At 40.8% G+C, this 115,657-nt stretch overlaps 1 protein-coding gene and 1 long non-coding RNA gene across 4 annotated transcripts in view; one reads left to right on the plus strand and one right to left on the minus strand.

Annotated features, from left to right (window-relative positions):
- Positions 1-1,139, minus strand: part of LOC118661967 — a 4,431-nt gene extending 3,292 nt beyond the window's left edge. The window contains exon 1 of the long non-coding RNA XR_004969550.1: positions 773-1,139. This is a non-coding gene — a long non-coding RNA (uncharacterized LOC118661967). The remainder of the gene's footprint in view (positions 1-772) is intronic.
- Positions 1,140-22,972: 21,833 nt separating this feature from the next.
- Positions 22,973-98,683, plus strand: ITGB6 (integrin subunit beta 6). 3 transcript variants are annotated; one of them, XM_036320521.1, is made up of 16 exons: positions 22,973-23,092; positions 23,608-23,683; positions 24,411-24,490; positions 27,284-27,488; positions 28,094-28,340; positions 38,820-38,985; positions 40,566-40,727; positions 43,935-44,030; positions 60,526-60,615; positions 70,039-70,170; positions 70,386-70,803; positions 78,652-78,874; positions 81,703-81,800; positions 86,955-87,074; positions 90,990-91,156; positions 96,933-98,683. In XM_036320521.1, exons 2-16 carry the CDS (start codon positions 23,623-23,625, stop codon positions 97,029-97,031), a joined length of 2,364 nt encoding a protein of 787 aa, XP_036176414.1. In that variant the 5' UTR covers positions 22,973-23,092; positions 23,608-23,622; the 3' UTR covers positions 97,032-98,683. The 3 variants fall into 3 exon arrangements, with proteins under 3 accessions (XP_036176414.1, XP_036176413.1, XP_036176415.1); XM_036320520.1 differs by lacking the exon at positions 22,973-23,092 and adding an exon at positions 23,366-23,500; XM_036320522.1 differs by lacking the exons at positions 22,973-23,092; positions 24,411-24,490 and adding an exon at positions 23,439-23,500.
- Positions 98,684-115,657: the final 16,974 nt, after the last annotated feature.

The raw sequence follows: 115,657 nt of genomic DNA on the forward strand, positions 1-115,657 counted from the left end.
GGAGAGAACCAGGTCTTTTCCCATGAATGCTCCCAGGAAAAATAAAACAATTCCACTTAAACAGAGCTGCATGCAGGGTAAAACAAGAAGTTAATGAAACAATCTTACCTTTTACGGCTGTCTAGCCACCCCCACTCGAGAAAAAATCTACACATTTGGTTTCGTCCTGTTGCTTGGAAAGCCCTATGTGTGTACATGTGGATACAGACTGGGGGTATGTGCACCCATGTGTGTTGTGTGCTGTGTGAACAAAAGGACAGAGATCATCCCAGTGCACAGCCACAGCCATTGCAGTGAGCACTGCAGACGCCCCTGCCAACCAATTAGAATCAAAGCTCTTCAGTGGGCAGGATGGAAACTTAAACCTGGCCTAGCCTGGCCGATGTGGCTCAGTGATTGAGCATCGACTCTATGAACCAGGATGCCACAGTTCGATTCCTGATCAGGGCACCTCCCTGAGTTGCGGACTTGATCCCCATTAGGGGTGTGCAGGAGGCAGCCATTCAGCGATTCTTTCTCACATTGATGCTTCTATCTCTCTCTTCCCCTCACCCTTCCTCTCTGAAATCAATAAAAATATACATATATTTTTTTAAAAAGCTGGCCTAAAAGCAATGGACTCTTAACATCCTTGAGTAGCCAGGAATCTCTGACTGGTCATAGCATGTGGGGTTAGGGAAGCTGGTGTTGTGACTAGAGGATGAGAATGTCCTCAGGATGGACAGGTGTCTGCTGCCCCAGAGTAAGGAGCTCCCAGCTCCACCTCACTTACCCTCCTGCAATGGGCCTTCCTGGGGCCGCTCAGAAGACCAGCTGGTTGCATTGGTCCCACCTGGGATCCAGGCAGCATCACCACCAGCTCTGGGACTTCACCTGTCTCAGAGTTGACTTCACGAATGGATCTCCCGGGCATTTTCTGGGGAGCTCAGGAGGCCGAGGCTGTGGCATTTGGGGCTATTTGGCATACTGCAGTCATTCCTATTGCATCTTACAGCTGCTGTGACCAGGAAGGCAAAGTAACCCTTAAGAAATGTGCCAGTCCTTTTGGAGAATTCAGGCTGCCCGAGGCCCTGACTTCAGATTCATATGACACATGGCAGCCATACATCCTGGCTCCCGAGAATACACTCCCTCTCAGATGTCCTGCTCCTTGTCCCATGAGAACTTCATGAGTAGCCCTTGTCAGGGCTCGGTGTTTGCTTTGGGCTGGGAATGAATCACTGCCTCAGTGATAGCAAAACCGAGGTTCTTTCCATCAACTGTTGCTTCTGAAATGATGGTGACTCACCTTTCCCCACCACCTTCAGAGCCAGAGGTGAGTCATCAAAGGCAAGAAATTGCTCTCCAGATCCTGTGGGCCTGGGTTTAGGAATGAAAGGACCAAGTCAGACATAACAGGGAAAAACCAGAAGTCCTTAACCACTCTCCCTGAGCTGAGCTGTGTTAAGCTTTAAATAAATTTAATCCAGTTTTTCTTCCACCACTTTTCATTTTTATTTCTTACTACCCATTGAGCCAGAAGCAAAATGGCCAAAACACTGCCAGTGAAGCTGCAGCTCGGGGTATTGACAGTCAGGCTGGAAGCAGCAGGAATAGGATTTACAGATGTGTATTGCCAGGCAGGCAGTCTCCCAAGCCCCAGCATTTGGGGCTGGTTTTTAATTAAATAAATGTGCAGGCTTTAGTGGGACGAGATCTCTGGAACCCTGGAGGGCCTCCCGATACATTGAGAGAAGATCCTGCACTCAAAGGCATTTGCATCCCCTAGAGAACGCAGACAGGTGGGCGTTCCGGGAGTGGGAAGGATGATTGCAGAGAGAAATAAATCCCTGGGAGGTCAGCAAGGACTTGGCCCTTGGCCGGGGTGGGGGTGTGGGGGGAATGCTGTCACATCTACTAGAAGGAAAAGGTTCTCACAGCACCATGAGCTACTTCAGCAACGGCAAGGCAGTGGCCATCGGTGACAAAGAGCATGGCTCCTGCTCAGGTTCAAATCCCCGCTCTGTTCCACACTGGCTTCTTGAATTCGCCCAGAAAAGCTTCCCTGCTTCAGGACCAGGATATGAATAGTGCCTACAATGGCTGCTGGTTTAGGAACCTTATCTGCATCCCTCAGCCCATAGCACTCCTCGGCTCCAAACCTCAATGACTGTTTCAACTGAGAAAACCCAGGGCCCTCTAGGACAGTGGTTCTCAACCTTCTGGCCCTTTAAATACAGTTCCTCATGTTGTGACCCAACCATAAAATTATTTTCGTTGCTACTTCATAACTGTAATGTTGCCACTGTTATAAATCATAATGTAAATATCTGATATGCAGGATGGTCTTAGGCGACCCCTGTGAAAGGGTCGTTAGACCGCCAAAGGGGTCGCGACCCACAGGTTGAGAACCGCTGCTCTAGGACCTCCAAGGTCCTGCCCCCCCCCACCCCCCCCCCCCGCTAGCTCTCTTGCACCACCACTCTCCCCGGACCCATGGTTCTGGCCCCACTGAACGTGGTGCAGTTCCTGGCACACAGAGCGGCCTGCCATGCTCCAGCCTCCAGGCCTTTGAACTTGGCTCCTCCTCCTGAAATGCCCCCTCTCCTATGTCAGGCTTCTCTTTAGAGTCAGTTGAAAGACAATGTCACCTCCTCAGAGGGGACCTCCCTGATAACACTGGATGAAATAGCCAGTGACACTTCCCTCAACACGCCCTGAATATTTGGTGAATGAAAAACAGCAGGCTGTGGGCTTCCCCTCAAAGGTCTCCCAGCTGCTGCCTAGTGGTTGTCTCCAAAGTCTGTGAGGTTTGTAGCTATGCCCACAAAGACAGTGAGCATGGGTCAGCCAGGGTGCCCACCAGTCTGTGCTACAACGCTGCCGGGAACCTCTCTGCCACCACCCTTCCTTGGGTGGGCAGGATTCCCACCCCAAGGGGGCAGGCTGCTGCACTGGAGGCCTGCAGTTCACAGGGGCCCGAAACGTCCTGGGTGCCATACAGACAGGAAAAGCGCCCCTTTCCCAGGGTCTTGTCACTGACCGCACCTCGCCGCCCCAAGATTTATGGATCAGTTTTGATCTGCTTTAGCCATCTGCTCTGTGACCAGGGTTCAGAGTCCTCCAAGCAAGATGAAGCATGGAGAGCATGCCAGTCACACCACTCTCTCCACATCTTCCCTCCTCAAGCAGCTTCTTCCCCCCCCCCCCCCCCCGCCCGCCCCAATTCCCTCTTTGAAAGGAAAGAAAACAGCTCTTGTGCCTACAGATGCCAACAGATCTTAAGAGCAGGGGTGCCTGTGTGAGGAAGCGGTGGTCCCAGTGGACCAATAGTGCCCACGTGGTGCCAATATGCAAGTTGGAAAGGAAGATACCCCTTCCTCAAGACACTTTACCTCCAGCTCCCAGAAAACCCTTGTAATAAATAGATGAATCTACAATGCCAACAGTGAGAGTTGTGTTTACCCAAGTGTCCTGCTGTGCAAGTTATCAGAATTAAGGTAGCACCTTCACGCCAGTGCCGGGCACACCATAGGCAAACTTTGGCTTGCTCAATCAATATTGTTCAGCAACATCAGGAGCCTGATGAACAGTCTGGCCCTTCCCACAATTCCTGGTCATTTGCAGGTAACCTATCTTCCCAGCCTCTCTCTCTTAATCATGACATCTGAGCAAAGCCATTGCGAGTGACAAGAGGGTCCAGCCTGGCTGCCACACCACTGCCAATCACCTTCCACATGGCAGGTCATCATCTCACCCAGAGTCAGCTGGGGTAAAAGAGGGGCACGAGGCAGAGGGCGGGCTGGGGTTGGCCTGGTGCTACGACTGGCATTTTCCTTCTTCAGGCTCTGCTGAGGAGCCCACAAGGAGGGTTTAGGTCACGCTGCCCAGAAGCCAGAGTGGGGGCAGCTGGCCCAAGGCTCACTCCTCTCCCCCTCCACTAGACTCTCCCAGAGCACAGCCACTTGAGACCTGCAGGAGACTCCCAGGGCTGGAAGCTGGCAGCTGAGAGGACGACTGTTTGCATTGTTCTGTTTGTTTTGTTGAAAGAAGGGCAGTCCAGCTCTGGTGCTAAGCAGAACCACATTACTCTGGGATGATTTATTAATGGAGGAACAAGATTTAAAGCCTCGCCCTCACCGGTGTGGCTCAGTGATTAGAGCGTCGGCCTGCGGACTGAAGAGTCCCAGATTCGATCCCGGCCAAGGGCACAATCAAGGGCACGTACCTTGGTTGTGGGCACATCCCCAGTAGGGAGTGTGTAGGAGGCAGCTGATTGATGTTTCTCTCTCATCGATGTTTCTAACTCTCTATCCCTCTCCCTTCCTCTCTGTAAAAAATCAATAAAATATATATTTTTTAAAAAGACTTAAAGCCTCTACTTCCCTCCCAAACAAATATGCCAAACACTGAGGCCTCCAGGCAGACCCCACTGCCTGCTCACTCCCACCAGCCACCCTTGCTCCTGCCCCAGGCCGCTAGCTGTCCCCACCTTGATGCTCCATTTCACTCTGCCTGAAGCTGCCTGGAGAAGCTGAAGAGAGAGAACTCCCAGTGGAGGCTTTAAGGTGGTTCCTGGGATATGGAGTCCTGAACTCGTGACAGCAGATGTGGCACCAGCAACACCGGCTGAGCCCTCTCTCTGCTCCCACCTGGCTGCACCGGCAACATCTCCACCTCCCACCCCCTGGGCCTGCACCCTGTACCTCAGTCACAAAGGAGAGAAGACCGTGAAAGTGAGCAACATGTGAAGAGTCAAAATGAAGCAGAGACCGGACCAGTTATGACTAGGGCTCTGAGGGGAAAGGGGGTGTGAATCTTGACTTGAATCCAATTATCAGCAGCATGACATTGGGCTACTTACTTAGTCTCTCTTAATATGAAGCAAGAGTTACCTTATGTATGAAAAGGAAAGAATAATATTTACCTCACTGTGCCAGTCAGTGTCCAGCAGGAGACAGAAAGGATACCAGCTATTTCAACAGGAGGAATTAAATATAAAGGATTGTTGACAGGGTACAAAGTTGACAGGGCAACGGAAAGCGTAGAAACGTCTAAGGCAGCGGTTCTCAACCTGGCGGTCGAACGACCCTTTCACAGGGGTCGCCTAAGACCATCGGAAAACACATATATAATTACATATTGTTTTTGTGATTAACCACTATGCTTTAATTATGTTCAACTTGTAACAATGAAAATACATCCTGCATATCAGATATTTACATTATGGTTCATAACAGTAGCAAAATTACAGTTATGAAGTAGCAACAAAAATAATTTTATGGTTGGGGGTCACCACAACATGAGGAACTTTATTAAAGGGTCGCGGCATTAGGGAGGTTGAGAACCACTGGTCTAAGGTATCACTGAGATAGCAACTGGGGAAGGTACCTACCACTCTTGGGGCTGGGAGAAAAAAGGGGAGGATCTGAAAGTATTCAAAATTAGAAATGTAAGAAGGCTTCACACAGGGCTGGGACTCAGACCTCGGAAGAGGGCACTGCTGGGCTGGCACTCACGTCCCTGAATGGGCATGATGAGGCTGGTTCTGAGTGTTGAAAAATAGCAAACTGGATTTGACTATGCTACTGGAATGAGCTCCAAGGCCAGGGCGAAGAGGCGCTCCTGCAGAGAAACGGAAACAGGAAGCAGACATGAAGCAGCAGGTCCCTTCTCCCTCCCCAGCCCTGAGCCTCCCTCTATTGCCCCTGTTGGCAGAGCCAAACATGAACCATCTGGCAAAGCAGAAATGTGGTATGTAGAGTCCCCATTTCAGCATCACAAAGCAGGGTATAGAGGGCTGGATCTGGGGCTCAGAGACATTAACTTCACAAATGGCACAGTTAGCATTAAATGAAAAAAGAAATGTGTGCAAAATGCTTAGCACAGGGCCAGCACACAGTGGAGTCTAAATAACTATTGTATTATTATTTTTTAATTATTATATTTTATCATCATCATCGTCATCATTATGATAGATAAATAGGCTTGGCAATTAGGTGGAGGATAAGGCAGGCTCTGTAAAGGGTTGATTGTGAAACTGGAGATTAATTTCTGGATTCCTTTTTGGAAGTTGCATTGATTTCAAGTATAAGGTAAAGGAGGAAAATGCTATCAAATAGTAGCAAGTTGGTAAATTAGTCACGTGAATTTGATCTCCATCCCTCTTCATTCCCGCGGCCCCTGCACCAGATCAGATTCCCTTCACCTCTTGCCTAGATTTGGTCTCCCACCTCCAGTCCATCTAAAATCACTGCTACCAGTGCAATTGAGTGCAATTGTCATTCCTACTGACTGCTGTCATCTCATTAGCCTCTCATCACCTGCAAATTAAAAGCCAAATTCCTGTGACTAGCACACTCAATGATGTGGTTTGGGAGCTGCGGAAATCCTACTTTCCATTGGATCTGGCACTGCCGTCTAGTGTGATCTTAGTTTGACCAGGGTCAAACCAGAAAAGTGAGTGGGGGGAGGGAGGTCAGGTTAGACCTAACACCTAAGGAATCTCACTTTGGATGCATTAATGTCAGCTCTAATTCAGAATGTCAACAACAGTATTAATGATTCCTTAGCCTCCCACCTGTCCTAAATCTTTCACAAGGTCCACATTGCTGCTCAGTTGATGTCCTGATGCCCTGAGCTTATGAGGTGCTGCTCTCTCTTCCTCATTAAATTAGCAAAAGCTCCCTTCCCCCTCTTTATTCTCTTTAATGGAGTCTTCTTTTACAGTTATCTGTATTAGTCAGCAAAGGCTAAAATAAGCTGTGGTGACAAGTAACTCCAAAATCTCAATGAGTTACAATGACCATTTTTATTTCTATAGATGTGACTGTCGGCTCTGGTCAAAGGTATCTCCACTCCACTCGCTTTTCACTCCAGTGTCTGGGCTTGTGGAGCAGCTCCTCTGAGGATTACTAGTTTTGTGGCAGAGAGAAAAGAGAACCTAGTGGGACCTCCCAGTGGCTTATAAAGTTTCTGTTTGGAAAGAGCATGCATCATTTCCACCATATTTTATTGGCCACAGAAAGCCACATGGTTTCTTCTAAGTTCAGTAGGATGAGATGTATGATATTTATTAGATTACTAGATTCATGCACCAGTGGGGTCCCTCGGTCTGGACTGCGGGGATCGGGTCAAAACCGGCTCTCTGACATCCCTCGAGGGGTCCCAGATTGCAAGAGGGTGGGTCTCGGGTGATGCACCCTGGAATCATGCTCCCTCTTCTCTGGTTCTGGGTGCATCACCTAAGAACTGCTGCTGCCAAGTGACCACAGCTCAGCAGCTCCTGTGTTGAGTGTCTGCCCCCTTGTGGTCTGTGCATGTCATAGCTACTGGTCGGCTTGTCACTTAGGCTTTTATATATAGAGATGGGAATTTCAAGTCAAATGACCAAGCCTGACATCAGTGGTCTTGAATGCATAAAATTAATATTGTGATCAATAAAACAAAGTACCACATCATCCTAGTCAAAGATCCTATCAACTTAAACCTGGATTAGTAAGTCCCAGGGGATAATGAATTTAATTTAATCTGACCCCAAAGGAAGTGTTTCCATACATTCTTTTGGGTATCCTTGTCTCAAGTGTCTCCATATTATATCAACGGTGGAGTAGCCACCACAATGTCATTTCCTAAATGCTTTTATCATCTTGTCATTCTCTTGTCCAGAACCTTCAGCAGCTTCTTATTATCAATCACTTCAAACTTAAATTCATCAGCCCAGTGTTCAATTTCCATCAACTGGTCCTTCTTTTCAAATCCAACTGCATCTTAGCCCCAGCTCCTCAGATCCAGCCAGGGGGCTAATGCTTATCTTCATAACTACCAAGGTTTTGATTGATGTTAATCTTTGCTTGTGCTTCTTCTTGGCCCCTCCTTCCTTTCTTTTTCAACCAGTTTATGCCCTTTGTTTTTTTAAAGAATTGTCTCAAATCTCTTCAAAAAATGTTCTTGAATAATTTTCCTCCACTCTCTACACTCCATAAAATTCATACTTACAGTTCTATGCTCTTGTTTTTATTTTCTGCTTCTAAAATTATTGTGTACTGCTGTGGGAAACGACCTTGGGGATTTTTTATTCCACACTCACCACCTCCTTTGAATTTAGGTATGAGGAAATTGAGACCAAGGGGGGAAATGAGGAGAAAAGTCACTAATTTATGAAGAGACTAAGTTGGGAAGGGAATTAAGTCTTCTAGATCCTTGTTACTGTTCTTCCCCTATATCAGATTGTCTCTTTTAATTTATATCTATTTCTCAAGGCAGATGATAATCTGCTTTAGGGTGAGGACATATATTATTTCTAATTCTAAGAACAATCTTGCAAGGTAGCAATTATTCTTATTTTACCAATGAGTATACCAATGGTTATATAAGTCAAATGAAGAACCCAAGACCAAATAATCAATAAATGGCAAAGCCATGGTTCATTGAATGCTTACTGTGTACTTGAAATTGTGCTAGTTATCACTTCAAAGAAATACAATTTACTTAAAAAACAAATGCCACCCCCAGCTGGCATGGCTCAGTGGTTGAGCTTTGACCTATAAACCAGGAGATCCCAGTTTGACTCCTGATCAGGGCACATACCTGTGTTGTGGGCTTGATCCCCAGTTGGAGGCATGTAAGAGGCAGCTGATTAATAATTCACTTTCATCATTGATGTTTTTATCTATCTCTCCCTCTCCCTTCCTCTCTGAAATAATATATATATATACATATATATATTTATATATATATATATTTAATATATTTTATTGATTTTTTACAGAGAGGAAGGGAGAGGGATAGAGAGTTAGAAACATTGATGAGAGAGAAACATCGATCAGCTGCCTCCTGCACACCCCTACTGGGGATGTGCCTGCAACCAAGGTACATGCCCTTGACCAGAATCGAACCTGGGACCTTTCAGTCCGCAGGCCGACGCTCTATCCACTGAGCCAAACCGGCTATGGCTAAAAAAACGGAAGCATGAGACCTGTTGCATAAAATACCTATATGAGCAGGGAATATTTACTCAAAGTGGAAAAAAAATCTACAAAATAAATAAAAAAAATAAAAATAATTGCCACAACTTCAATATAGACCATAATGAATCCTTAATGAGTATTATTTTCAGGGCTATGTAAATTCATGTAGAACAGGGTGGGAGTCCTGAGGGTGGTGCTATTGCATTCCCCAGGCTTATGCCGTAAGGAGGGGAGTGCTCCACTCAAGAAAGGTATCATCTGGGTATGAGAGAGGGGCTCAGCATTGGGATCCTGGTGGCTGTTCCTTCAGCTCTCTCTCCAGAGCCACAAACCCTAGTCTCTCCTTACATAACTCTAGTCTGATCTAGCCTTCCACCAGAGCCCAGGGTGAGTGTGTGTGAAGGAGGTTTTGGGCATTGGCCCTTTAAGAGGGTACCTGTGTCTCTAGCAGACTCCTGTCTCTCCGTGATGGACAGAATCCTTGCTGATTTTCACAGGCAGATATTATTTGGGGGCCTCTTCTTGGCTCTGATGCTCTGCGCTGGGAGCTCAGTATGGGATTGTGACCCCATGCTCTTCATGGGAAATGGTAGCAGCTGAGAAATCCCTCCAGAATCTTAGTGACTGCCCGTGGGAGCAGGGCCACCCTTTTCAACTCCACCCTTCCTACCATTCTCCATGTGGCTTCTTCTGTAAATCCTTGGTTATAAGACTTCTGTTCATCTAGTCTTTGGTTGGTTATTCAGGTTCACTGATCTATATTTTAGTTGTAATTCCAGTTTGGTCCCGGGAGGAAGTGAATGTACCCTCCACCTACTCTGCTACCATTTTGGATCTCCCAGGAACAAGACATGGAAGCATGGAACAGAGTGAAGAGTCTCAGAGGGAAGGCAGGGGAGGAGGTAATCAATCAAAGAACATGTATGCATATATGCATAATCCATGGACACAGACATAGGGTGAAGAAGGCACCGGGGTAGGAGGGAGGGGTTAATGGGGGGAAAAGAGGGGCATACTTACACTGGGCAAGTGTGTAATACTTTCAACAACAAAGATTTTTTTTAAAATAAAAAAATAAACGGTAGTAAAAAATAATAATAATAATAATAGAAACAAGCATTCCTGGAGGGACAGGTTCCACCCAGTGGCTGAAGCTGGTTGTTTAAAGCCATCTCTCTTTATTAACACTTTAAATAACAAGGCCCAGTGACAGCTCTAATAACTACTGTGATTTTGATACAATGATAAATGTTGACATCATTTCAAGATATCTGTAACAACTATAAAGTGATATTCAAAGTAGCTGTGATTTCACGTGGCGAGAGCTACAGGCACTGCTAATATGATAGTAGTTTGCTGCCTACATTTATAATGGATGGAAATATTTTATTTCAGTCTGGGATTAATACAAATGATGATGCACTATTTCCCCCTTCCAAGGTGACAGGCCCTCCTTTCTCCTGTTAATAGACAGAATTCAGGTTAAGAACATATATATTACAGGATTGTTTCTAAGCTGAACATAAGCTATCCATGCTCATCAGAGATTGTAGATAACTGCTCAGGCCATGTGGAGGTGACTCACTGTCACTCAGGGGAGCTGCCCATTAAGCTTGCTCACCACTGTAACTAGCACCTAGCATCCTGCCTCACCACGAGTGGATGTTCAGTAAAAGTCTGTTGATTGACTTTTATGATGAAAGGATTGGAGAGACGATGGAGTGGGTCTGGACTCAACTCAGTAAAGGCGCTTCCCGCTGCTCTTACATTGTGAGACTCAATGACTTTCTGATAAATGCAGAAGGAATTCACTGAAGCCAGCTCAGAGCCCTGTGACCACAAGGAAGAGACCACAGGAGACAGTACAGGCAGGGGATGGAGCAGCCATGCAATGCAGCAGGTGTGGCATGGGCTGGGGTTCAAAGCTCTGTCTGAGTTGTAACTGTTCCTGAGATAAAGGTCCAGATCGGAAAATGGGAATGCTGCATCTGATGACTACAGAGGGTAACCAAGGGGCAGAGAAACAGCTGAGGCTGCCCACCTGTTTTTTCTGCTCAGTGTCCATCAGGACGGACAATGAACAGGAAATTCCTTCCTCAGGACCCTGTCTCATCACTCTCTTGATGAGGAGATCATTTGTAAGCTTAGAGTCTTTTTGTATTTCCGACAAGTGTCACTACCTGAAGGTGTTCACTGAGGATGTCCCCTCATCTCTACCACCTAAAAAGGGAATAAGAGAGAATGAATTCACACAGCCTTGTGAAGTTCCTGGCAGGACTACATGTTAGAAACTAAGACGCTAAAACAATTGTTATGTGAATAACAGTTGTATAAACTAGACACAGATAAATACCTTTATTTCAATAGAGACATTTACTCAAGTTAACCCTTTTGTAGGGGGGGAATTCATGTATAAAAAAGTATGAACAAAAAATGGCTCTCATTTATTAAACATGCTTACCATGCATCAGGTACCTAAGTAATTTTATCTCATTTAATCCTCACAGTAACCCAGGGCGCATTACTAGCCCCTATAGTGGGTTGAATGTGTCCCACCAAAAGATACATTCATGGGAACAAGATCATGAATATGATCTTATTTGGAAAAGAGTCTTTGCAAATATAATTAAGTTAAGGATCTTGAGATTAGATCATCCTGCTGGATTATACGGGTGGACCTTAGACCCAATAAGTAGCTTCATAAAAGAGAAGACACAGACAGAAAAGAAGAAACACGGTGGAGAAGGCCATATGAAGACAGCATTGGAGTGATGTATCTACAAGTCAATGCCCTTGAAGTACGTCTGAACGCCAAGGATGGGCAGCCAGCAGAAGCTAGGAGACAACTACGGAAGGAATTTCCCTCAGAACTTTCAGAAGGAGCCAACCCTGCCAATATGTTCATTTTGAACTTCTGGTCTCCTGAACTGTGAAAAAATAAATTTCTGTTGTTTTAAGCCTTCCAGTTCCGTCCAGGATCTATGCAAAGCTCTGAGACTCAGGGAGCTGTACTAATCTAAAATTGTTCTAAAATATTAAATTAAATATTTTAATGAAGGAAATATCGGTACGTCGCCTCACAGTGTGAAAAAAATTTAGACCAGTGCTTAGCACATTGTAAAGGCCATTGTTCTCTATTATTTGAGGGGTATTATAAGGACCAAGAAATTCATATTTGCAATGTTGCATGAAATAGGCCAAATGATTCTTTTTCAAAAGTAAGATGATGCTCTATTTGTAAAGTAAGGTTGTGAGAAATGTTACTGTAACTGTGGTTTTTGTCTCACTCCAATGCTAGGTAAAGCCAAATACAGTCCCTAAACATTTTTTTATATCTTGATGTTTTTTGGTTTATAGATTTTCAAACTGATTTCTGACATCCATTCTACTACCTGCATATAGTTCAAAAGAATAAACTAGCTTCCTTATCTGAGAAACATGGGGAAAAAATCTTGAAAATATAGCTTTAAAACATATCTTTATGGTTTTGGGTTTTTTTATTTTTTAATCTGCTACTGGGATAACTTTTTAAAAAAACATCTGTATCATATTTTACTCTTTCCTTGGAAAGTAAAGTAAAATGAGTTAGTGACTCTTCGCGATGTGGACATCCCACAAGATAGACAAATGACCTGTTTTTCATATAGTTGTTTAGATTCCCACCTCAATGAAACAATAAGGCTTTTATTGTTAGAGAATGACATCAAACTGATCATTATAAGAAGTGAGGCTTTTCAACAGAAGAGAATCAAGCAGGTTGTTCCTGCCTTGCCTCCCTGTGTGCTCCCAATAGGCTTGAGAACGCAGGGAAGAAAACAGGTTTGGAACAGAATGCTGCACACTTTCTCACCTGAAGAGATGCTTGCTACCCAAAGAAGAAAATCTGCTGTCATAAGGGGCCTACTCTTCTAGCCCTTCTGGGAGCAAGAGGGGTTGATTGATTGACAGGTGGGAGCTAGAGGATGGGCTGTTGTACCAGTAAGGAACCCGCAAAGGGCAGACTCCGGCTGCTATGGAGTCCTCTGCCCAGGGAGGGTGTGCCATAGCAATGTACAGCCGCGCTTGGAATCCACTTCACAAGGGAACCCGGCCGAGGTCATTCAGCACTAAAACTGTAATATCTGGGCTTTTTTCATAACCAAGGTCAAGGTGTGGAGTCTGAGTTTAGAGATTTATAGTGAGTCATCAATACCCCCAAGTGTTCTCTCTGAATTATCATCTAAACAGAGCTGCCCTGTGGACTTCCCTTAGAAAAAATATGTCCTCCAGGAAAGTCCACCTTGATAGGTTTTTAAATTGGATAATGTACGTTAAGTACATCAGGAAACAAATGAATTCACATTGGATTTTCTTAAGAACTTTGGTTACAATTTTTGAATTTAATTCTTTGTCTCTGACAGCAGGCTAGGTAAAATTTCATAAAGCTTTCAGTATATCTGTTCTCTTTTGTAGCACTTTTTAACTATGTTAGGTACAAATGAATCCAGAGATGCTAATGAGTACATGAAGAAAAAAGGCTTCCCCTAAGCAAATACTTGCTTAATTGTTACACAAAGATACAAACTTCTCTTCACTGAGGGGCTTCTTAATGTGTTTAATAGGTTAATGTGCATTGTGAATTTCTGACGGGGATATTAATGGTCTACATTAACTATAGCATAGGGACATTTCATTTTCAGGGCAAGGATTAACAGCTCTCTTCAGAACACAGTTTGGGAAATAGTATTGATACATTATTATCTAAAGTCCACACTTTATTCAGTGCTCTTCCTCCAGTGACAGACATTAAAATAAACCATTCTATTGGTGGAGATAATATTTCAATCCTGTCTTCCTAATTCTGATTGCCTAAAGTTTAGGCCCTAACACATTTCAAAATGAATTTACACTGGGCAACGAATGTCCAATAACCCGCCAAGGTCTGTACTGAGCCCAGAGCTGACAACTCCATTTTCCATGCTATTGGGCATTACTCTATTGATGCCCAAGGAATCATAGTTTCATCAATGTATAAGGGAATACTTGCCACAAAAATTCCCCAAATATTTACAACTAAGCAATTTTTTTCTAACAAAAATGTTCATTATATTTTGGTTGGGATTTTAAAAAACTTTGAACGCTTTCCTATGAAGAAAACTATTGTTCACTACTTTAGTACATGTTGAAACTATTGCTGAACCAGTCGCTGCACTGTGCAGCGGTTGAAAAAACCCTGTTACACTCTCCTCAGCCACTGGCACAAGGATGGGGTCATCTGCACGCACAGCTCCACCCTAAGTGGTTCTGAGACGACAGGTTGTAGGACAGGCAGGTGGTTTTCATACTCCCTCAAACAAGTCTCTCACATCTCACAGCTCCTGGGAGCCACTGTTTGCCTGATGAAAATTATGCCAACAATATGTAGATTCATTACTTCTGTTGTATAAAAATCCAACATGCCATCTTTAATTGGATGACATCTGAGTTTGCTTTTAAAGGCTTTTCTTCTTTCTCTCGTTCAGTTCTTGTGATATCAGGAGGTGAATGACACCTTTAATAGCTTGTTAGAATAATTTATTGTTTAGCCTTTAAAACGATTAGGGTGTTTGCATCATGCTTGATCCTTTTCCCTGTTTGATTCCGTGTAAACTGACAGATCAGATTCAGTGAGTGGACATCAGCAGCAATCAGAAAAGTCCATAAAATGGCCATTTGAAAGTAATAAATCCGCCTCATATCTCCTCAAAGGTATTCCTCAGACATAATTATTGGCCACCATTTCCCCCAGCTTTTTAAAGAATAACACCCTTCGCCTGGCCAGGTAGCTCAGTTGGTTAGAGCATCATCCTGGTATGCCAAGGTGGTATGTTCCATCCCCAGTCAGGGCACATACAAGAATCAACCGATGACTGGGTAAATAAGTAGAATGATAAAGTCAACATCTCTCTCTCTCTCAAAAATCAATGAGTAATATTTTTAAAAAAATTTAAAAAGCATAACAACCTTCCGTACTATTATATCCTTAAAGTAAAAAAAAAAAAAATCTGAAATTCTTCCACTTTGCAAGGATTTATTTTTAAATATACCCACCTCTTCTACTTTCTTACCAAGTGACCTGATGAGGGACAAATTCTTTAAAAAATCTTTTAGGAAGACCCTTTTGCTACTGAAATTGACCCAGTCTACCAGTGCAACTAGAGAGAAACATTGGGCCATGAAGCTTTTCCATGTTTTCTTTTGCTCTCCAAATGCCAAGTTATGGAGAATCCCTAAACAGAGATACCAGCTAGCTGGACTGAAGGAGTGTTAAGGATACAAGCATATATATAGTCTCATCACGCAGCACTTGTCTGCATAGTTCCACCCTTTCCTGTTCTGCCATAGAACACCTTTTACAGTTATGACTTCTTTTACAGTACCCCACAGGTCATTAGATTTGACTAGATTGCACTGTCACAAATATGATCAATAGAGACTAGATGATGTGTTTCTGACACATCCAGAAAAACCTATGAGTGATGATGGGGTTATCAAGTAGGGACCTCCATGACTCTGTACTCCTGAGCCCTCGATTGCTCTTTCCCTACAAGCAATCCACTGGAAACGCTGTCTATATTAGAATCCAACCACTCTTCGCCATCTTCCTTGTCCAAGCCTTTATCATCTCTGGCCTCAACAGCTGAAATAGCTTCTGATAGACCTACCAGTTTCCATTCTTGCTGCTTAGAGTGATCCTTTCAAAATATATGCTATGGCATGTCCACCAAAACCCATAAAACTTTTCTTCTCAGAACACAGGTCCAGAGTCCTGAACAAGGCCCACAAGGCTCTCCTGGAAAGCTCCCTACTGCCCTCTTGCCTCTCTGGATTGTCCTCTGTTATCTCCTGTGCTTACCCACTCCCTCCACCAGCCTCATCGACCACCCTGCTTGTCCTCAAACACTCTCGCTGGGGGTCCTACTTGTCCCCAAACACTCTCCAGAGAGCCATGTGACTTCCTCCCTCACTTCCTTAGGATGCTGCCTAATGCCACTTTATCAGAAGTCTCTCTGGCCATCCCATCTCAGTCACTCACTGACTTCTTACTATTCTTTATTTTTTAGCTTTTATTACTTTCTGACATCTTTATTTGTTTGGGTGTTTATTATCTGTCTCTGCCACAGATTTTTTTAATTGGTATATTTTTTAGAGAGAGTGGAAAAGGGAGAGAGAGAGAGATTTGTTATTCCATTTATTTATGCATTCATTGGTTGCTTCTTGTATGCCCTGACCAGGAATTGAACCCCTAACCTTGAAGTATTGGTACAATGCTCTAACCAACTTAGCTACCTGGCCAAGGCAGACTTTGTTGGTTTTAATCCATTTCTGTTCCCAGAATAGTGCTTGGGATATTGCTGAATAAGTGAGTGAGTGAATGAATGAATCAGAGTTCATTTTTACTAGTAATACCATTGCCCATTGCAGTCCCAAAAGTAAGAGATGATGCTCATCAGAAAAACAAATATTTGCTTTAAAACAAGGAATCCTAAGCCCTGGTTAGGCTGTCTGAATGATCTTTTAAAAAGAAAAGAGGAAATAATGCTTAGCGTGCTGTGAATGAGCAAATCCCTTTGCAATCAGCATTTCCATTTGTTCCTGCGGACCTCCTGCCGCGGCATACCATTTACTTTTTAGATAGGGAAATAGGGATGTAAAGAGAGTGCAGTTCTCAGAATCAAGTCTGAGTAAACTCTCATTCACTGGTACTTTACAGAAAAAGCTCATCTCTGGGCTTATTCCACACACTAAAGGACAGAAGGAGCTCAGTTCTTGTAGACTTCAAGGTAATCTCTGGAACCTGGGGTCAGCGACTTTCTCAAGCAGAACAGACGTGCAGGATTTGCATCAGACTTGCCAAGGAGAACTGTCCTTCTTAAACTTGCAGCGTGACTGACTACTGAGCTCCCGAGTGGGTGGAGGGCCAGGGCTTAATCTTGAGTCACCGCTGAGCCACAGGAAATGCCTGTGACTGCCCTCTCCTGGACTCAACCCCAGGCCTGGCTCCCAGGCAGGGCCTCATGCTTTGTTTCAAGTTTGTTTTTAAGAGATATGGACCGGACTTAACCCAGAACAAGAATAAAAAAGATTGTATGATCCAGGACCACATTTCCGTCTCATTTTTGTGGTGAATAACCCACAGGATGAACAACAAACAAACCAGGAAGGAGACAGCTAGATACAGAGCTGGAGCTGGAACAAGGGGTCTGCAGACCGGGAGACATATGCATTTAAGGGTTCCTTGGAGAATGTCACTTCTTGTTGACAGCTGCTTTATGGTTCTACAAACATCTTTTATCTACTAGGAGGCAGTTTGCCTGGTAATGCAGAGTTCAGGTTGGAGGGAGGGATCTGTTTCCAGGGCTCTGCTGCCTGAGCTGCAGTGTGGCCTTAGGCAAGTAAGGTAGCCTCTTGTGCCTCAGTTTCCTTATCTAGTAAATGGAGGTAAGATAGTCCCTACATCATAGGCTTATCATGAGATGAAAGGGGGCAATGCTAATAAATGTTGAACTGTGCCTGGCACATGAGAAGTGCTCAATAAAACTAACTACAATAAACTAGAATCCTGAATAAAATCAGAGGAGAGATTTACCATGAAACAGATGAAACCTCAGTTCAGTCCCCTAGCTTGCACAGGTGCCTGTGAGTGGCTGGGAGCCCAGGTGGGGATGGAAAGCCAGAGTACCATCAGGAAGGATTTCTAGGTAACCATTTCTAGTGAATTGCTTAAGGTGATATTAAGTAGAAAGGACCTGGAATCTCTAAGACTTCAGTAATTTGTTGTCATAGAATTTTTCTTTCTCATTTTAAATAAATATACACTTTCATACATAATTTATTTCCTATTTGCATTCCTTTTTTCAACGAAAGGATTTTTTAATTAAAAAATTTTTAATTAGAGTTTACATTCAATATTATTTTGTATTAGCTTTAAGTGCACAGCATAGTAGTTAGCAATCATTTACTTTACAAAGTGTTCCCCCTGATATTTCCAGTATCCAACTGGGAACTTACGTAGTTGTTACACTGTTATTCACTATTTTTCCTTGTACTTTGCAGTCCCATGACTATTTTGTAACTACCAATCTGTACTTCTCAATCCTTTTACCTATTTCATCCATTCCACCAACACTCCTCCCCTCTGCCAGTCTTCAGTCTGTTCTCCGTATCTTTAAGTCTGTTTCTGTTTTGTTTGTTTATATTGTCCTTTAGTTTCCATATATAAGTGAAATCATATGGTATTTGTCTTTCTCTGACTGACTTATTTCACTTAGCATAATGGTCTTTAGGTCTATCCATGTTGTCATAAATGGTAAGATTTTTGTTCTTTATTTATGGCTGCTTATTATTCATATTTTTTATTTTATTTTATTATTTTTCTTAAAGAAGAACCTTTAACATTTCTTGTAATATTGTTTTGTTGGTGATGAACTTGTCTAGAAAGCTCTATATATGTCCTTCAATTCTAAATGATAGCTTTGCTGGGTAGAGTAATCTTGGTTGTAGGTCCTTACTTTTCATCACTTTGAATATTTCCTGCCAATCCTTTCTGGCCTGCAAAGTTTCTGTTGAGAAATCAGCTGACAGTCTTATGGGAGCTCCCTTGTAGGTAACTAACTGCTTTTCTCTTGCTGCTTTTAAGATTCTCTCTTTGTCTTTAACCCTTTGCATTTTAATTCTGATGTGTCTTGGTGTGGGCCTCTTTGGGTTCATCTTGTAGAGACTCCCTGTGCTTCCTGGACTTGTATGTTTATTTTCTGCATTCCTTTTCTTAAAGATGGCCTCCTAAACCATATAATATTCAGGCCTCACAAAATCTGGATATATCTCAGAATGGTATAATTAAATCTTTACCTTAATCCTGAAAAGTATATATTATCACTGTTTCACAGCCTGAAAACTAAAGTGCTGAGAGATAAATGCTATTCCCAAAGATATACAGTAGGACCTGGCAGGGCTACAATTTGAACCCAGGTCTTTCCACATACAAAATTGGGTGAATATACTTAATGCCAATGAACTATAACTGAAAAATGGTTATAATAATAAATATTATGTTACATATATTTTACCACAATAATAATAAAAAAAAAAGGCAAGCTCCAGAATGTTAGGCTTAGGCCATAAAAATTTCTCTAGTATTTAGCACATTGTGAGCATCATACACCAAGGTGATAGAAAACCATTGCACACCCTTCTTTAAAAGAATTCTTCTGAAGGTCTTGAACTATGAAACAAGGTATCACTTCCAGATTCTGTGCTTCCCAAGTTACACCCACAAGCTGTGGCATCTACAAACAATCCACTGTGTGGCACTTCACATATAAAGTTACATCAGGGCCAAATGCACCCATTTCCACTATCTTTTAGCTACTCTGTCAGAGACATTTTCATGAAAAGACAACAGGAGGAAGACTTGTCACCAGTACTTGAAATAAAGCAGGTTAACACAGCAATGCCATCCCAAGACCCGACAGTCATTACTAAGGTCACCAGGGTTTGAACTGGCTCCCAGCCAGCTTGACTCAGTATTTACTCTCCCAGAGGTGTTTTGAGATGTCCTGGAGTTGGCCCAGCTGGGCCTAAGATTGTCATTCTCTGATGTGGATGAGTGACAGGGTCCTAGAAAGACCAAGTCAAAACACAGTGACTCAGATGGGCTCACATGGCTTGCTGAAGTAGGATTCCGCTGAAGACAGTCTATTTCTAAATCTCAGAAACCAAGGCCAGTTGAAGGGCAGACTGCTGGAGGTGCTGCTCCCCTAGCTGTGAAGTGCCCTGTGAGTCCGCCTTCCCCAGTTCAGACCCTTTGAAAAGGGTCAGACCCTCAAATAGATGGAAGCATGCTGTCTTATGGGCCTATCTGAAAATATAGATGGTGTGACTTGGGATCTTTTGATTTGAAGGAACACAGAGACTCCTTCAACCACCCACAAGTGATGATAATTTGTTATAAGAACACACCCTGCTCTAAAAGAGACAGGATGCTGGGGAGACCCAGGAAGAACCAGGCCTTGGGGAGATCCGATCTGGAGCGGCAATTAGGGTCCATGGCAGCTCTTGACCTGGGCCACGTCCTGTCCCCTCAACAGAGTGAGTGTGTGGGTCTGACTCGAGCATTCCTTAGTTCATGGGGCTCAGGGGCCCTTCCTTCTCCACTGCTTTGACACTCTCCACCCACCACCTCATCATAGCTTTCCTCTGCCCGGGGTCCTGTCTCCTTGTAGCTGCATATTCCTCCCAACACTGCCTCGCCCCTGAAGCACTATGTTCCCTCTAAACTCACGTCCTCTCTCAGCCAGCTTCAGCCCCCATGACCAAACCCCTGATTTTGGTCTGCATTTTCTAGCTCAAGTTCCATCCATATACAGAAACTGAGGTAATTAATGTGGTTGGCTTGGCTAAGGGGACACAGTTTTTCTTCCAGTGCTGGGGTGCTGGCCGCTCCTGGAACAATAGGGGCAGGGGCAGGTACTTTCCAGGAGAGGGCACCAGGCATCACATCTTCAGGAAGCAAGAACGTTTCCCCTGTGCCTTTTAGCTGGTACAAATTATCCAGCGTGGTGCCAAGGGGAAAACACTGTGGGTGGATGTTTAATTGTAGCATTGCTGTACTCTGTATTTTCTCTTAAATCCAGCTGCTTTTCTCCACCCTGCATTTTAAGCTTTCATCACCACCCAAGTGGGAAGCACCTTTTCCCTCTCCTGATTGCATTACGTACCGTCGAAAACCAGCTATTCATTTAATCACTTATAAACTTAATATTAATGGAGTATCGTAGGCAAAATTGTAGATAATGAAGACTTAAAATTCATCCACATATGTGATAAATAGTAATTGAATACTTACAAAGTACAAGCATTATGCTGCTTGCTGGGAATACAAAGATAACTAAGACAGTCCTGCCTGATACCAAGTAAAAATGCAATAGATGGGTGTTGAATAAATAAATGCCTTAAAAGACCTTACAGCCTAGTGGGGGGCGGGGGAAGGGGGGAGAGGCCAGGATGTAGACACTTACAAGGACAGTGACAAGGGCTAGCTTGGGGAAAGCCTCCTGGAAGAGAAGCCTAGAGACACCATGACGTTCTGTGTGGGGGAAGTCCCAGTAACGTCTACACTGAGACCTACATGGTGAGTTGAGTTAGTCAAGTGAGAGGAATAAGAAGGCAAGAGCCTCCAGGCAACACAAATGGTGGGTGCAAAGGCTTGGATGTGGGGGAGGGGCTGCAACTGGGCTGGAGAGCAAATAAAGCAGTGCCTTTGTTATTTCGGGACTGGATGGAATTCTGTACCTGGAATAGTACAAGGTCCCCAGTTTAGCAACAGGGTCACACTGAGTGTCTGGAGTTCCCTGGGGACCTTGTTGTTGCTGCCTGCACCCAGTTGGAGATGGTCTGACAGTGGGATATATCACATTTAAAATAAAATTCACGGTCAAGACTATATACAATCTGATCTCTGCCTCTCGATCTAACCTCATTTGATTACTCTGTCTCTCGTCTTGCCCTCCACTGTCCTTGGAAATGCTCAGCACGAGGCTGTCTCAGGGCCTTTGCACTTTGTTGCCCAAGTCATTTAGGGATCTGTTAGGTGTCAATTGAGCAGAGAAATCCTCCCTGACTATCCTAAATGAAGTAACTCACCCTTCCTATCCCTCTTTCCTTTTACCCAGTTTTATAATTTTCATAGCCTTATCACTGCCTGATTTTAAGAATCTGTCTCTCTACTACTGCTCCCCAGCCTGGAATATATGTTTTATGTCTCAAGAGCTTGGCTTTGTTTACTTGGCTTCTTCTAGAACAATCCTTGGCACAAAGTAGATGTTCAATAAATATTTGTTGGATGAATCAATGAATGAAACCTAATACTAGATAGAAAAATGGAGGCAATATCAGGGACACAGATAACTTGTGTAACAATCTTTCTTCTTTAAGCCAAATCAATTTAATTCATAGAACTGTATTTTTCTCCCAAAAGGCATACTTCCAACTCTTTCATAATTCTGTGTTCTCTCTACAGGATTGTTGCCATGTTCTTCCAGGTTCTTGTGTATGATAGAGTTCAAAATGAACAAAGCCTTCTGAGAAGAACCTGTAATTAGTTTTCCTCTTTTCATAGGTTTCATGTGCTTGCTTAGAAATACACTTTAAAAAATTAAATTTATTGGGGTGACATTGGTTAATAGGATCATATAGGTTTCAGGTGTGGATTTCTATGTTATAAGATCTGTATATTGCACTGTGCACCCACCACCCAAAGTCAAATCATCTTCCTTCACCATGTGTTAGAACAGCCCCTTTCACCGCCGCCCCCCATCTGCTCCACCCTCTTCCCAGAACATAAGCCACAAAGAAGCCTAAGTTCAGTTTGGAGAGAAAGTGAATATTTTATTATTACTTGTTTGTAGTCTCTACACATCCAAAATGTCCTCTTTTTTTTAAAAAAAAAATGTATATTTTTATTGATTTCAGAAAGGAAGGGAGAAGGAGAGAGAGATAGAAACATCAATAATGAGAGCGTATCATTGATCAGCTGCCTCCTGCACGCCCCACACTGGGAACTGAACCCACAGCCCGGCATATGCTTCCACTGGGACTTGAATCATGACCTCCCAGTTCAAAGGTCAACAGTCAACCACTGAGCCATGCCAGCTAGGCGCAAAAACATCCTCTTGAATACATTAGGAAAATATATGAATCAGCCTCATGAATTTAGCCATGGCTTGTATGAATTTTAAATTTGTCACTATGTTGTTCAACAAATAAATACCACCTATGCTACACGGGTTGAGCTAGAAGCTGGGACAGTACACAACCAAGAGCACTTGGTTCCTATCAGGAATGACTCAGAATCTTGGGCATCAATGTTTCAGTTTCCACTATTGTTATTTTGAGACTAATTCTGGTCTAATTTGATTTTATTATATTTATTTAAAATATTGTTTTAAAAATAAGATTTCTATACTTATATAAAAAAGTATCTTCCATCCAATGTGAAAAACAAGGGAGCACAATGTTTTGCTTTCCTTAGCCTGCCTTCTAAATTGACTGTGAAATGGTTTCTATTTTTCAGAATTTATTTCAATTCTCTGCAAAGGATTTAAAATGGAATACAAAAATCTCAGGTATTTTTCTTTAGCTCAATTTTTTAAACCCTTCTTACCTATAACTTACAGATTTGTGTTTTATTTATCATCTTTACTGTTTTTCTTTAAAATTATTTTAGAAACAACTTTAAAACATTTCAATTGCTCTTTTGACATTTCACTGATCAATATTTCTCTGAAGGTATTGACTTTCTCTAGGATGCAGAGAGACTAATAGAAATTACACAAAAATTTCTACTGAATGAATTTCTCCACCTTCTTGGTGATTGTACACCTGCTTTCCTTATAAGGAGAACAAGGAAGTAAATCATGTTGAAGTTGCTCTTAAGCACAGCTTTTCTTCTTTACCTGTCCAGGTAGCCTCTGTTTTCATTTGTCTTAATGAAAACTTTTTTATTTACATCTCAAGTTTCTTTTCAAAGCAGTGTAAGTAGTATTCAACATTTTACACTTTGAGGAAAAAAGACTTTAACGATGTTCAGCTTTGGTCTTGTAACGCTGAAGGTAATTCATTTTTTAATCTGTTTGCACAGCGAGAACTGAAACGAATGGGGATTGAACTGCTTTGCCTGTTCTTTCTATTTCTAGGAAGGCACGATCACGTACAAGGTAAGACCTGAGCTCTCCGATATATTGCTTTCGTGGTATGCTTGACAAACCTGTCATTTGGTTCAGAAACGCGATCTGAAGTCATTTTTTATTTAACCGGTTTGATTGCTTTCTTGCCATTGAGCGAACACTTTAACAAATTACAGGCAGACACAGGACTGTTCCACAGCGTATGCTCTAGGCGTAAAGTAAATAAATACAAAGGTTGCATGGGCACTTTAATGAGGAGAATTAAACAGCATTACTACACAATAGGACTTCTTAATACATTTGTGACAACCATTTTGTTAACTGTACTAGCTGGGTTTTCTTTTTAATACAACAAGAGTAATGACCTTGAGAGAGAACAGGGATTTATTTAAAAACTAAAACTATAGTACATTTAAGAGAGAAGTATTTTAAATAGGTGCAAATATTTTTTTAAAATTAAAGTGGATAATAATGAATGAGAACAGTGAATGATAATTTTATATTTGTGAACATTGGAATATTTCCTATTTTAAGAATAAAGAGAATGATCATTTTGGGATAATAAGACATACATATTTTCAATGTGGTTGATGTCAAATATAAACTTTATCAATTGGTAACATTTTGAGGACTGATCTGTGAAGACAAAAATAAACTTGGCTATTGTTTCGTTCAAGTACTTTAAGAGCCATAAGCCTGGAAAGTGGAGTGACTGAGAGAGTGCTGAATCCCTGTGTCTTGCTGGGTTTAAACACAGGTGGCTGTGCCATGGGAGGTGCAGAGACCTGCGGAGACTGTTTGCTCATTGGACCTCAGTGTGCCTGGTGCTCTCAGGAGGTAAAACAAATGACCTCAATGTGATTGTAAAAGCCTCAGTTACACTTACGTTAATGCCTTCAGTGATGTGCTGACTGTGTCCTGCTCTCTGTGGGGTTAGAGGGAAAATGTAAGCATTAGTAGATGGATCAAAGTAGTCATTGCTGTGATTACTTTCAAAAGCAATTTGCAGAGGAAGTGAATGTCAAATTATTCAGAAAAATATTTAACTCGGGGTCCGTTATTTCACCTGATTCCCCCCCTTATATTAAAGCCAATTCTAACTGTTCACCGGCCAAATGCCATCAGAGGTCATGGAGATGGTATTTTCTAATGTTAAATATATATTTGACTTCAGTACCATAATTGTAGTCCACCTGTGAACCGGGATCCATTCTGAATCATTGTGAGATTCTAAGAGAAGTATTCTAGATTTGGGTTAAACTTTACTATTCAGACATTACCCAGTTCTTTTAAACATTACATTTTCATGAGCTTGGTGACTGTACCACAATGACCAAGCCCAAAATAGCATTCCTTATCTGTTCAAATGGAAAAGTATGTGGAAGTAGTACAAGGACTAGGGAATGTATTATAAGCCAGCCTGAGTCACTGCCTCCTGTGACACTAGAGAGCAACCTATAAATGATTCTTGATAAGAACATCAAAAAAAATCTGCTTAGCTTTTTCTGGATTTAGAACACTGCACTACTGAACCTCATAAAGAGAATCTAAACACAAATCAAAACATACTAATGCCAAGTTCAGCAAGGACTGGTAGCATGCTCAAGGGGAACCAACCTGGACCCCTCACTCAGACCAGGCTAGAACTGTTCAACACGCCTCCCAGGCTGAATGCTTACCCGTGGAGGAGGGCTTCAGGGACCCCAGAACGAAAACCCAGCTCACGCCCCCTACCTTTTGTTTGTGACTGATGAGGCACAAACAAAAGTGCAGTGCGAGGGAATTATACTTTTTCTTTTCTTCTTTGTATTAAGTTTATTGGGGTGATATTTGTTAGTAGAATTATATAGGTTTCAGGGGTACAATTCTATAATACATCATGAGTCTATTGTATTGTGAATCAAGTTTTCTTCCATCACCATATCCCCCTCTGACCCTCTCCTACCTTCTCCCATTCCCCTTTCCCTCTGGTTATCACCGTACTGTTGTCTGTGTCTATGAGATGTGTGTGTGCGCGCGTGTGTGTGTGTGCGTGTGTGTGTGTGCGTGTGTGTGTGTGTGTGTGTGTGTGTGTGTGTGTTTTGCTTAATCCCTTTACCTTTTACACCCAGCACCCAGAATTATGCCTTTTTGAGCTCATGTATGAAGAGTAGGTTTGAGAATATACAAAGAAGGGAAAACCCACATTTTTTTTATATTGACTCCCTGAAAAAGACAATATTAGCTTCCTACCAGAGACGTAAAACAACAAATCAGTCTAACAAACTGTTCACTCTGGAATTTTTATTTCAATGCATCTTTTAGCACTCATTTAAGAGAGCTTCGTAAGTTACTACTGATAGCTTTACCTGGGGATGATACTTGGTAGTCAGTTATTGTCAAATTTTAAGGCCAGATTATTCTAAAAGATTACTCTAATGGTAGCAGTTATATCAGCTGAGGCATTTGGAACAAAAAGTAAATTAGGCTTCTTCTTAGAACATATAGAAGAATAGCTTCTATGATTAATACCCGCTCTAGTCTTTTGGCAAAGATAGTAATTATAGGTGGTAGCAGTGACATGTTGAGAAGGGTTGCGAGGCCTTGTCCAGCCACTGTTTACCTTGGATACATCACAGAAAGTTAGTTTGCTACCCGTAGCCTGGTGCCTCAAATATGCACAGGCTTGACTGATATAGAACGAATTACAGTCTCAAAAATCAATTTCAGAAGGAAAGTTTCCTAGCTGGTGAAACAGCAAGAGTGGTTTAGAATTCTAAGGCACGAGAACAACAATATGAGCACTGGTTTGCTTCTTTCCAAGCATGAGAGTCAATGGGCCTCAAGTTTGACTGCTTAGAGCCTCACAAGTTCTTTCCAGGTAAGACAAGTATTTATCCTTTCACTCCTTCCGCCTTTTTCCTGGGAATCCCTGGCCACATGTCTTCCTGGAAACACTCATCTCACTGCCTCCTGCTACTCGGCTGAATCAGAACTACTGGGAAATTCCCGAGTCTTATATAGAAAAGCACTCTATTCTCTTTCATTTCATTTCCCCCTTCCAAATCTTGGAAAAAGTTCTAAAAGATCTTAAATTGAATACTTTAAGACACTGAGTTTAAAGTCCCCAAGAGGTTAACTTTAATGAAGTACTACTGTAACATAAGGGCGATGCATCCATGTATTAAACCAGGACAGAGCTAGCTAAAGCAATGTAGGAATCCACAGAAAAAGGTCACTGGATTTGGCATTTGACACACTGAGAACCGGGACAATCCTAGGATCCCACAATCCTCCAGGTCATCTGTGAATCTATCACAAATGATAGCTACTGCATTATCTGACTCATCTGTCTCACGTTTCTGGGCATAGCAAAGGAAATTTGAAAAATAAGCATTTTATACAACCAAAACAAATTGTTAGGTAAATTCACTTGAATATAATAAAAAGAAGAATGCAATTTTACTCAGAATTTTAGTGGCAGAATTCTCTGGTTATTCTGCTATAACTTAATTTTAGACATACAATCAATAGCAGGGATATGACATTCTGAGTATGGCAAGATGCCTAACTAGTAAAGCAAGCAAAATAAAATTGTATCTTACAAAAATATAGATTTGTCTTTTTCTTTTTATTGTTTTTCTTTTTTAGAATTTTACCCAGCTACCTGGAGTTGGTGAAAGGTGTGATACTCAAGCAAATCTTCTAGCTAAAGGATGTCAAGAAAACTTCATCGAAAACCCTGTCTCCCAAGTAGAAATACTTACAAATAAGCCTCTCAGTGTAGGCAGACAGAAAAATAGTTCTGACATTGTTCAGATTGCACCTCAAAGCTTGATTCTTAAATTGAGACCAGGTATGTTATGATTGACATGAGCATTAGATCACGTAAAAATATCTAAGATCACATGGTAATATCACTGTTCTGCTCAGATACCTTGTACCACATATTACAATACAATTGTTTATTATTTCCTTTTCTCATTCTTAAGGAAATAGAGAACTGCTTTTCTTTATTCATATTGGTCACTTGTACTCCAAATGTGTCACTATAAAAAGCCTTATCTAATAGGAGCCATTTGAATTGCTCAAATGTTGTTAAGGTTTCCCTCACATTTCTTCAAGAGTTGTAACGTAGCTTTAAACTCCTTTTCATTTTGCTCTCCTTTTCTAAAAATACAAAAAAAGAATCAGCTTATCTCCCATCTAAATGGATGCTAGTTCTCCCAAGGAGATATAAAATATCCTAACTCTTACCTCCTCCAGGAGCTCTAAACACACTGCTGAAAGATTACCATGGGCTCATTCATTTATAAACTTTGCCACATAGTTTATGAAATCTTTAGTATCTTCAGTAACTTCTTATTGAAATGAAATAGGCAGCCAGCCCAGTGATTGGCCAGTCACAAACATGTCTCAATGCATATTTATGGGCTCGCTGTTCTTGCGGGGTATTTGCAGGTGGTGAGCAGACTGTGCAAGTGCAAGTCCGCCAGACGGAGGATTACCCAGTGGACTTGTATTACCTCATGGACCTCTCGGCCTCCATGGATGATGACCTCAACACAATCAAAGAGCTGGGTTCCCTGCTTTCCAAGGAGATGTCTAAATTAACTAGCAACTTTAGACTGGGCTTTGGCTCCTTTGTGGAAAAACCCGTCTCCCCTTTTATGAAAACAACGCCAGAAGAAATCGCCAACCCTTGCAGGTAAGTAAATGATTCTCTGGAATCTTTGAACACTGATTTACTGTAGAGATAGCCCCGCTCTGAGCTGCAGTTGGCAGGAGCTTGCTAACTCCCTGGCATTTCCCTCCTGTCTGGTTAGATCTCAGCAGCTCTCTCAGTTGCCTGGGTTGTTCAGAACCAAGGGAAAGTCATCTTAATACATGGTTCTAGCCTTGGGTCCTTGCAGCATCTGTCGCCCTGTGTAGGTCAAAATATGGCAAATTCGGCTCTGTGTTCTGCAGACATGGGGACCAAGTCTTTCGCTATGGGTTCCACTCACCACTTCCGCTATGTGCCCATCCCCAGCCCATTTGAGACTATCTATTCTAAATGATCACCACTTTCTGTGGCCATTTGACAGTAACCCACATGTTCTCAGAGTCTCCACTATAATGACTTCTGCCAAAATAGCATGTTTTGCAGCTTCCTCTGACATACTTTGGGAAATGTGGATTTCTCTTACTGCTTGGAGAAGGCCTTTATAGCCTTCACTGCTACGTAATTCAGTAGAAAATTGGGTGGTGACTCCATTATAATATGCTTTAACCAGCAATTAAAATAATGTATTATGCAGGTGGTGATGGTTGAAGGCGAACTGCTTTGTGATGGTTTACCTATAGAGTCAATGACATGTTCCAAATAAAATTATTTCATATCCTTCTAATGAAAAAGAGCTATCATTTGGTTAGTGCCAGGCCATATGCTGAAGGTTTTACATAAATGACACCCTTCAGTCTTCATAATAACAGCAAGTCAAAGCAGATTCTTTTATCCCTATTTGGAGGAAGTAACAGAGGCTCTGAGAGTTTAGGAATTTCCCCAAGGCCACATGACTAATCAGGGATTTGTACTAAGATCTGGGTTGCTCCAAAGCCAAGCCTTTTACTGCCATAAATATGGCATATATGAAATAACTTTCCAAGCCTCCATTGACTTTTAATACTTGTATGCACCCAGGCATCCATCTCTGTAAAAGACAAACAAGATTAATAATATCACTTCAAGACATTTCAGTATGATTTCCAACTAGAATCTGACATAACCCAAAATAATTTGACCATGAAAGGAATTCATTACTGATTGTAACTCTTGGGAGTTGTTGTGTTTGCATTCATGTATCAGAGATGGTGTCTGTCCCCACTTCCTTTTTTGTCATATAATTGACATAAACTACAATGCACACATCAAAAATGTTCAGTTTGATGAGGTTTGACAATTGAGTATACCAATATACTCACTACCTAAAACATGATATAGAACATTTTCATCAACTCAGAAACTTCCTTGGGCCTCATTACATTCAGTTCTAGTTCATCAGAGGCAACCACTTTTTGGTTCCTGTAATTTAGATAGGTTTTTCCTATTTTGGGATTTTTTTTTTTAATAAATAAAGTAATGAAGTATAGCCTTCTGTGTTTGCCTTCTTTTGCTCAAAATAATGTTTTTGAGATTCATCCATGATTTTGTGTTTCTCATTAGTTTGATCCTTTTTGTTTTAAGTAATAGTCCATTATATGGATTTACTATATACTTTGCTTATTCATTCTTCCATTAATGGACATTATTTTGGATTGTTACCCATTATTTTGGCTATCATGAAAGATGTTGTTACGATCACTTGCATATAATTCTTTCTTTGGATAGATGGACTTTTTATTTTTCTTGGGTAGATAACCAGAATTGGAATTGCTAAATGGGATACGTATAGTTTTAATTTTTTAAGAAACTATCAAATTATTTTCCAAAGTGGATGTGCATTTCCATCAGCAATGTTATTCAAAATCCTTGCTAATACTTGGTGTAGTCAGTCTCCTTAATTTTAGCCATTCAAATAAGTGTGTACCTCATTGTAGCTTAAATTGCATTTTCTTAACGACAAATAATGTTGAGCATCTTTTCATGTCTTTATTTGCCATTCTTTTTTTTTTTTTTTTTTTAAATATATTTTATTGATTTTTTACAGAGAGGAAGGGAGAGAGACAGAGAGCCAGAAACATCGATGAGAGAGAAACATCGATCAGCTGCCTCCTGCACACCTCCCACTGGGGATGTGCCCGCAACCCAGGTACATGCCCCTGACCGGAATCGAACCTGGGACCCCTCAGTCCGCAGGCCGACGCTCTATCCACTGAGCCAAACCGGTTTCGGCTATTTGCCATTCTTATATCTTATTTTGTGAGGTATTATTTCAAATATTTTGCCGACTTTAAAAAATTAGATTATCTTCTTAACATTCTACTGTATATGTTCTTTATACATTCTGGATAAAAGTTCTTTATCAAAGTTCTTTATCTGTTTTGAAAATATTTTCACTCAGTCTATGGATTGTATTTTTATTTTTCTAGCAATGCCTGTGGTCATGCAAAAGTTTTTAGTTTGGATAAAGTACAATTTATCAATCTTTTATGTAACGGTTAGTTCTTTGTTTTCATACAATAAAAAATTGTATTTTTTTTTTTAAATCATTACTGAAGTTCAAAAGATCGTGAAAGCATGAAAATCATGAAGTTTGTGCAAAGAGAGTTGGCTTTACTTTAACTTCCTTGGATGCTTAATTTAATCCTCTCAGGAATGATATAAGAGAATCTAATGACACCAGTTATTTTCTTGAGATGTACAATTAGTTACCTGCCTGCTTAGTTCCTTTTGTGTCCTAAGAAATTTTTGTGAACCCCAATGTCACAAAGATGCTTGCTATGTTTTCTTTTAGAAGCTTTTCCATTGAAGCTCTTGCAGTTATGACTATGACCTCAAATATGTGCTTTTATTTGAATGAGGAAAAAGGCCTATGTTTCCATGCAAATATCTAGAACTATTTGTTACCCAAGATTTTCCTTTCCCCATTGAATGATCTTGATGCCTTTGAAAAAGGGCAATAGACTGAGTATGTGTGAGTCTAATTCTGGGAACTCTATTCTGTTCCATTGATCCTTTGAATACAGTCATGTAACCCTAATGCCTTATAAATCTTTATTACTGTAGCTTTATAAAAAGTCTGGAAATCTGGTCCTAACCGGTTTGGCTCAGTGGATAGAGCACCGGCCTGCGGACTGAACGGTCCCAGGTTCGATTCCGGTCAAGGGCATGTACCTTTGTTGCGGGCATATCCCCAGGGAGGGGTGTGCAGGAGGCAGCTGATTGATGTTTCTCTCTCATCGATGTTTCTTACTCTCTATCCTTCTCCCTTCTCCCTTCCTCTCTGTAAAAAACCAATAAAATATTAAAAAAAAAAGTCTGGAAATCTGGAGTGCAAGTCCAACTTTGTTGTTCCTTTGTTTTGGCTATTCTACATCTTTTGCATTTCCATAGTAACTTTAGAATCAGCTTGTCAACTCCTTAAAAAAATATGCTGAGATTTTGATTAGAATTGCACAGGCCAATTCGGGCAGAATGTACATCGGATATTCCAATAATTGCACATGACATATATTTCCATTCATTTAGATCTTGTCTCATTTCTCTCAGCAATATTTTGTCATTTTCAGGATAAAATCCTATGCATCCTTTGCTGATTTATTGCTATGGGCTTTTGAATGCTGTTGTTAAAGTTAATTTTTAAATTTTATTTTCTAATTGTTTGTTGATAACATATACAAATGCAATTGATTTTGCATATTCACTTTGTATCCTGCAACCTTGATATATTTTCTTATAGGTTCTAGTCTGATTTTTTGTAGATTCCTTAGGATTTTCTATGTACATAATTGGTCATCTGTGAATAACAACTTCTTTCTCTCCAATATTTGTTCCTCTTCTTTCTTTTTCTTGCCTTTCATGCTGGCTAGCATCTCTTGTACAATTTTAAGTAGAAACGGATAGAAGCTGCCCTTCATCTTGCCTGTGATCTTAAGAGGAAAGTTTCAACATTTCACCTTTAAGTATGTTGTTACCTAGTGGTTGTTTTTGTTGTTGTTGTTGCTGTTGTTATTGTTTTTGATTCCCTTTATCAGATCAGGGAAGTTTCCTTCTATTCCTTGTTTGGTAATATTTTTTAAAGTTACAAATGAATAATGATTTTATTTCCTCAATTTAAAGAGTTTTGCCAGAAAATTTAAGAACTCCTTACACTTGTGTATCCTTGGCCAGGACTTAGTTACATAGCCACAGCTAGCTGCAAAGGAAGCACATTGCTACCCCAAACAGAATCAGAATTTTGTTAGTAGAGAAGAAAAAAAGAATGGATACTGAGTGACATCTATCAATTCCTGCAACACTGAACAGATTTCTATAGAGATATAATGATTTGTATCCTCAAAAATGCTGTATAATAAATAAGTTATGATTATCATTATAAATTGTTTGATTCGCTTGTAAAGGGAAATAAGCTTGGTGCTATGAGCCTCCTAACTCTTTATTATAAAGGCATTTCTAATGCTTTTGGCATTTTTAGAAAAAAAATCAGAATATTGCACCAGTCTAAAATTTCTATATATTATGTCTTTCTCCTTCAACAAGCTTCAGTAGAGAGTCAAGTAGAACAATTCTATCTAGCATTAAAGTGCTACCTCTGCCCCAGGGGTTTGTTTAAAATCATTTTTTCTGTCACAGGTCAGATCAGATGTGGTACCATAAAGTACAAAAATGACCATAGGACCCCAACCGGTTTGGCTCAGTGGTTGAGCGTTGACCCATGAACCAGGAGGTCACAGTTCAATTTCCAGTCAGGGCACATGCCCAGGTTGCTGACTAGATCCCCAGAAGAGGATGTGGAGGAGGCAACCAATCAATTATTCTTTCTCATCATTAATGTTTCTATCTCTCTCTCCCTCTCCCTTTCTCTCCCTGAAATTAATTTTTAAAAATTTAATAACAATAGGGAACAGTAGGTATGGAATGTTATCAGGAAAAAAAAATTAAAATTAACAAAATTGAATGGCTCAGCTAAGCTGACAGCCCACCATCTTGAATTAACAAGATCCTGTTTTTAATCAGGCTTCTAGAGAAGGAAAGCAGTATGGCATTTTATAGCTTTGATTGCATTTCATTCATGCATTTATTTATTCATCCAACCATTAAACAAAAACTTACTGAGCTCCAACTATGTGCCAAGTATGTGCTAGGCATGGGATCCCTGGGAAAAAAAGATCTGGGCTCTGTCCTCCAGGAGCTGAAACCCTTCGGGGAGCAGGCACATGGTATAGTGTGGTTAAGAGCATGGGCTTTGGAGTCAGCCTAGAATAAGTCCAGATTCATCTACTCACTCCCAGTGTCTCCGTAAGTGAACGATTTCACCTCTCAAAGCTTCAGTTTGGAATAACAGCTGATCACAGAGTGGTTTTAAGGATTGGTGGAGGTAATGAAGGGAAACATTTAGTACTGGGGTTGATCTTGAAGCTCTAAGTAAATGGCAGCTACTATCAATAATAGAGTATTATATATTAGATCTCTTGAAAGGTCAATATTTTTTCTATTTTCTAAACTGTTTCTTTTATTCTTGTTGGCAAAATTACCATTAGTTAAACTTACATATAAAGGTTTTTTGTTTTTTTTTTTTGCTGCAACATTATATTTTTTCCTTTTCCATTACATGTGGAAATTCTCCCAGTTTCTTTGTCCAGATACCTTCCCCCATACATATACACACCAAGAATTCAAACACTAAACACAAAAGTCAATCCTTTGATCAATCCAAACCTTGTAATTATGGAATAAAAATGCTATTTAGTAGAAAGGCAATAAGACGTAAGAGGAAGACCATGGAGTTTTTCAGACCTGGGTTTAAATTATAACCTTGGACAAAATCTTACTCTCTTTGAACTTGCTCTCTTCACCTTTAAATGGAAATAAAAATATTCACCTTTTAGGGCAATCGTGAGAACTGAATGAGCTCAGAACATGACAAATATTCAAAAGTGTTAATTTTCTTCCTCTCATCAACACTTAGTATTTTTAATAATTTTAATCTAGTGGTTCTCAAACTTAGAACTCAGGACTCTCTTACACTCTTAAAAATTAAGACCTTCCCCCAAGAGCTTCAGACTGTGTAGGTTATATCTATCAATATTCAGCATGTTAGAAAACAAATATTAAAAAATCATTAGTTATTGATTTATTTGATAATTAAAATAAGTAATGCATTGTATATTACTATAACACATCTTTACAAAAAAAAAACACACTGTTTTTCTAAGACAAAAAGATTAGCCTTGTTTTTACATTTTTAAAAATCTCAACATCTGATTTAATAAAAGACAGTTGGATTCTTATACCTGCTTCTGCGTTTGATCTGTTGAGATACTTTGTTTTGCTTAAATTCCATGAGGAAAGCCAAACATCACATAGATAGTTAGAAAAGCGAGACACATTTAACAGCTTTTTCTCATGACTGTGGGTATTCTTCTTCGATACTACATTCAAACTAAACAAGAGATAAAAGTTAGTTTCAATATGGAATCTGAAACAATGTCAATGAACTTTTCATATTCTGTCATGTTAAAAGCCATTGGTCTGTCTTGCACTTTGAATGGCTTTTACTAATGTGTGTGATTTTGTAATAAAATGCTTTGATCCTTTGAAAACCATTGCTTCACTGAGTTAGGCAGATCTTCCAAATTTCATGATACAATGTCAAAAGCATCCCATTTGTTAATATCATCATCAATATCATCAGATATTTCTTAATACATTGGGTAGCTATTAATTTCATAGGTGGCAGATGAAAGTTTTCCAAAATTCTAATTTTCAAACTACCTTAAATTTTATCTGTTGCAACAAATACCAATGGTTGTTTTCCTTGAAGTGACACCTCACTTTTCTCATTTTTAAGAACATGTCTGCCAAATATCTAAGTTGGATTAATAGTGTGTCAAGCATCTTTCAGGTGAAGATGGTATTCTATATCTCTAAAAAAGGGGGACCAGTTTAGCTCAAACAATCACAAAAGTGCTTTTCTACTATCAACATTTACTTTGGTGAGCAGCATAAAATCCTGTATGCATATTTCTGTCTTGGTCACACAGAAAAAGAAATTTTTAAACATGTTTTCAAGGGTGTAGACTTAATAAAATTAGTAACTTTTACTGCCCCATCAAGGACAATCGAGTAAAAACTTGCATTTTAAAAGTTATTCTAGTAAATGCTTGCTGGTGAAAATGTAAGAACAACTACACAGCTTAGAGCCTGTATCTGTGCTGAGGCACTAGAAGTTCTGCTCACCGTTGCTTTTATATCATCACCGCAAATGTCAACACAATGAAAAAGGCACATAACATTTTTTGTTATTGTGAAAGAGTTTGACCTTAACACTCTGAAAGATCTTAGGGATGTCAGAGGGTCTGTGCACCACACTTGTAAAACTTGTTTTAATCTAATCTGTAATGCTTTTTGGAGTTTGCAAAGGATCACACATTATTTAATTACTGAAAAGTTTCTGAAATAAATTATCAGTAATAGAGATGGTCAAATAAACTATGATACATCTCATAACCATTAAAATTTATGTTTTCATTTTCTTGTTTACACTTTTACATAAAACCCAAATTTTCTTCAGTGAACATACATTATTATTTTAATCAGGAGAAAATATATGATTCTAGAGATATCATTAGCCAAATGTAGACTCTGTGTGAAGTGATTTATGTAAGAAATGACACTAATGGTTAGGAAGCACTTATTCGGAAAAGCTCACTGTGCTGTGTATCTCTCGCATTTTATTTCATTCAAGCCTCACCATTATTCTTTGGGACCATAGATACTATCTGTGGTCAACTCTTCAGAATTTCAATGACAGCTCATGCAAAATATTAAAAATAAGAGTTTAAGATTGCCTCTGAGAGCTAAAGTTAAATATAATGAATCAGAAAGAAAATATGAAAAGTTCTCTGGAAGTGACAGACTGGCTTCTGGGCCCACCAGGCCAGGTATCCTGTCATAACTAAAAGAATTGGTAGGTTAGGGGAGGGCGAAGAAACAGGGATCACAAATGCAAGTATGGGCCACATTCAATCCAAGGGCCTTAGCCAAGGCACTTATAATTTCTAGTGTCATTGGCTTTCCTAGGTTCCCAAACTTTTATTAGCCAACCACAAATGGGGGTGACCAGGAGCATCCATTCTGGAGATGGTTGTATTGAGACGTCTCAAACTGTACCAGTCAGTGCTGAGGTCCTCCAATTCCCCTTGTTCTGAACCCTGAGGACACATCAGATTATGACCTGCTTTCTGTGAAAGTCTACTGATAGTAAGAAAATGACTACCCTTGCAGACAGCAGCATTCTGGTCTCAGTAGAACTCCATTACTCTGTATGAATAAATCCATAGTCATTCTGATTTGTACATACAATAGATTCTCATTATTCACAAGAGTCTTGCTGTGTAGTCTCCTGGAACACTGAATTAGCAAATGTTAAACCATTGCTCCTAGAAGAGACACAAGGTTAGGTTCCTGTGAGCCTCAGGTCATTTTTTCACCAACTGATCAATATATAATTTTGTTTTCTGTGTGTAACACCCTATCTATACTAATAAAAAGGTAATATTCTAATTAGAGTAGATGTCTTTTGGACGTCCTTCTGGACAAAGCTGAAGCAGCTGCTTGAGGCTCAGGCAAGCCACAGTGGCTGTGAGGGCCAAGGATCAGGCAGCAGCAGTGACTGGCAGTGGCAGCAGCAGAGGTGTGATGGGGGTGTCACCTTCCCCTGATCAGCCCAGTCACTTCTCGCAGAGGGAGGCCAGAGGCAGCAGCAGCGGGGGGGGGGGGGGGGGGGGGGGAGGGAGGGGAGGGGGGGTGATGGGGGCGGTGCCTTCCCCTGATCAGCCAGCTTGTCGCCTCCCACAGAGGGAGGCCAGACTGTGGCTTAGGACATCCCCTGAGGACTCCCAGACTGTGAGAGGGGGAAGGCCAGGCTGAGGGACCCCCCTCCAGTGCACAAATTTTTGTGTACCAGGCCTCTAGTTTAATATATATTACTAATTCATTAACATTGAACATGTTATAGCAGCCCAACAACTGCTATAACTCATGCTAGAGCAAAGCATATCTAATACACTTACGTTCTCCATAAGGTACGTCACACCCTTGTGCACTTAGGAACACTAGACAGCCCTTCAGCACCACACTTGAGGGCCCATCTAAACAGCAAAATCACCAATGAAAAGCACAAGAATGCAAAAAACATGGCACCAAATAGACCATGGAAAGGACACCTGTTTATAGCATGGAAAGCTAAAGCAAGAAGACAAAGCCTTGTTTGACTTCAGTTGGGAACATGTGTATCAGGTGATTCAGTTATTTGGCCACTCTGTGCATTCACATGAATGACTAAGAAAGTACTGAGAGTATTGATTTGGGAGTTACAAAGAAATTTTAGCAAGTAGGTGAGTTTGCAGATATGGAATTATGAATGATGAGGATTGGCTGTATACCTCAGATAGATAAACTTGGTGAACAGGAGCCTGACCCTGCAAGATGTACTGGCTCTATCTGTGTTGATAAGATAGGCTTCTGAACCTGCAAAGCTGCTCTTATAAGAGTCAACCAGCTCTCCCCAGACAGCACACCACAACCTCACTGGGAGCTATGCCTTTTGTCTCTACTACACCAGTTTTCTCAAGCTTTAGAATAACACAGATTTCTGAGCCCACCCCTAACATATCTAACTCAGTAGGTCAGGAGTAGTACTACAGATTTTGCACTTATGACAAGTGATAATCATGCTAGTGGTCCAGGGGCCTCACTTTAAGAATGTTTGCTCTGTACTATTATCTCCATCCTATAAATGAAAACCTAAAACTCAGATTGCTGAGTAACTTGCCCCAAGTCTTATGCACAATTACTAACTGGCTTTCTGAATAAGATGTGGCTGAATTTATGATTAGCTTTTTTCTGTTCTACTGTAATATTTTGGGGCAGATATCCTAACATGACATTTTCCCCATTTGTAAACTGTATTAAGTGGTGGTTTTATTTCTAGGTTGGTCCACAACAGTCTGTTCAGTCATAGTAGAGTTGGGATCTAGAACCAAGAGCCATGCTCTGGTTTTTGGGCCATTGGCAGCAGGGCTGGGAGTGCAGGAGGGAGTAGAGGAGGAAGAAGAAAGGTTTCACTCTCAGCCCTGCTACAGGGTGATTCATACCTGTCATTGAGTATGAGTCACCCTGTAGTAAGGCTGAGAGTTGAGAGGCAATAGGAGGTAATGATTATACACACACACACACACACACACACACACACACACACACACACACGAGTGGAGAGTTTGATCACCTGATTACCTATTATCTGAGCTTGAGCCGGTGTAAGAAACAGTGATCTCTAAGTGTTAGCTAATATGGTTAATTTGGAAGGGGTGGGTGGGAAATGATAACAACAACCTCAGCAGTGAGACTCATAGCCAAGTTATAGAGTCAGGCTCTTAAGAAAAATTCATTATCATGTAAGCAAATGTTGCCAGACTATTAGATCTATTAATTATGTGTTATATCACATTTCATCAAGAATCTTTTCCCATTTTGCTTTTGTAGTAGTATTCCATACTTCTGCTTACCTACATTTGGATTCAAGCACATTTTGCCATTGACAAATGATGCTGAAAAATTCAATGAAATTGTGAAGAAACAGAAAATTTCTGCTAATATTGACACACCTGAGGGTGGATTTGATGCAATTATGCAAGCTGCTGTGTGTAAGGTATGAAGAGGGAAAGTGTGTTTTACTCTGATAATACAAATTTCATCTCTTATTGACACATCTGCTTTGAACTGCTTGGCTGACTTAATCTTTATTTTAATTGCCATATTTCTACATTTGATATTTTTATTAAAACAGAATCCCTGTAAAATCTTTAATTCAATCATGTTACAATGGGCAGTTTTATGCCTAATATTTGGGTATCCTAATAAAATTGTAGATATCTTGGGGAAATTTTACTACAAGTCACATGTGATTAATTTTCAAAGATTTAAATTAGATTAATTAGTTTTTTAGTTAATCATGGTAAAAAATAAAAGGCAGAAGTCATTTAAAAAGTAAAGATGACTACCCTAGCTGGCTTGGCTCAGTGGATAGAGCATCTGCCTGCGGGACTGAAGTGTCTCGGGTTCGATTCCAGTCAAGGGCACATGCCTGGGTTGCGGGCTTGGTTCTCAGTGGGAGGCGTGCAGGAGGCAGCCGATCAATGATTCTCTCTCATCATTGATGTTTCTATCGCTCCCTCTCCTTCCCTCTCTGAAATCAATAAAAATATATATTTTTTTTAAAAAAAGAAAAGATGACCTAAATCAGTATAAATCTCTATATATGAATAGGTATATATTGTTTTGAACTAACAAAATAAGCACCCAAAGCCACACGGTCTCTACAACAGTGCAGGAACATCACTTGTCCTTGACAGTCAGCAATGTATACACAAGAATCATTCCCCTGTCTTCAGGTGACAGCTTTTCATGGAAAATATCAGGAAATGGACAGGCTGAAGCTCCTAGAAGATGGGAGGACCAGGGAATTAGGGAAGGAAAGAGAAGGAGAAGAGAAGAACGAGGAAGAGGGAAGGGGAAGGAGAAGGAGAAGGGGAAGGGGAAGGAGGAGGAGGAGGAGGAGGAGGAGGAGGAGGAGGAGGAGGAGGAGGAGGAGGAGGAGGAGGAGGGATGGTGCAGCCAGGATGAGCTTTTGCCCCACTAGTTCCAGGACTACTGTTAACTGAAGGGGAGAGTTCTGCTAAGAAACAGCCAATAGACCATTTTAATTGGCAGTACCTTGAGGCTATGCTTTGATAAGCAATTCGTATCCTTCCATTACGTTTATAATTTTTGGATGATACAGTAGAAAGAGAAATTTGTGCTTAAATGTTGGGTGACAGTTGAATAAAACAGGCTTACTCAGGTTCCATTTTGTGCTGTTTTCTGCCTAGTTTGGCTTCATCTTGGATTTGGGATAATCTGTGACCTCCCTCCCCTTATTTTTCTGGTACATTGAAAATGGACAGTAAAAATAACCATGTAAAAGTTAGGATCAACTGAATATCGATTATAGTGGAACTATTTTTTTCTGAAGCATAGATCATCTGAAGATGCTATCCAGAAAGAAACAAACATCACAAAAATTTTGTGTTTTTAATACATTAATATTATCAACTCATAATAGATGAAAACAGCTAAAATAGACCAGCAATACAATTGTTATATTCTGAATGTGTCCAATCATAATTGATTCACTCTCGATAAATGCCTGCCTCTATCCAATGCAATCCAAATGTTTCTCTCTCACTGCAGGAAAAAATCGGCTGGCGGAACGACTCCCTCCATCTTCTGGTCTTTGTGAGCGATGCCGATTCTCATTTTGGAATGGACAGCAAATTGGCAGGCATCGTCATTCCTAACGATGGGCTCTGTCACCTGGACAGCAAGAATGAATACTCCATGTCAACTGTCTTGGTGTGTAATCTGCACTCTACACTGTTTTCAGGGCTATTAGAAGGCAAATGAAGCAATAATGGCTGGAGGACATAGAATAACCCACACTTGGTGCACACAGTACATTTCCTGATTTGAGATGAATAGATTTCCCTGTCTCAATCCTCACCACCCTCAAGGGTCCCCACAGGAGTACAGGTGGGTGGTGGGGTTATGTGAGAAGTTTGGATTTGCTATAGCCCAGATGACTCCAGAACCTCCCAATTTTTCACAGAGCCAGAGGTCAGCAACACAGTCAGTTCATTCTGTTCCCAACCACAGCCCCAGAAAGGGAGGCTCAGACGAAAACAGTCACCCCCCAGGAGTTCCTGTGAATGATGGGCCCAGTGCATGCTCCCTAAATAAGGCCATGCTTTCCCAGACCAGGGCTCTATGGGAACAATTAGTCAAGTACTGCTTGCTCGGTGCGTATTCACATTTGGCGTATTTTTTGTCATTTAAAAAATGCTGGTGACATGCAAGGAAAAAAATACTTGACTTTTGTAAAACAAAGTAAAATTTTCAGAGTTCCTTTGATGTACATTATCTCATTCAATTCTCACCAGAATCCTAGGCTGCTGAGAAACTTAATTATTCTTAAAACCCAGATTGATTATGGCTGCTCCAGGGGGTCCTTTCTGACCTCTGCTGGGCCAGGTAGTGGTCGCTCTCCCTCGCTCCCATACCTAGATATCTTCTTGCCCATCACTATGTGGAAATGTGTTTGCTCATGTCTGTCTCTGTTTATTTAATGTGTGCTCCTCAGGGCCAGGAGTGCCTGGAACGCAGTGCGTGCTGACTAAGAAATAGAATTGAATTATGAAGCAACAACCTGAGAAAGTTATATTATCCCCATTTACTAGTAATATCTGGAAAAATATGCTACAGAGAATTTAAGTGACTTCTTAAAGTGACAATGCTGTAGAACTGTATGGAGTAGAGAGAAAGAGAAAGAGAAAAAAGTTAAAGATAAAGAGAATGAGAAAGAGAAAGAATGAGACAGAGAATGAGAAAGAGAAAGAGAATAAGAAAGAGAAAGAGAATAAGAAAGAGAAAGAGAATGACAAAGAGAAAGAGAATGAGAGAGAGAGAAAGAGAGAGAGAGAGAGAGAGAGAGAGAGAGAGAGAGAGAGAGAGAGAAAGAATGAGAAAGAGAAAGAGAAAGAGGAAGAATTCTAATTCATATTGAAAAACACTATTCTCCAAAAAAAGAATTTAGTGAGATAATGCATATAAATGCTTAATATGGTGCTGCCAGTTTTTAAAAATCTAATGGTTCACAAATATCTCTACCATTTCTTGCCTAAATTTCTAAAGTTCAACATGAATATTTTCTCCTAACTTTTGCTCAATAGTATTCCCCACACTTATATGTTCTTTAATCATATAAACTGCCTTTCCATATTACAAGGTCAATGAGGGTAGCCACATTTTGTCTTTTAGCCAACAAGGAGCAAGAAATTGTGAGAGTGAGTCCGTTCCTCCCCACACCCCATTTTTGCAATTATTGAAATGTCCCTAATAGAATCTTGGAAAAAGTAGGACCATAGAAGCAAACATTACCTGTTGCTTAATATGACCTTCTCATCTAATAAATGTTCAATTAATTCTTGCTGAGTTTCTACAAATGCACAGAAGCCATGAACTATTTCTGTGTCTGCCTGTAACATAGCTCCTTGTGCCCTTTGAGCACTGGGCCAGGCTCCAGGAACCATAAAGTAATAAGACATGGTTCCTGGCTGTAACTGGTTTGGCTCAATGGATAGAGTGTCAGCCTGTGGACTGAAGGGTCCCAGGTTTGATTCCAGTCAAGGGCATGTACCTTGGTTGTGGGCACATCTCCAGTAGGGAGTGTGCAGGAGGCAGCTGATCGATGTTTCTCTCTCATCGATGTTTCTAACTCTCCAACTCTCTCTTCCTCTCTGTAAAAAATCAATAAAATATATTTTTTTAAAAATAAAACATTAAATAAAAAAGACATGGTCCCTGGCTTTGAGGAACTTACAAGATAATTGTGTGGGAACTAAGCCAATTGATGTGGATCAAATAGAAAGTCATGTTCGCCCACCTAGAAGGGGCTACATAGTATGATTCTGACTACACATGCACAGAAGTTGAAAAGTCTGAGAACATGTGGAGATAAGGAGGGGTCATCATTGAAGAAATTCATGCTTCAGGGTTTGGGCAGGTGAACAGCCGAGGAAACTGAAAATGTCAGGCCCAGGAAGATTTATATTATCTGGATTTTATCAATATCTACTAATAAAAATCCAAATGGTGTGGAAAGCATGTATTACACAGCCAGATTTGCCGTGGGGTCATTTACCTGAAGTGCTGTGAACACCCCACACCAGTATACAGTGTCTCTCCACTTTGGCTGACTTCAGAACCATCGACAAATTCTTAATTTAATTGTTTGCAGACTTCTCTTTCACGTGCATTTCCTCTTTCTCCATGATCCACATTTGGACTCATATACTGTAAGAGGCAACTGTGCAGTGTGTTCTTCAGCCTTGGAAAATAGTGGCCATCTTCAGATCTGATAGTAAACAGCTTCTTTACAAAGTATCCTATCACTTGGGAATGATGTGCAATGTGTTTTCAACTGTCCTGTAAAAATATCGCAGGGACCCTAAAACTAATTAGTGGCATCAAAAAGGCAATAAGACCAAACCCAGGAACTGGTATAGGAACGTCTCAAATCTGGCAGACGTGGGAATTGTAGTGTGCCATTCCTCAGCCTCAGCCCACTTCATGCAATTGCAGGCCCAGTTCCAGAGCTATAAGAGCCACCTACTTCCATCCTTCATAGACTAACTACCTCTCTCCCCTCTAACAGACTGCTGGCAAGTGGCTCTTAGAAGAGGAAATGTGAAAATACGGCCCACTCCTCATTGTTAAATACATTTCAAATGATCTCCCGTAGAAGTAACAGACCATAAATACACCATACGTCATGGACAGGCACTGATTTAGGGATTCACTGGATTTATAAGATTTAGGGAATGATTATTAAACAAATTAACTAAATAATGCTAATTGTGTATTTGTTTACTTAGAGCGACAGATACAATAATGCCTACGAGCATTGAAATGTCAAACTCATTAAGATACCTGAAAGAAACGTTCTTTTCTTTATTTTGCATGTTTTTCTTAAGATGATACTTAAAATCTCTATATTAATTTTAGGAATATCCAACAATTGGACAACTCATTGACAAACTGGTGCAAAATAACGTGTTACTGATCTTTGCTGTAACCCAAGAACAAGTACATTTATATGAGGTAAGCAAACAGTGCAGGAGATTCTTTCAGGGGCACTACTCAACACGAAACTTTAACATTAACCCTGTGAACTGAACACAGGGGATGCCATTCGAAAATCATTAACACGTGCCCACTAAAGCAGACACTTGGCAAAGTGGACTCAGTTACTGTTTGCAATTTAAATTATAAATACGGCAGTGCAGAGAGGAGTGGGGGACAGAGCTATGGTGAAACAAAGAAGAAAGAGTTGTGGAAATGAAAAGGTAAGTGAAAGAGGGGACCAACAAGCATGGGACCACCTACCTAATGAAAAAGTAGTCTGTCTTTCTTTGAACTACTTCACCTGATAAGGAAGGAATCAACAGAAAGCAGAGAAAATTATGAGAATGGGAGGAGAATTGACTTTAAATTCTCTGAGATTTGCAAATTAGACACATAAAAATATACGTAAGTAGAGACACAATTCAAACTAGTGAGGAGTGAAAGTTGAAAAAAAAAGTTGTTAAATTGGGCCAAAACGTTATTTCCCCCATAAAGCAGCCGGTCTGCAGTTCAAGCTTTGGGATGGAAGCACCACCCACATATAGAAAGAGAATGGTTTCATTAGATAAAATAATGTTTGGAAACCAATGCATAAACTATAAAATGCTTGTGCAAAATCAAAAGATTTCTGTGGTGTCTTTTCAGCCTAAGGAAAACAATGTGCCAACATGCTATGAAATGGGAGACTAGCAAATGATCTATTCCTAATGAGCAACGCCACAGGGAAGTAGAGTCTGCAGCCTGGGCCCTGGAAAATGCAGAGGAAATAGGTGTACATTAAATTGTTTCTGACTTCTCTGCGGAAGCTTCAAACACGCCTAAATTCAGAGTTTGATCTCCCATTCCGTTTGAAAGGGCCTCTTAACAAGCTTGGTGACTTAACAGGGCTCAGGAAACTCTGAGATTATTTCACAGAGGCTTTGATTAAATGCCACGCACTGCTAAGGACCGCGCAGCCCATGAACTTGCATCAGGTTCCGTAGAAAGGGTCAGGAGGAGATTCTATCTTGCATTTTTAATGAGAGGAGGGTATTGTACTCCAGGTGAGACTGCCTTCTGCTGAAAACCAAGGAAGTCCCCTGCAATCAAGCTGCCTACTCGAGGCCTTTGTTCTCAGAGACCACGTGGGTTCACCTGATCTGGGCATTTTCTTAGGGCTCTTTAGTATGTGATACTTGTTGCCAATGGTTTTAAGTAGTAGAGCTGCAATACACAAATACAATAGTGAGTCTATTCTGCCTTTGATCCTTAAGGCTAGCATAGAGGACCCTGGGGGTCTCAACACCTCCTTCACACCAGGGCTCCTGTTTAGTTGTGAGAGGGGGGTTGCAAAAAAAGAAGAACTTTTCTTAAAAGGAGAGTCAGGGAAACACGACTGATGATCATGAACATAAACACCCATAACTCATGTTGGTAATAGTCTTTAAAACTCACAATTCATTTATACAGCTCCTCAAAACTGCTATTTAAAAGACAGAGGAAGGTGAAAAATAATTATATGGCAAAACAGAACCTGTCGGGTTTAAGCTAGTTGCATCTTCCGTTCTCCCGTTGCAAAGAAAATGATCATTTCCATGGAAAACACCAGATTAGAGCCTGTCTCTAATGTAACAGCAGGACATTTATTTGACTGCCTGCTAATGTTATTATGAGACGAATTTATGTTCTGTCAGGATCTGTGGTCTTTACCATCCAGGTTCCGCTAAATTCAAAGGGACATTTTCAGGGAGCCATGCAGGGGACCAGGTCAGCAGCCCACTCTGTGACTCCAATCCTTTCGTGATTTTATTTTAATTTTATTGGACTCGCCATTGCATTTGCATCAGTGGGGCAGGCGGCAGCCTGGTCTGAAGATAATGACAGCATCATTGCACTTCCCTGAAGGGTTCCCACAGCATGAAAATGCTGATGTCTTGTTTTATTGATAATGAAAACTGAAAATAGACTAATAATGGCCTGTGCTGCTTTTCTATTTAAATCTCTTAGATTTACATGTGTACAGGAAACCCCGTGCAACCTTGATGTTTGGATAGCTGTAATAGAAGGAACATAACTACCAAAGAATAACTGAAAAATAAAACCAGCGCTAGGATTAATAAAGCCACTAACTGGTTGAATCTAATGGAAATTCCAGAGGACAGATTGCTTGCCCCAGTGCTGTGTTAAGCATAATTATGTGATACACCCTTGGCAGGGGATGGGCCAGGTTCAATGACATCCTGTCTTGCAGCAAATAAGACTTATGTTGCCCATTCATAGGATGCAGGGAAAAACGACTATCTTTTTTCAGTAATTTTGGTACGATGCTTTGGACTGCCCAGGTGTGTAGTGTTGCTGCACTTTGTGGTAACAGGGATGAACAAACATTGGAAAGGAGGGAGTAAGCAGTTTCACCTCAGTTCAGTATGACTGCAATGTGCACCCCCAGACTCCAGCAAACAGATGATTTTGAACAAACTGATTATTATGAATAGTTTCCTCTTTGTCCAATTACAGGGTTCAAAAGATAATGATAGATAATAGACTGAGCAGTAGGTAGTATATTATATTCTAGTGCTAAATACCATTTTGATGCAGGGTTTAATTATCCAAGCTTAAAAAAAAATGTCTTAACCTCCTCTGTTGTTTTCAAATGTTTACTATTAATTTACATTAGGATAGTATCAGGCTACTAAACCCCAACTATCTAATTTTATCAGTCTTTCCTTTCTAGTGAGATACTGAGTTAAAAAGCAATTAAATCGGTGTTCTGTACTACATTATATTATTAATCACCTGGTATTATTTGCAAGGTTTTAAAAGGCCTATATCTTTCAAAATGTCTACATCTGCCTGGAAAGTGTGAGTTTTGGTGAAGTTAATAACAATAATTATTATATGACATGGTATTTATGATGCAATGTTGAAACATAGCACCTGGGAAGTAAACAAGATATATTGGCAATAGACACATCCAGTTTAGTCAGTAACACCTATGATCACTAATTGACATCCCCATGGTTATCAGGACAGAGTGATGTGTCTAAAGCATGGGGACAGGGCACCCAAGCAGGTTTTTATACCACCGCAGGACTTCTCTCTGGGGGAAAAAAGCCCTCGATTATTAGCTCTTTAAGGAGAAAGCTGAGTCTTGCTCATCTACCTGTTTAGGCCAATTCTCCGTATACAGTAGATTCTCAGTATTTGTTGAGTGAATTCTTTAAAAATTGCAGTGCAAGCACCTTATCTTTTCTCAAGCGGAGTCAAAGTTTCTAAATAAGGACTTGGAGTTTTGGGTGACAAATACCTGTCACAGTTGAAGGAGCCCACGTACAAGAGCAGCGGGGGCCTGACCCTTGCTACTGCCATCCCTGCAGCCTGGGTTACCCCATCGCACTCCCCTTCACTTTGACCCAGAGGCACCAGAGAGGAAAGAAGTACTTTGCCATCAGTCTTAGTACCAAACTGTTGGAAAAGCTCCCGAGCCTCCTTACGAGGCCATGGAAGGAGACCCCTGAGCAATTGCCCTCTTGACGGTCGTCATATCCAAAAAAAGCATGAAGGGTAGCCACAGTATGCTCTGAGCCTGATGTTCTCTCGTAGCTTGTGAAATGTATCGACCATATATGAGTCTCAATTTTTCAGGAATCAATAACCCAGTTTTTACATCGCCCCTTCTTTCTTCTTTTTGTTTATCTTTTGAGCTTTTCACGGTAGCAAGAGAGCTGAAAAGTGAAAGAGAAATTAGGAAGGAAGATAAAACAAAAATTGGATCCCTTTGCTATTTGTTAGCTGTTTTGTTATTGTTTTGTTTTAGAATATTCACTGTTGGGAAAGATCAAAACAATTTTGATGGGATGAAAATCCCTTTATTTCTGGCCTCGGTTTTTACAAAACACACACACACACACACACACACACACACACACACACACACAAAACCTCCAGCTTTAATAGTCAGTGACTCAGCCTGGAGGGTGGGAATCATGAAGGATTCCAATGATCTTTGCTCAGATAAAATATATTTAGCTGTGCGATAGCTAATTTTCGAACATGATCTAGAAAGTTGTTCTTTATCCTATCAATCCCATCCTATAATTGGGGATTCCAAATTTATAGGCTTTTAGAAAAAATAAAATCATCTAAGAATATAGAGAAAATGTGTGGATTATGAGAAATATCCATGGAGTTAATATTTTTTTTTAATTCAGGTGTAATGAAAAGGACTCTGATTTCTCTCTCTAATTGAGGTTCTGGGAACAAAGGCCAAGGAGAGCCAGCTGCCTACACTTTCATCATTGATAAAACCTCTCTTGGAGAGGGAGGATTCAGAAATAAAACTCATCCTCAGATTATCAAGGCAAAATTGTTAGAAATATTTTCTAGTCTGATTAATACATCGCAATCATGAAAGTCATCAGTTGCTATCTCATAGAGTCCATATAGTACTTTTCTTCTAAAGAACTCAAAGGCTTGTAATCCAGACGATAAGCAAAACAAAAAAGATACAGATTTAAAATAGGGTCTTCATGAGATGCCTATTAAGCCAACCCATGTAGAACTATTACATGGGATTGCATCAATACAAGCCCTATATATTTCAAGATTTATACAACACCCAGAATGTCTAGCATATAGTTGAAACCAAGACATTATTGATTGCGTTCATTCATTTATTCATCCATTCATCAAACATTTCATGAGCTCCTCCAAAGAACCAGGGTGTCTGACTATAAAGGAGAATAAGACACAGTGCCTGCCTCAATAAGTCTCATAGAGCATGAGCAGACTTGTAGATCAATCATTTGTCTAAAGAATAAGATAAGGGCATTTCAGAAGTTGCGTTCTGGAAAGAGACCCCAAGGCAGAGCGTTTGCTGAGGAGCCAGAGCTTTCATATCTGTCAATATTTTTACTCTTTTCTATTTGTTAGAAGGGGCTGCAAATTAATTGGCAATCATAAGCTACCTTTGATGCTATCAGTACCAAAGTGTTGGATTAAGCCCTTCACTCTACAGCGGTGGAAACTGAGGGCCGGAGATGAAATGCAACTATGATTATGAGAATAATGGGGAAGGTCTGCTGAGGGCTCATTAGGTAGCAGCCTGGGGTTAAGTATTTCAACTCATTTTATCATCTAATCTCCATTTTATGACAAAAGAACTCAAAATAACAAAGCAGGTTGCATAGGAGAACCAGGATTTGAACCTAGGCAGTTGGAGTCCACAGTTTCAACCACTGAGTTAAAGTGCAATTGAACGTGGATTGATGTTGTGAAAGAACTTGCTAATTTATAGCCACTAGACTACCAGCCTTTTATAGTAACTGACTTCGAAAGTCACTGAAAGCCCAGAGCCTAAGGGTAGAGCAGAGCTGCCTGACAGATGAACTGATAGGTGAGATTCTTATAAATGGCAGAATCCTTCAAGGCCAGTAAACACTAGGGTCCTTTGATGTTGCTGCTAATTTAGCCAGTTTTAAATGTGTGGATTTGAAAAAAGAGAGACATTTGGATTCCGCCTTATGGGTTATTTAAGTTCTGAGTGGTATGAGCAGGCTAGGAAACATGATTTCATTGGTCAACCATCTACAACAGCTATTATCTATGGTAATCACTATCTATTGTTTCAATCTAAGGGGGTTTGGAGGGAGGGAAGGCCTGACAAAGGATATAGGTTTATTATGATACAGTTTAAGCACACAGAAAAATAGAGTAATGTAATGAACATCCATATGCCTACTATGCAGATTTCTTAAATCTCAACATTTTGCCTCCATATTTGCTTCAGATTTTTTTAAAGAAATAAAATATTTCAGATGCAGTTGCCTGCTGTATAACTGCCCAGTTCTGTCCAACCCCACCCCCTCTTTCCTCCCATAGAAATAAATTCAGTATCCTGAACTCAAGTGTTTAGAATTTTGTACTATTAAAACTATATGTACATCCATAAATAATTGCATAGTTTTGGCTTATGAGTTTAATTTCATATTATTTCTACAATTTGTTTTTTGACTCAATGTTATATTTCAGGGTTTTCTTTAATGATGGTAAAACTAGAGGCCCAGTGCATGAAAATTCATGCACTGAAGGGGGCGTTCCCTCAGCCCAGCTTGCCCCCTCTCACAGTCTGGGAGCCCTCAGGGGATGTCTTACTGATGGCTTAGGACCATGGGGAGTGGGCCTAAGCTGCAGTCTGGCCTCCCTGCGGCAGGCGACTGGGCTGATCAAGGGAAGGCACCGTCCCCATCATCCCGCTGCTGCTTCCACTGCCAGCCATGGCAGCTGTGAGGCCTGAGCCCCGGGCCTTGCAGCCGCCAGGGTTCACAACTGCTTGAGCCCCGGGCCTCACAGCTACAGGGGCTCACGGCTGCAGGGGCTCACAGCTGCCTAAGCCATGGGCCTCGCAGCCGCTGGGGCTCTGGCTGCATGAGACCATGGCTACTGTGAGCTCACGGCTGCTGTGAGCCCCAGGCCTCACAGCTGCTGTGGCTTTGTCTGGATGGACATCCGGATGGACGTCCAGAAGACGTCTGCCCTAATTAGCATATTACTTTTTTATTAGTATAGATATACATAACAAAATTTACCATTTTAATCATGTTTAAGAATACAGTTTTGTGGCATTAATTGCATTCACTTTGTTGTACTACCTGTTATGTTTTTGAGGCTTATCCATGGAGACATGCATAGCTTTTGTTACTCTATTCCAGGGCCATGCATATTCCATTAAATGTATTTACTGCAATGTGTTCATCCTAAAACTGAGGGCATCAATCTCTTCCACTTGTGCAGCATTACAAATGTTGCAGCCATGCATACATTTTCTCCATTGAGGAGCCATTGCTAGACGTGAAGTCCCAGGTCACAGGGGAGTGGCATCCTCGGCTCACCTGGGTATGTCCAAGGGGCTCTCCAAATGTTGTATCAGTTACTCTCCTACAGACAGTGAGGGAGTGTGAACCACCCCCCCCCAAAAAAGAAAACCCCACCACACACTTGAAATTACTTCTTCAGATGGTAAAATTAACATATTATTTGAAAGGGGGAAAAGTGGGGATACAGAAAAGCACAAAGAAGAAAATAAAGATCACTCAAAACTCACCACGCAGACATAGCTAACCATTCCTGACATTTTAGAATAAGTCCTCTCTTTTTTCTTTGAATGCATTTACATATTTTAACATAATTGGCGTCATACTGTACCTATTAAGTATGTTCATATTTTTTAATGAGTTTATATATTTACAGTTTTATAAAGGCATAAAAATTGCATTTAGTTCTATATCAAACACTCACTTTTATTGACAAGAATAACATTAAATGAAATCAAGGCGATTGTACCAAATTCGGAATCTGTGTTTGCTACCCTCACAGGGCGCCTGCTTTAAAATAAAAGCAAACTTGCCCTCCTCCCACCAGCAGCTCCAGAACATCACAGTTACTACATTTTTACTTACCAGGTGACTTTTTTACATATTCCCATGATGCTTGGTTACTTTTTTACATGTTCATGTGATAACTTTAACAGGACCAACAAATTATTTCTAGTATATGTTTTCATATGCCTGAACATTCCCCGTTGGTGAGGACTTCAACATCTGTGAACAAACTCAGTTTCTCCAAAGACTCTTCACCATACTGCAAAGTGCTCAAAGCTGTGTGATTACCTCCTTTATGCCACCTCAGAGCCCACAGGATGCAGGACTCCTGTTTAATGCAGTTACCCGTAGACCCCCTGAAGCCTGGCCTGTGGTTGCAGTTGGCCCCCTCTGGCTGGTCCAAATGACAGCTCTGCTTAAAGGAAGCTCACTCTGGCTGGGCTTGCCCTGCAGGAGTCTAACTGCAAGCAAGCATTCGCCACGTGGCAGAGCCCATTGAACGGTTACATACGGCATCAATGCACCAGGGACAAGTTACAGTGATAAGAAGAGCTTGGGAGTACTATATATTTTACATAAGAGTTTGGGAGTATTATATATTTTAATTTTGTGCCTAATTGTTATTGGTGATGTGGGGGCTTGGTTCTTGTCTTCTTGAAGGAAATATTTTAAACAAGAGACAAAGTAAGTAAGAATTTATTGGCGGCAGCAAAAATATACTTAGGACAATGAAACAAGGAAAGGCATAGAAGTGACAGGAGATCCTAGGCTGGGCTGCTTTTGCTCACTGAGAAGTCAGAGAGAGAGGGACCTTGGAGACAGGTTTAGAGGGTTAACCTAAACCTGTCCATTTAGCTGCCCATTGCTCCCCTGGTTGCTGGTCTTGTGGGCTACCTTAGAAGGAAGAAGCGGGGAAGGAACGGCACAGGCCTGTGCCTCGGGGGGAGAGTGAGCACTGAGTCCTTCATCCTAAGCTCATCTCTCCCTTGCAGGTGGAAATCTTAGGGGAGGTCACAGGGAAGGGTCTTAAAAGAATATTCATCAGCTTTCCAGGTGTGCTCTTTCAGGGTCCTGGCCTCCACTGATTAGCTGTTACCAGGGCAGGGGGTCACTGGTTAATGTACCTGGTCCTGAGGCAGTTATGGTATGACTTGTCTGGTTCTGCTGTTTTTCTGGTCCTGGAGCTGAAACACAACTGAGACCTAGATGTCATATTTAGGAAGGAAAAGGTCAGGGGCTCTAAACCACATGACTAGTGATATGAAAGATCAGGGGTCCAAACTGTGATATGATAGGTGCGGAAAGGTTACCCTGGGTGTGAGGTTCTTGTTTTCCCAGTTTTGCCCCTTGCTAGGCCTCTGGGGCTTTCTGCTCTGGTGAGTTTCTGCACCTGGCCCATCATCCTTGCATTAGTCATGTCTGTCGAATTGCCTATAATATGATTATCTGAAAGAGCCCAAAATCTGCTACAAAAGGGGCTAGTATTAATTAATAGTTCAATATTTTGTTGCCCCTATATAGTGAATGTTCAAAAAGTAAACAGATAATTTTGGAAACAGAAAATATGGTTGAGTTTGAACAGTTTGGGGACACTTCATTCATTAATTCAAGGCTGGCCTACTTTTTTTCTATAGGATTGCCAGATTTAGCACATAAAAATGCAGGGTTAAATTTGAATTTCAAATAAGCAACAAACAATTTCCTGATAAATATATCCCATGTAATATTTGAGACACATTCACACTAAAAATCTAAAAATTTGGGGGAAATTAACTAAAAACTGGGAAAGAATATTGTGCAGAGATGGTGAATAATGAAAGGAGAGAGCCTAGGGTCTTACTTCAATAGGATCTTTAGGGAAGACTTCTTACAGGAAGTGTTTATGTTACCACTTCAAGGTTTGTGTGCTTGACACTTCAAAGGCCAATATTCAACACATCAGAGTTTGGAGTAAGGAAAAGTTTATTGATTGAGGAGGCCCAACTCAAAAAGATGGGGGTGCCTTACAGTTTCCACAAATCCATCTTAAGAAGGCCCAGAATTTAGGCTTCTTTTATGTCCAGGGAAGGGAGGAGGCCAGGGACAAAAGGTGTGTAACATCTAAGCACCAACAGATCCAAGGAAGAGTGAAAACTCCCTAAATCTCTTTGTTCCCCAGTCAGTTGACCCCCCACTTATTTGAGTTTGGTCTGGAGGCACCTGTAAATCTTTGATAAATAGTCATTATTTTGTACATTTTCCCCTAATTCTTCGGGAAAGGCACTTTTTGGCAAGAGGCTGTTCTTGTGAAAACTTAAGCCTCAAGCAGAATTCCTCTAGTTAATTAGTATATCTACAGCAGGAGCTATTAGTCTAACAGCCCTGGAAGAAATGCAGGTTAGAATTAAGATAGAGTCAGAGAAAGCAAGCTTTTCACTGGTATAATTATGAAGCAGCAACCTGAAGTGAAAAGCTTTCAAGAGGAGAAGGCATGTACAAAGGCCCTGAACAGTAAAGGACTCAATGTTCAGTGTGTTTGAGAAACTGAAAAAAAGGCTAGTTGGTTGATGTGAGCTGTTGTGGGAGAGGAAGTGGGAGAGATAGGGTAAAATCAGGCCTTCTGTCTTAAAGGCCAAGGGTAGAAGCATGGTGCCCTTCTGTGGGCAACAGGCATCCAAAAACACTTTTGTCATTGAATGGAGAATAGATGTCTTAGGTGTCAATAAAATGTTGAACTATATTAAAACGGAGGATCCCTTCTGAATACAAGTTTCAGAACATGGCACCTTTATTTTCCAAATTGCCACAGCAACATTTATAACTTTTGTGCTCTTTAGAATTGCCTAGGGAGCTTTCTAAAAAACCCAATGCCCAGGCATCCCCCTGATTCAATTAAATCAGCATCTCTGGGTCTTAGACCCCAGGCACCAGTGTTTTTCAAAATCTCCCCTGGTATATCCAGTCACCAGTGGAGCTTGGTAAAATGCAGACTGATTCAGAAGGTCTGGACCAAGGCCTGAGATTCTGCATTTCTCACAAGCCCCCACGTGATGATGCTGCTGCCGCCGCCGCTGCCAGTCCACCCAGCACACTTCAAGTAGCGTGGGGCCACTCTCTCTTTAGCAGTCCTTGTACATACACCTGCTTTCTCTTTTCTGCTCCTCTTCATTGTGCGCCCAGCAGTCATCCTTCAAAGTTTTATTACCTGCCATCGGGTCTGCAAAGCAAAGGAGCATGCTAATGACCCCAATGTGGCTTCCCATTTTAAAAGCGCTTTCTAAAGCTTTGGGATTTGCATTCCACAACAAGGTCTGCGGTTCCTCTCCAAAGGCAGGTTAATCTTATTAAGAGGTGATCTGTGGGATCCTCAGTAACAAGGACTCCATGTAGCTTCTTTGCTCTCTTAAGTCTCCATTCTCCATCGCCTCTCTGCACTTGTTTGTCTCACAACAGTCACGCCTGGCGGGTCCATTTGTCTTGCCTTATCACTCCAGTACTACTGCCGACCACTCGTTCAGCTGTGTGCTACAGCTCCTCGGCTGACAAGATAATTACATTCCGGGGCAGACTGGGAGAAAGACAGGTACTGCTCCAAAATTCCGAAGCCGACTACTAGTCATTGCTGGTGCAGACTTCAACATCAAGCACCTGATCTAATTAGCACCCTCCCATCCTGCCTGCCTGCTATGGAATGCTGACAATTGAAAGCCTGAAGGCAAAGCAAATATCAGGCAACCCAGAGACAGACATTCACACTTCCTCGTGCCAGAAACAATTACACATTCTTTTAGGAATCCTGGGTGTCCTAGTAACACAGTCCAACCTGGGGGTAAACTTTTGCATAATACTGGGAGCCCTGCATTTACCGATAATGAACGTGAGAACCAGCCGAATGAAACCTCACAGGGATGAAAGACCTCACGGGAAGAAAGCCCTCTGACTACCTTCAGAAGAAGGGCTTATTCCAGCGCATGCAGCCTGCTCCTAGCTCTGGAACAAGCTCACTGCTTGACAAAAGCAAGGCGTCACCAGCAAAGAGCTATTTTCCTTTGACCAGATAAATAGCACAATACAGTCCCCGAGGAAAAAAAAAATTTTGATCTCTATGGTTTCACTACTTCCTACATTTCTTTCAAGAGGTAGCCTTTCAGTTTGAAAGTGATTACAGCCACAACCCCTTTTCCTCCTTTCTTTTTGCTTTGGGCACACACGTGTTCTTTAATCTCTAAGCCCCGGCATATAAATACAAGGCATCATTATTGTGTCTTTCTCAGGAGACTCACCCCTGATGGCTGTTGGCATTTGCACCAGTTCCTGGCAGGGCCCGGTGGAGCAGGGTGAGCACTGGCTTTGCAGTGGAGACCCGTGGTACCACTTATTAGCTCTGTGAATGGACAAGGTTCTCACTTCCCAGCTCAAGCTACTGGTTTAAAGGTTAAAAAAGTCAAAAGAACTGGAGCAGAATGTCAGGGGTTGAATTGTGTTCCCCCTAAAGCTATGGGAAAGCCCTAATGCCTAGTTCCTCAGATTGTGGCCGTATGGGGAAAGAGAGCCTTTTGGATGTAATTAGTCAAGATGAGGTTGCCCTTGAGCATGGTGGACCCTTAGTCCAGCACAACTGGAGAGTGCTTAGAAGAAGAGAAGAGAAGAGAAGAGAAGAGAAGAGAAGAGAAGAGAAGAGAAGAGAAGAGAAGAGAAGAGAAGAGAAGAGAAGAGAAGAGAAGAGACACGGGGACAGAGACACAGGAGGGAGAACACCATGTGGCTGTGGAGGCAGATGAGCGTGATGCACAGTCCAGCCAAGGATGGCCTGCGACCACCAGAAGTGAGGAAGAGGAAGGGCAGAGTCCCCCTTCAGGCTTCAGAGGGAACAGGGCCCTGCCAACACTTACTCTCCGTCTTCTGGCCACAGAACTGTGAGACAGTAATTTCTGTTGTTTCAAGCCACCCAGTTTGTGGTACTTGGTTACAGCAGCCCTCGGAAACGAATACATCAGTCAACATAGGCTTCCTTATGAACCTCCATCAGGCTCGCCTAGGCCATCACCAGACCACAACAGCCGTTGCCCATATCGGCATATCCCATCAGTGTCCTGGTTCAGAGACCTGGCTCTAGGGCAGTGATGGCGAACCTATGACACGCGTGTCAGAGGTGACACGCGAACTCATTTTTTTGGTTGATTTTTCTTTGTTAAATGGTATTTAAATATATAAAATAAATATCAAAAATATAAGTCTTTGTTTTACTATGGTTGCAAATCTCAGAAAATTTCTCTATGTGACACGGCACCAGAGTTAAGTTAGGGTTTTTCAAAATGCTGACACGCCGAGCTCAAAAGGTTCGCCATCACTGAGTCTAGGGCATGGCAGGTGGGTTTCCAGCTCTGCTACTTCCTGGCTGGATGACCATGGGCAAGGTAACTAACGTCCCTGGGCCTCAGTATTATGGCAATAACAAGGATAAGAATGAAATCGAAATAGTAGAGCTTCTTTGAAGGGTGAAAGAGGTGACACTGCTAATTGCGAGTGTTAGCTCCAGTGATTCTTCCCAGATGGCGGTAAGAGGATCGTCATCGGCACCTTAGCCCTGTCTGCAGTGCGGGCTCATTGCACCAGAACAGCGAGCTACATGGAACCGAGGAGATAACGAGCAATGTGGTCCTCTCCCCGGCATTCCCGCTACTTCCCCCAGCTGTGCGCGAGTCCCCGTGACAACATACCCTCCAGGAGCTTGGGTTTCGGAAGATGTGTCCAAAGGCAGGAGGTGCTTGGGGATATCAGGGGCTTGCGAGGACCTCTGCATCCTGTTATAAGGCCCTCTAAGTTACTAACTGCAGCTCACGAGGGACCAGCTCCTGGACACAGCCAGGCTCTGAAACCTGAAGATGAGAGTTAACCCACCAGGTAGTGTCAGCAAAGCAGGAAGGAAGGTGACTGTCAGGATCTATGCCTTCTAAGGGCCAGAACACCAAAACAGCATCAAAAGTAGCCAGGTTTGCCCAGGTCCTCAATCTGAGTCTTTTTAAAGAGAAAGCCAAGCAACAGCCTGCCCACGGCTAGCTGGGGCAGCAGGTGTGTCTGCTTGGTTCTCTGCCCTCAGCCAAGCAGGAGCACACACCTGACAGCTGGTTCTGGCACTGAACTTGGAGACAGCCTCTGAGAGTCTGCAGGTGTGAATTCAGTCGCTTTCTTCTGTATCCTTTCATGCCTGTCCGCTAAATGACCCCCTGTCTATTTCTTACCCTCTATCCTTGACAGGAGACTTTTGGAACAACAAAAAAAAAGTTTGTTGTTTTTGTTTTTTGAGATGGGGGCAGAGTGAATAAATAAAAAGGGCTTGATGAAAAAAGTTAAGAAAACTAAAGCAATCAGCAGGAGACAACCTTGCAAACATGGATGAGAAAAGCAACCTCAGGAACTCCTGGGTGGCATGGTGGGAAGCGGGGGAGAAAGTCCATAATTAGGATAATCCATGGACAGATAACAGGGAATTCAAGCCCAAGAAATTCAAGCCCAAGCAGAGGATTTTGCGTTTCTCATCAGCTCATGTAACATCGTGTTTTCAGAGCTCACCATTTTTAATATCCAACAGTCATCTTTTATAGTTACAGTGCTATAATTTATCACATCCAGGCATGCAAAAGCATCTTTTTTCTAACATTAAACGTGTTTAATCAGGACAATTTATAATAGCACTTTAGGGATTTAATGAAAGAAAGGCATTTGACACATGATATTTACAGTAATCATAACACCACAAGATTTAAAGTATAATTTTTTACAGTGTTAGATCAGGACGCCAAATTGTCCATGCTTCTAGTTAGTTATTTGCAATGTTTTGGAGGGGGAAATCAGCATCCAGGAATTAATTAATAGTTTCCCCCTACACAACTGTCAGTGTTGTCACTGGGCACCGCTGCTGGTGGCCAACTCCTTTTTCCCCCGGCCCCAGTGGCAATCAGGAAATACGATTCATGCTAAACCACTTGTCCTAATAGCCAAATGCCAAATGACATACCACATGTAGGACCATAATTATGCTCTAGGAAGTACATGGACTTGGCTTTGTTAACCAAGAATTAACCCCAAAATTGGAGGCCACTTGAATTAGTGCTTATGGAAAATACCCTTTAGACCTCAGCCTCGGGGATAGCTGGACATTTTTTCAAGGAAAGCAATTTTATGCAACGCTAAGAGCCTAAAATTCTTTTTCAAAAGGATTTAAACCTTTTCTTGTCAAGCTCTAAAGATTCCCTCTGCCTTCTCTTCTGGGACTAGTCAAATTTACACACATTCCAGCTCCACTTGAGTGAAACTCAAGTTCCTACTTAGGTATTCCCCGTTAACCACAGGCCTCATGCTTCACAGCCCTTTTGACGTGTTTATTTGAAAAGGCAAGTTGATAAACCGGTGCCTTCCCTGTATTTGACAAGTTCTACCTGACTCAGGGAAACAGAGCGGGGCCCACCTTCACCGGCCAGGTATGTGGCCACAGAGAGATGGGAAGAGCGTTACCTGGATTACTGCCCACGGCCCTTCAATAATAAAGCACAGCGTCCAGGCAGAGAGGGACAATGGACACTTTCAAGGGTTCAGATTTACATCAAATGCAAATTGGAACACAACCATGAACACTGAAATAAGAGGAACAAAACCCACAAATTAAAAACAGAGCTTTCCCCCGCCCCCCGCCACCTGCCGCCGCTTTTTAATACAAGAGGCGTAGAAAGCTTGGACTTAATCCAAGTGCCCACCTCTGCAAGTGGGTGGGGCCTCCTAGACCATGTCGCCCTGGCTTCATTTGTTCCTCTCCTTGGTCCTCCTTGTCCTGATTTAGTTACTTACTATCACAACGATGATGCATGATAACGATTAGTTGTAAATTTGCTTTGTGTATATCCTAAGCCACTTAAATCTTCTGTGGAATAAGAATAGGATATTATGTTTGAACTACAGGAGATGCCCTAAATCCTTCACTCAAAGCTTACTTCTCTTTTCTATGTACAATTTTAATACATTCAGCCATCTGATTTCACAGCACACAGCAACTTAGAAGACCGCAGCTGACAAAAAGAGTGATTGTCTCTTCTTCACAGCATATTAAGCCTAATAGATGTTGTCGATGCCACAGCAAATGAGTAAATTGGTAGGCAAGTGATACCTTATAGCTTAACAAGGAGAAGGAAACTATTTAAAAACAAATAAAAGAAGCAAAAGCATAGCAGTTGGGGCCCACCTGGTATGGGTGTGATCTATCATGGACTTTAGAAGCTTTTGATGATTATGGAGCTATAGGTATTATTGATACGTATGACTCTCTTCAAGAAAAAGAACATCAAAGTATGTTTTGGAGTCTTTATTTGAGAAAATAGGGGCATGTGCAGTACGCTTTAGACAACTTTCTGTTTGCAAATAGTTTTAAACATAAAATTTAAGAGAGGGGTAGTTATCAACGGTCGGGAAAATTCCCTTCTTTGCAATGCCTCATTCCCTGGCCATGCTCAGTACCTGGAGTGTTGAAGAAATGGGTGAGTCCTACTCAGGTGGGAACCACATCTCAGGAGAAGCAATGTAGGTGGGGATGCGGTGATGTAGAGGGAGGAGCGAATGCACTCAGTACCGCTGGGAAGAGAGGAGGTAACAAGCAGCCAACAATTCACACCTTTTCTCCACCAAGCGATTGACAAACACCCCTGGACTGAATGACTAAAAACGTGAGCTGATGGCAGTCAAGGGCCCATGTATACCCAATTTTGGTTTCTGCACTGTTACAAAAAAAGAGAAGATAGTTCCTGATAGTATGTTCAGAATTTTTGGACAAAGACACCCCATGAAAGGAGAATGTTACCTAAGTGTTATTATTACTTAAGACTTGACTCCTGTCATGATATAGATCACAGCCCTAGACCGAGGCCGTCACTGACACTAGATTTCCCAGCAGCGACGCTGGCCAGTCCATTTCCCCCTGTGCGAAGGTTGCAGGGCTCCAGTCTCAGGAGCAACGTCTATTTGTTTTCAGGAGCCTGTTGCCACAGCTGGTTAAATAAAAGTGATCTCAACCAGCAGGCGGAACCCCACACTTGACATTTCTCAATTAAAGTGAGCAAAGATTGACTTCTTCTTTTTGTTTACAGAATTATGCAAAACTCATTCCTGGAGCTACAGTAGGGCTACTCCAGAAAGACTCTGGGAACATTCTCCAGCTGATCATCTCCGCCTATGAAGTATGGTACTTTACAGCTGGCTTCTTTTTTCGGGGGGAGAGGGGTACTTGTTGGGTATTCAAAAACTGAGATGTGTTTTAGGCAGTTAACTACACTTCTATTTGTTGGTAGAGAGAATGCTTATCCAGAGAAAAATCTCCTTGCATGAATGTAGCCAAACTGTACATTTTGTTCATTCTATTTGCAGATATTCTTCCTGAGAGGTGAGGCTGAAAGTAGAAAAATCATACACCTGATTATAAAGTTGAGGTTGTTTTTATAATAATAAGCAACAACAAAATTTTAATTCTACTGAAAAGGATCCACGAGTCATACAATTAAGCTCCCCTCTTCTCTGCGTGGAAGAGAGAGAGAGAGAGAGAGAGAGAGAGAGAGAGAGAGAGAGAGAGAGAGAACAACTTTAAATTGCCAGCTCCACAGGCTTAATGAGATTACATCATAACTCAAAAAACACAAAGCACAGCAGGAACAATGCCACTTTGTGGATTCTCTGCTTTGGGGAACCAGAGGAATCCTCCATTGGTTTTATAGTTTTGCATATATACACTTTTTTTGCCTTGACTTTGTGAATTAGTACCTGAGAATAGAATTCCTCCCTTAAAGTAGGATATATTCCTACAGAGTTGCTAAGTTCTCTTTCTTTGTTCTCATTTCATAACTCAGTTCATCAGTAGTAGATGGCCAATTGTCAACTCTTTTTGATTTTGGTTCCTAAATATTATCCCCCTTTCTTGCCTTTACCTACAAAGAACACACACACACACACACATGCACACACAATGATAAGGACAGGAATGAGACAAGAAAAATTTTAGAAAGCTCTAAAGCTCTAATATTTGCTCTAGACAGCAGTTACATAATACCTACAACGAACAAAATTCTAATTTTCAATGTTTTAAAATTACATCTAAATTCCATATACACTCTGTGCCAATACTTAGCAAATACTGAACCCATGTTCCCCAACTAAGTGACATTTTGGAATCATCTGAGAAACCTTTAAAAAAACAGGTGTGTCCAGATGTCTCTCACAGATGTCTTAGAAGAATTTTAAGGGAAGAAGAACTTTATATTTTGAAAAGAACTCCCCAATTATTTTGAGATTGCCCCATCAATTTTGAAACTCACCTTGAGTGGGAAAAGCAAAATATTCCTTCTCAAATACATTTCCTCAGAGAATTAAATACAGATACGTCCATTAAAATTATAGGATGGGTTTTTTCCCCCCTGCACTTATATTCTCAGAAACGTCAGTTTTCTTAGCTCCCATCAAAAATTTATCACCACATTAGCTCATGCTTGAAATTCTTCCAAACAGGAAAGCTTGTCAACAAAATACTAAAAAACCTGCCTTGCCTTTATGCAGTAATTAAGAGTTTTAGTGTGTCCAATCCAATAAAATCACATAGCAATCCTTCACCGAATTAGAACACACATTTCTCTTTAACCCAGCATTCTCAAAAGTGCTGTCTACTAGCATCTTCAAAGGAACTAAGCAAAAACAGTGTCCAAAATATATCCCCCTCCTGCCTGACCAGCCTGGCCCATGTGCTGCTCACTCTGTCAGAGGTTACGCCTCACTATGGTCCCAAATCACTCACATGACTTACAGCGGCGTTGAAATCAAGGCATCACACATTTGAAGTGAATTTCCTGTCTTTATTTTACTGTCTCAAAACTACAAAGAAGTGTCTATTCTTCTTACCAGAACAATATTGCTCTGGAGTTACAATTGAAACTTCGTGATTCCCTGGACGAAGTATGCAGCAAGACCTTGGCACTAGTTTAAATTATTTTTCTGTTCCGGTATTTTTTTTAATGTATTCTAAAAGGACTTTAAAATGTGGGGATCCTTAGACTGGGTTTCTTTCCAGTCTATAAAGAAAAGAGCAGGAATGAGAATATGTTGAGAGAAAACAGGAAATGCTTCTGCCTCACTTCTAGTGGGGCAACGGCAGACAGATTGTGTGTATAACTAGTGATTACAAACTTCAGCTCGATATTTTACGGTGCCATGTTGAGATAAAAAAAACCTTAAATACCAGATGTGTGTTAATTTGACTATCATCCGCTAATTTCTTTCCTTCCCTAACCACATAGTACAGTGGTTCTCAACCTTCTGGCCCTTTAAATACAGTTCCTCATGTTGTGACCCAACCATAAAATTATTTTTGTTGCTACTTCATAACTGTAGTGTTGCTACTGTTATGAATCATAATGTAAATATCTGATATGCAGGATGGTCTTAGGCGACCCCTGTGAAAGGGTCGTTCGACCACCAAAGGGGTCGCGACCCACAGGTTGAGAACTGTTGACATAGTAAAAGTTTCTGAAATACTAATGCTCCCAAGGCAAGTTCCTCTCCTGGCATTTAAACTCCAGCAGGGAAGTGACTTGGTTTGTTTTCTTTCGCCTGGTTCATAGTAGACACTCAACAGTTGAATGGAGAATATGATAAAATATATAAATAAACATGGATGTCCTTTCTTTGGGAAATTCACATTAAAATATTCCTGGTGAAATTTGCGACGTGATATTTCAATTATATAACACTGAGAATTCCTTCATTTGGGGCAGATTATGTCACCCACTACTCCTAATTGCTGTCATCTACAGACTTTTAGGTCGCATCCCTCATTTCTCATTTAGTGCTTGACTCCCTGGGCCACTCACTCTCTTTAGCACTACTCCTGTCTATTTTTTAAATTTTATTTATTGATTTGAGAGAGAGGGAAAGGAAGAGAGAAACATCAACATGTTCCACCCATTTATGTAGTCATTGGCTGACCTCTGTATGTGTCCCAACTGGGGATCGAACCCACAACCCTGGTGCATTGGGACGATGCTCCAACCACCTGAGCTACCCAGCCAGGGCACCCCTGTCTTAATTCTTGATGATTTCTGTGTGTGTGTGTGTGTGTGTGTGTGTGTGTGTGTGTGTGTGTGTGTGAAATCTTTCCCATATCTGGCCTCTCAGTTTCTTAAACTCTGTTCCAACAATTACCCTGTCCCCTTGCCACTTAATTACTTTCTCATGCCTTTACTTTTTGTCCTACCTTAAACCTTGTCATTGCCAATTAAATCTCAACTGCATGCAACCCATCCCTGATTACCACTTCTTATTTTTTTCAACTCACACCTGCTAGTTCCCTTAATATGTCTTTCAACCCATCAGAATCTTTAATTAATTGACCCCTACCCTCTCTTTACAGTTCCTCATCCCCTCAATGTTCTCTCTTGCCAGGAACCCCAGTTTAAATTCAATCATGATGTTCACTCTTTAGACACACCTTCAACCCCTGTGCTCATTATTGCTTCTTTGAGGTTGCTTGGCCAAACATGGTCCTGATTAAATACAACTCACGACTCTCAGCTGTCACTCACGGCTGAATGGGAATGCAAAAAACATACCATCCTAACCAGTCTAACTTTAAATTCAGGTTTATGGGTGGACCTCAAGCAGGTCCCAGCAACCAGGCTGTATTTCTGTAGTATACATGCAAGTAGAGATGTCTAAGAAGTCAGTCGATATGTTAGTTGACAATTCAGGAGACTGAACCCTCCCAAACATGCTTCACTGGTAGTTTTCTCCTTCTAAACTGATGATAATTCCATCCTTCCACTTGCTAGAGCCAAAAAGTTTGAAACGATCCTTGACCCCCTCTTTCTCTGACACGCCAATTTCATCCATCAGGAAATCTTGTTGGCTCTATCCTCAAAATGATGTAGAACTTGATTCAGTCACTGCCTCCTCTACCCTTATCCTGGTCAGAGCCACCATCTTCTTCTTTCTCCTGAATTATTGCAAAACCTCCTAATTGCTCTCTCCCATTTCCACCTTTTGTTTCCTACATTCTGTTTTCAACAAAACAGCTAGAATATTCTTTTCAAATTATAAAGTCAGATCATATCACTCTTCTGTACATAGCCCTGTTTTCTCATTTTACGTAGAAAGAAAAACTAAATTCTTTCTAACAGCCTACCAGGATCCTATCAGATCTGTTCCTCTCTACCCCATTACCTCTCTGACTTCATCTCCTGTTACTGTCCTCCAACCCTCTCCAAACCCAAGTCTCCTTGCTGTTCTGTTCCCAGAGCAAATCAGACATACTCATGTCTTAGGGTCTTTGCATGGACTGTACCGTCTTCCTGGAATACTCTTTTTACAGTATCTGAGTGGCTAATTTCTCCTCACTTCCTTGAAATTCTTAGCAAATCCTGACCACTTTTTAAACATTGCAGCCTACAACCCTACACACGCTCTCTTAATCTTCATGATCCCATTCTAACTTTTTTGCCTAACATTTATCACCTTCTAGAATGCTATATAATTTTCTTATTTATTATGTTGTGCGTTTTTTCTTTTCTGTCTTCCCATACTGGGATAGAAACTATTTCAGTGGGTTTTGTTTTCCAAACACCTAAATCAGTGTTTGGTACATAGTGGACACTCCATAAATATTTTCTGAATGAATAAACATAAACTATAACTAGTTGAAATGAAACAGATTTAAAGAATATATTTAAATGATAATTTGATAGAATTTAAAATCTTAAGACATGATGGAAATAATCTCTAGGACTGAGAAATGACACTTTAATATCTGTGCATATTTTGAAAAGTTAGCCTATGTCCACTGAAGGAGTGACAATAAGAGGAAAATAAAAAGGCAGGGAAGAGGAGTGACTTAGAATTTATAGTCAGCAACTTAGAATTTGGAGGAAGACAAGGTAATATTACTATGCAGGTGGCAAAATTTACTTGAGGAAAATTTGAAGCTTAATATGCTTTTGGAATCTGAGCAATGAAGTGGGTATAAGAATTCAAATCCTTTTAGATGAACACAAGTATAACTTAATTCATAATATTTCATAATTTGTTTTATTTTTAATAATTGGGATTTGTCTCCCAAATGCAGACTTTTTAAAATTAAAAATGTTTTTTCAACTACAGTTGACATTCAATATTATATTAATTCCAGGTGTACAGTATAGTGGTTAGACATTTATATAAGTTACTAGAGGCCCGGTGCATGAATTCATGCATGGGTGGGGTCCAGCCAGCCCGCCCCCATGGAGTGGGGCCATGGGCAATTGGCTGGCTGACCCCGGCCCTGGTCAGGGTGTTGGGGGCCAATTGTGGGCCGGGCTGGCTGGGGGGGGGGGGTGCTGACTGGGGCCCAGATCTGGCTGGTTGGCTGCCACAGTGCGTGTCATAGCCACCATTTGTTCTGGTCATTCTGGTCATTCCGCTGTTCCAGTCACTGGGCTTTTATATATATAAAGATGAGTGATTCCCCTGATAAGTCTACTACCCACCTGACACCATACTTAGTTATTGCAATATTATTGATTATATTCCCAATGCTGCACTTTACATTACCATGATTATTTTGTAACTGCCAATTTGTACTTTCTGATCCCTTCACCTTTTTCACAAACCCCACACCCTCCTTCCATCTGGGGACCATCAGTGAGTTCTCTGTATTTATGAGTCTCCTTCTGTTTAGTTTGTTCATTTATTTTGTCCTTTTAGATTCCACATGTAAGTGAAATCATATGGTATTTGTCTTTCTCTGTCTGACTTATTTCATTGAGCATAATACTCTCTAGGTCCATCCATGTAGTTGCAAATGGTAAGATTTCATTCTTTCAAGTAATAGTTCATTGTATATACGCACCACTTCTTTATCCATTCATGTATTGACAGACACTTAGTGCTTCCATATCTTGGCTATTGTAAATAATTCTGCAATGAGTTAGTGTTTTGAATTTCTTCAGATAAATACTCAGAAGTGGACTTTCTGGATTATAGGTAGTTCTATTTTTAATTATTTGAGGAACCTCTACACTGATTTCCATAGTGGCTGCACCAATTTGCAATCCCATCAACAATGCACAAGAGTTCCCTTTTTCCACAACACTTGTTTGTTGACTTATTGGTGATAACCATTCCGACAAGTGTGAGGGGATATCACATAGGTGTTTTAATTTGCATTTCTATAAATATTAGTGATGTTGAGGGTCTTTTTATATGTCTATTGGCCCTCTGTGTGCCCTCTTTAGAGAAGTATCTATTCAGGTCCTCTGCCCATTTTTTTAATTGAATTGTTTGGAGGTATTTTTTTTTGGGGGGGGGTATTAAATTGTGTAAGTTCTTTATATACTTTGGATATTAACCCTTTATCAGTTGTATCATTAGCAAATATCTTCTTTCATTTGGAAGGCTGTCTTTTGTTCTGTTGATGGTTACTTTTGCCGTGCAAACACTTTTTAGTTTGATGTATTTAGCTTATTTTTTCTTTTGTTTCCCTTGCCCAAGGAGATACAGTGGGGCCTTGACTTACAAGTGTCCCGACTAACAAGTTTTTCAAGATACGAGCCGTCTCTCGGCCGATTTTTTGCTTTGAGTTGTGAGCTAAAATTCGGGTTACGACCCAGCTTCAGATACCCCACCGCTAGTTGGTGCAGAGAACGTCACAGTGAACGCCACATCAGCCCAGCATCACGTGTCTTACTCGTTCACTTTAAGATTTGACATATGAGTAATTTGAGTTACGAGCTCCGTCACGGAACGAATTAAATTCGTAAGTCAAGGCCCCACTGTATATACAAAAAATATTACTAAGAGCAATGTCAACAAACTTTTATTTTGTAAGAGAAAGAGGAACAGATAAAGTCTGAATAGTAACACCAACTTTCCCCAAACCAACAGGTCTCCCTCTGCCTTTTTTGACATTTTTCCTCCTGAAAAACCTTGCCTTTATCTCCCCCTCTGGTATAACCTATATGCTTCATATCTAATCTTCCTCTCTTAAATCTATGTCATCACAATACCAACCAGCCCAGTTCCTAACCCTCATGCCTCAGGCCAGGATGAAGGCATCAACATTCCAGCTTTCTAGACTCAAGGGTTCCAATCCCCTCCACTGATCTATTCTGCACAAGCCTTTCAGGCAACTCCCTTGCAGCTATCTTTTCTGTAGATTGAGCCCTTGCTTAACAGCTGCCAGTACTGCTTCCTTCCCATGGGTCTAAACTCATCTCTCCAAACTGCAGGGCTCTTTGTTGTCTGGTGTCTCTCAGAACAGTTGGAGTGTTGGCTTGGCCTGAGCCCCTTTGTCTTCATTCTATCTCATTCCTGGCTTTGAGCTTTCTCTTTTCTTTGCTTTCCTTATTTTTTAATTCTCACCTGAGGATATATTTTTAATTGATTTTTTTTAAGAAGGAGAGAGATGCCCTAGCCAGTTTGGCTCAGTGGATAGAGCATCAGCCTGTGGACTGGAGGGTCCCAGGTTCAATTCTGGTCAAGGGCACATCCCCTGGTTGTGGGTTCGATCTCCAGTAAGGGACGTGCAGGAGGCAGCCAATCAATGATTCTCTCTCATCATTGATGTTTCTATCTCTCTCTCCCTCTTCCTTCCTCTCTGAAATCAATAAAGAAATTTTTTTAAAAAAGGAGAGAGAAAGACAGAGAGAGAGAGAGAAGCATTGATGAGAGAGAGAAACACCAATCTGTTGCCTCCCAGCCTCATCCCAAACCTGTCTCTTGGTGTATGGGACAAGGCTCCAACCAATTGAGCCAGCCAGCCAGGACTGAGCTTTCTCTTTTCTGATCCCCTAGCCTGAGATACCATTGTCAAGGATTAGTCTTCTAATACTTCAGCCTTCACTGATCACCCTCTTTTCTGAACTGTCCCAAACTCTCATTTGTATTATACTATTTTTTTAAGTTAATGCACAATGACTGACATTGTATGTTACCTGCTTCACTTGGTTTCATCTTGTTGTTTTCAGTAAGATGATAATCATCTTGAGGTCAGAAATCTGTACTTATACTCATTCACCCACCTTGACTCTACACTAAATGTAAAATAGGACTCGATAAATTCCAATATTGCTTTCAAGACACAGTTTCTCCCACATTTTAATATCTCTAAAATTGGGATGCATTTTATAATTAACTAGAGGCCCAGTGCATGAATTCATGCACAGGTGGGGTCCCTCTGGGTGGCCTGCAGGGATCGGGCAGAAACCTACAGCCCGATGCTGCCTGCAGCTCCTACCTGCCACTCCCACTCATCCCGGCTCCACTGTGCCTGCCGCGGGCTTGCGCCCAATCAGTCCCAGGAGAGGCGCACGTTGCCACAGCAGTGCTCACCAGCCATGAGCCCTGCATCTGGTACCCTCCCAAGGGGAGTGGCCTGCACGATTGGGCTGAAACCAGCTCTCCGACATCCCCCGAGGAGTCCCAGATTGCGAGAGGGTGCAGGCCAGGCTGAGGGACCCAACCGGTGCACAATCAGGCCGGGGAGGGGCCATGGGAGGGCTCCAGGGTGTATCCAGCCCATCTTGCTCAGCCCCTATCAGCTGAACCCCAGCAGCAAGCTAACCGATCGGTCAAAGCATCTGCTCCCTGGTGGTCAGTGCACATCATAGCAACTGGTTGACCAGTTGATTGTCTGCCCCCTGAGTGGTTGAGCAGCCTTAGCATATCATTAGCATAGTATGCTTTGATTGGTTGTTTGGTTGTTCTACTGTTTAGTCTATTTGCATATTACCCTTTATTATATAGGAATATTACGCTTTGATTGGTTGTTCGGTTGTTCTTCCGTTCAGTCTATTTGAGTATTACCCTTCTATTATATAGGATTGTGTCTTATAAATGCTGTCACATGGACAGAAGTCACACCTTTGTTTTCATTTCCTGCACATGTGTGCACTTGGCCATAACTGTATATATTGTTATTCAATTTGTGAAGTGCACTCTTTGTACTATAAATGTTGAGAAAAATTGCCATTTAAAAACATCTTTAAAATTATACACTATGATTTGATATTAAAATGAAAAGTTATTATATATGCAGAAATGTACCAAAACAGAGCTTCAGGGTACAAAATTGATATTAAGAAAGCAAATATTCATTGTTGGAAGAATGATTGCAATTCTGTATTCTTTGCAAAGCAACAACCCACTTCTTTATGGGACCTGAAAAATGATGATACAAGAAAAGGAAGCTGTTGTTACATTTTGTTGCTGAGTACAAGTGAAAGAATTGCCTCTTATATGTCAAACAATGCAACTCAGGGCTGGAGAATTTGCCAGATCCCTCAGAATGTATAAAATAATTTTCAAAGCAATGATAGACTGATGACATTGATTCATATATTGTGCAGAATGATTCTGAGGTATTCTATCATAGTTTATTATAAAATAATGTGTTTCATAATTAATAGCATCTTAGATTTGATAAAATACGATTGTGTGTGTATCTTGCTCACTTGATTAATGATACTGTGAGTTTCTTTTATACACAGTTTAATTTTATTCATTTGTAGTTTAGTAAATACAATTCTCAGATTCTCTTTTTGGCTGTGTTTTCTGGTTGTGACTTCATCTAACTCTTTATGTCTTAATGAAAGGAACTCCGGTCTGAGGTGGAACTGGAAGTATTAGGAGACACAGAAGGACTCAACCTGTCATTCACGGCTATCTGTAACAACAGGTCCTTCCCACAGCAGAAGAAATGCTCCCACATGAAGGTGGGAGACACGGTAGGTACATGACCAATAGACGGTCTGAGAAACTATTCAGACAAGTCAGAAGTTACCTTCATGCACTGAAGCTGCACTTCCCCTTTCAAGAATTTCCAAAGCAATTGTCAAAGATTTCCTAATAAATGCTTCTTGGCAAAGATGATCCCCATGTGGCTTTGTTTCCCCCATACATTTTGGAGATAGAAGGAGGTAATTAGTATTTTCTTTTCCAGGCTTCATTCAACGTGTCTGTGAGTATACCAAACTGCGACAGAAAAAGCAGGCACATTATCATAAAGCCTGTGGGGCTGGGGGACACCCTAGAAATACTTGTCACTCCAGAATGCAACTGTGACTGCCAGAAAGAAGTGGAAGTGAACAGCTCCAAATGCCACAACGGGAACGGCTCCTTCCAGTGTGGGGTGTGTGCCTGCAACCCTGGCCACATGGGTCCTCACTGCGAGTGCGGGGAGGGCGAGATGAGCACAGATTCCTGCAAGGAGACCCCGGATCACCCCTCGTGCAGTGGAAGAGGCGATTGCTACTGTGGGCAGTGCATCTGCCACTTGTCTCCCTATGGAAACATTTATGGGCCTTACTGCCAGTGTGACAATTTCTCCTGCGTGAGACACAAAGGGCTGCTGTGTGGAGGTAGGCTATGTCTAAATCCACCTTACTCTGCGGCTGAGCAAGTATTAAGGAGGGGCTCTTCCTCCTTTGATCCTTCCACAGTTGCCTGGGCATAGTAGGTGCTCAATAAATATTTGCTGATCAACTGAATGGGTTCATCTTTAGACCCAAGGTAATGATTTTTTTTTCTGGCTCTTACATTCATTTGGAGTGAGATCTCTGCCAACTCAATTTGCATGTCTATTATTATTTCCCTAAGAGTAAGTAGGTAAAAGATGGAAATGCCTTCTCTTTGGTTATTACACAGATTCCACAAAACTGCATGTGATTTGAACCCCATTATCATCCAGACTTTTTTGGATCAGACTGCTGGGTATCTGGCCCAACTCTTAAATATTACTTTGGAAAAATTAAAAGCAAGGCTGCTTAAGGAGCATAATGCCAAGGACAAAGGACACACAAAAACTAAATGGACTTTCAGGGCCTTCATTCACTTTCACAAATATTGAACATCTATTATGTGGTAGATACAAAATTAGGAATGGAGTATAATAAAGATGAATAAGTACAATAAGGTTATGATAGGGTAAAAATGAAAATTACAGAATTTTTTGAAATTGAGAAAATTTTAAAATAGCAGAAATACTTGTTTCATATCCTTTGTAGATGTAAAATCACTTTAAGAATATATTATACGATATATAACTTGACTACTACATAATCATCCTGATGTATATACATATATTTAAGTATAATCTATTAAGACAAGAATGATAAATGTGTTTATATACTTTAAAATGATATAAATGTGTGTTACAGTTGAAATAGTAACTGCTGAATTTAAGCTCTCATGGCTTCCTTTTTCACATTGTCTGAGCAGGCAGCTTTTCAAAACAGAAAGCCATTTATCTTCAGAGAAAACTAAGCAAGTTATGTTTTCAAAACCACAGGATCAGGAACATATAAAAGAGACTGGTTTTCAGGGGAAAAGCCCTGAGAAAAGAAGTCTCAAAGAAGTGTAAGTTCTTTGAAAACCTTGTGATTCCCTTAGAAGTGTACCTATGTTTCCTTTCTTTGCTGCTGCTGTTACTAGCAATAGATGCCTCTGCGGCTGCCTTCTTTCTTCCCCTTAGAGAGTGAAAAATTTAGGGTCTGTCTAGATTGGGACACATTTCTCTTTCTTTTCATTGAAAGGTGTATTTCCTTACTTAATGGGTGTGTTTCCAAACCCACAACAGTTGGTTTCTTTTCACAAGATGCACACAGGACGCAGTCTAAAGCCAAAGACCATCACCACGTCTTGGAAGGAGTATTTTCAGCAGAACCCCAGATTGCATTCCTACTAGACATCTTCTGATAAAATATGTGCTCAAAACATTTGAAATTACCTTTCAAAAATCATTAAGTGTAAGCTAATGCAATGTAATAGCAACGCCAACCCCCCCTATATTTCACTTTAAATCTAAATTGAAGAGATCTAGGACAGTAATAATTGCTGCACTCTGTTCAGCAAACCAGTTCTTCCAGGGTCTTGATGGGTTTTCATTTTGTTTTGTATCATGCCTGCAAACAAAAAGAAACTAAAAAAACAAATTTGACTTGATCTGTGCATTATAGTTCACAAGGTCTGACAACAGTACCTCCCTCTGTATCAGATACGGTGATTGCTAAAGAAATTCTATTTAGAAAATACAATTCATTCTTCAGTTGGACTCGCAGAACTTCACCAATGCCAATTGCCTTCATACTTTGGGGTACTTTACGATTCTCAACCATTACTGTTTCTCAAATCTATTTTGTTTTTTAGTCACATCATAAAGGATGTTTGTTACTCTATTATTAGTAATTTCCCTTATAAAAAGGGGTACTAAAATTAAGTACAATTATTCAAATTCAACAAATAGTTATGGAGTACCTACTAAGTGCCTGGCCTTGTGAATGGATGCTCTGTTGTTTGTAACAGAGCCCTGAATATGCCATAGCTTCACTTGTGTAGACCTCCCTTATTTTACAACTGCTATACTCTGCAATGGGCTGCTTCTCTGAAGGCTACTGTCACAATGTTCTTTTTCAAGCCCCTTTTCTCATCCATCTGTAAGCACTCACAGATACAGAACGCCACTGATTTTTTTTATTATTTTTTTATTTATTGCTTAAAGTATTACAAAGGGTATTACATATGTGTCCATTTTATCCCCCCGCCCTAGACAGTCCCCTAGCCTCCCCTATCCCCCAGTGTCTTATGTCCATTGGTTATGCTTATATGCATGCATACAAGTCCTTTAGTTGATCTCTTACCCCCCTACCTCCTGCCCCCCAACCCTCCCCGGCCTTCCTGCTGCAGTTTGACAATCTGTTTGAGGCCACTCTGCCTCTGTATCTATTATTGTTCAAAAGTTTATAATGGTCTCTATTATCCATGAATGAGTGAGATCATGTGGTATTTTTCCTTCATTGACTGGCTTATTTCACTTAGCATAATGGTCTCCAGTTCCATCCATGACGTTGCAAATGGTAAGAGTTCCTTCCTTTTTAGAGCAGCATAGTATTCCATAGTGTAGATGTACCACAGTTTTCTAATCCATTCATCTACTGATGGGCACTTAGGCTGTTTCCAGATCTTAGCTATGGTGAATTGTGCTGCTATGAACATAGGGGTGCATATATCCTTTCTGATTGGTGTTTCTGGTTTCTTGGGATATATTCCTAGAAGTGGGATCACAGGGTCAAATGGGAGTTCCATTTTCAGTTTTTTAAGGAAACTCCATACTGTCTTCCATAGTGGCTGCACCAGTCTGCATTCCCACCAGCAGTGCACAAGTGTTCCTTTTTCTCCACATCCTCTCCAGCACTTGTCGTTTGTTGATTTGTTGATGATAGCCAGTCTCACAGGTGTGAGATGGTACCTCATTGTTGTTTTGATTTGCATCTCTCAGATGATTAGTGACTTTGAGCATGTTTTCATATGTCTCTTGGCTTTCTGAATGTCCTCTTTTGAAAGGTGTCTATTTAGGTCCTTTGCCCATTTTTTGATTGGATTGTTTATCTTCCTTTTGTTAAGTTGTATGAGTTCCCTATAAATTTTGGAGATTAGGCCCTTATCAGATATGACATTGGCAAATATGTTTTCCCACACAGTGGGTTTTCTCGTTGTTTTGTTGATGGTTTCTTTTGCTGTGCAGAAGCTTTTTATTTTGATGTAGTCCCATTTGTTCATTTTTTCTTTAGTTTCAAGTGCCCTAGGAGCTGTATCAGTGAAGAAATTGCTTCGGCATATGTCTGAGATTTTGTTGCCTTTGGATTCTTCTAGAATTTTTATGGTTTCCTGTCGTACATTTAAGTCCTTTATCCATTTTGAGTTTATTTTTGTGTATGGTGTAATTTGGTGGTCTAGTTTCATTTTCTTGCATGTATCTGTCCAATTTTCCCAACACCATTTATTGAAGAGACTATCTTGGCTCCATTGTATGTTCTTGCCTCCTTTGTCAAATATTAATTGAGCATATTGGTTCGGGCCGATTTCTGGGCCCTCTATTCTATTCCATTGATCTATATGCCTATTCTTGTGCCAGTACCAGGCAGTTTTGAGAACAGTGGCTTTGTAATACAACTTGATATCTGGTATTGAGATCCCACCTACTTTGTTCTTTTTCAGGATTGCTGCAGCTATTCGGGGTCTTTTTTTATTCCAGATGAATTTTTGGAGAATTCGTTCTAGATCTCTGAAGTATGCCATTGGTATTTTAATGGGAAGTGTGTTGAATTTATAGATTGCTTTGGGTAGTATGGACATTTTAATGATGTTGATTCTACCAATCCATGAACACGGTATGTTCTTCCATCTGTTTATGTCTTCCTCTATATCTTTTTTCAACGTCCTGTAGTTTTCTGAGTAGAGGTCTTTTACCTCTTTAGTTATGTTTATTCCTAGGTACCTTAATTTTTTTGGTGCAATGGTAAACGGGATTGCTTTTATAATCTCTCTTTCTGAAAGTTCACTATTGGTGTATAGAAATGCCTCAGATTTCTTGGGGTTAATTTTGTATCCTGCTACATTGCCAAATTCATGTATTAAGTCTAGTAGCTTTTTGATGGAGTCTCTAGGGTTTTGTATGTATAATATCATGTCATCTGCAAATAAGGACAGTTTTACTTCCTCTTTTCCAATTTGGATGCCTTTTATTTCTTCTTCTTGCCGAATTGCAATGGCTAACACTTCCAGTACTATGTTGAACAGGAGTGGTGAGAGGGGGCATCCCTGTCTTGTTCCTGTAGAACGCCACTGATTTTTTTCTTGCCCAAATTCCACTATTCTTTTGTATTTTGATTCTAGGAGATTGGAAACTCTAATGATATTATAGTTAAAAAAAAAACAAAACTTCCTGCCATTATGCACTTATAGTTATCAGCCAACAGCATTCCAGAAAGATCCATTCCTCCAAAAAGAGCCTGATAAATTTTTCTTGATTTTTGGTTATCATCTTTCTTCTACATGAAACCATTATAAAGTTTTTTGTTGTGGTCATGGTATGAACAGGTATTTAAGATAATTAGTTGTAGTGAATATCAATTAGCAACTTTTGTGAGTGGGGAATGGTTCTGGAAGGCCCCCAGAAAAGAGGGTTTCTTAACTCTGAACAGAGCTCTTGAAAGGCTTTCTAAATCTCTGCCAGCCGATTCTTACATGTGATGATACACGTGGGCATTCCCAAAGCCTTTGGAGATGCACATTTCACTTGACAGCATTTATAAATCATGTTAATTTTTCAGGATAAACTTCACTATAGAAATCTTTCCCTATCATGAAAGTAAATTTCTTCTTTTGCTGAGGAAGAAACAAAAAGCAATTGCAGTTTAGAGGATAACTTACATACAAAAGTTAAACTAATGGCGTGGCCTAAATCACCTAACTATTCTTAGCTTTGAATTAATTAGTTCAATTATGAATTAAATAGGTTATGAAATGCAGTTGGAGTATGTCTTAATGTCATGGATCCAGCTAAATTTCCTCTCTTAATCTTTCACTAGAGAAAGATATGTATTTTAGTGTGTATATAGATCTATAAATATGCTAATATATTACATATATTTCAACTCTTATCTTTCATTGGAGACATATATGTCTTTTTTGTGTGTATATATGTTTATGCATATATCAGAATCCAACTTCCAAATTTTTGTGGCTATCTCCTTTGTTCTATGATTTACTACTTCATATCTCTTACGCTTAACGCCAGGTCAGTATGGGAGGCACCAAAAAACACACAAGCCCATTATAATAAATTCTTTATTTGTCACTTTATAGTATTTTATACGGTATTATGTGGCCAGATCCAAAAGGAGCTTTTCAGGACTGGATGAGCTGCTTGCCTGTAGCAAGTCTCCAGCCTCATTCTTCAATCTGTCTCTGCCCTGCGCTTCTGCAACATCCTCTCATTCCGCTCTTACCTCTGAAAGCATCCTTTTCTCTGATTGCATTTGAAATTCTGATACTCTCCGGGGATTGTCTCACTCCATCTGCATCCCCTAGATGATCTCCCCGATTCACAACAACTTCAACTGCCATCTAGCTTTAATGGATCCCAAATCGCACGCTTCAGGCCCATATACATACATACAGTTGACCCTTAAACAACACATGCATAGGTCCATAAATACTGTAAATGTAATTTCTCTTCTTTATGATTTTCTTAATAACATTTTATTTTCTCTTTATGTATGAATACACTATATCATACATGTAACATACACAACAATTGTTGATCGATTGCTTATGCTATCAGTAAGGTTTCTGTCTAGTCAACAGTTGGCTATTAGTTGTTAAGTTTTGGGGGGTCAAAAGTTATAAGCAGATTTTGACTGTGTATATATGGGGGGGTCAGCACTACCCCTAACCCCCATTTTGTTCAGGGTCAACTGTATTCAGCTGCCTACTAGGATGTCACACAGGTTGCTCATACTCAACAGAATGAAAAATGAACTCATTTTGTCCCCACTCAAAACTTCTCCTCCACCCCAGCTTCCGAGCAAACTGTTCATTCAATAATGAAGCACTACTCTATGCCAGGCACTGGGGATAAGACAGAGCATGAGCTAGTTTCCATTCCAGGTCAGTGAAATGCCCCACCATCCAGCTAGCAGCCCAGTCTGGTCACCTGGTGAGGATTCTATCTCTTCCCCTCCTCTTCCACCCAGCACCGATCGCACCCACACCCTAACAATTGCCTGGTTGCACACCCTTTCCTCTCCATTCCCAAAGAGCAGGGTCTCATATCTTCCCAACTGGTTTTCCCGTCTCTAGTTTGCCCCTCTCTGATGATGCCAGAACATTTCTAGACACATATCTATCTGTTCAGGTCTCTCCCCTACTTAAAATTCCTTAACTTTTGGGACAAAAGTTCTTACTTTAGTCCATAAAGCTTTCCATGATGTGATTTCTGACTTTTTGCAGACCTTTCCCCCCTCCCCTCCTGCCACACCTTGGGCTCTATCTATATGAAGCTACCTTGGGTATTAAGCAGGTCACAGGATTACACACTTCTGGTGTTAACCTGTTTTCTCTGCTTAAAATGTGTGTTATTGTCTTCTATCTTCCTTCTACCTTTATCTTTCAAAGTCAGCTCAAACATCACTTCCTCTAAAAACTTCCCAGAACTCTAGTCTAATTTGGAAACTCTTCCCCATGAGTATAACAATGATCATATTGTATTGTATTTATTAGTAGTCGTATTTATTTGCCTGTCTCCTAACAATAGACCCGTGGTCGGCAAACCGCTGCTCGCGAGCCACATGCGGCTCTTTGGCCCCTTGAGTGTGGCTTTTCCACAAAATACCACGTGCGGGCTCGCACGTACAGTGCAAAGTTGACTTAAAACTTTAAGTAAAGTTTATTAAGTTAATTTTAGGGAACGTTGTGGAGTGAAAGAAGATGTAGTGTCGAGGATTGAGAAAGGTATGTTGAGATGGTTTGGACATATAGAGAGGATGAACAAAAGGAGATAGACGAAACAAGTTTACAAGGCGAGTGTGGATGGGAGAGTTGGAAGGGATCAACCTCAGCGAAAGTACCTCAATCAATCAGACTGAGGATGTTTTTAGCAAAGGCCAGCTTAGGAGTACCCTAATTAAGTTAATAACAATGTACCAACCTATATAGTTTAAGTTTAAAAAATTTGGCTCTCAAAAGAAATTTCAATCATTGTACTGTTGATATTTGGCTCTGTTGACTAATGAGTTTGCCGACCACTGAGACTATAAGTTCAGTGGCCTTGTCTTATTTAATTTTATATCTTCGTTCCTTATACAATATTGGGCACATGATATATGCTCAATTAAAGTTTGTTAAATAAATGAATTTGTTGAGCACTCACTATATGTCCGTAGGACATCCAATGAGTGAATGCAGAGCCAGGAGATTGACACATTGTCTCACTGAGCACAACCATTAGAAGTAGATCTTATTCTTTCTGTTTTACAGATGAGGTTTTCATGATCATCGAGATTGAGGGTTGTAAAGATGGGGTATTGTCCAGGTCTGTCTTGTATCTTTATCTTATGGCACCCAAATTTAAAGGAAAATATTGTAAAAGCAATTATCTCCTTCCACCTGGCTATGAATTCTCTTTGATATAACATCAGGTAAGCAAGCTGGTCTTCAGTTGAGAGACCATATCAGTAAATAAATACAGTTAGCAAAATATATTTCATAAAATATATTTATACTCACTCCCTTCCCTCCCCCTGGACACACTCACTTTTTTCTTATTTTACCCCCACATCATTTTGACGGTGTTTAAAGGTAAACAGAAAAGATGGTGCCCCAAATCAGAAAGTGGTTTTGACCCTAAAAAACAGCGTTTTGCTTTACAGATAACGGCGACTGTGACTGTGGCGAGTGCGTGTGCAGGAGTGGCTGGACCGGCGAGTACTGCAACTGCACGACCAGTACGGACTCATGCATCTCTGAAGACGGGGTGCCCTGCAGCGGGCGAGGCGACTGCATCTGTGGCAAGTGTGTTTGCACGCACCCCGGAGCCTCAGGACCGACCTGTGAACGCTGTCCTACCTGTGGCGATCCCTGCAACTCTAAACGGTAATGTCTCTTCCTTCTTCAGTCCCCTTTGTCCATATATTTCCTCATGATCAAAGTCATAGTGACATTTTATAAACGCAGACCTCAGATTGTTTTGTTGGATTTGGTCTCCACCAAGTATCCACCTGCAAGAATCACACAATCCCTGTGATCCTCAGCCTGGGACGCCAGTCCTTCGCTTGCCTCTTTCTAGGTCCTCATTACCCCGGACCACAATGCCACATTTCTGCTAGAAAGCAGCAGGGGAAGCTGAGCTGATGTCCCACACTGATAATATCAGATCACCTCTCAGTTACAAAGCCAGCCACACATAAGGAATGCCCTGGGAGTAGACTGACGACACCCACATTCAGTATTTTTCCGGGGAAAGAAGTTCAGAGCCTGACCTGACTGACTCATTCCTATCTATAGACCCATGAAAGCAAAGAGGCAGAAGCACTATCTTGGCTTTCAGTTTTCTTCCTTCTTTACCACTCATGCTCTTTGGCTCCTTCCTTTGGTTATCATTCTGCATGAATATTGGGTATTGTGCTATCTTTTATACCATATGAACAACAACAACAAAAAACCAAAACACCTTTTCTTATTTCCCAGTAAAGAAACTTTCTTTGGTTGACAGCTAGGTTTTTTTTGTTTTGTTTTGTTTTTGGGGGGAGAGAGGGAGCGAGAGAGAAACATAGATGTAAGAGTGAAACATTGATGGCTGCCTCCTGCACACCCATTACCAGGGATCAAGCTGAAACCTGTGCATGTGCCCTGACTGGGAATTGAACTGGCAAACTTTCAGTACACGAGACCATGCCCAACCAACTGAGGGCTGACAGCTAACTTCTTAATGGGAGTGGGACATTTGTAGGTTAAGTGAAACAAGTCTCCAAATTGGCTGTGTTAGGACATTGCTGTGCATGATGTATTTTGCAGCAAACATGCTTAAACAGCTCATATTTTCATTAACTTTGGTACCCCAAATGATGGCATTTGCACTTCTAATGTAAATGAAGTTAAAAAACCAACATTCAGTCAGTGGTATTCACCATTCAGGTGTTAGAAGTTCTCTGTTACTGTGCCTGGACATATGCCAAGAGAAGGATGGGGACATAGACTTATTTGAATAGAATTTAAGGTAAAATGTCCTTTTAAGATGTTTCTTCTATTATTTTTCTATTTTGTCTTCTCTATAAACATGATTCAATCTTAAATCTGATTTATAAGATAAGAAATTAATAGTGAGGTAGATTAAATTTGAGGAATCAGAGTGATCTTTGTGGTATTTACGTTAGTTTTAAGATAAGTCCATTCTTCCATTTATTCACTCATGCATTTATTTATTAAGTAGGTATTAAGTACCTCCTCTATGCCAGAAATCATGCCAGAATCAAATGGGTTGTATTCAAATGGGCATGCAGTGATGACAGAACCTGTTATAGTTTCTATCATTACAGGTGCTGAGAATCTAGAGGGAAAAACAGATATTTTTAAAAGTAATGATAATGAGTGTACTACAAATATCAGGGGAAATACTTTGTAAAAGTATATGATTGTTTAACCACTATTCTGTGTATCTGAAACTAACAAAAATATTATTGTAGGTAAACTATAATTGAAAAATAAAATTTAAAAAGAGCGAAAATAGTTATGATGATATCTGGGCTGACAGTTACAAAGGGAGCTATAAAGGGTGCTATATGGCAGGAACTATATGTATGACAGGAGTTAGGGCCCCCAGACTGGCTTCGGCAGCCATCAGTGAGATGCCCAAAGGGGTAGAGGTTCTAAGGGCTTCCACAATCTCCAGCAGCCCCCTGCAAAGCCACTGCAAATAAATATATAACATAGATAAATGCAATATGCATGCAATGCACAGAAACTCTCAGACAAGACTTCTATCCCCACTCCCATAGATTACCTCTAAGCCCTTCCTTCAGAGGAACTCGGAGGCTTCTACTACAAGGGAACTACCTGGGCAGGGCCATGGAAGACTTGTCTGAGGAAGGAGGTTTCAGCTGAGATGTGACAAGGCATGGGTGGGGGTGGAGTATGTTTCCAGCACTTAGAAGAGTGTAGATGTCCGTGGCCAGAGGAAGAGAGAGGCACCATGATGTTAAGCCCACAGTAAGACAACATTTGCTGTTTTGGGTTACTCCAAACACAATCTGTTTGTAGTGATTTTCAGCACAAGATAAATTCAGGGTCAAAGTTTTACTTTGCTATATAGACATCATTACAATGGCTTAATTCCTGGGCTATGCTTTGGGAAATACACTTTTCTATAAGTATCAATCTTTTATTCAAAAGCCTGCATTAATGCGCATCCAGCCTACAATCCTTACCTTTTGAAAATACCCCTATTGAGGCTTGGATGCATTCAAAAGAGTTACAGAAAAGTGAATCTTTAAAATAGTCATTCATGACATAGATGACTTCTTGTTAAGATACAGACCATTTTTGTTAAGAAATTCAGCCTTTGTCTACTCTTTAATTATATTTTAGCAGCCTAAACCCTTCCCAGGAAAAATATAAAATGAAAACATAGCGAAATCAAATACCAAAATAATGGGGGGGGGTGTTGACTTTTATTTTTCTAACTTAAACAATCATTAAAGATAATGGGATAGTAGCTATGATCAAGGCTGGCTCAGGGAACATTGATTACTGAGTGGAATTCAGCATAAAGCAGTTTCCTCTTGGACATCACCCAACTACCTTCTGAAAGTAACCAAAGACACTGTCCTCTCTGAGACACACCTTTAGCATGTACCACAGTAACAGCATTGAGCACTATCCCAGCTGCCAATATGAACTGATAAACTGTTGACTAATGTTCCCAGGAGCTGCATTGAATGCCACCTGTCGGCAGATGACCAGGCCCGAGAAGAGTGTGTTGACAAATGCAAACTAGCTGGTGTGACCATCAATGAAGAAGAAGGTTCTGCTTGTTTTAAATTGCTTTCCTTTTCTTTGCATAGTTCTTGAGAGGCACAAATCTGTGGTGGGCTTTCCAATAGCTGGACTTCATTTGTACCGGGCATTCGTTGCCTCATATTAGTTATTAAGGGGAAATGTATTCCATAAGGCTAAAAACCTGGTGGTTGGGGATACAAGACATTTAAAGTCACGGTTATTATGTTTGATGTCACTGTGGGCAAGTTCACCTCTCCTTAACACAGCGGTTCTCAACCTGTGGGTCTTGACCCCTTTGGCGGTTGAACAACCCTTTCACAGGGGTCACCTAAGACCATCCTGCATATCAGATATTTCCATTACGATTCATAACAGTAGCAACATTACAGTTATGAAGTAGCAACGAAAATAATTTTATGGTTGGGTCACAACATGAGGCGCTGTATTTAAAGGGCCAGAAGGTTGAGAACCACTGCCTTAACAGATACAACTGTAGAGAATTCCAGAATGCTATATTGTTTGAATTAGAAGGAAGAAAATTGAAGAAATATCTAAATGTTAACCCCCAAGCCTGAAATTGTCCCCTATTATCCAATTGCTGTATTTCAAAATAGGACAAAGCAAGGTATACTATGGGCTTCCTGATAGAGCCCTCAGACACTGGGCAGTTTCTGATTAGTGGACTGATTTTCTTCCTCTCCCCTCTGTATGCTCTTACTCCCAATTTCCAAATATGGGCTCTACATGATCTTCTTTAATTCCCTGTTGTCTCACTCTCAAAATACGAGAAGGGCCTGTTACCTTTAACTGCTTAGCAAGCCCTGCTCCTGTTTTCACCTGTCATTTTAAAACATAATTACTTAAAATTATATCTTTCCTCATGGCAAATTGACATCTCAAATATTCAGATGGGTTGTATTTTAGCTGGGAGAAATAATTTGTGAACATTAAGACAAAGACGATGACTGACTCCTCCCGAAAGGACAGTCTGGGGGGACTGGTGTGTCCCCCACCACACACTCTGCAGTATCATGCTGCTCAGCTAGAACGGCTGCTCTGCACGCTCTGCAGACGCCAACAAGATGCATCCCAGGCAAAGTGGCGTAATCAAGACAATAATTCATGACATGCTAGGATATGTGTCTTGAATAGATGGAATTAAAATACCAAAATTAATCCATTTCCAAGGAGGAATAAGTTAGTGAAATTTACTTAAAAAAAAAAAAATTACCTGCATTGTTTCAAACTTGAGATCTCTGACTGTGCACCGTTGAATAACCCTAGGTGGAGGGGCATGATCGGTGCTCATAAAACCCCTCGTCTGTGTTTTTTCTGGTAACTAAAAAAATATGCCAAATAGCCGTAAATTGGACAAAATGGTGTATACCTTACACCAATCCCGAAGGTGAGATGCTATGAAAGCACTGAAGAAAGCGACATTTGTGGGCTGCCCAGATTAGTAACTAGTACAAATCTCAGCATATCCTCCTGGCTTCATTTCACACCAACCATCTGGGATATTTACCAGATATTTCCAAGAAATGACTAAAAATTGCAGAAAATGCCTTGCAAATGACTAGAACCCTATGCAGGAGCAGCCGGAGAAATCGAATGTGCTGAGGGGAAAAGGAGAGTGAGCCTTGGAAACACGGAAGTCGCGAACAGGGGAGTTACCATATTTAAATACACAGTTTTCTATGTACATTTTCATACGTGCTTAGATTTGAGGGGAAGACTACATCTCAAGTGGCATTTAAAATATTTGCATTATTATTTTTTGTGTACTTGACTACATTATCTTCAAAAGAGGGGAATGCAACTATTTCTAACTCAGAAATTAGAAACAATAATTGCATTTCTAATACCATTTAAAAGCACTAATCTCAATGAATTTGAGAAAAATGTGTATTTGTTAACCTGTGAATTAAAAAGTTATTTTTCTAATGAGCCTGTTATAAGTCCTATTTCAAGTTACTCACCCAGTTATGTTATTGATCATATCACCTTGAAATTATCACAACATATTTGTTCTTCCATGGGGTCTTTATCAGCCCTTCCTTCCCCAGCTAGGACAGGGAGGGTAACATAAGCATAACTTTATCATCCAAATAAATTGTTCCCCAGCTGTGCTGTCGTGACTTGTGCGAGCATTTCCAAGGACATGCAGTTCAATTTCATTCGACCCATTTTGCTGAAAGAGACATTATTCATCTACCCCAACATTCATGTACTCAGAGCTTTGTTGCTCAAATCATGTGGGACACTAATTCCCAACGTGTTAAATGGGAAACTATGCACCCATGGTCATATGCATTTTGGAAATGGGAAGCTACACCTTTTGTTTCCTTAAAGAACTCCTGAGAGTTCCTATGCACATGACATTAAATGTACGTTGCAAATTGTCAGGAGAGGCAAAGGGAGGTTGCTGTATTTAAATACACTGTATTTTAAGTAGCATAGTTAGCGACCACAGAAGCCTTTTTTTCTGCTTGGGAAACTGTTTTCTCTGAGAACTACTGACGTGGCCTCGGAGCAGAGGTCGTAAACACACAGTTATCTTGATTCAGGGGTGCCGGCGGTTTAGTTTTCCACGTTTTTCCTAGACCCCCCTAAACCCCAGGCTCCTCACCCCATTCTCACATTTCTTCCTTTTCTAAGTATGATTTCATGGACTGCCTGAGATCTTATTTTCCTTGTATTATTCTAGCACAGCACTGCTGACACTCATAAAGGTGGGGGGAGAAGAAAGGTCCATTTCTTATGAACAACAAAAGAAAACCTTAGCAGCTAATTATGCAAATCTCCAGCCCAAGCTGGACCCTTTCATTGCACATTCAATAATACCATTTTAATACCCAAACACTGTGAAGCGGGCCAAGTCTAAAGTCATAACCGTCATGAAAAGGAGTGGTGAAGTAATTAAAGCAAGAAGGGAGTCATGACTCAAAGGTCATATTAGCAGTTCCATTAAAACTTAAATAATCCTGGCCAAGTAAATTAAGCCTCCCTGTGCTTCGATGTAGCTATTTAAAAGAAAATAAAAAAGCAGGATTAATATTACTGAAAGGAGTATTATAAGCTATCCACATATTTTCTACCTGAGAATAAAATGTTCCATTAAGTAAACTCAAGAGGAACAGAGTGGGTTTGCGCTGTGGTGGTGGAGAGAGGGAGGGAAGGAGAAAAACAGTCCGACAGGAAATGGCATACTCCCCAAGGCTGGATGAATCCTAGTTCACCGAATGGTGTGGCAGAAGGATGTGTGTTGAAGGCCATCGAAAAATAACCAAAGTATGAATTCTATACAGACAGTTCTGTTGGTATCAAACATAGGAAATAACACAAATTTCAATATCAAGTGTTGCCCAGAGGTTCCCAAACCTCTTAGTTAGAACCACCTTACTAAAAATACTATTAAGCAGCTCACTCAAATACAAATGCCTGTGTATACCAATGACCTCCCAAATCAGAATGGCCAAAGGCAGGGTCCTGAAATCCATATTTCCAGAACTCACAGGTGATTTAGACAATCAAACATTTAGGAATGACCAAATTCATTCGAATGATTTGTAATTAGATTTCTTAATATTCCTGTGTGCATAGATGCTTCTAATGGATTCAAAAACACCTAAACCTATCATTGAAATCTTAGTAATAATGCTAAAAGTTTTACTAGTCTCTGTTTTAATAGGTAATACAGGCATACTTCTCACAGACCCTAATGTGAGATTTTTATCTTAGAGATTGAATGCAAAACAGCTTACATATTTCTGTCTTTCTATGAGTATGGCAATGCTGAACAACAACAAAAAGATCCTGTTACGTTTTTTTGTTAGAGTCAGAGCAACACATATAGATTCTGTTTCTTTAAAACCTTCTTTTATATTTAAGCCACTGAGAAAAGTTATAGGTCTAGCAAGAGTACGTCCAAGATTATCTGGGACAGTCCCATTTTAATATTCTGACCCTCTGAGTCTTAGTACACTAAGTCTGGATTTGTTTTTAAATTTTAGTTTAATAACAAACAATCATTCTATTTACATGTTTCTGTAAAAGTGTTTGTAACTATATCAGTAAAAAGTCTCCAACTTGTAAGATAGGACAACTTGAAGCAAGTTGTGTTTTAGTTGGGAAAATGCTACATAATTTTGGCATAGATGCAGGACTAGAATCTCTGATAAATAGTATTTACATCTCAGATTGACCATTTTACTGTATTTCCAATTTCTGATATGACATTCATTTTCAGCTTCTTGAATAAGCTCAGCAAGAAAATAATTTCTATTTGGAAAAGATTTAAGGAAAAATTGATTTTTTTAAAAAAATTAAGAAAGGGGCTATGCTGAAGGGTCAGTCAAACTGTTATCCTTGGTTCTTTTTATCTGAGCTTTACCTTTATCTTGCTGGTCCCTGAGCTACATAACAGTCTCTGTTTCCTGATATTAATATATATTTATTGTTGTGACGTGGCGTGGCCAGCAATCTTGACTAGGGCATTGTGAGAAAGCCCCTCCCTCACCTCCTTACACGTATCAGTATCAGTCTGGACTGTGCAGTCTCTTTCTGAAATGTAATCTAGGCTTCCTCCCAGATGCCCGCAGCCAAGGAGAACATATAGCCTCCTCATTACCATAATCAGGGCCATTCTATTCCCAAGACAGCTAGGCATACCTGCCTTGAAGTACTTTTACTCTATTGCAGTGGTTCTCAAACTCAGCTGCACATTAGAATCACCTGGGAATCTTTTTAAAATCCTGATTTCTGGGCCTCATCCTCCGGAAATTCTGTTTCTTTGTTACTAATGTTGTGGCCTCACCCCATAACAAAGAAACAGAATTTCCGGAGGATGAGGCCCAGAAATCAGGATTTTAAAAAGATTCCCAAGTGATTCTAATGTGCAGCAAAGGCTGAGAACCACTGCTCTATTGAAATCCTGCCTCCATCAGTTTGATAGGTGCATGTGATGGTCAGTCCTGATTGACCACACCTGGAACTGTTCTTCTGGAACGTGAGTAGAAACTAAAACCTCAGCCGGTGGGGAAAGTCTTATGTCTTTTCTATTCTTATCCTGCAATGTTGAAATTTCCTATTTGCATATTAAAACTCAATACTACTGTGCTTTCAAAATAATCTCTTTTGGAAACTCATTTAACCTAATGAATGATTCCTTTATCTGCAGATTTCTCAAAGGATAGTTCTGTTTCCTGTTCTCTACAAGGAGAAAATGAATGTCTTATTACATTCCTAATAACTACAGACAGTGAAGGGAAAACCATCATTCACAGCATCAACGAGAAAGGTGAGAGGCGTGCCTTTCCTTGTCAGTGGTAAGTGATACTCCATGGGAGAGGAAAAAACAACCAGGAAGACACTTTGCGTAGCTTGCCAGGAAAGACATTTCCAAATTTTTGATGACATGCCTCTACTTTCCCAATGACTAAAAGGTTTGATAGGTTCCAATATCTCTGAATAAGACCCGGCGACAGGATGAGTGTATTTGTACCAATCGTCCTCTCCCAGAAAGGTTGAATGCAATGTCAGCACGAAGTGTACCTTTAGGAAAGACTAACGGGAAGGAGCAGACCAGCCTATGAGACTGAGTTTTGAATCGTGTGAACCTGGGTTCAAATCCTGCTCCGCCACTTACTGGCTGCTTCACATTTTGGAAGATACTTGCCTCTCTTTCCCCATCTGTAAAACAGGAAAAATAATACTTTCTTTTAAGGAATTATTCAGGAATTAAATGGAATGATGCATATAAAACATGCACCAATTCATAACCTAGAGCCATGGGTCATTCGATGATAACGCCGAACCAAGAAGACACAAGCAGGAAGTGAGGAAGTGATCTGAGTCCATTGCTTCTGTGGCTTTGGAGCAGAAAGCTTCTGGAGCACCATTGGGACTCAGGAAGCCCTCAGATAAAAAGCGCATCTTCAGTGAAGAGGAGACAGCAGTTCATGTTAGAAGTTGATATAGAGAAGATGGAAGAGTGGGAAAGGTGCTTTGGTTGAGAAGTTGTTAAACTTTAGTGAGCATCATGCTCACCTGAGCCTGCAGGCCTGCAGGTGGCCCAGGCAGCTCTGACACCGGTGGCTGCAGGATCTCCTTTGAGCGACTCTGCCTTAACAGCCTCAGCCACATTCTTAGATACTCACAGGTGCCCCACCTTTTCTGTCTTCAGTTAAGAATGTGTCCCTCGCCTGGCCAGCGTGGTTCAGTGTTGTGTCGGCCTATGAACCAGGAGGTCACGGTTCGATTCCCAGTCAGGGCACATGCCTGGATTTCGGGCTCAATCCCCGGTGTGGGGCATGCTGGAGGAAGCTGATCAATGATTCTCTCTCATCATTGATGTTTCTATTTCTCTCTCCCTCTCCCTGCATCTCTGAAAGTTAGATAGGCCAGAGCTCTCAGGGCCCTGAGGGCAGAGCCCATCCCCAGGAGTCTGTAGTCCCCTCTCCCTTTAAGACCAGAGATGCTCCGGACAGCTGGTTGTAGGCCTGGATAGAAAAGAAGCAAGGTGGGAAAAGAGGAGAAGGAGCTTAAGAATTCCAAACAAATTAAAAAGAAACCAAGTGAAGGGTCATCATCAGGGGTGTGTGGATATAGGGAGGGCTTTGCTCATCTTTTTTTCTTACATCTGGAAAAACTTTTAAGGGTAAGAGCCACAATCATAAGGGGCCAGGCAAGAATGACAATTGGGGAGTCTTCCTGGCAGGGATGTGGGTGTGGCTTCCAACTTGGAGGTTCCAGGCCCTCGAGGTCTTGAGGATAGAAAAGGTGGAAGAGTGAATTTGTTATAGTAATAATAGCAACTCTCAGCATTGAGCCCTTACTAGTACCATATGCCAGGTATTTTTCTAGATGCTTTACATGTATTAATTCATTTAATACCCTCAACAGCTATATAAATCAGGTATTGTTATTATTTCCATGTTATAGGTAATGAAATTGAGGCATAGAGAATTTAAGTAATTTGTAGGTTTTGCAGCAATTATGTACCAGCTCTGGTCCTGGAATTGGAAGCCCATGCTTTTAACTATTGTGCTATACTGCCTCCCACTGGCTGTGTGATCATAATAAATATTTGAATCCCCAAAATATATCAGCATTGTCCAATATAAATGTTAATGCAAACTACATATATAATTTTAAATTTCCTAGTAACCATATTAAAAAGTAAAAAAAAGGTTTAAATGAATTTTAACGTTTTATTTAATCCACTATATCCAAAATATTGTCATTCCACAGTGTAATAATATAAAAACTTAATGAGATTGTTTACATTTTTTTCATACCAAGTCTTCAAAATTAGTGTGCATTTTGCGTTTATCACACAACCTAATTTGGAAAGTCACTTTTCTGGTGTTCAGTAGCCATATGTGGCGGACCTCCCAGACTGGCAGCATTAAGAACTCAGGTCCTCAGAATTAGGTGCTACACTGACCTGGATTTTCTATTGTGTAATACTTGCTTTGGTACTTGGGCCAACATCTTGTCTCAAGAAATGAATAATTCCCAATGATTCTAAATTCTTAAAATAATCATCTCTTCTAGGTCATGCTTATTCCTCCTCTTTTTATTCCCTAGTGGAGAGCCTTCCTAAATCACATTCTGGCTGCAGGGTCTTAGTAAGGTTCATTTTGCTTTAAGCAAGAATATGTTATGCCCCACCCCAGACATTTTATAATCAAAGATGTAGCCAATATATATTCTCATTGACAGGCACCTGCTGCTTTCTTTGCCGGAGTGTTGCTAACCTATTAGAAGAAGCATGGTTCATTTGCTATGTTAGAAATAGCCTTTAGATCTTCACACTTTAGTTGCTATTTCATTAGCTCCTTTACTTATTTCTGCATAATCTCCTTACATGGTTTTTTGGCCAACGAACAAAGATGTGTGAGGCCAGGCATCACACTGTCAGGGGGTCATTAGTCCTGCTCAAATTCAGACCAGCTATCGATTCTTACCTTGAAAGTAGTGTGCGTAGTCTGGGTATATAACTCTCCTTATTAAATACCGAAAAGCACTAAGAGTTAAAATAAACTAAACATGATTCATTTCCTCTTCGGATGCCATGGATTTGCCTCACTTCTTGCAGAGGGTGGCAGATATTTAATGATAATTTTTATATGGGATTTTTCCCCCCATGAAAGCCAGGGGAGAGCTTATTTATGTTTCATTAAGACTGTATCATCTCCCAGGCATATTGCAAAGATTATTAGTCATTCTGCTGTCAATAAGGGAAGGTACTGTATAATTGCAAAATTACATTAATATCATCAATAGTCAAAATAACACTTCATAGAATGTTCAAGTTAAAAAGACTGCACAAAACTTCTAATTCTCCAAACTTCCCTGAAGATAACAATCACTCAGGATACTTTTAATAATAAAATAATCTTTGGCTGCATCCAAGACCAACTAAATCAGAATCTCAGGGGAGAGGTTGAGGAAGCTGTGGGTTTAATCAGCATGAGCACCTGGCTTAACCTTATTTCAGGGAAGGAAGGGACACTGAAGTCCCACACCTTTGTTTTACAGATGAGGTTTCTGAGGCTCAGAGAGATCAAAGGACTTGATGGGTTTAGATGGCTACTGTACTTCAGTTCAGATAGGAATTGAACCCACCTCTCCTGACCCCAGTCCAAGAACTTTTCAGGACATCAGGCATTAGAGTTAAAATAAAATTGAAAGCCGTGATTCTCTTCTGTCTATTAAAAAATTTTTAAATAAGAAATCAGCAGCAGTAAGTAGGAAACTTTTCAGAGGGCAGGTTTCATATTATTTTTAATATAATCTCTTTGTTTCAAAAAATAAAGAAAAGTAATTCCCACACTCATCCCATTTCTACTTTATCATATACCCAGAAGAGACTATGTTTAGTAATTAAACTATATCTTATTTATGGTCCTTTAAATATTCCATGTGCATTAATTTTCACTCTTTTGGATTCTAACTCTGAGTCAGCTTTTCTAGTGTATATCCATTTGCTTTGAATAGCCAAACTGCTACTTTATCTTCTGTTCCACTTTGAAGGAATAGGGCTATCCTTCAACAAGTAACTCATTTAAAAATATTTTTTCAGCAAAACAAAAGGTGTTACTATTTTCCCCTCTACTAGAGAAAAATATGGTTGGAAAACTTAATGACAAATGTTTATCAAAATGTTGATTGTACCATCTTCTTAATATAATTTTCTTTGTTCCCACAGACTGTCCAAAACCACCAAACATTCCCATGATCATGTTGGGGGTTTCACTGGCTATTCTTCTCATTGGGGTTGTCCTACTGTGCATTTGGAAGCTGCTTGTGTCATTTCATGATCGCAAAGAGGTTGCCAAATTCGAAGCAGAAAGGTCAAAGGCCAAGTGGCAAACGGTATGTAAACATGTAGGGGCTACTCCTTGTCTAGGGGAGAAAGTGTCTCATAGAAGAAATGGGAAGTCAGCTTTCTTCTGCTCTAAAAGAGAGTTAGAATATCATGCTCTTTCTTTGCTCCTCTCACCGTGTCCTTAACAGCTTTGATTTCTGTTCTGCCTTGGAGACAAAGGAACCTCTGTCCACTAATTGGATCCCAGGTGGTCCTCATAGCATGCATTTGTCTCTCAGTACAGTGGGGGAATTTCCCCACCCTGAAGACTCTTCTTATTTATCTACTTCTGGACACCAATGACATATATTTTATTTCTCACCACCAGGAGGACCCATCAGGCCCCATTTGCTAAAGCTTAGGTGCTGTGTGTACACATTTCCATAAACGTTAATGTTATAACTAATGGGATAAGGTTCCATGAGTACTAGACAGTACATGCCAATTACCATGGAAATGCACATTACTCAAAATAGGTTACAAAGCAAAGTTGAGAAGAGTTCTTAAACACCATCCAGTTTTTCTGAATACCATAAATTTCAAACAGCTACCTGAGAAAAACAATCCCCAAAGTATCAACCTTTAAGCATACATACTCAATAGATATAATTTACGTGTCTCCTCTTTACAGTAAGCAAACACAAAACAGGACTCCAATTTTGTGTGTTTCTTTCCCACAGGAGAGACAGTTACATTTCTAGAGGCCCATAGAAACAATTTCATGGTTTTAATTTCATCTCTCTATCTCTAATGGTGCGTCCAGCTATCTAATAGCAATTATCTTACATTGCTGATTCTAAAAACAGTAATATCACAGGAGAAAATACAAGCCAACACAATGCTCCTTAGGGTTCATCTGCCCAGATAAATTGGTGTTACAAATTGGTGTTTCTCTAAGTTTTTAGTGATATCTTCAATTCCTAGAGCAAATGGAATCTTCTGTTTTGGATAAATTTTTCTTGATAAGGGATGTTTATATATTATGTAGTTATTTTAAAATAATTATATTATATGGTGCAGGACAAAGGACCAATAGAACATTTTATATACTTTATTGTCCCATTAAAAATGCCTTTATACACAATAACCAAATGAAATGTATGGATCTTATTTTGATCCTGATTTGAATAGTTAAAAAAAATACATTTTTTTGACAACTGGATAAAGGTTAATGTAGACTGGGTATTAAAATGATAGCAACATATTCTGATTAATTTAATTAGGTATGATAATGGCATGATGACTTTGCTAAAAAAATAATCAAGATTTTGGGATAAAGGAAAATGAAGGCTGGTTTGTCCTGAAATCATTCAGCCAAAAGAGAGAGAAATAGAGAGGGAGAGAGAAAGAGAGAGTTGAAGCAAGTGTGGCAAAATCTTGATAATTGTTGAAGCTGGGCAATAGGTCTACAGGGGTTCATTAAACAGCTTTTATCTTTTTTTGTATATGTATGGATTTTTCATAATTTAAAAAAACCCTTTGGGAAAGTAAATTGTGGGTTTGCGTTGAGTATATAGTTTATCCATCCATAACAAAGTCAAATGTAACCTACAGGTTAGTTTGATGACTTAGAGCTTGAGGCCAAAAATGCTGGGGCAGTTAACATAACCTGATCCCCTGGCCATCGCTGTTTTAACTCTTACAAACTATCAAGCAAATGCCTGGCAATCGTTAGAAGGGCAACCAGGCAAAAGAATGTCATTAAGTTGGCATAAAAACAACAACAACACAACAACAGCTGCAGTTAGTTGAATAACCACCAGCCCCATGAAATCATCTTCGTATTCCCAATTTGAAGGCAAGGAAACTGAGACTCTGAGATGTTAAGAGATTTCTCCAAGTGTTGATCCCAACTGCAGCCTCTTCTTCCAAGCACAGCCTCGACACTCCGGGAAATAATAGGCAGGTGTTCCACGAATAAGCACTTGGGCAATTATGTGATGTCTATCTACCAAGCAGCACATTTTAATGTTCTCATACAAAAGCATGATTACTGACAAGTGATTAATATCTTTAAAATAACATTTTAATTAATAGTTAATTTCCTCAAAACATGAATTGTTTTCTCTTAGGATGGAGAACATGACTGAAATTTAAATGCTAAAATTTTGCCATTTCTATGTCTAATATGGAACAAAAATATGCATTATACAGATTAAAGCATGAATGAAAAATGTTATTCCCTTGTTAAACTGAGTTTCTTTGAATAACAAATGTTTGATGTTCTTGACTAGATAATGACTGGATAATAATTATTCACTTGGATGCAAAAGAGGTTTAACTCAAATAATTCAATTCAAATTTCACTAATATATCCTATTGGGGGAAAAATGTTGCTCAGTGTATCCATTTTGTGATCTTCAATTTTATTCTGTTTTTATTGGAAATATATTTCTTCTTGAAGAACTGAATTTGACTGGTCTTCAAAACCCAGGGGACCTCCATACACCACAGAGGTAGTTGGGTCTCCTGACTCCAAAGGTGACAGAGCTGAGGATGAAAGAGTTTCATTCTTGCCTCCTGGAACATGTCATCATAGCCATAAAGAAAGGTTACCTTTTACTACTTTTAAAAATAACACCCACATCCACATTCTTTATGAAAACAGAAAGGGGAGATATTTAAATTCATCTTTGATTAGACATTTTTTCCCTAGGATGACAAGTCATTAACTAGAGGCAAAGAATGTTCAGTGTGACATTTCTAGCAGTCATGGATTGATTTTGTACTGTACTAAACAAATCAGGTCTGCGTTTGGCAGTTAGGCAATCATTAAGAGAGCTGTGGGTTATGACAGAGAGCTTTCTTATTACCACTTTTTCAAGCTCTAAAAATGTGCCGTTGCATTTGCAGAATCTACAGCCTAAATTACTACCCCCAGATGCCTGGGGGAATTAGCCTAGTCGCCCCAGATGGTTGGGGGAAACACAACCTTGTCTAAGGGAAGGAGTGCAGACTCACCTGAAATGGAACCAGACACAAGCCTGTGTCTCAGCTGAAACTCTTTTGTGGGAAGTTGCCACCTGCGTGGCACTAGAAGAGGCAATGTCAGACATTGGCACACTTCCTGCTGTCAGCAAAACCTGAGCTGAGCTCATTCTGCTGAGCTCCATTCTGCAGGAAACACTCCCCCCTCCCCAATATATACTTGCTCTTTCTCCACTTTTAAATTTCCACCTTACCCTCCTACTACAGTGGGGTCTGCTTTATCCACCATCACCTATTAGCGTGCCCAGCCCCTATAACTAGCTTTGCAAGAGACTCCCAAAATATTGTAGGCCTGAATAAATGAAGTTGCTTTAAAAATATAGAATGAAAACCACACAATCAAAATTACACATTCAACTAAGTGTCTACAAAATAACATGTGTAATCAATCAGTCAATCGCAACTCATCATCTCCTTTGTAGGGCATACAAACGACATTTAGAGTGAGATGGGGTGAATTTCAATTTGTTTGACATGATATGGGATGGGGCCCCCAAGAGAGTTCCTCGCCTTTCGCTGATTCAAGCTGGCCCTTCTCACAGCCATTTACTCTGAATTTCAGAGTACATTGTCTTCTCCCTAAGCCACCCTCTTCCTCCAGGCCGGTGCCCCTACTCATTATCCTCACCCTGCCCATCTTTCCTCTTCAATTCGTTTCTTATTCTTCTGTAACCACCTTAAACTGAATAGCATATAGTCTCTTAAACTTAATAGAATTCCATGTATTTTTGTTTGCAATAATATTCTACTTGCGTCTAAGAACACATTAGCATGCTCTTCACAGTCCAAATTTCAAGTTCTTATGGAAGCAGGACTAAGTAAGAACTGGAGGGCCCTCAGATTTAGCCAGGCTGACCTCAGGAGCAGAGGCAATATGCTGACTTAGCCTTCACTCCTCATCCACCACCAAGGAGCCTCTTTTCTGTTTGCCCTCATTACTGAGATAGCATCTCACTCCAAAGGCCTGAGCAAAGGTGACATGTTACTCAGTCTGGGGTCAGGCCACTGGCTCTGGGCAACAGAGAAACAGGTGCAGGTGTTATTCCTCCTCAAAATGAAGACACTGCAGTGAATCCAAGGGCAACAGGTGGGAGAGACCAGGGAGTATTTTTCATTTTACTGAGGTCTTCTAAGAGCTGAGAGAAATGTACTTACAAAGCCAATATAGTCATGCTTTTTCAGATCTATGCCTGGAAATTGCTACCATTTCTACAGTTCATGAAATAAGGAGACCAAAGTATAAGGTTTATCCATTTGGAGGGTCTGAGATGATATGTGGACTCCACGCATACTCAGACATAGGCTTGGGAATGTTCAGAGGACCAAAACCCTGGGGGGTAATGTCTTTATTACACTCTCCAGGACATAAAAGGAAAGGAAGTTCCAAATATAAAGAAGAGCTATAAGTTAGAGCTGGTAAGAGGCAGCATTTATTGGGAACTGTGTGCCAGGCACTGTGCTAAAGTACATTACCTCGTAGCTAAGGCAAGCATTTTGGCAATCTCTCTTATAGATAAGGACGCCAAGGCTTGGAGTTGCTTAAGTAAGGTCACATAGTGCTGCTGGATTGAACCCAGGCTGTCTGACACCTGAGCCTGTGTGGTCAACCTTGGAAAGAAGGAGAAAATAGACTGTACCTTACCCAGACATCTTGCGCCTGCCAGGAGCAGTTAAACCAAAGAAGAGAAATAGAAGGAACAAGCTTGGCATTTCTTTAAACACCTAGAGAGCGTTGGTCCTTCTGGTCCTGGTGACAGCCCCTGGAAACACACTAACAACCCAAACGGCACAGCTGAATTATCCAGGCATCAGTACCCCACCTCTCACCGCCCCAAGGGCATAAGCATCTTGCCCAACCTGCCTTGGGACCTGTGCTCCTTCACGAGTCCAGTGTCGCAAACACCCGACTTGTGACCCTGATTCAAACACTAGTTTACAAAAGCCACCTGGTTCTTTCTCGATCCTGAGCAGGCAGTCACCGTCCTGGGAATCTTTCTCTGCTTCTCCCAAGCAGCTAGTCACTCCTCTTTCCGAATTTTGATCTCATTTTAGCAAGATTATTTGTGCCTTTGTTTGATGCCTTTCACCAGAAGCACATTTCCTTTTTTTTTTTTTTTTTTTTTTTTTTTAAGATTTCAGAGAGGAAGGGAGAGGGAGTGAGAGATAGAAACATCAATGATGAGAGAGAATCATTGATCGGTTACCTCCTGCATGCCCCACACTGGGGATCAAGCCCACAACCAGGGCATATGGCCTGACAGGGAATCAAACCGTGACCTCCTGGTTCAGAGGTTGATGCTCAACCAATGCGCCACCCCAGCCTACCCAGAAACACATTTCATAAAAGCAGGTCCTACTGTGTCATGCATCTTCGTATGCTCACTTTTTTCATTTTTTACTTTACATTTCACTGTGAGTCATCTATTGGCTCATTCTATTCCTTCCACAAATAAGCGAATGCTTACTCTGACATGGGCACTGTTTTCAGTGCTAAGAAAATAGCAGTGAATAAAACAGCTAAAGTCTTGTTTTCCATCAATAAATTAGTGCATTTCCAAAAAGGGTAAGATTTTTAGAATACACACACGGGGCTAGTTCTGCATATTAAAAAATAAAATGAAGATGCATTAATTTTAAAACACTAAAAGTATAACATCAAAATTATTCAAGTGGCTTTCAGGATTGAAACTGACTCTCTTTTCCCAATTGGTAATGTACAATGAAATTATTTAGATATGTTAAAACAGTGTAATAACAAAATGTACTTTCATTTGAACCTCCTTTTTTATTTTTTAGGGAACCAACCCACTGTACAGAGGCTCCACCAGCACCTTTAAAAATGTAACCTATAAACACAGGGAAAAACAAAAGGTGGATCTTTCCACGGATGGATAGAACTACTTCATGCACAAAAAAATGTCTGTTTCACTGATATGAAATGTTAATGCACTGCTTAATTTTTCTTTCTTTGTTGCTTCAAAAATGAGCTTGGTTTAAGATAATAATAGGTCATTTGGAGATCAGTCATTCTCTGTATGAAGGTTAGAGACTATGTTGGCAGGTTCAAAATAATCAAGAAGAGAAATACCTTAGCAAAGGGGTGACTTTGGGGATCATTTGAGGAATATTCACTCTGTTGCATTAATGCCTCAAAAAATCATCAAAATGATTCATGGGAGCCTGATCTGCATTTGAAAAATGTTTGAAATTAGAATCTCATTTATATCCAGAATATAGCTACCTGAGGTCTTTGTCTCAGCCAAGTCACAAGGCCCACATGTTCCCATTACATACGCACATTCTCCAACTTATTCCAAACTTTTCGTAAATGTGCCTTTCCTAAAGGAGGATTTCTTTTTCTAAGAGATTCTGATTTTACTTCAGCTGAAAGAGTGCAATTCTCTAAAGAAATCCCAAATGTAAGAATGAAAATTAAGTGTTAATTACTGTGGATTTGTTTGAACCTAAAAGTCAGATACACAAGTAAGTGTTTTATTTGTTTTACAGATGAGGAAGAAGTAATTTATAATTTTAGGAAGTCACCAATAAAAAACAAAAATAGCAAGCCTATCATTTAGATTATTTTCAGTTACTTACCCCAAAATAAACTTCTGCACTCAGATCCCCTCCAGATTCTGAGTTTTCAAACTATTGCTTCTCCCAAATTTGTCAATCCATTTTACTCAGTTTCACAGTCTTCTAACCCCTGCAATTGCCATATGAGAGTTTTAATTTCCTGTTAAAGAATTACTTTAAATGGTTAGTTTATTCAACAAGAGCTCCAATATTACAAAAGAAACAACATTTTAAGTGGTTTTAAATCAAGCACATCGAGAGTACAAAAGTCCCTCGTTGAGTAATGGGTTTCTTTACCAATATTCTCTTTCCACTTGCATAACATAACTTGACATTTCAGCTGCATATGGTAAATATGCATGATATATTTACTTTAAAAAGTAAGATTTTACTTGTAAAATACATGGGGGTGATTAGGGATCCTTAGATTGACTGAAGAGATGGACACTGCAAAATAACATTTTTATAATAAATACTACTTTACAAAGCATGTTCTTCTTCTCTGATCCTCATAAGGAAGCTAGGGTTCAGAGAGTAAGTAGAACTGGTCCACAATCCAGATCTTCTAGCTCCAAACCATGTCTTCTTTCCACAGCATGAGGCTGACTCCTTAGTCAGTGAAATGATAGAAAGATCTTGTGAGTTAAACAGCAACTATCATTTGCTGGACAGAACATACAGCATTTAGACTACTGGATTGCAGGTGAAGTCTTGTACTTTTGTGCCCTGTTTACTACCTTTGAGTAAATTCCAATGTGAAGTCTTTTGCTACGTGAAGAGTTCATTCTGTAATGGAGGCTTCATGCTTCTCCACTGAATTGGAGCAGATTACTCTATGGTAAATTCCATCAGTCTTACAGGTAGATCTGTACACACTGATTACTTTGAGACTTTATTTCTGGTTTCTTAATAACTCAGGTAAATCTCACACTTGTGGAGTACACAGCTATGGTAAAAAAAAAAAAAATTACTAAGCAATCACACTGGAAACCTGAAGGGCTGACGTGCCCCCTACTTCCCGACTGAAGCCCACAGTCTGATGGAAATCTAGAGCAACAAGGAAGTTGCAATTCTGATGGCACAACCGTAGTATTCACCTCGACATGTGACATTTCTGTATTATTACTGGAATGGGATTTTAGAAAATATAAGTTTTCCTCCTGTGTATATATAGAGAAGAATTTGCTATTTGTCTGAATACTGTTTTGACCCAGGGCTGGACCTTGAAAAGGCCAAAACATTAACAGTAGTACTTCTGTTCACTGAAGAGTTATGTTACATGAAGATAAAATGGGTTTTGTAAGTTGTTTTATTGTATTTTGTGTTGACATAAATAAACATGGTAATTTAAACAATGAGCCGTAGATGGTCGATAATTCCTTTTATTTACTTGCTACAAAACCCTCTTCTTGGATTTCTGGATCCCTGTGTGACCTGCTCTGACCGCCTTGCTGATCTGTCTGGGGCCAAGGAGAAGAGGAGAAAGAGGCAGCCACAGGGCGCAGGAGACAGCAGAAAACAGGCTGTAATTTGCTGCCTGGTTATAACACTCCCATTACGAGGCCTTTTAAAACAGGCCTGGACATTACCCCATATTTTGTGAAAACAGGTTTAATGTTATGGGTTGAATTGTGGTCCCCACCCTAAAACTCATATACTTCTGAGGTCCTAACCCCCAGTACCTCAGAACGTGACTGCATTTGGACATACGGTATTTAAAGAGGTAATTAAGTTAAAATGAGATCATCAGGTTGGGCCCTGATCTGTTATGGTTGGTACCCTTATAAGAAAAAGAGATTAGGACACAGAAGTGCACAGAGGGAAGACCTCACAGAGGTACCGGGGAGGAAGACAGCCATCTACAAGCCAACGAAAGAGGCCTCCACAGAAGCCAGTGCCTTGATATGGGACTTCAGCCTCCAGAACTGTGAGCCACTGCATTGCTGTTGTTTGAGCCATCCACACTTTGCGTGGATGCTTTGCGTGGCAGCCCTAGAGTACTAATGCGGGCAGGTGGTGCCATTTTTCTGGACATCCATTTGGCAAATTCCATGGCGCCATGCTTGTTTTCCTAATCAAAACAAAGAAACAAACAAAAAAACAGAGAAAAGCCAAATACTAACAAAAAAGTCAGCCTAGAAAAAGTCATGTCTTAGAAAGGCCCATTCCTACAAAAGGAGAGAAAGTTAGGTCAAGGGTAATTTTGTGCGGAAACACACTAAGGCTGGAGGTCTGGAAATCCATAAACCGCCCCCATTTTGAGGAACACGAAGAAAGTCACTTTTCTCCTTTATGTTTCCATCTGTAAGATGGTGCCAATGCCTGTCTCTTTTAGGAACTCTAACAATACCTGACACCCAGCAGGGGCTCAATAAAGTCATTCACTCAGTGTTTTTAAGTATCTAGTATATGCCAGACTCCATTCTTAGGCTTACGCACATAGCAATGAGCAAAATAAGCAGCTCCCATACTCCCAAATGGAAGAGAAGATAATAACAACTACATGCATATTACCAGAGTACTGGGTTCAGTTTATCCAGATCCACTTGGCACTGCCTGTCTCCCAGGTCTAAGCTGGGAGTCACCCCAGCACTGACTCACCCAGTCCCCTCGGTAGGAAAGCCTCCGCTCCACCTCACTCCCCTGGGGTTGGGGGCCACATCAAGTCCTGTGCCAAAGTCCAGAGTGGCAGCTGATCCGGGTTATAATGAAACATAAATTTGAAAAAAAGAATGCAAGGGTAAGCTGACCTGAACAGAAAAGCACTGAGCCAGTTAGGGAAGGGAAAACAAAAGAGCTTACCTGGCTGAGCTGGGGGAGAGCCAGGAAAGATTGCAAAATATGGGAAGGAAAAAGAAACAGTCTTTGGGGTAGCAACTATGTATGGGTGTTATTGAGAATGAGATAGATGGGGTGGGGGTGGTTGACTGTTCATGCAAATGTCCTCATCCTTTTGGGCCTGCAGCCTGAGGGCTTCGATATAAGAGTGAGGCCCAGCCAGTGTTGCTCAGTGGTTGAGCATTGACTCACCAACCAAGAGATCACTGTTTAATTCCCGGTCAAGAAACATGCCAGGTTGTGGGCTCAATCCCCCCCGTAGGGAGGCATGCAGGAGGCAGCCAATTGATGATGTTTCTCTCTCATCGATGTTTCTATTTATCCCTCTCCCTTCCTCTCTTTCTAAAAGTCAATAAAAACATATTGGGGGTGAGAAGGCCAAGCTCCAGGAGGTTTCATCTGAGACTTCACGTGGTATATTTAATTTGGTCCTGATTCCCCTTTAAGATTCCTCAACACAAGAAACAATTGTGCCCTGAAATACTCCCATGAAACCCCCCAAATGGCAGACCCTAAATCTGCCCAAAGCAACCCAGAGTCCTCCAATTTGCTCTCTCCTTCATCTCTCCACACGCATCCTTCTAATACTTCTTGAAGGGACATGATACTAGAGAAGCAATCTCACCAATAATATTTTCACTACAGGTGACCACCAACCTCTCAAAAGAGCAGATTTATTTAAATATTCATGATTCATAACACTTTTGTAGCATCCTCACCTTACGGGAATCTAAATGGGGGGAAAAATTCCTTATTTAGAGAGAATGTGAAACAGAGATTGAATGAAATGCGATAGAAATCTCCCTTCTGTTAAATTTCATTATAATGCAACAGACTCAAGTCAACACAACTAAAAAGTTAAAACAAAAACAAACAAACAAAAAAAATTGAAGTAGCTCTTTTAAGAAGTTAGGATATTGGATTTTGGACTTTGGACTAGGATGTTCTAGAACAAGATGCTTGATATTCTGGATGAGGCTTTTGCAACCAGTAGGTTGGGCACACACCATTAGAGCCAAGATATTCATTCTTTGGATTGGGAAACCCGGGTGTTAAATGCTGTTTCTCTGTGCTTTGGAAACATCTAAAATGTGAATCACCCTAGGGTGAACAAAGGGTGGAAAACTTGACCCTCTGTTCTCTCCCACTTGGCTGCACAACCAACAAAGAGAGAGGAGCATGAGCACCCCAGAAGTTTTTCATCTCGTACGCTTGTCCTGGAGCCAGGTCCTAAGATAAACCAGACCCCGGAAGGCATAGATTTGGCCCACACATGTTATCGGGAGTGATTAACGACTTTAAGACTCTACAAGTGGTTCTAGTTCGGTTTGAAATTTCAATCTGACCTTTGTAATTTCTAGGTCATGTTTTATTAGGAAACTTACTGTTCAAATAGTATTTGCTCTTTCAGCCAGAAATGTGTTTACTTGCATGTTCCTTGCATAGCAACCAATCCTGTTGCAGGTCAACATCTAAAGATAGTGCATCATGAAACTCCATTGTTCGTCAATATCTGACTTGGTAAAAAGTCACTATGTTCATTTTTTTCATCCAATTGGCTTTGCTATACTTAATATAGATATGTGTGAGCACATACAAGTACACACACACATATTTCTTACTAGAGGCCCGGTGCACAACATTTGTGCACCTAGGGTGGGGGTGGGGGGTGTCTCTCAGCCCGGCCTGTGCCATTTTGCAGTCTGGGAGCCCTCGGGAGGATGTCCAACTGCTGCTGAGGCAGGAGAGGCTCCCGCCACCACCTCTGCACTCACCAGCCGTGGGCCCGGCTTGTGGCTGAGCAGCACTCGGTCATTCTGCCGTTCAGTTGATTTGTGTATTACTCTTTTATTATATAGGATTTTAACCTTTGTATGTTATTAGACTTATTTATATCTATTACTTATTTATTTATTTATATCTATTAATATAAATAAGTGTATCTTACTATACACATGTATTCTTTCTCATTTTATTGGCATTAAATAGCTTTCATTGTTAGTAAAAATAGGTAACACCTATTTTTCCAGTGCTTTATAAAATCTAATTCATTTAGAGCTCATAACCATCCTATGGGGTGGCATTATTATCTCCTACTTTACAGATGAGAAAACTGAGGCACAGAGCTGTTAAGTAACTTGCCCAGATCACACACCTAGCAAGCTTTGAAGCCAGGATTTGAACCCAAGCAATGTGGATCTGAAATCCATGCTCTTAACCATTATGCTACACTGACTTATAAACCCTGAAGACATAACAATGATAAAAGTCGCCATGTATTGAGTATCAACTATGAGCATATCTCCCTCCAAAGCCCTCAGTCTTAACCACTATTCTATACTGAACATCCCTGATTGGGTCCATCTTCTGCTCTGTCCCTTCCTCTGTATGCAAAGGAAGGTGCTACTACTCATCTGCCCCTGGTAGGACATGCCTTGGAGTTGCTTTTCTAGATGTAGTAATAGGTTAACACTGAGCCATGAAGGCTTAACTTCAGGGTTACTGCAGGGTTATGATAAAATCTAGCTATAAAATAAAGGCCCTTTCAGGGCATTGGACTCTAACCAACAAAGTTAGTAAGCTGGAGAATCAGTGTTGGGCATGTCTGGCTCAGTTCTCATTCTATAGCTCTGCCTGCCACCCTTTAAGTAAGGTGTCTTATAGGACAACCTCTATGCACTCATGAGTGAAGTTTAAGACTCTGGGTTCTAGGTGGAAGTTTCTCATGTTTTGGAGGTAGGGGTCTTAGCATGTCAAGGAATATCCCCTTAGCAGCAAAGACTTTTATAACCATACCAGTATTTTCTAGAAACTCTGCTGTTTTATGTTAAACTAGTGGCCCAGTGCACAAAATTTGTGCACATTAAAAGGGAATTAATTAGAGGAAATATTTTAATATTGTTATTTGCCCTTCTCTATAATAGAAGTGTCAGAGATGAAAGAAAATTAGTAAAATGTATATGAAAATCTTTCTCCTGTCAGAGTCTGGGGCACGCCGCAGGACCCAGAGTCAAGTCCCCACCCACCCACGTGCACCTCGAAATCACACAAGACCCAGACCCGGCTGGCCCCACCCCCATTGGGCAAGATCCAGACCTGGCTGGCCCCACCTCCATCAAGCCTCAGGTCCCCTGCCCTGGCGCCAGGCAGGGGGTGCAGCCTCAGGTCCATGGGCCCAGGGTGAAGGGCATGGCCTGAGGTCTCCTGACCCGGCACTGGGGTGGGAGGCACGCCTTGAGGTCCCCCGTCAAGCCCCGTTCGGTCGGGGCACGGCCTGAGGTCCCCCTGCCTGGAGCCAGGGCAGGGGGTACAGCCTCAGGTCTGCCACTCTGGCCCAGCTTCACGCAGCCTCAGGTCCCAGCTGGTCGCTCATAATGGGAATCTGCCTCCACTGTGGGCACAGCCATTGTGAAAGTGTGATGGTTAATTTGCATAGTACCTCTTTATTATATAGGATGGGCAGATCTGGTTGTCTGACAGGAGATACTCCCTCTTCCTACAATGTCCTCACTGAGGGCACACACTGCTGTCCTCATGGCTGCCCTGCTTCCTTCAATTTGGTTCAGTAGTTAGAGCATTGGCCTGAGAACTGAAAGGTCGAAGTTCAGTTCTGGTCAAGGACACATACCTTGGTTGCAGGTTCAATCCCTGCCCCAGTTGGGGTGTGTGTGAGAGGCAACCAATAGATGTGTGTCTCTCTCACAGCAATGTTTCTCTCTCTCTCTGTCTCTCTTGCTCCCTTCCACTCTCTCTGAAAATTAATGGGATCACTGGGTCCAACATGAGTTAAGCCCAAAACACTCATCAGAAAGAATATATGCACCTCTATGTTCATAGCAGTGTAATTTATAATATCTAAGATTTGGAAACAGCCTAAGTGCCCATCAGCAGATGAGTGGGTAAAAAAAACTGTGGTACATCTACACAATGGAATACTATGTGGCAATAGAAAAGAAAGAACTCTTGTTATTTGCAACAGCATGGATAGACCTGGAGAGTACTATGCTAAGCGAAATAAGCCAGTCAGAGAAAGATAGGTATCATATGATCTCACTCATATGTGGAATCTAATGAACCAAATAAACTGATGACCATAAATAGACCCAGAGACATAGAAGCATGAACAGACTGTTGAATCTAAGAGGGAAGGCAGGGGAGGGTGGGTGGGAAGAGATCAACCAATGAACTTGTATGCATATATGCACAGACCAATGGGGTGGTGAGGGCCTGTGGGGTGGGGTGAGGAGGTCAGGAGTGGTCTGGAAGAGGTTAATTGTGGGAAAGGGAGGATCTATGTAATACTTTCAACAATAAAGATTAAAGAATAATAATAAAATAAAAATTCATGGGAAAAATATTCTTGTTTGAGGATTAACCAAAAAAAAAAAAAAAAAAGTGTGTCAGATCTTAGAAACTTTTTTACTGAGAAGATGAAATTGGAGGAGAAAAATATAAATAAACTAATAGCCCTGTGCACGAATCTGTGCGCGAGTAGCTCACTGCCGCTTGCCTCAGCTGGCCACCCCGCCTGCTGCCGCTGGTAGTTCTCCACCGCTTGTTGCTCGCAGTAGCTCTCTGCCCGCTGCCCCACCCTCCTGTAGCTCTCCTCCACTTGTATCAGTCGTGGGGTTACGGCATCCTGGCTAATTTGCATATTCCTCTATTATTATATTAGATGAAAATTGAAAACACTGGACATAATAAAAGCTATGCATTTGTCATAGAGGCAAAAAAGAAAATATGCGAGGTTTTTCTCTGAGGCTTTCTTGGTCATGGTCAGTCATTGCTTGATCTGATCAAATTCACTACTCATTTTAAGTGATAACCAACCCATGCTTTAATAAAATTCTGTGATTCATTCAAAAACCCAAATATGGTTTCAGTTCCAGATGGACACAAGAAAGCACACACTATTATTTTTATACCATAGTTGCAGAGCAACTTTCTCAGCACTCAAAATTACCATTTAATATCCCAGGGTTGGATTTCAGTAGTAGCAGGATGTGAATCTTTAATTGGGCCTTAATTTCACATATAAGAATTTCACCAGGAAAAGAACAATCTGGTAGACACCTCTGTCCTCTGCCTGGTTCTGTGTTCTATCACTATTGTATATAGTCCCCTTATTTCTTAGGGTTGGTGAGAATTAATGAAGTAATATATTAAAATATTTAACATATATGCTCAATAAATGTTCAGCAAATAGTAGCTATTTTCATTAACTGAGTGCCTCCAATAACCTCCCCCTCTTGGAAAAAGAACAGAATCTCCAAGGTTGGGGTCTTGGTATGATTGGAGAAATGGGGAAGGAAGGAGGTAAGATGGAAGGCAATTTTAAGGGAGGAAAAAAAACCATGAAGTGATAATAAAGAATAACATAGAAAGGTCTCTGATACCATGAGTTAGATAACTCAGAGCAAGGGTCAGATAGGAAAAGGAGAATGAGAATTCTGGGTAAAGGTGATGACAGCGTCTTAAACCAGCCCTTAAAAGAATTCTACATAAATTGAAGTCTGACCTAGTGAATTCTTGGAGCCCAAGCAATTCTATTGTGGGGCCCCTGTGAGAAGAGTGGAACACAGAAGAGAAAGATGGGCTCTGTGGGTTCAGAAGGCAGAGCATCATGCTGGGGAGTGGAGGTGAGTGGCAGCAGTAGAGAAGGTACCTGCCAGGGCTGCAGGTTGAACAGAAGCCTAGAGACAGGGAACACAGTGGGTGACAGGAACCTCAGATGGGACCTGAAGGCAGGTGCTCAGCTCAGGCAGTGGAGTGTGAAGCAGCCTTGTGAGCCTGGGCATGGTGCTGTGGAGGCCGCTGTCTCAGGAGCACCAACAAGTTGCCAGGGGGCATGTGAGGTGCTCCATGAGGATTCTCAGAAACTAGAGGGCAATGTGAAGCTCAGAAGGGGTCCCTCATTCTTCCAGGTACCATGGTAAGGAACACAGGCAACACAATTCAGGTCTGAATGTTAGAAAGACTATTCTTGCCTCCTGAGTACTGACACTTAGAAAGGTTTGGGACTCCAAGGATAAATATATTTGATATGGATGTAAAAAGGAGAAACAATTTAAAGCCACATTTCTCAGGTTAACACTTGTGGCCCCTTAGAGTTCATTGTTTAGTTCTAAGAATAATTCCACAATAATATATCTTACTCTATCTTTTCCCCAGCTAGTCCTCCCAGGGGTACAGCCCATGACACAAATCACAGCTTTCCTGAGAACCAGAAAGGAATTGGGAAAATTGGGGACAAGGAGTGCAGGAATAATGTAGGTCATGAGGACTGACAGGCAAAATTAAGATTACTAATGGAAATAACAAGGCCACAACTGTTTATGAAAAAATAAACACAAGTGATTATTTTTCAGATTTCATTTTTTAAAGAAACTTGAGCCAACAAGCTCAAACCAGTTCAGCTTTGGGTTTAGCTTTTCTTTGCTCTTCCTAACAAACAGGAATTTGCCTGAATAAAAAGTGCAAGTCAAAACAGAAAGATGTAGTAAAGAGATGCACAGATTTTCTGCCATTTACAGAGGTGAGTCACACAACCCCCTCAGGGAAAACAATTGAATGCAAAGGACCAGGGAGAAATCCCCAAGGCAGGATTTCATCACACTGAGGCAGTGGAATGGTATAGAACGTACCGCTGTGCTATGTGGGTGGTTTGGCTTAAGACAAGCCTCTTTCCCCAGCCCACAGAGGGAAAGATGCGATCTCCAGAGCGGGAAACTAAATCACTCCAGAAATGAAACCAATAAAAATCAGCACGACTGAAGATGATCGACCCCTATAGAACTAACCCAAGAGACCATCTCTGAGTAATGGTTCAGGAAGATTTGGAGATTTAAAAGTAGAAGGATGGCAACTAGAGTGGACTGGAATGTGACTTGGGTAAGAAAACCACAGATAAGTGATGGTATTTTCTACTGTGTGGCCTGAGGGAAAACAGGGCTAATGGAAGATAAATAGCCTTTCATGGAGCCTGGGAAAAGAAAGGTGAAAGGAAGACCTGGTCAGTGTGCCCCCCCTCAAAGCCCCTTTCGCGCCCCCCCTCCCCACCCCCGCACTACCTAAAATAAATAGGAAGCTTGGGACACAGGCCTGGCCTGGCCTGGGAAGGGGTGGCTGCTGGCTTGTGGGGACCACTTAGCAGGCTTCTCAGCGTGGGTGCCTAGTGCAGCCTCTTTCAATATTATTCCTCCCAATATCATTTTGGTGAAATTGGAGTAAAACCTGATATTCCATTCTTAGAATCCTTCACAATATAAAACCGGGGGTCTGAAGTATTCTCTTTAAATAAAACAGACATTTTAGGCCAGAGATTTCAGTAACATGCTTCTAAGATTTTACATGAAGTTAAGCTGCTCAGATTTTGTTTGTATTTTAAGTTTACTCATTGGTTCTGAACTATGTTATAGATAAGTATGGAATGCATTCAGACACTAACACTACACACACACACACACACACACACACACACATACATACACACACAAAACACTCCTTTAGAAAAACCAAACAGTCATGAGCCATTTAAAAAATTTTTCTGGTAGAGATTTCTAGAGTTTTTATGCTAGTCTCAATTTTGTGCCTCCTCCTCTTCTTCATCCAAAGCAAGTTTAGAGGTCAATTGCAGATATGAGAGAAAAATATCTCTTAAAAATAAGGGTTCTGGCCCAGCCAGCGTGGCTCAGTGGTTGAGCATTGACCTATGAACCATGAGGTCACAGTTCAATTTCCGGTCAGGGCACATGACCAGGTTACGGACTCCATCCCCAGTGTGCGGTGTGCAAGAGGCAGCCAATCAATGATTCCCTCTCATCATTGATGTTTCTATCTCTCGCTTCCTCTCTGAAATCAATAAAAATATATTATTAAAAAATAATAAGATTTATGCTTCCAAAAAAGGTGGAATAACTGTAACAACAAACAAAATACATGAAGCAATGGTTTTCAAGACACTGGACATCAGGCATTAAAGGATAGTGATCCCTGAGATACAGGAAATAAGGTGAGTCCTACAATAGTCCCAGCTTACCTAATTAACTCTGTAGAACACTACCCAACAACAGTAGACATACTCTTAGTAAGCACACATGAAATATTCAGGAAAATAGACCACCCTCCAACCACACACAAAAAATCTCAATAAATTTAAAAGAATTCAAGTCGTACAAGTATGTTCTTTAATCAGAATGGAATTTTATTAGAAATCAATAGAATGTATAAAGACCTCTCAAAACTCAGTAAATAAGAAAATAATCAGCCCAGCCAATGTGGCTCAGTGGTTGAATGTTGACCGATGAATCAGGAGGTCCTAGTTCCATTCCTAGTCGGGGCACATGACCGGGTTGCAAGCTCAATCCCAAGTAGAGGACTTGTAGAAGTTAGCCAATCAATGATTCTCTCTCATGATTGATGTTTCTATCTCTTTCTCCCTCTCCCTTCCTCTCTCTAAAATAAATATAAATATTTTTTAAAAAAGGAAAAGAATCAAATTTTTAGAAATGAGAAAACCATTTAAACAGATATTCCAACAAAGGCAATATATGGATATCAAATAAGCACATAAAAAGACTTTCAGCATTATTAGTCATTACAGTACTGCAAGTTTGTTTTTCTTTAAGTAAAATTGGTGAATAAAATTGTATTTATTTAAAACGTACAACATGATGGTTTTATATATATATATATATATATACATTATAAAGTTATTTCCACAATTAAGTTAGTTAACATATCACTTCACATTGTTACTTTTTTGTTTTGTTTGGTAAGAACATTTAAAATCTATTCTCTTAGCAAAATTAAGTGGTCTATATATGCTTATTAACTATAGTCACCATGCTATATGAGAAATGCAAATTTAAAAAACAGTGAAATACTACCATACACTGTTAGAATAGCTAAAATTTAAAAGAATAACCCCATACCAAGTATTGGCAGGTGTATTAGCTTCCTAGGGTTCCCACAACAAAGTACTACAAATTAGGTGGCTCAAACAACAGAAATTTATTGGTTCAGAGTTTTGGAAGTTAGAAGTCCAAAATCAGTGTCAGAAGGGTTGGCTCCTTCTTAGGGCTGTGAGGGAAAGCTCTGTTTATTCTATGCCTCTCTCTCAGCATCTAGTAGTTTGTGGACATCTCTGGAATTCCTTGGCTTGTAGATTCATCACCTCAATCTCTGTCTTCATCTGCAATGGTGTACACGTCTGACCCTGTGTCCAAGTGTCCACGTTTCATGAAGACACCAGTCATGATGACCTTATCTTAACTTGATCATACAGAAAGATCTTGTTTCCAAATGAGGTCACATTCACAAGCACTGGGGATTCAGACTTCAAGAACTTTTGGGAGAACATAATTCCACCTATAACAAGATATGGAGGAACTAAGACTCTCACATAAACCAGTGGGAATGTAAAATGACACAGACACGCCCTAACTGGTTTGGTTCAGTGGATAGAGCATCAGCCTGTGGACTGAAAGGTCCCAGGTTCCATTCTGGTCAAGAACATGTACCTTGGTTGCGGGCACATCCCCAGTAGGGGGTGTGCAGGAGGCAGCTGGTTTATGTTTCTCTCTCATCGATGTTTCTAGCTCTCTATTCCTCTCCCTTCCTCTCTGTAAAAAATCAATAAAATATATTTTTTTTAAAAATGAACACTTTGGAAAACACTTTGGTAGTTTCTTAAAAAGTTAAACATATAACTACAATATTATCCAGTTATTCTACTCATAGGTACTTACCCAAGAAAAATTAAAAGATATATTCAAACAGGACTTGTACATAAATCTTCATAGCAACTTTATTTGTAATAGTATACTATTGGTAATAACTCCAATATCCCTCAATAGCCATTCAATGGGGTATTACTCAGCAAAAGAAAAAAATGAACTTTGAATGCATGCAACAGCATGGCCATACTTCAAAATAATTATTCTGAGTGAAAGAAGCCAGATTTTAAAAAGAGTATACACTGTATGATTTCATTTATGTAAAATTCTGGGAATTGCTAACTAATCTGTAATGACTGAAAGCAGATTCAAAGTTGATTGGGGTCTGGATGGAATGGATAGGAGAGAGGGCTATCAAGGAACGCCTTGAAATTTATAGAGATGATGGATATGTTCATTATCTTGATTGTAATAATGGTTCCATGCATGTTTAGACATGTCAAATTTTTTCAAATTGTACATTTTAAATTTGCGTGATTACTTGTTTGTCATTTTATCTCAATAAAACTACAACAAAGGCCTTTGATAATTTTATGCTTCACTGCATTCACTAGAAATATATTAAAAATGTTATTTAACACATTGATCTGAGTCTAAAAGGCTGAGGTTTCTGGCCTTATATTACTAAACTAGAGGCCCAGTGCATGAATTAGTGCACAGGTGGGGTCCAGCCAGCCCACCCTGATCAAGGCCCAATTGGGGCCTAATGGGGGCCCAATCAGGGCTGAGCCAGCAGAGTGGAGGGGCTGCAGGCAATTAGTCATCTGGTTCCACCCCCGATTGGGGAGGGGGCGGTCAGTTGGGGATGGGACCAGCTGTGGGGAGGGGATGTGGGCGGGGGCCAGCTGGCCATGCTCCTGAATGGGTTTGGGGGCTGATTGGGGGTCAGCAGCTGGGGGAGGGGCCGTGGGAGGTTGGCTGACCAGCCCTACCCCCAATGGGTGTGTGTGTGGGGGGGGCAATTGGGGCAGAGCTGGATGGGGGGGAGAGGCCATGGGACAATAAGGGTGGTGGGGGCCCATAAGGGGTGGGGCCAGTGGGGGATGGGCTGCAGGTGGTTGGCCAGCAGCCCTGCCCCTGATTGGAGTGGGGTGTGGCCGGGTGGGGTGAGGGGCTGCAGGAGGTTGGCTGGCTGGCCCCACCCCCTATTGGGGTAGCGGGGGCAAACAGGGGCAGGGCAGGCCGGGGGGAGGGGTGGCAGGAGGTTAGCCACCGGCCTCATCTCCCAATCTGACTGGTTCACTGGCCACGGTGGTCATAATAGTGACCGACCGTTCCGGTATTGCCTGAGCCTTGGGCCCTCACAGCAGCACTGGTCATCAGCAGCTTGCCTGAGCCTGAGTCAGGCCCTGGGCAAGTGGCAGCCACCATCGCATCCCCAATGCTGCAAGTCCCCACCCACCCGCTGCACATGCAGCCTGCTGAGCTGTTGTTACTGTGATGGCGTCCCAACCAATTTTCATATTACCCTATTATTAGATAGATTGCTTTTTTCTAGTAACAAAATATAAATAAAGCCATTGTGGAGGAACAAAACTACTATCTATAATAATAAAAGCATAATATGCTAATTAGATCAGACATCCTTCCAGACAACCTTCCTGATGAAGCCAGGGCTGCAAGGGAAGCCTGGGTCCCAGGTGCCAGAGGGAAGCCGATGCCAGTAGCTGGGGGAAGGAAGGCCTACTCTTGCACAAATTTCGTGCATCGGGCCTCTGGTTTATTTATAAATATAATAGAAGAAAAATTAAGTTATATTCACGAATTCCTGGTCATTTAAGCATCTGTATTTTCTCCTTTTCCAAAAATCTAGACATTTGGTAACTCTGTGATTCCTGTTTTAACCTAGGAAAAGTTAAGCTATGGAAAAGCTCACAGCATGACTTGAGTGAGTACTAGAAAAACTAGCAACATAAATCAGGTTTGCCAATTTTTTTAGTGTTCTATGCGCTGAGCTTTGCAGACCTTCTCAGAAAGCTGCACTGAACTCTACTATTTACCCAGTTTAACCTATAAAGTATAGGTGAAACCTTTATCTACAAGTTTCTTTTTAGAGCCCCATGACTAGCTCATGTCTAATCCCCATTATCTCTTCTACCCTGAGCTTTAGAATTTTGAATTGACTTAAAAATAAAACTTGCATGCCCTAGCTCAATGGTCAGCAAACTGCGGCTCCGAGCCACATGTGGCACTTTGGCCCCTTGAGTGTGGCTCTTCCACAAAACACCGACTTCTGCGCATGGGCCACGAAGTTTCATCGCACTGTACGTGCACACCCACACATGGTATTTTGTGGAAGAGCCACACTCAAGGGGCCAAAGAGCCACATGTGGCTCGTGAGCCGCAGTTTGCCGACCACTGCCCTAGCCAGTTTGGCTAAGTGGCTAGAGCATCGGCCTGCGGACTAAGGGTCCTGAGTTCAATTCCGGTCAAGGGCACTTACCTTGGTTCCAGGCTCCTCCCAAGCCCTGGTCTGACTAGTGCAGGAAGCAACCAATCGTGTTTCTCTCACATCCATGTGTCTCTCTGTCTTTCCCTCTCTCTTCCACTTTCTCTGAGGAATCAATGGGAAAATATCCTCCGGGTGAAGATTAAAATAAATACAATAAAAAGAGACCAACATTAAAATAATAAATAAATAAATAAATAAATAAATAAATAAATAAATAAATAAAACTTGCACAATAAGACAAGTCTGAACATGCCAGAGTCTCATTGTCCCTGATCCCTCAGGGTCATGTCCCTCCCTGAGAATGGCTGTCTGTGTTTCTGGGGGCCCTGCTTGTGGTTGGCATTTGGCTTACATTATTGCTTATCTTACAATGATCCTGCAAGGTCGGATTTTATTGTCACACATATAGAGAGGAAACTCAGCAAGATTATGTCATTTGACAAAAGTAAAATAGCTAAGAAATAGCAGAAGAAAGATTTTAACCCATCTATTAATGAACTATTCATGCATGCAACGACCTGGCTGTACTTCAAAATAATTATTCTGAGCGAAGGAAGAAAGATTTTTAACCCATCTACCTTCCTCCTCCTTCTCCCTTTCATGCATATGTGAACACACCCAGACTCCGCCTGGATGTATTGGGGTTGTCTCTGGATGAAAATCAAAAGGTGCAGTGATCCCTCTACTTTGTTTTTATTTAAAAGGCACATTGGTGATTCCAAAAAATATCTTGTAGACTTTTCTGAATATTAAATGGAGTAAAATTTCTAAATTTCTAGAAAAAGATTAATAGGTGCTAAGTAAATATTGATCCCTACCCAGCCTTTCTATGTAAGTTCTAAGTTACAGATCACTGGGTGACAGCCAGAAAATCAAGCCTGAGAAGGCAATTCGCTGGTTCCCAATGGGGGCTCCTGGAGTCAGGCAGCACCTTTCCCACCTGACAGCCACGCCGTGTCCGCTGTGGCTTCCCACTGCGTGCTTCTCCCTCCCTTTACAGCCAATTGGACATTCTACCTATAAAATTAGCCTGCTCTCCCCCAACTGGGGGGTTTATTGCAGATTTCACTTCCTTTCTGCAGTGAAATCCTTACCTTCCGCCCTCATCTATTCAGATCCTAACATAGATTCAGAGCACAGACCCAGAAGTTCTCTACCTTAGCTGCACATTACAATAACCTTGGGAGTTTTCAAAAATACTAATGCTGGGGTTCCACCCCATACGGCTTGAATCAGAACCTCCGGGGATGGAACTCCGCGTGCCGGTTTTTAAAAAGCTCTCTAGGGGACTCTGACCACAGTGAGGGCTGAGCATCACTGGGCTAGCTACATTTCAGGGAGCATGTGCTGCTGGTAGATGTTCTCTGCTGAGGGTTCTCCTCTTTCTTTCAGGGCTGCCGGGCTCTTTGCCTGCTTCCTCTGTGCATCCTCAACGAGGTTTCACATGGGAAGCCGAAGGAGAGCATGAATGTGCAGAAATCAGCTACACACTGACAGGGCAGACTGAAGACACCTGGCAGACCCAATCAAAACAGAGGATCAACCGAAACTTCCAAGTGAGTGGAACTTTCTTTCCTGCTAAATACCACACAGGGAAAGCTGTGAATTAAATTAAATTGATGTAAATTGCTGTCTGGAATAAGGTGAAAAACTAGTTCATTAACTCACTACTGAACTTGGCCCTTGACCCAATTAATTTTCATTTGTTTTCACCCTTTAGTACTCCAGCCACTGTGGGTGTTATTAGTTAAAATACCGTGGTAGAACATGACACAAAGTACTATTTTGAACACATCCAGAAATGTTTAATTAATGGCTGGGGAAAGCTGCTAAAAATACATATTAAAAAGGTTAAAAATTCATGTCATATAAAATATATTCTCTTTTATCTATGGTACAGTTACCTCTTAATGAGATAGATTATTACATAAAGTTAATGGGTAGCCCAGGGTAGGACTTTAACAATAAGTCCCTTAAATTCGGTGTCCTCGTCGGTATATAATGACTGAACTACTACCTCGTGGAGTAGTTGTTGTAAGTATTATCTAATAATCATAGTTATATTTCATGAGCACTTAATATTTGTCAGGTTATGTGTGCTTTCCAATATATGTTATGGGGTGAACAATTTATTTTATTTTATTTTTCAATTATAATTTACATTCAATACTATTTTGTATTAATTTCAGATATACAACACAGTAGTTAGACAATCTAAACATAAACTTTACAAAGTGTTCCATCTGATATTTCCAGTTCCCATCTGGCCCTAGACATAGTTGTTAGAATATTATTGACCATATATCCCTGTGACTATTTTGTAAATAACAAATTTTACTTCTTAATCTCTTCACCTTTTTAACCCAGTCTTCCAACTCCCAACCCCTCTAGCAACCATCAATCTGTTCTCTATATCTATGCGTCTCTTTCAATTTAGTTTGTTTGTTTTGTTCTTTAGATTCTGCATATAAGTACATACTCTGCATATGATTTGGTATTTGTCTTTCTCTGACTGACTTACTTCACTTAGCACAATACCCTCTAGGTCCATCCATGCTATCACAAATGGTAAGATCTTATTCTTTTTTTCTTAATATATTTTATTTATTTTTTACAGAGAGGAAGGGAGAGAGATAGAGAGTTAGAAACATCGATGAGATGTGAAACATCGATCAGCTGCCTCCTGCACACCCCCCACTGGGGATGTGCCCGCAACCCAGGTACATGCCCTCGACCGGAATCGAACCTGGGACCCCTCAGTCCGCAGCCCGACGCTCTATCCACTGAGCCAAACCGGTTTCGGCAAGATCTTATTATTTTAATGGCTAAGTAATATTCCATTGTATAGATGCACCACAACCTTTTGATCCCCTCGTCTATTGATGGGCACTTGGATTGCTTCCATATCTTGTTATTGT

This window comes from Myotis myotis, unplaced genomic scaffold (assembly GCF_014108235.1).
Source record: "Myotis myotis isolate mMyoMyo1 unplaced genomic scaffold, mMyoMyo1.p scaffold_m19_p_8, whole genome shotgun sequence".
NCBI classification, from domain to species: Eukaryota; Metazoa; Chordata; class Mammalia; order Chiroptera; family Vespertilionidae; genus Myotis; species Myotis myotis.

What these genes read in the sequence shown, in the direction of transcription:
- ITGB6 (XM_036320520.1), top strand. Translation starts at nt 23,456, where the DNA reads ATGAAAACTTTTTTATTTACATCTCAAGTTTCTTTTCAAAGCAGT. An exon ending in ACTCCATGTCAACTGTCTTG is followed by an intron (nt 40,728 to 43,934) that starts GTGTGTAATCTG and finishes TATTAATTTTAG; the next exon opens with GAATATCCAACAATTGGACA. An exon ending in GACCATCAATGAAGAAGAAG is followed by an intron (nt 81,801 to 86,954) that starts GTTCTGCTTGTT and finishes CTTTATCTGCAG; the next exon opens with ATTTCTCAAAGGATAGTTCT.